The sequence below is a fragment of the Corvus kubaryi genome, unplaced genomic scaffold (assembly GCF_017639235.1).
Source record: "Corvus kubaryi isolate FWS band 111438036 unplaced genomic scaffold, C.kubaryi_AGA036_p1.0 124, whole genome shotgun sequence".
NCBI lineage: Eukaryota > Metazoa > Chordata > Aves > Passeriformes > Corvidae > Corvus > Corvus kubaryi.
In genome coordinates this window covers 2,264,234-2,405,043 of record NW_024580659.1, presented here as the reverse complement: position 1 = coordinate 2,405,043, position 140,810 = coordinate 2,264,234, and the positions used below count along the sequence as shown (strand labels likewise).

Here is a 140,810-nt window from a genome sequence, read left to right as displayed (position 1 = left end):
GAACCTCCCGGGGGCATTCCCGGCCTCTGCAGGAGGGAAGCGAGCCATGGGACAAAAATGAACTTCTGTGATTAGAGCACAGCAAAAAAACTCAAAGGCCTATTTAGAAAACAAAAGTCAAACTCGTCTTTCCTCTGAGTTTTAATTTCCCGAGTAGTGCTGGATACCCTGGGATTTCCCACAGAGCCGGCCCGCTTGCACCACAGCCCATTTGGGGAGTGGGGATGGATGCTGGGCACAGTGACACTAGAGAGCAAAGCCGCTGAGCCCAGGCACTGCTGTGGCTTCAGGGGGGATTTGGGCATCCAGTCCTGCCTTCTTGGGGTGCATGGAGTTGGAGGTGATGGTCTGCCAAGCTGTCCTTTTTCAGAGAGCTACTCTGTTGGACTGTGATCCACCTGCAAAGTGTCCTGCCCAGCAAACCCAGGAGGGATTGGGAGCATCCACTTCTGCCTGAGGTCTGTGTCTGCATGGTTAGGACTTGCTCAGAGGAATTCCATGTGTGTGCATGAAGGAATTAACATAAAACCATCTTCTCTGCCATTTTCCTGCATCCTCACCTCCCCACTTAGTATTTCCAAAGATATCTTTGCATCTGCTCACAGACCATCTCAGGAGTGATTTTTGGAGATGAACAGGCTTTGCTGCTTCTACATCAACTTTAGTTTTCCCTGTGGCATCCTGGATTTGTTTAAACCTGAAGTTCCAGAAGGGCAAAACTGTGGTAGAAGGCTGTTGAAACATGTACAAACTGGCGAGGAAAACATACTCCATCTTACTGAGAAGGCCAAAGTTTTCCTATGTCTTAGAATTATCCCTCACTTTTGTAAGGGCTTGAGTGCAAGCTCAGAACCCTAACCTTGGAAATTCATGTCTCTTAGTTATTTTATTTACAAAGAGCAGAAATTCTGTGTCCTGTTAACTTTTGACCTTGAAAGGTAGAAGTTGAGGTGTAATACAGCTCTGTTGTTACAGTACTGAATTTGGGATTAAACTAGGATTTTTCATAGATACTCGGGTATCAAAGCTTTTGCTCTGAACATGTGCAGTTTGCAGGAAGATTTGCAAAACAAGGCAATACACAATCTAACCGGGTATTTGGTCAGAAAGCAACCTTACCGTTCTCCTTCAAGTATGGATGAGTCATGGCTTCTGTAAATTTATGGAAAATTAGTTCTGATTGTAAACTGAAATATTTATCTAAGAAATGAGAATTTTTTAGAATCTGGAAACTTGGGTCATGATTTGCCACACTGTCAAAAGGCAAATACTGTACCAGCAAATCATTCCTCTCTGTGTCTCACATCACTTTTGGCCAGTGGCTGCTCAAGGATGAGAAAACATGGAGCAGAGCAGCAAGTGAGCCTGCAGAGCTGCTACTGTCTCTGGCAGGCAACAAAGGTTTCTCTTTCAGGAGAAAAGTTTTGATAGCCAACAGCTTCTAAGCTTTTCGTAGTACCCATGCCAAACCCTAATTGGTTGTTTTAATCAAGTGACTCTTGGTTTTTGGCTTCGTGAAGTTGCTTGTTAGAGATAAGAATCTCCCAGTGATCTGACTTGATCTTTGGAGATAAGAATATATATTTTTGTGCATATATATATATATAAACACATGAATACATATGCTGCTTAATGTTGTCTTTTTCTGTCTCAGAAGTCTTGCATTGAGATGCGTGGTGTACAGAGGCATTAAAAAACACCCATGGACATCTCTTGTTGGTTTTGGGGGTTTTTTTTAGCAAGATATCTAATTCACATTACATTGAGCCTCCTCCAAAAGGACGAATGCAAAATGTCAGTGGAAGAAACCACTAATGCTCTTCAGCTCTTGCAGGGACTTGATGAGGTAAAGGACCTTCTTTTTCACGTGTTATTTTTGCTTTAGCTGTGTTTGCTGTTAAACATATGTGGTGTATTCCCAACATATGGATGTTAAAAAACGAGAAATTACCCCCAATGCTGCCTTATGAACATCAATATGACTTTTCACAAGGGCATGTAGTGACAGGACAAGGGGAATGGCTTTCAGAAACCTGGTCTAGTGGAAGGTTCCCTGCCCATAGCAGAGGTTGGAACAAGATGATCTTGAAGGTCCCTTCTGACTCAAATCATTCTGTGATCCTGTGATTACGATCCTTGTGATTTTTTTCAGTGGTTGGTCTCTGGAGGGGAGAAGGTGTGGGTCTGGCCCTCCTCTTTTGCTCAGACTCCTCTCTCTGAAAGCCAGCCTGTTTCTAACCAGTGAAACGAGGGAGGCCAAAACTGGGATAAGACTGTGAGATGGTAACAAGACAAAAACTATAACTGTGTTTAGATTGGCAACCATGGCCCAAAACCTCAAAATATTGCCCACAGCAATACCCTGGCTGCTTTGCTGGGCACACAGCGTGTCAGCTGAATTCAAGAGCAGGCAAAGATGTGTTGTGAGGTGATGTGACAGCTGTAATGGTTGTAGATGGGGGAAACCCTTGAGAAAGCTGGTACAGTGTGTGTGGTCTCCTCAACGTGCCTTTCTCGTGTATATGGGGGTACAAAAACTCAGTTTGAACTCCAGGGTCAGCTTAAAGATCTTGTGATGACCCAGGCTGTGTTGAGCTGCAGGAGGAATTGGTTCAGAATATGTCAGTGCAGGCAAAAGTAATCCCAAAGGATTTTTAATGATGGTGGCTTGGAGTTTTATACCTAGTTTACCTTCTGAAGGAAAAATCTGGGGGTTTCCACAAAAACCCCCAAAAATATTTTCACAGCAAATATTTAATTTTTACTGAAAATTGGGCCATGGACTTCTGAGGCTGGGACAAACACTAATCTCTGCTCTTCCTGAGTTGTCGTGAGTGCCTCCCTGAAGTCACCTCACAGATTGTGCATTTTTGTCCATACTCTGGACATTTCTCTTCATCCTTTCTGGAAATCACCCTCCTGTGATGCACTGCACTTTCTGCTAAAGGGCTTAGGTCCATACAACCCTCCACTTCATTGATAATTGCCATGATTTTCAAGCTAGATGAGTTCTTGATTAAATTAAAAGGGATGCCTGTACTCGACTGGATGTTAGCTATTTTGCTTCCAAGGGTAATTAGTCATGGGTTTAAATAGAAGGAAATGATTGATGTACAAATAGAGTGGAAGCACTTTTCTGCCATTATGGTCTGAAAACATATTTATTTGTTCATTCTGTCTCAACGTGAAGTAGCTCTTCTGCTAGCATGGTAAAATGAGTAGGCATTTTTACATAAATTTGTTCTGGGTCTTATTAGAAGCTATTTTCTAATTTCTGGAAGAGTGGGTAAGAGCAAATTACTTGAATTTTTCATACTCAGAAAAGGAAAACAAAGGTAGTTTCCTGAAGAGTTAAAAGTATTGCTGACGTAGTGGTTTTGGCTTTGGCATCATGTGGCAAATGTATCCTGAGGTACACATATACATATTTGCTTTAATAAAAACCTTTAGTTTGGAAAGGTTGTTGTTCAGGATTTCCATCTGGGAGGTGGAAGACATGATGGTATCATCAGCCAAGGGCACAAGAAGGATCTTTTCTCTGTCTTCCCAAGTCCTTTTCCTCCACTGACTTGTAGATCAGGTGCCCTGTCTTGCTTCTCTTCTTCCAAGTGACTCTGCTTGCTCAGTTCTGTGGTGACATCTTCAGTCTCATCTCTTTTATGCTTCCCCTGGGTCACCCTCATTCCCCTTGCAGCACCCACAAGGTGCAGCCTCTCCTGACTCAGGTTGTTGCCCTCTGTCCTCCAAGGAAGTCATCTTGATTATCTCTCCAGTTCTGTGTCCACCTTTTCACCTAGCTCTCCTTGGCAAGTTTCTGCAGGAAAGAAACACCTCACACAGAGGATACAGGATACAGATTGTTGGAGGATGGGGTGTCTTAGCTAGGGAAAAAAGTAGCTGAAAAACTAGACTAAGGTCTGAACTAAAGGTCCTTCAAGGAAAGATGGGACCCAATCCAAGGCTCCCACATTCTGTGCAGGAGCCTGAGCCACCAGCCACTAAAGAATAGAAAACCCTTTTATTTGCTGCTTTGGCTCATCTGATTTTGACTGAAATCCACAAATTTCTGGCTGACTTACACTGTATTTCTGTATTAGTTTTATGAGGAAGCTGTTGGGTGAAAAATATCATCTATGTGTCGATAGAAGTCATAGCATCGCTTCCTACTGTGCTCTAAATCTGACAGGAGTTCCATCTTGCTACTGTACATAGGAATTCCCCCTGCTGCCCGTGCAAATGCCAGGGTGCCACTTCTTTCATGTCTCTTCCTGGGCCAGGGAAATGCCTTCTTGGAAACCTGCACTGTCAGCTAAGCTGACAAAGGTTTTATTTAACATGAGGCAGAACTAATACCCTTTAAAGAAAGCTGCCATGCCGTTAATTGTCGCTCTGGTTTGTGTCAGATGCTTGCAAGAAGCATGCTTGGTTCTTCCACAAACACAACAGCATCTTTCACTCTTAGTGAATAATGTGCTCCAGATGTTCCACCCTGTGAGAATTTCTTGCGCCCACTGCAATGCCAAGACAAAAATAAAGCAGTTCAACTTATTTAACCCAGATCTCAGACTGTCTGTCTGCATGATCTAACTCCATCAAGCTGATGGAGCACATGGAATGGATGGAAAACATGTGGTTTCTATAGACCCCTGCATTTCATGTTGGTTAACAAACATAGCATTCATTTACCCAAGGCCATAACAGGCCTGAACCTGAGCCTGGTATATTCCTGGCAGGTTCTCTGTATCTTCCCCAAACCATCAGTCCTCAGGCCTGGAACCCTCGGAAAAATTTGCAAGTCCTCCTGTTTTGACTCAGGTTATCAGCTTAAGGACTCTCTTATTTACCTTCTTCATAGGCCAGACAGAAATAGTGCCTAAGCTGCCCTTAAAAATTTAAATAGACTGCAATCCTTCTCTGCCTAAATAGTTTGTGGATGGCATTGGAACCTCTTGTGTTCATGGCTGTAGCTCAAATACTCATTGTAATGTTCCGAGACAAACAAAAACTTGGGGATTACAGCAGGATTTCAAAGAGGTCCACTCAGACTGGGCTCTGAGCTGCCTTACACAGGCTGCCTTGTTAAATGAAATGCCAGGTGGGAACCTTCCCACCACTGAGTGGTGATGGGAGCTACTCAAGTGGATCATTGCAGGGAAGGCCAGGAAAACCAGTTGTGACTCTTGATGCACTACAAAGCCCTGGATCTTCCAGCTGAGCATGTTGGAATGGGTGAGATCTTTGTATTTAGCCCAAGAGTTTTCCATAAGAGGCGTAGTTTTGTGGTTTAGGTGTTGGGACATGACTTACAGACACAGTGACACACTGCCCAGGTAATCCCTCTCCTGTGGTATGGGAGTCACATGTACTTGCTTTTTCCCTCACACAAAATGGGTGTGAGAGTTCCTGACCATTCAGACTCTTGAGGGGGTCTTACTACAAGGATGAAGGTATTGTGTTGCTATGGGAATGAAGGCATTGGTGTGAGGATGTGTGCCTGTGTGAACAGCATAATCCAGCAAGGGAGTGGAGAGTCCTAAAGTCAGGCAAATAACTCAATCCCTGGTGGGTTTCCAAAAGTCCCTTCTCTGAACAGAGCTCTAAGAATTATCTAGAGTTTGAATGGGTAATTTAGGGAAAGCTTGTGGTGCCTGTCTCAGGTGCAGGACTCCAGAGCTGTCTGGGTCAGAGATATTGATGTTGCAATCACTGCTGTGCTCCCTCAGGGCACTAAGGCTGTATCTTGCCCTGCAGAGAGAAGTGGTGTGAGCTGGCAGGGGCTCTGATGTGCAGGTGGTGTGTACAAAGGGGCTGCACTGATGACAGGTCTTCATCAGGAGCACCAAAGACAGGGCTTCAGTGCCAGAGAGTTGCCCTTTCTTTACAGATACACATGGGACTTTTTTTTTTCCTGTGGCCATGCAGTTGGGAGAAATTTTGTTTCTTCCTGAAAGTTCAGTGTCACTTGAAAATATCAAGAGTATGACTGACCTACTTTCTGTTGGCTTCCCAAAAGATCCTGGTATTCCCTGGTCCCTCCTGGAGTTCATTGTGGGATCCAGGATCTGATTTCATGGAGGTGATGAGATTGTTTTTTACATCCAGGCACCTCAGAGGTGATGGGGATGCATTGCTGGCATGCTAGCTCTGTGCTCCCTTCCAAACCTCCCAAACAGAAATGTCAGAGCAGCAGCTCCACTCTGTCCTCTCATAGGGCAGAGGAAAGGCCACCAAAGTACTTTCATCCTCCAACCTAAAAAAGAAACTCTGCAGAAGATGAATCTGGTCACCCATGTCCCCAGGTGTGCCTCTGTCAGTGTCATTCCATACAGGATTACATGTAAGTCTTTTGGCATATCCATCTCTACACCATGGCTTTCCGAGGTTTATTGAGGCTGGAGGACACTGATGTTCTCTAAGCCCTTTCAGAAATGTCTTCCTTCCTTTGAGCTGTGCAAAACATGCAGAACCAAAGCAGCATGCAGGAACAATTATTAAATGTTGTTAATTAGGATGTGTGAAGATGGTCCCTCTGCCCTTTTCCTTTGAAGCATGAAAGCCCAGAGGGAGCCTTTATTAAAGTCAACAAAGAAATCTCAAAGGGAAAAATTCCCTTCTTTAATGTGGTCACACACATCATCTCCCGCCTGGTGTGACCTGACATGTGAATGTGATTGGGGCTGTGTCACATCGGGGCACAGGCACACTGCGCCCCGAGCCACGGCGGGGAGAGAGGAGGGGAAGAGGGAAAGAGTCCACACAGCTGGTCTTGGATCCAGCTGCTTGGATCCTCTTGCTGCTGATGCCAGAAATGCAGCATCTGGAGCACGCTTTTGATGGATCCCATCTCTTTTGTTAACCACTTTTGATTTAGCATGTTCTCTTTCCAAAGCAAGCTCTGATAAAAGCGAGCTGCAGCGTCCAGGGTAGCAGCTGGATATTCCATCCTGGACTGTCCTGCTGGAGGGGTGGATGTTGCGTTACTCCCCAGATAAGTTTTGTTTGTGTGTTTAAAAACAAACCAGAACCTTACAGCAACCTGATTATGGTGGTGCTGGTAGGCTCAGGGAAGCCCATCAGAAATAGCAAAGATCCTGCTGTACTTTGGGAGTTAGGGTAGAAAACCTCCAGGTTCAGCTTGGTTACGTAACAAGCAGTCACAGCATTGCTTCCCACTCAAATTCCCAAATAGCATCCATTTGTAGGCATAAATACTTTGTCCTCTTTAATCCCAAATGTCAAAGACAGGATTTGAGAAGTGCTGCTTCAAAATTTTAACTTTCTTCCTAAAGCCTTATAGGGAAAGGTGGGGTGTGGTGAGCTCTGATCCATAGGATCAAAAACACTGGGGTCTTGCACAGGGACTATATTTGCTGCTGGATGCAGGTGATGAAGACAGGGCACAGTATGTTGCATACTACTTTTATTGTATGAAAATATGATCAAAGCGTGAGGAAATATGCCCTTTCCCCTTTCCTGAGCTTCTCTGTGGGCTGGTGAGAGCAAGGCTTGGTGGCTTCTCAGGGATCCTTTGGTAATCATGGAGATAAAACTGGGCAGGGCCAGTATAAAACTCACAGAGTGGAGAATCTGTAGCTTCATGGACTCTTCAGGAATATCACTGGTTGTTTTATCAGAAATGTTTTGCCAAAAGAAAACTGTGCAAGACGTTCTGTTCTTGTCCTGCTTGGTGACATTTCTTTCATTTGGTCTGCCCATGTTTTATCTAGATAATTTTCAAAAATAACACGATTTCCTCCTCTCCACATTGTGAATTTAGAATTAGGGCAGCACCCTCACTGAGCTCTTCTGTAGCTGATCCAACCACATCTCTCTCCATGTCTCAGAGCTAGGCTGTGAACTTGGATTTCTCCAACCAAAATTCTCCCTCCCTTTCTTTTCTAAAGAAAATAAATTATAATAATTTTTAAGAAGCCAAATGAAAACAAAGCAGTTTCCAAAGAGAAGCATCCAGACACTTCCTTCTGATACCCAGATAGCTTGGCATGTTCACCTAATCTTCTGCCTTGAATGCTGGGCTGGCTGGCCACATTTGAAAGGAAGGGGATCAGCCAGCAGTCAGAGCCTGGATCCATGAGCGACGTTGGTGGTGACGAGGCCTTGGCAGTGGGTTCCTCTCTCACAGCCACCTCTTTGCCCCGCTGGAGGCTCCAATTGTTGGGCCATGGCACATGAAGCTCCCCTGAGCCCAGCAGAGCCCTACAGGAGCCGGCTCCGTGCTGTGAGCAGACAATGCAATTAGCTGGGTTTCACAATGTGCCACTTTGGGTGACCTTTCCAGGGAAAATAATTAGAGGGAGACCATGTCTGCTGTTGATAATTGGCTTCATTAGCTCTGAGGTTAATTTCAGAGATGTGCCCAGGAAGCAACAGAAGAGGCTCAGGGGAGGCTGCCCGGTTAATTACTTGTGAAATAAAATAGTCCATAGGATTTGTCCTTGCATCTGTGTTCAAGGGAGTCCATAGGGCAGCCTGGGCCAATGGGGAGGTTGGACCCTTCTCCTGCCATCGCAGCGATGGTGGGATCAAACAGCCTCTCAGAATGGGAAGTTTCCAACCCCTTGGTATTGGCTTGCCTGACTTTAGGGGATTTGAAACCCAGGGTATGGGTGTGCAAGAACCCACATGGTTGCCCAGGCTGGAGCTGGAGGACAGGACTGGCTGTAGCACAGGCTCCCATTTCTCAGAGCTTGCGATGCTAAAGGGACATCCCCAATGGAGACCTGTTCTTTATCATGTTACTGAGGGTCCAGAGGATGGGAGAAAGGCAGGAGGGGAAGCACCCTGGGCAGCAGAGCCACAAACCCTCTCCATACCGCATCTGGTCTGGCACCACAGACAAAAGTGCCACTTTCTGTTTGTCGCCAGGCCTGTCCTTGCATTGCCCTGGAGGTTTATCCATAGGGCCATGTCCCTCTCTACACAGGCAATTAGAGCCCAAACCTGAAACTGCACAAGCTTTGACTTCCTCTCACCAAAGTTAAACTGACTCCCGGTGGCTTTGGTGGGGTTTGCCCAAACCAGGGCCTGGGGAGAGGCACGGCCTCAGTGTGTTCCCTCAGAGCAGAGACAGGTTTTTCAGGCAGGAGAGTCAAGCATAAAAAAGGCTGGGAGATGAGCACTTGGGAATACATTCCCACAGCAAGCAGTTGTGCAGGAAAGAAGTGACCAGGTCAAAGGAAAAGCATATAAACAACCTGGAGAGAGAATCTTCTTGGCTGCCAGTTTGTTTACATTTTGCAGAAGAGAGAGTTGCAAGCCGCGTGCATCTCTGGCTGAATATGACACAAAGTTCCCATCCTTTCCAGTGATAACGAAGGGAGAGGACTCCCAGAAGTCACGTCTGTATTTCCCGTCCCAGTTTTGGCATAAGGAAGTACTGGAGGTTGTACCCTAGTAAAATGATCAAAGGGTCTTTTGTTTGCTTAGGTTTCCTCTCCTTGGGCACACAATTCCCTGGGAAAGCTTTCTGCAGTGTGGTGTGGACAGCGGAAAGGTGGGAAGTGTCTGGCATGTGTATGAGAGACAGATCCTTCCTCTTGGCCTGAATGAACCCATTCCTGACCATGGCTGGACTCAGGGAGACTTTGTGGATTAAGGTTGAAAAATGCATCATCTGATAACGACTAGGGCTTTTAAGGGAGCCAATAGAACCTGGAGATAGAGGTGCCAGACCATCCCACTGGAAACTGAGCATTTTTATGCTCTTGAGATTTTAGGAAAATCAAACTCAGAACTTCCTGGTTTACGGGCTAGTCTTTGTCCCTTAATATCCTGTGTATTCAGATCAGTTCTTGGCACTCAACTCCTCCCTAGCCTGTCCTCTTCCAGCAGAAAGTGCATCCACCTAGTGACGGAGAAGAAATCATGCCTTGATGGTAGCAACAGACTTATTTAAGAGTTCATTGGATCATCCTCAGTCTTCTAGTTTCTCATTTGTGCTTGGTGTCCAATTTTACCTTTATCAGTGATTGCAGCTAAGCTCATATACATGATGGACCCTTTGGTGTGCACATGTTATGTGAGAGCATTTGTTCACCTTAATACTCACTAGAATGTTCTTCCCATTGTGAAAATCATCACTAAAATTCAGCATGGTTAGGAGCAGTGAGGTCCAGGAAGATCTGAGAAGCCTGTGCTCAATATCCAGTTGGTCTAAATCCATCTAGATCCGCAGAACCTGAAGCAGCCACACTGATTTCCATGAGCTGGGTGTACCCCAATAATCTGCAGCTCATACCTCATAAAAGGTCTCAAAGCCGTAAAAAAAAAAGTTGCTTCCTATTCCATGCTATAAGATCTCTTTTTTTCTCCTCAAAGCTCTTACAGTGAGACATGTTCATTTGTTCACAAACTGGTTCTGGTTTTTACAAGTGTGTTCCTGGTTAACATTTTCTCAGCAGTTGAGAGGATTTGCACCAAAGGTTTGGTCTCTGCAGTTGGGAGGGTGGGTGGCTGATGAGATCACATGCCGTTGTTTCTGCTCCATGAATCAAAGCCTTCAAGCTTTGAGTTGAAGGTCCAAGAAAAAAGGAATTAATAAGTAACAGGCTTCCAGGAAAGATCTTTGGAGAACTACGTGCTTGGTCAAAATGAAGGAAGTCTTGTGAAACCTTTTCACAAGTACCTGAATGTTTACTAATGATCATCTCAGGTTGTGACATGGCAGAAGCTACCCCAGCACTTTAGTGATGCTCTTTGTGTATCTTTTAAGTTTTTCTACTGGCATTAGTGCAAGAATTGGTTCATTTGTAATTAGTACTTTGAACACAGTCTTTTGTTCTAAATCATCCATCCCTTTTCTCCCTTAGAATCACGTCTCTAGCTTTATAACCTCTCCACACAGATACAGCCTTAAATCAACTCTTGGCTTCAGGCTAGTGATATTTCTTTACCAGAAAAATATCTGGCAGCAACTCCCCAGTGGATTTGAGAATTAGGCTGTATTAAAAATAAGGTTATACTTGGTCATTTCTCCTATGCTGTCTTTGAGTGAGCATAAAGCTCGCTGCTCCTTTACCCATGTCATTTATGGATTTCCATAGTGCCAAAGGAGGCACATAGCACATTGCAAAGGCAGATGACACAGAATAAATCATATGGTGAGTGGTGCAGTTTTACAGGCATCTGGCTCTGGGAAGATTTGATCCTGAAACGAGGTTTGATGATGAAGGTTAAATGATCACTCGGAAACAATGGGAATGCCCTCCATTTACCTGGAGAACTGTGAGACTCTTCTAGCATACAGGAAAACTTTATTTGTCCTTTCCTGATGCAACACTTCCCTCACTTGCTCGCTTCCCCCACCTTCCCCTTTCCCATCTGCCATGGTTTAACCCCAGCTGGCAACCAAGCCCCACACAAGCTGTTTGCTTGGTCCCCTCTGGTGGGATGGGAGACAAAATCAGAAGGGTGAAAGGGAGAAAACTGGTGCTTTGAGATAAAGACAGCAGTGGTCGTGAAATCAGTGACATCATCCAAGGGCTTGTTTGGAGGCAGAATTGCTGGTTTCTTGGGTCATGGTCCCTGTTGGGTGCAGGGAGTTTGGAGCGAACAGGCGTGGCCCTCACCACCCCCTGGTGTGTTTTCCCCAGCTGTGTTCAGACCTGTCCGAGTCACCACAAACCCCATCCCACTAAACTAACTGCCCTTCATGTGTGTTAACTTTCATTTCTGAGCAGGAGCAGGAAACGAGCCAATGTGTGAAAAGAGGGAATAATGGCACGACCTGTCCAAGTTTGGAACCAAGGCCTGATTTGCAGTTTTGGGTCAGCTCTGGTTTTTCTCTAATCAACTGAGCAAACAGGTTTTGGGTGAAGAACAACCTCTGTGTGCTGGGTAACACCAGTGAACAGAGAGCTCTGGAGCAGAGCAGAGCTGGCAGCTGCTGAGGGTGAGCTCACCTTCGCTGTGGGATTTTATTGTGTTTGGATGTGGCCTTAGAGAACCACCACAGTGCAAACACTTGCCAGTAGTAAACATCTGGAGGCCAGAGCTGTTGCTGGGTCTGTGTGTGCAGTATCTCTCACAGAGAGGTCCCAATCCAGGCGAGAAGTGTGCAGCAAATTATAACAAAAAGAAGCAAAGCATTTTTTGGCACACACAGCTAATTAGCCCATCATTCTTCTGTTCCCTGGAGATGATGTAACAGAGGTGTCTTCAAAATCCAATGATTTTGTAAGAATGTAAATATTATTTTAGTCTTCTTTAAAATTACTTGTTCAAATGTCAAGAATGGCATTAGTGTGACAGAGGCTATTCTTTCAATTACATTTCCTCTTTCCTTCTTCTGTCTCATAATTTTTAGAGCCACCTGTGTAGACTATTTGTCAGTACCTTTGTTTTCATCAGCAGGTAATCTTGTCACTAGTGCTAGGAGGAGTTCTTTCCTTTTTTTCTTTTAAATCATTTTTAATGTCACTTTCTTTCTGCAAGCTCTGAGCTGGAAGGTTGTGAAACCTTGTCATAACTCCAGAGCTCTGCACTTTCCTTGCCCAATCTGACAGGCATGGTTGAGTAGTTCGCACCTGGCCCTGAGGGTCAGGGCACCTCAACCTATTTTAGGTCTTTCCTGTGTTTACCGTGTGACCATGAATGAGTCACACTCTGAAAAATGTGACTGCAAATTGCAATAATGAGAATTTCTTAATTCTTGGCTTGACTCTGCAGTGAGCTGGGTTACCTTCCCTGCTGTTCTTGGGGAGAACTCTCACATTTCATACCTTGGACCTACACTGGTGCCTGGTATCCTGAGATTAGCACAGGGTATGGACAGTGAAAAACAAAGCAAAGAACAGCTGCTTGCCAGAGACCCTGTGTCACCAGGGCTATCCCACCTCCACTGCGTGCCAGTGAGTTTTGAGTGGTATTAAGAAGGCCTAAATCTTTAAAAAAAATGTAGTGAAACACACACAGGGTTTTATGGAAGCCTCAGGTGCTCCACCGTGCTTGTTTGAGAGCCTCAGACGATGGCATGGGCTTTCCACATCAGTTTTCCTCATCAGCTGCTGCATGTTGTGAGCAAATGGATGTCTGGGGCCTTCCCCACAGATGACTTCATCTTCTGCCATAGTCACCTGGTAAAGTGCCTGCCAGGCCAGGATGCACACAGTGACCACAGGAGTAAAAGGCAGTCATTTGAGGATGTACCTGAAACTTTTAAGTGTATTACAGGAGGTACAGATGAAGCAGAGGATGTCGAAGGCCCCCAGGGTCAGTCATCTCATAAAACACATGTAAAAGTTGTCTTCATTTCATGAAACGCCTGCTTTCACAATGTGGCCTGTGGTTATTTAGCAAGTCAGCAGAAGCAGAATTTCACACTCTTGTCTCCTAAATATAGGAACAATCTATACAAGTGGTTTGTTTCCATTGTCCTGCCACTGCTTATTCCCAGGTACTGCACAGAAGCACTCAGACAAAACAACTGAAGTTCATCTAATCTCTAGTTAAAGCAAAAGCTCTATAAAACGTTCTCAGCTTTTCAGAGGTGTTGGAAGCTGAGTAGTTTTCACATCCCCCCACAAAGCAGCAGTGCTTGCTGAAGCCCCACGTCATCTCAGGGGTCTGCTCCAGCTCCAGCTGTGACAAGGTGAGGGAGAGCCATTTAACATCAGGATGGAAGAAACTGCTGTGTTTCAGCTGTAGACTTGAGTACACTGGAGTCCCTGGATGCTAAGCAAGAGGCCTTCCTCACCTCTCTGATGTGCCTGATCAAGGCAAGGAGGGAGCCCATGGAGAGGGAGAAGAGGTGAAGCTGGGGGAGCAATGCCTGCTCCTGCTTATTGCATTTCTCATTAGCAGTAACGAGGGGTCTGAGAGTCTCAGTCCTGTCTGAGTTTGCACAAAACACTTGGGGTGGGCTTGTTTGTATTTCATAAAATCCAGGAACAAAAACAACAACAACAACAAAATAAAACAGTCCCCAGTCAGCCCAAGAAGTGGGCAGATGAAAATAAACCAGTAAAGCATGGGCTAGACACCAGCAAGCATGGGGCACATGGAGGGGATGTGTGGCACCCAGGATGGTGACAGAGCTATGCAGAGAGCCAGAGGAGGTTTTACAAGGCTTCTGGGGAGAAGTGCCCATCCTGGGGGGCTTCAGAAGTGCTGGAGACTTTTCCCCTGTATCACAAGGACTGTGAGAGGCAGCAGAAGAGGAAGAGGAGGAGATAACTGTGTTTCTTCTGGCAGGGCAGTCTGAAGTTGGGAGATAAAGCACAAGGACTGTTTTGTCTGTGCCTTTGCACTTTTTCCTTATTGTGTTTCCCAGTGTCTCTTGCCTTGGGTCCTTTCTTCATCGCTGTGTTTTGGAGGGGGAGGAGCAGGGGCTGGTCCCAGGCTCTGGTACAAGTAGAGCAAGGCAGGTGCCAGCCTAGAAGTGCCTGTCCTGAAAACCTTTGTCCCTTTTCCTTTGGGCAGATAGTCCCATCACCAAAGGTGAGGTCTCAGGACAGAGCAGGCCCAGGAGACATTCTTTGGTGGGTTGATGTTGGAATCTTTGCCTGTCCTCTCCCATCCTTCCCTTCAGTCTTGCCCTTCCTTCTTCACTGTGGGAGATCTCAACACCATCATTTTCAGCCCCATTCCCCCCCACACCACTTTCACAGTGGGATTCATTCACTTCCCTGCTTGGCTTGACATTCTCCCAATGTCCTTGGCCTCTGCTGCAGCACTCCCCCACTTCATGCCCTGAAGTTTGATTTCTCCCTGGAACCATCAGCAGGGCCTGCCCTGCACTGTCCTCTGGAAGAGCATTTGCAGGGCAGTTATTTTGGTGGAAGTGGCCAGTTAGGTGAAAACCCAGATGTAGGATAATTGTCAAACCCCCCTCCCTCTGTCTGTCACTTCCCCCAGTCAGGGCAGCAGGGAGGTAAATCCCCAGCCTGCCACGGAAGCCAGTGGGTGTTTGTCCCGTTGGGTGCAGGATGTGCAGCCTTGGAAGGGATGTTGCCATTGAGGATGCACAGAAGACAAGGGACACAGCACTGGCCCCTCTGCCCCGCTCTGAGAGGCCTGAGGAAGGACAGGGCTCAGCTGTGCTTGCACATGCATCCAGAAGGATCTTTCCTGCCTGAGTTCAGCTTTTGCAGTAGAGATGGGTCAGTGCATGGGTTGTGCTCCCACAGCCCTTCATAAGGTCACCAATAGCACACCAAACATCTTGACAACACGAAATAACCAGGAATTCCACCACTTCCCCCATCTCCCCACTGCTCTGCTGTGTGATGCTTGTTGCTGATGCCATTTTGGAGACATGTTGGATCTTTGAAAACAGTGTGACCTTGTGCAATCCCAAGCATCCACACAGGATGTTTGCTGCTCAATTTTCTTCTTTAACATTGTGTTTTCTGGGAGAAGGAGTCATGAGATCAGGCTGTGGCGGCAAAGAATGGTTCTTTCCAAAGAATGCTGCGTTCCTTGGGAAAAGAGACAGGACCACTCCCCTTGTACTAACAATCTTTTAAGGCACATTAGGAGTAATGGCTGTCAGATGGATGGAGAGAGCTGGGGATACACAGCCAGTGCAATTAGTTGGTGTATGACTAGAGGGAATTAGTTAATTCAGGCTTTGATTCTGTTCTCTCAGAAGAAAACAAATGAGAAGACATGCCATTAGAGGAGATGAGTTGTCTTAATTATTGGTTTGACATTCCTGTTCTTTCTGTTGGACACCTTTTATCAACAGAGATTTGGGTCTGGCTGAGGGTGCCAGACAGGCACTGCATTAGTCCTGGTGGAAAAGTCATGGCATGTTAGGTCATGGCTCAGAAACTTCCCAGCAAAACTACACCAGTGCAACAAAACCCTGGTATTTGGGGCAGCCCCAGCATGTGGATGCATTGCTTAACGTGGGGCAGGAGAGATGCTACACGACTTTCATGCTCTAACCTGGTGGTATTGTTGTGAGGGGACACTTGTGACGGAACATTTACGGAGGTGGACGTGCCAGTGGGCGTATTGTGACTTAGATCACAGTATCTGCTGAAGGCAGTGCGTATTTGCCTCCCCTGTGTATATATATATTTAAGTAGGCAGCAGTGCTGCAGCGTTGCTCACATCAGCCCACCAGCCCTACCTACCTCATGGATAAAAGAGTGTGACAAGTTCAGCTTTTGGGGGAAACGCTGTTGGGGCCTCTGCCTGTTGTTCACCTGCAGGGTTAGAGGTAGTCATGGGGATCCCATCTCTGAGATGGGTGTCAGACGTGAGGATTTCAGCCATCCCTGTGGATCTGTGGCTCAGCCGGGAAAGGCTGCTCTTCTCTGAATGGTAAACCAAGCCCTAGCTCTGGCAGATCCTATGGATCTCAGTATGCTTCTGGCTAAACTCATGGTGGCACAGATTTTTACCTGAGGAGAAATCCTGCATGTAAAAGTAGTAAGTGGAGAAGCCACATTCAGCTGGAGAAGGGCCAACCTCAGAGCAGTTTTAACCCGCTCGTACTGGGGACAGCCCCAGTGCAGGGATTTTCTTGGTCCCTTTCTGTGGTCTGATAGCTCAAAATTGACGTGAGTAGCCCCACTACCACTTTTATTAGAAAGGGGAGTGTTTGGAGGGGTCGGGAAGCAAGGTGTGAGAGGCTATTACACACCCTGAGCTTGGAGGCCGGTCGTGACTTTTATGATCTCATTTCCTCATCCACACACAAATGCTTGGCCAAAGCCCAATCTCTGCAAATGAGCTTTGGTCACCACTGGTTTTAATTAGCAGGAACAGTCCTGTGCAGTGTTCCCAATAAGTTAATGACAAAGTATCAGTCTCAGTCTCTGGCAGTTTTCTCTTCTTCATCCTGCCAGAGGGCTTTTTCTGAGCCCCAAACCAGCCCCTTGATCTCCGCTTCCAGGAAACCTTCATAAAATTCAGACCAGATTCTTGAGCAAGAACCAAATGTTTCAGCCAGAAAGATTTCTTTTTTCCTCTTTTTTTTTTTTTTTTTCATTTTATTTTTGGGAAGGGTGAATGGAGGATGATTGAATCTGAACTGAATGTGAACAGATGATATTTTCAATGGCACGTTTAGCATTTCTCTGAGAAGGCTCCAATGGGCACAGTGCTGCCGTTGTTTTCTTCAAGATGTCAGTCAGGCCAATGTGTTTAAACAGGTTCGGCTGTTACCTTCTTTCCTCATGTTTCACAAGTACAACCAGTGAGTCATGTGCAATATTATTTATTTGTATTCCAGCACAGCAGTGACGGGCTCTTGTGGGAGGCACTGCAGAATGCCCAGTGAGGGAATGGCTTTGCTTTTAAAGAGGAGCCCAGCAAAACACCCAAAGTGCTGGCTGAAATTGCCAACCCCCATCCATGCAGCAGGGATGGAGGTGGCCTCCCTCCCGTGGCATGTGCCACTGCACAGCGCTGATGTGGCTCCCTGTGGGGCACAATGGCCTTGTTGGCCATGCCAAAGAGGGGCTGAGGTTCTCTGAGCTGAAGGACAACCTAGTGCTGCTCAGTGACCACCCACAGTGGAGCCACAGTCCAGCCACTGCTCTGAGCTCTGCCGAGGTGCCTCGGGGGGGTCACACACACTGGGCCTCCTGTCCTGAGTGTGGTTGGGTGAGTGAAGGAAGCCTGATGTACCTGGAGGTATCTACCTTCATTGAGAAAGTCCTCCAGTGTATGGCACTGAGCAAAGGCAGCCTTGCAGCGTCCACCCATCTGTGCCCTGCTGGATGCAGGGTCTGTGTAGAGCATCCTGTGTCTCCCTGAACCAGCAGCCAGTGTGACTGCCCAAAGATGCTTTTCTGCATTAAAGACTGTCTCTCTCCAGGCCTTAGTTAACTTCCTGGTTAATGCAGAAGCATGAATTATTCATCAAACCGCCAATGAGGCCATTAAGTTTCCCATCCTTTGAAGATACCGGTACCTATTCCTATTCCAAGACCAAAGGAGGAGGCTGCAGATCTAATTGCAGGCAACAAAGTGAGGAAGACTCCTCGTCTGCTGCTTTCCTAGTGAGCCTGAAAAGCCTCTCCTTTATAGAGGTGTCAATAGCAATTTCATTCTCTTTTCGGAGGAACAAGTGCCTTTAACCATTTAAACCCACTTAAACGAACGGCTTTTGTGCTTCGATTACAGACACAATGCAGAGAAAAGCAGCCCCGGTTGGATGCGGGGTCCCCCGCTGGGGAAGGTCCAGCCTGTGGCCAGAGGGGTCGTGGGTGCTGCTCTGCCCTCCTGACCCACCGACCTCTCCCAGCTGGGACAAGCCTCTCGCTGCTGATCTGAGCCTGGATGCGGGGCTGCATGGGCAAGGTTTGCCGTATGAAGGCGGCACTTTGTGACACAGCCACAGAGCAGCGCCTATCACCTCTGAGTGACACCCTGCCTCATCCACCAGCCACTGCCAAAAGCCCCCACATTTCTCCAGGAGGCCTGGGCAGCCAGTGCCTGACTTGGCATCTCAGGAGGCATTTTCTCTGTTTTGCTTTCCTCTGCTGGCTTTGTCCCACTCAAAACTACCCAGGAAAATGGCTTTCTGAAGCCCACGGGGGTCACTTTGCTGCAGAACTCAAGCCCCTGCCCAGGCACAGTGGTCTTCTTTGTTGTTCAAAATACTCCAAGAGCTCCAGGCTAAGTGGATGACAGCAGAGATAATAAATAATCAAAGACATCAATAGTTCTGGGGGGTTTTATAGACACTCCTCTCTCAAGATCTCAAAACATTTCACAAATGTCAGTTTGTGGAGCCTTACACATGCTCTTGCCAGACTGAGTGGAAAAGAGTCGGGACATGCAGGAGAGCAGGAACCAGAGCACAGCCTCTCTGCCCCCAGGTCATGAACCTTTTGGGCCACAGCTCTGAGCAACCTGCACTTGTATAAACATTCAGGGATATGCTGCCTTTGCTCCCTGATTTTTATATGCACAGCACCATTTAGGTTGGGTAGAAACAAAATCAGGGAGGCTGTTTCCTCTCGTTGAATTTTTTTCCAGCAATTTTTTGGTATAAATAGCCCAGATGAGTGGTGGTGATACCCACCAGTAAGCACTGGCCTGTTTATGTGCTGTGAACCATGTCTTGAAGGGAGCACGGTACCACTGTCATATTATTTTGACATTAAAATGCAATAGTATTAAGTGATAAGGAGATTGTCTAGTCCAGGCAATCTTACCCTTCAAGGTAGAGTTAAGCAAACTGAATGGTTAAACAAGGACTTTAATGAGGTTTGAGGCTAGTTTGCTTTCACAGTCCTTCCTTAGGGATTGTATTAAACCTGGTCCCAATTATCTCATGGCTGGAGTGAACTTGAGAAGGCTTTGCTGGGCAGGCTGAAGTGCCACGACTGTAGGAAAGCCTGGAGGAAGACACCCTGTCTTCCTTTCTATGTGCTTTCAAGGTGTTTGCAAGCTCACCCCATTGAAATGTGTTTCTCTTGCCTTTGCAGTGGCCTTGGCTGACTTGGTGCTCAGCTGGGTCTGAAAAAGGAAGCAGATGGCAGCAGCTGAAAACTAGAATAAGAAGAAGTTGCCTTGTCTCAGTCTTTCAGGTAATAAAGTCCTGCTGAACAGCAATATTAACAGAAAAGGGGTGAGGTCTGAGCAAAGAAAGCTTAGGGGGTTTGGTACAAGTGGGAAGACACATGATCTGTCTGCTTAGGAGCACACACAAATGCCCAAAATTCAGGGCACCTTTTGGGGCATGTCTGTCCTTGTATAGTCATTTGCATTTCCTAAATATGTTCAGTTCAAACACACCCAACGTGTAGGGAATCTGTCCAACTGTACCGTGACCCTTGCGACCGCTTGGCACCAGGGTGAGCTCAGAGGAAGGCAAGGACTGTGGCAGAAAAAAGCGACCAGTGAGGTTTTTCTCTTCATTCCATCTAAACTGACTTTTTAGTCTTAGCATGAGGCAGCAGGGAAGAGAAGGGACAAAGCAAGGCACAAAATGCATCTTTCTCTCTGAACTGTGCTCCGTTAGCTCCTCTCTGATAGCTCCCCAGGACAAACTGTCTGTGTTGGCAGTCTCTAGTGAGGAAGATCACATCTCTTGGGTGAAGCCTTTTTCACTCACTGAAGATTTAGTTGTTTTTGGACCGATGGCCAAAAAACCCCATGGAGACTTAGATCCTCTCCTGTTTCCAGAAGGAAGGAAGGGAGGGAGTGATTTTCACTGCAGCAGCCAAGTACATGACAGCGTGACAGTCTGTGGTCCATCCCAGGGCTGCCTGGCTGCCACACTAAAAGTTGTACCAAACTGTACCCATTAACGATCACAAAAAAAGTAAGCGGATTAAAATAATTTATGAAATAACTTCCCCAAAAAACACAGGAATTCAGCATCTGCACTTATCTGCTAGGCTGCAAAGTAGTGATTCTGGTTCAGGAGTTGATGTTGGAAGCAGTTTCTGAACTGTGTTAAGATCTTTCCTGGCTAATACAAGCCCAAAGTGGCTACAGCTAATGCAAAATGCTTATGTTGATTTATAGAAAGGCTTCCCAAGTTCCTGGGTAACAACAGCAAAGGAGAATCCAGTTGATTTTAGTTTGGTTTTTTTTCCTTTTTCTCAGCCTCAATTTCATTTTAACCCACCTTGGCGCGAGGTGGATTCATTTGGCAAACCTGCTGCTGTTGGTGCAGCAAGTCCCCTGTGCCGGTGCTAAAGGCTGCAGCATCCCAAGGTTCAGTGAGCCACAGATGCAGCCCTGCCCCTGGGTTTTTAGCAGCTTGTCTGGAAACACGGGGAAGGCACAGCACAGAGCCACAAAAAGAGAAGAAAGCCAGAGAAAATGGACGTGGAGCGTGAGAGACCCGTTTAGCGAGGCAGAGAGAAGTGAGAAGCAATTTGACTTCTGTGCCCAAGTACTTTTACAGAGAGAAAGCACCAGGTATGGAAGGGCTCCTTTATCTTGGGAGGTAAATCAGGGCGAGCATCCCTGGCTGGTGAAAAGAAGCAAAGAAAGTTCAACAGGGCTTGTGTTTTTGGCAGCGAGGACAGTGAGCCTTGGGGACAAATCACCCACAGCAGAGGCTGCTTTGTCTCAAACACTCTAATAGTCCTTCTTTTGAGATAGGCGTAATCAACAGAAGCCATTAATCTTAATGTTGGGGTAATTAAGCTCAATACAGGGCAACTGAGTGAAAATGAATAGGCTGGGATGTACGGGAAGTCAGATGGGATAATTCTTTGTGGCCTTCCAGTATACAAACAAGCTTTGTAGTCCTAACGTGAGCCCCAGAGGCTCGCTGTGTTTTACTGTGAAAAGATGTGGGTTTATTAACACCAGATACCCTCCCAGGCCACTTTCACAGAAACTGGAGGATGTTGCTGGTGTAGAATGGCACTGGAATTCTTTAAAATACTGGCAGATCTGCTCCCGCTTTTCTTTCTGCACCCAGAGTCTGCAGGATGTGACGGGATCAGGTCCAAAGCTGCGGCCAAGGGCTGCTCTCGCCGAAAGCGTGCGGGTGGCGCTCGGCCCGGTGCTGGTGTCGGCGGGGGGACGGGCAGTGCCACAGTGCTCAGCAGTTGCCACCCGATGGAAGGTCAGCCACAACGCTGCCATTTGCAGCGGGAGCCAACCGGAAAGATGTCCGTGGTGGAGGTGTCCCCTGAGCAGGGAGGGCGGCAGCGCCAGGGGCCGAGGATGGAAGCGGTCTCCGCTGTGTAAATGTCACTGCCCATCGCCTCCTCCTCTGCCCAGCCCTGCGCGGCCCCGTGACGGACACGTCTCAGCTTTATCCAGGAACATGCATTTCTTTCTGTCTGCTTTCCCTTTTGCAACTGTGCTGTTTCTGACTTTATAGTCACATATTTATTTTATTAGTTTTTTTAATCAGCGTTAGTTTCAGCCACGTTGCCGTGTTGAGCGACAGAAGGGAGAAAATGGGATGCGCTGTCCTCCCCAAACCTGGAGCACGTACAGCCGGGTGGCAGTTCAGGCTTGGGTTCTCATCTGGAAGCTGGAGCTGTGTTTCTAACAATACAGCACCCACCCAGCATGAAATTGTAATGGATCACGCCTTGCCCTAGGTCCTTGGCTTATCCTTGGCTGACACTGAATTAAAGGGCATGATGTGTGGGACTCAGTAAATCCCTAACCTGCTGTCCCAGAGACAAGTATTACCAACCACACCACGCTGACACATGAGATTAGTGGAAGAGGTGCCCTCAATGCCACAGGCAGATATGGGTCAGCTCCTATTTGGAAAGCTCTCTACTTGAAGTGAGTAGCGATGCAGCCTGTAGGAATAAAAGGCCAAAAATCCTGTGTTTCCTGCCTCGGAGCCCTGCTGAGATGCACAGGCAGTGAGTCCTCAGCAGCTGAACAGGACCATTTGTGTGGTGGATATTTGCTTTGTGAATGGCATTTTATTAGAAATTAGGTAGCAAAATTAGGAAACAGTCCATCTTAGCAGCTGCACTTAGCAAGTGTGAAACTCCTTGCTACCACCGAAGTCCCTAAATTTGTGTAAAGTATATGAGCCAAGAATTTGTTTATTAAAGGCTTTATTGTAAACTTTTCAAATGCAATACTGGTGTCCCCACTGCTTCTAATAACTGACTGCAGCAACAACACAAATCTCAAATCTATTTCCCTTTCCCTCTTCCCTTTGCCCTAATCAAATCCTTTATTCTTGCTTTTTCTGACATACCAGGTTTTCTGGCTTGGTTCAGCAGTGACTAAGTAGCTGTACAGTAACAAAACAGTGCTGTCTTTGTTCTGGAAAAGTGGAGAAATGAGAAGTATAATCTTGAACTAAGGAAGCTCACAAACGAGAAGGAAACCACGTGTATTCTGGCACGAGCTGGATTGAATTTACCAATGCTGCCTAGAAAGAGAGCAAAGAAAGAAAACAAACTCATTTGTTGTTTTGTTTTACCACCTCCCAAATGACCCGAAGCCCCTCAGAGCTGATGGTGTTTTGGTGGTTAAGCTGATGATACTCATCTGCCTCTCATGCATTTGCCTTATTTTCTCCACTCTCCCACTGTCTGTTCGCTCTCCCACGCTGCACATGCTCATCCTGCCAGCTGGGATCACGAGGAACCCTGATCGTGTTCTTTCTGCTGGGTAGCATCATGTCTTCAGCTGGTATTTTGGACAGCAAATCATCCCCAAAGCTGCACTTCACTTAGGACAGCCTACTGTGCTTCTTCCATCATGTGGGCCCCTCCAGAGATAGCTCAGCTGAGCAATACGTGCATCCTGTAAGGAAACCTTAGCTGTATCTCTTCCTGGGTTATTTCGGTGAGTCCTATTAATTCAGCATGCTTGCAGAAAGCAAAACTGAAACGTAAAGTGCTACCCCTGCTGTGTGAATCCTCAGGACAAGATGGCATAGCCTGTGTGCTTTCCAAGGTGCCTTGGATGCCCTCAGTCTGCCTGTGCTCCTGGGCTGGCTACAATCCCTCTGGGAGGATTCAAAAAGGGAGAACTCACCTGCCACAAAGGTGTTACAGCTGCAAGGTGCAGGTGGGACAGAGTAGGCAGATACACTTGAGATGAGAACAAACCCCTGCTCCTCCCTGGAGCTGGTGTAGCCAAGCGTTGAGCTGGAGAGCAAAGTCCTGTTTTATTTGCTGGTGACCTTGCAAAATCTGCACAGACATTCAAGGCATGCAGCAGGCAGGAAAGGGGAGTGCAGGACAGGTGGAAGCCAGATGTGAGCTGGCTCATTTGAAGGTTTGTGCACAGACCTGGGCAGTATTGCTTTGTCTGCTCTTTTGAGTCTGCCCCTCGAACCACTCCACAGCACGTGCACCAGTGGTACAGTTAATTCCCCAGGGAAATTTGGCTTCTCCAACCATCAGATGGTGTGTGTAGTTTGCTCTGTGTCTGGCTGTGATTCTGTCCTAGTGGGACGTGCTCCTGTTCTAGGTCTGGCCCTGCAAGGCAGAAAGATCTGCCCTCCCAGAGCCTGTTCTCCAGGAGAAACCTCTGAGTTGGCTCTGGGACACTGAGCCTAGTGGGGAAGGAAGGCAGGGACAGCCTGATGAGGAACCCAACAGCCTGAGAAACCATCTGGAGGCTCCTCGGAGGAGCAGAACATGGGTACAGAGCCAGGTCACAGAGCTGATGGGAGGAAAGGCACCTGGAGAAGACTGTATTGAGCTCACAGCAGTGTAGAGGCTCAGTAAAACCAAGCCTAAAAGGAAGGACTTGTCTTCTGGTCATGAGTGGGAGGAGAGTTTGTTTTAATCCTTTTTTTTGGGGGGGTAGTTTTAACCCTTTTACTGTAGTTCTTTATTCCAGGACTTCATTGGTCAGGAGTAGGAGGCAGTCATGGGAGCTTCTGATGCTGGGTAGGGCTCGGGTAGACCCACCTCAAAGGTCTTGAGGTTCTGAAAACCCACGGTCAGATTTATCCCTTCATCAAATATCACCTCCAGTTTCTGTGGCCTTCTTTGGCCAGTCAGGACAGGTTACATCAGCACCAAGCCAGAACAACTTCTTGGCCTAACCAGTGACCCCAGTGGGAGGGCAGCTCTGGTGGACTGGAAGTGTGCAGTGTCCCAGCAGTGCTTTGCAGAGCAGGTCCTCAGGTTTCCAGCCTGCTGGGATACGTCGCTGTCGCAAATCATGTTTCCCAGATTTTTCTTCATTGGTGGGAGCCTCGTGAAACATGGGCTACCTTCTGCTCTTTCCCATGTCTTCGGGGCCCTTTGGGTACTGTGGGCCTGTTTTCTCTATCAGGGTGGTTTCCCTGTGTGTTCCCCATGGGAAGAGCCATCAGTGTGGTCATGACACTGGAATTCATTACGAGATGACTGTGACAACTTCAGGAAATAAACAGTGGGAGCAGATGGGCTTCCAGAGACCAGAAATCCCATTTCTCTATGAACATCCTCAGTAACTGGATGCGTGCAAAAACAAAGGAAGGAAGGAAAAAATGCCAAAGGCTTGGGACAGCCTGTGGGCAGAATCGCCTTAACACACGAGCGAGCATTTTCTGGTGGTTCCAGCGTGGTGGGCACCTGCAGAGCTGCACATGAACCACCTGATATGCTCTGTTTCATTGTGCTGTCACTCACTGAGCTGTTGCAGGAAGATTTCCACCCCGCCACCCCAAAGCATGGTTATCCTTCAGGACCTGGCGTTCCAACAGCTCGGTGGTGTGACCCAGTCACCTGATTTAACAGGGACGTTTGTTTCTCCTTTAAGGGCACTGTTGTGAAAATATTTTCTTTGCTTCTTTGGTCCTGAGGCAGTGACTGAACCCCATTCTCCTTCCCCCTGCCCCATCCCACCCTGCCCATCTGTAAATCCTATTGTTTTGAGTTGAAATGCCTTGGCTGCACCAAAAATTACATCCTCAAGGCTGGTATTTGGCAGTACATGGAAGACAGGAGAACTGGAGAAGCGATGGCCATCTAAGGCATTAGGTGCTGCTCACAGCAAACCCTCTTGGCCCCAAACCCTTTCTAGCCAGGTTTGATTTTTTTCTTAGAAGGAATTTTAGATTTTGATGCATAAATAATTGCTGTGATAAGTTTTGTGTTTTCCACAGCACTTCTGAGTTGTGCTGGAAAGCAAAAAGTCTAAAATCTATTTCATTATTTTTTATGAAAGGCTTCGATATTCTCAGGATAGGGAGTCAATCTTCCAGCCACTTCTGAAACTGGTGGTAACTTGCTGATTTTCTGGAGGTGATATTTGATGTCTCCCAAAGGGCTAAGACACACAGTGATACCCCAGCCTTTGTGTTGAGAGTGTGCTGTCCTGGGTTTGCTCCCTGAGAAGCAGCAGATTGCCCTAAAAGTCCCTTGAATTTTGCTCCAGCCACCACTCAGCAACAAACACACACAGTGCTTTAAACCTCCAGTGCAAATGTAAGTTGTTTCAAACAACTTCTTGTCTGTAGAATAAACTAAAATGAAGAGCTCCAAAATATGCAAAGATGCAAAATAATCCTGGCAGGGGGGAATTAATCAGGCATTAAAACCCAGGGCAGAGTCCAGGCAGAGATTAGAGAGTTGTTCTTTAATCAAAGTAGCTGAGCTCATGTGTGCCTGCTAGTAACACTGCTTTTCAACCTGGAATTGGAGTTAGAAAAGCAAGGATTTCCTGTAATTCCATTAATACTATTATTACTTGTGCAATGATCTGGAAGCATTCTCTTCAGCTGTGGTGTGGGATCAGGTGCTGTCAACCCAACCTCCTGTTCCTGCTAGGGCAGCAGTGGAATGGGAAGATCCTGCCTGGCTTGGTCCATCACATTGCAGGAACTGTGGCAAAGCGTTGCTTGTGAAGGGGAGCAGCTCACCTGGGCTTTGGTGCCAACCCCCGCCCTGTGCTGGTCACAGTGAGGACGATGCTCTTTCTTGACATCATTGGATGCTCTTTTCTCTGGCAGCAGCCAAGTGCCAGGGCCTGAAAACCACAGCCCACCAGAGATCTGGTTGTGTGCAATGCCCGGACCCTGCTGTGCTCACAGCCAGGCAGTGATTTGGTGGTTTGGTGTGTAAGCTGAGAGCTCAGTCCCAGAAAGATTTCCCTCATCCCCTGGGCTGGGGACAAGGCTTTATGTGGCCTCCAAGGCTCCATCACCAAACAGGACTGTTGCTGCTGAGTGGCTTTAGCCCTCAGGCACAGCAAAGCTCTGGGCAGACCAAAAAAGGACCAAAAGCCACTTGAAGGTGTCAGCACTGAATACATAGCAGTGCCAGCAGCTGCCTTCTGCCTAATGGAGCTGTGCAGATGTGAGAGCACGGGATTAGCAGGGCCCTGAGCTCCTCACTGTCAGGATTTAAGGATGGATTTGAGCTGAGCAGCTCAAGCACAGGGCAGCTGCCCTTGTGGTCAGCGCTCAGTTTCTCCTGGCCCTCCTGCCCTGAATGCCAGTGACTTTCACTTCTTGCCAGGCTGCCTCTCTGCACGAGTGCCTCTTTTCCCAGCTCTGGCAAGGTCTCCACTCACCAAGCAGAGCTGGTGCTTACTGGAGCTTGCTGGACCCTCCTGGGTGCTTACTCAAGCAGAACTCTTTATGGCACTGGGAAGGCTGCCAGGTCTGTGAGAAATGGCACCAGGTTTACACCTCCACATCCGCATGGTCACTGAGAAATTGCAGCCCAGACTATTTGGTCCTTCCTAGTGCCTGGACAGGGTGGGTTGTTACCAACCAAGCAGAGAGGTGGGTAGATAAGGAGTTCAGTTTTGGCAGTTTTCAAAGTTTTCATGGCTCAGGCTTTGTTCAGGTAGCAGGTCAGGCAGACACAGGTTGGCTTTTCTTATCTCTGGTCCTGGAAAGCTTCTTGTCCAAACCAGGCTGCAATCTGTGCCTTTTGCCTTCAACCCTCTGCATTTCAATGCTGATCCATTTGAACAATGATGTTTGAATGAGCTTTGCCCATCAGTTGCTCCGTGATACTTCAAGGAACAGAGAAATAGAGCAAGTCCCTTTGTTTCCTCCAAGGGTTTTCAGGTGCCAGTGGCAGCTGGCTTGAGAGAGTAGATACAAGTCTACTTGCTTCCTAATTTTTTAACTAAACACCAAATAATTCACTGTTCATTGATCATGACCTGTCTTCTCCTTAGCAGATGGGTATGTATTTGGGACATTTTTCATTTTTCAGGAGGATGAGAGAGAGGCTTTTCTCCATCCTAGCATTATGCAGCCATGAGAGGTGCTTGCCAGAGGCCCTGCCTGCAGATGGGCAGTGAGTGGCTCATTGGCTGGCCTGGCACTCTGCTCTTAAGTTTGGCTTTTCTTGATGTTAATGATCCTCACCACTTTCCAGCTAGGATAGTGCTGTATGTTGTGGGCCATATAGAGTGCTGAAAAGAAACAAAACATTTGGGAATTGTCCCATGCAAACAAAACTCAATTGATCTTCATCTTGAAATTCAACAATAAATAAAAGGAGGTAAAGGTATTTGCAAGGACACTGCCTTGTAGCTTTTCCATGCTAAAAGGCTATGAAATAAGGAGTGGAGATGTGTGTGCAGACACATGAGGATGCTGCTGGGCAGAGTGATCTCCAGGTCCTGTGCTGACACCCTGCCCCTCTTCATGGTGATGGGCTGCAGTACCCACTCCTTGTTGATTGCTGCTTATTGCCATCAGGACTGCAGGGCAGAAAACGTGCTGAAAGCAGGCCAGCCACAAAAACAGCTCTTCTGAGTTGATTTCTGCTGTGTTAGGAGGAAAACAGTCTATAAAGGAAAATTCAAGAGAGAGCTGGGACAATCAAAGGCAGCATAGGCGAGAGACAGCTAAATAAAAGCAGTGGCAGCGATGTGCCCCCAGCGAGGAATCACTGCCTTCTCCATTAAGAGTTAACACTGGATCAGCACAATCCCTATTTTTAACTGTCTCTAGCAGTTTCCTAGCAGCCTGCTTTGACTGGGTTATGCTCAAGGCCTGCCTTAATGTTAGTGCCATCGGGGAAAAGAGGAATTCCTGCGCTGGCCCGGGAGCTGCAGGACATTCCCAGAGTGTCCTGCTTCGCTCATTGCCTTTTCCAAAGCTTCTGTCTGGTTGAAATAAGAGCCCTTCCAAAACTTCCAAGCAATTAAATTAAAACTCCTTGGAAGGCAGGCCTGGATTGCCTTTCAAGAAGGGAGGCTGACTGCAAGCAAAGTTAGCAGTGCTGGTGTTGAACGGTACAGCAATGCTTGGAGCAGTTTGCCCTCCCATGGCCAATTGGAACTTGCAGCTTCTGCTCTCCAGTGCTGCCACAGAGATTTCCTTTGGCTCAGATGGACTCAGACTCTGTATTAGCATTGTGCTCCTTGCCTGTGTCTTTAGTCCAACCCCAGGATAATCTGCCTGAAAGGGAGAGCAAGGGGTTTGCTGGAGCAAAGCACTCTCATGGAGAGTGCCCAGCACAGCCTTCTCCAGCAGCCCCTGCTTCCTTGCAGGCAGTTTTGGCTTCTTGGGGATACCGTGGGCCTGTTCTGCATGTCATGGTTTGGTCACTTTTTTGTGGTTTGTTGAGGCTCTTGGGTAAACTACAAAATACCCAGAGCTGCTGCGCCTCAGTGGGAGCACCTGACAAGTGACTGCAGGCTGAAGCACTGCTGGGTACGAGCTCTCTGGACACATCTTCTGCATTCAAAGACAAGGGGAAATGGCCTCAGGTTGTGCCAGGGGAGGTTCAGGCTGGACATCAGGTAGAATTCTTCCACTGAAAGGGTGATTAATCATTGGAGTAGGCCACCCGGGGTAGTGGTGGAGTCACCATCCACGGAGGTGATCAAAAAAGGAGCAGACGTGGCCCTTTGCAATATGGTTTAGGGGGTTTGGCAGTGTTGGGTTAAGGGTTGAAGATATCAGAGGTCTTTTCCAACCTTTGTGATTCTGTGGTTCATGGATCCCATTGTGAGATCATTCCTCCACTCTGGGGCCGGATCCCTCACACACCTCTTACGTTTGAGCAACCCCACTTCAGGCTGTGCCTGCACCTGGGTGCAGAGAGCAGGTAGGCCTGGCATGGATGGCATCAACAGAGCCACAGAAGAAAATGGGATGAAAATAGCTTTTTGTCAAGGTTTTGCATGGGAAAACAAGAGATTAAATGCATGCTCCCAGTTTCTGCACTTTTTAATTGCATTTCCTGAGATTCAGACTTTGAGGCATTTAGGCAGAAGACAGACAGCAGTAGATAGGCTGATTTCTGCCTCCTGCCCACCATCTTCAGTGACATCCCAGTAAACAACCAGGCATGAAGCACTGGTGCTTCTTTCCTTCATCCATCTCTCAAAAACCTCTTTTTCTAATTTGCCCTTTGAATTTCTTGGGTTTCTCTTCCCCAGCATCTTCGGTAGATTCCCAAACCCCAGCTATCCCCGCAGCCCGAGACGATCTGCAGTGGATTTCTAGGCAATATGTGCATGACAGCAGTTCTCTCCCTGGTGTCCTACGTTGTTCCCAGCCCCACTCTCCAGGAGACAAAACACTGGAATCTGGTCCCTGTTAATGGGCCATTAGCACTAGCAACATCCAGAGTTGAATGCCTTGGTCTTTGATCTGCCAGCAGTTACTGTGCAGTGTCCAGTGCAAGTGTGGAAAGCCGCATGATTTTAATGACAGGGTGTCCACTGAAGTCTCTGGTTTGCAGGAGGTTGTGATAATTTCCTCTTTCTCCCAGATAAAAGAAATGCAGAGTAAGAGAAGTTCCTTGGCCACTGCTGGGTGGACACTTTGAATACCTCATTTAATTTACTAGATAATGATCACATTTATGGAACAGCTTGTTTCAATTTTCTCATTATCACTAACTGAGATGATAGCTTATTTAATCCGCTTCTGCACCACTTCACAGACAATGAGAAATGTGGGAAGGGAAGTCATTCAGGAGAGCATGTGGAGCCCTGGCGTAAGCAGGTTGATACAGATGAACCATCAGTGAGGAAGCCTCAGGTTTCTGATGAAGGTCACTTAGAGGAACTGAGTCATTTTGCAGGACCTGTGCTGTTGTCCATTCAGGACTCAGGTCATGCTGGAGTTCAGTGGCTGTACCAGATGCCAAAGCTTTTTCTCTGAGACAGTAAGAGGTCTGTGCTGTTAAAAGACTGATATATTGTCTGCCAAGAGGACTGAAGCAAATGATGAATGAGATCAGAGATGAATTTGCTCTAATACTAATACGTTATATGTAAGAGCACAGAGTGTTTCCGCTGATTCTGAAAGAAATTTAATCCTCTGCCACTGAGAAGGAAATGGGTTTGTAAGTCTGAGGAAGGAATGCATCATAATCCCAGAAGAAGTAGGCAGTGATTTCTTGGCACAGGAGATCTGGCAGGATTTTGAAGTGGAACAGGAGCAGGTTTAGCCAGTGGATTTCAGCAATGGCAAACGGGGTGAAGGACACCTGTGGCGTCTTGGCTGTCCCTGGGCTGTTGTGTCTGTTTTCGTATCCTTACCCGTATAATGGGAGCAAGATTAATTATCCAATGTTTTCACATGGAAGAGAGCAAGTTCTCATGCTGCTAAACCACCTCCTTCCCTGATCACAGGGCATGTAAAGCCCTGCCATGTGAGAGGATGGGACCCCAGCTTCACTGTCAGCCGTGGAGGAGAACCACCTGATGGCCCAAAGGGAACTGCCAGAGAGCTCTGACATCTTCTCTTGACTTGTCCAGTGTAACAAATAAACAAACCCACCAGCTGTCCAAAGCAGAGCAAGGAGAATGCAACTGAAGGATTATATCCACAGTCACACCTTCAAGAAATACCAGCATTTCTGAAGGCTAGTGTAAAGTAAAATTATCCCTCTTATTTCAGTTGGCTTCTAAAGAAGGAGATACACAGGAGGGGCCTGAAGTATTCAGATACTGACCTGTGTTCAGTGGTCTCTCCCTAGAACCTTCTGGAGAAGTCAAATGAAAAGCCAGGTGTGCATTGCAGGGGGATTTGTTTTTCCAAATAGAATTTATAAGACAAGCAGAAAAGCAAGGAACTCTTTGGAGTCCAATTGTAAATCAGACCATCAGTCTTTCCTGCATCAATTTTATGAAATATCTGCTTGACCTGTAGCTGTTTAGGAATCATTCTTTAAATATTCTTTTGAGCACCAGCGTCAGAGCTCTGTCTAAAAAGTCCTTTATAATGGGCTGTTCTGCCTTCAGCTCCTACTCGTTTTATGCTAATTGCTGACAAGTCATAATTTTCCAGTAAACCACTCAGAATAAGCTCCATGCAGATATTAATGATACAATAACTCTTTGAGCAGCCACCGAGACTGAAACATGAAAAGCAAAAGGCATTTTCCTTTTGGGATTTGACCCCCTGATTTACAGCTTGTCTTCTAGGCAACAGGCACAAACTCTGTGTGTGGATGGTTGGTTTTCAATCCCCGGATCACAGTGATGAGTTGAGCAGTTACCTACAGGATTGACTGTGCTAGGATGGGAGTACCTGGGCTGCAATTCCTGCCCAGACTTAGGGGAATGAGGTGCCCAGATCCCACCAACTTTGGTAGCAGGCAGTGCCATATTTACTGAGGATTTCTGGAATCCAAGCTGTCACCTCTGCTACTGCTGGCTGAACTTCTAGTCCAGCCTTACCAAGGAATGACTGTGAGTTTTGTGACATGGAGGGGTGGCCAGGGTGCACTGATGGTCAATGGAATGGTCAGGCATGCCTTGGGGTACCACTGCTGCCTTAGGAAAGCACCCAACTGCAGGCAGGTCCAGGAAGGGAAGCGCCAGGAGGAACCCCTGGCCAGACCACCTAAGCTATGGAATAAATCCTCCCATGCATTTAGCCCTGCAGACACACATCTGCTGTCCAGTGGTGAGCAGGGGAAATTCTACAGAGTGAGCTCGTTCCAGGAAGCTTTGGTCTTATTAGTTTTTGGAGGAAGCCCAGGAAAAATTCCATTGGAAAGCTGAAAGCTATTATGGCAGGATAGCTGCTAAGTGACTTGGCATTTGCCCTTGGAGACCAGCTCTCCCAACTTTATGAAAAAATTATATAATCTGATTCTCCGGTTTTGTGTCACTGCAGGCCCAGTGTAGTGTTTTCTACAAAAGGATCGTGATGTTCAACAATTGCCATTGTATGTCCATTCTTTTTTTATTGGTAGAACAAAAGGGGAAATTAGAAAGAAAATGCTGAAAATGTAAAGTCTCCCATTGACTTGCTTCTCTTTGGAGTCCAGTAAGCTGTGGAACACTGAAGATTTTTCAGTCCTTTCAGTTACATTATTAAGTAACTCCTAGTATCACTTATGGGTGTTTAAAGAGAGGAAAATGGGATTTCTCCTGTCTGCCAATTAATTCATCCTGATTAGCACACAATCTTTAGGGCATCACCACCACCTGTGGGCCTCTCCTTCTTCCTCTGCTTGCCACTACAGCTGTCTGGTGTACCTGTTGAGCTGTTAACTCAGGGCATTGTCCTCACCTGGAGAGGCCATTTGTTGACAGCTTGTCTGGAACAAGCTGAGGGTATCCTTGGGAGGAGATGTTGAAGCATGAGGGAGCAGCCAAGCTGGAACTTCAAGAGAAAGAGGCAAGTAATGAATTCTTAAAAGTAGCTCAGCCCGTGGTGGGGCTGAACTGGTTAGGAGCTGATAAATACCTTCCTCTTCCTTCCTTTGGTTTTGAAGAGACAGGCTGTGCTGCTTTGGACAAGCTCTAAGCATCTCTAACCTGCAGGGAAGGCTCAGTTGTCCATTCAGGCCCAGGGCTGGCACTGGTTGTAGCTGGCAGAGGATGAGGGGATCCAAACAAGTGGTTTCTGTTGCTCAAAATGACCGTGCAGTGTTGCCCCTCTACCTGCAGTGCCCTGCTGCACATCCTGCCTGGTGAAGGCATTAGGAGGGACCTGCCAAAGCCTCCACACAGCTCTGACGTTCCATACCCCTGAGCTTCAGCTGAGTCACCCCCCAGGCAGGTCCTGAGAGAAAATCTCTGTGACTCAGGAGGTCCCAGGAACAAGGTGGCTGGAAAGAGCCACCAAACAAGGGAGGTTTTTTCCTTGCCACCATGCTGCTGATCCTGATCTGCTGATCCTGATCTGCTGAGGGGCAAACGGGACATTCAGACATGCTCTTAAGCTTAAGAAGGGAAAGGAATGAATAGAAAACAGGAGGAAAGAATGAGAATAGGCATGGAAGGAGGAAAGCCATTTTTGCCTGGGAGGCTGTACAGCTGCCTATACCAAAGTCTCTTCCCATCCTCCCTGTCACACAAAAGAGGCTTCAGTGCTCACCAGAAAACTGATGAAAGGTGCACAGTGCAGAAAGCAGAGGTTGGAAAGCTTTGTGAAACACTGGTGAGCAGCGCCCAACAGAAGCATTTTCTGCTTCAGAAGATAGTGCACAGTGTTGGGAGAGCAGTGCTGAGCCTCAGCCTGTGCCATGGGGGGCATTCTGGGGAGCAGAGGGGCTGGGTTTGTGGCAGTAAGCAAGGATCTGGGCAGGGTACACACAATGGGTATTTTAGAGGGCCATGGCCATTGCCAGGAAGGCAGCTAATGTTGCATCTGGTCAAAGGATGAGCCAAAATGAAACTGTGGCAGCCTGAAGTGGCCATGTCCCCTACAATGTGAGTGGGTGAAGGGAAGGCCAGCCTGTGCTTCTCAAACAGTGTTACACTGTGGTGTCATTAGCAGGCTAGGCAGCAAGGCTAAGGATTAGTCCTTTGAAGTTCCCAGCCCTCTCCCCACTCTGCTGTCTTGTGCTTGGGGCTGTTTGAGGCCAAACAGTGTCTCTGTGCATGCAAGGAGCTGTCATGCTGTCATGAGCTAGTTAGAACTGACAGATAATGCTTGATTTTACATTATAACCCATTTTCCCCCCCCCCACGCCGATTGTACATGTCTCTTCATGCCCAGGCTGTGTCATTTCCGTTTGTTTCCACTTCTTACATCTCTCTTTGGCGGGGCTCTGTTCCTCCCCGCCTGCTGAGCACACTGAGGTTTCGGCTGTGCCCGGAGCTGTGCAGACTTGCAGTGCTGTGATCCCGAGCTCGCTCCTCGCCAGGCACAGGGGAAGGGATGGCACAGGCTGGGTTGGGTGGCACCGGGCCGAGCAGGATGCGAAGCCAACAGCTTGCCACTGCTCCCATAGTAGGTGTGGCATGATTAACAGCAAAGGTCTAAGAACAAATGAGTAATCTCCCTTTCAGTCCCAGCAATTTTGTCTTTCATTATTAAAAAAAAAATAAATTTAAATCCCTTTCTGCTCCATTGCTGCATCCTGAAGGCCACTAAATGTCCCTTTACTGGAACCAGATAATCTTTAAGGTTACTTCGAACCCAAAGCATTCTAGGATTCTATATAGCCTTGTCACCAGTGTGGCTCCAGCTGAATCCAAACCCCTCCCTGTGCTCACAAGCGTTGTGCATAAGACAGCAGGGATGCCCTGAGGTGCCATCAGACACGGAGACTGATGTCCTTGTGATGAAAGGGGGAGATTGATGCTCAGTTCAAATCCCCTGAGCCCCAGTCAAGAGCTTTTAAATATCTGACCACTCTTTGTTCCCTGCTCTGGAAAAGCAGCAAAGCACTTGTCCAGTTTTAAACACACCAGTAGTTTTGCTGTTGATTGGCAAAGCCTGTGACCACCAGATGCATTCATTTTAAGGTGTCCCAATTTAAAGAACATAAAAATAAAACTTATTCCATTTAAATAATGTGGTAAGTCACTTAAATCTTCCAGGAGTAAAGGCCAAGCTGTACAGCTTATGTTAAAAGAAAGGACTGTAAAAGTGCAAGGGTTTTTTTTCCTTCAGGAAAAAAACCCCACCATTTTCAGATTGCCATGACAAGTTTTTATGTATTTATCTTTTCCTTCCCCATTGATTTGTTGGAGATAACTAATAAGCTGGTAAGGGTGATTATAATAGTTCCAAAAATAAGACTCAGAGAGATTCCCTGCAGCCTGCATCCGACAGGTCTTGTCACTTGGATGCATTTGTGAAAAGCTGGTTTGTCTCTCAGATGACAGATGCTTTGATGAGCTAATCATCTCATTTCCGTGAACTGCACATCTGTAAAAACAAAAGGGGATGAGACTCGAACAAGTGACTAAGCCCTGTTCTTGTTTGCTTTGTTTCGTTGCTATTATTTGAGCAGAGCTGCCGTGCCCCACGCCAGCTGACAGGTGACGTGACACGTGCTATTTTGAGCAGATGACTCCTCTCTGGGGTTCTGCTCACCACAAAGCCCACAAGAGGCTTTTTTGCCCGCACCACTGGTGGTCTCTGACACCCCAGGAGCACCCAGCCTTGGCTCAGCCAGCCTCTCACCTCATGAATGTGTTGCTCCAGCTTAGGAGGCAGATGGAAAGGGCAAAGCTGAGGAGGTGACAGCGATGCAGAAGATCCTGGGGTGCTCTTCTCCATTTCCTGCACCAATGGCCTGTGTTCACCCCCCTGCTGGATCTCCACAAAGGCCACAAGCAGCAAGAGGATCCTCCTTGTGCTCGACACGGGCAGAGCAAATGCTGGCCAGGGGACAGGGGTCAAGACCCTGCCACAACTTTTCTTCCAGGGCCATCAGTTTTGTGGGGTCACCTGCTCCATCCAGCAGGCAGTAGCTCTCTCGTGCATGTTAGCTTGGGCAGAAGCTGGATGCTAAACAGGTGGTTTCCTGCCTTTGTTACTGCCAAGCCATGGTTTCCCGTTATTTTTTCAGTGTTTGTGCTCAGCAGCCAGCAAGGCACAAAGATGAGCCACTTCTCTGAGGTTTTCTGTACATTTTCTGTACTTTTTCTTTACATTGTGGCACCTTTAAGCTGAAGCACCAAGGGTTCCCAGTTCCCACAGACTGCAGAGGAGCTAGGGACAGTTCAGTGGCTCAGTCCTGATGCTGAAAGTCCTCCCATCCATCCTGTGCACCAAACCCTACAGCCCATGTGTTCATTCTGGAGAAGGGTCCAACAACGAAATTTAGTGTGTGGTAACTAATCTGCCTTTGCTGTCCACCTCTAGTTAATTTAGATGAAATTTGCTGTATGTACCTTACCAGGTTTTCCTGGTTTTTCTCTTTAACTTTGTGGTCCTAGGTTTCATTCCCTTGTTTCAGTGTTTTCTGGATTAATTTTATAGCAAAATTAATTGTAACTATGTCAATCCACCCATATGATTATCTGAATCAGGAAGTTTGTTTTTTCTTCAGTTTTTTTTGTGCAATAGAGCTGTGATGAAGGAGGAGCAGATAAAGATCCTTGAGGGAGGGATATGCCCAGCTACTGAGGCTGCAAATCCTCAGAAGTTTGTTTCCTTTTTCCAGTTCAAACATGAATTTAGGAGAAGGACACATTGTATATCCCCCACCTCCGCCTGTCCAGAGCCATTTATTTCAAAGCAAGAAGGTTTTTGCTCTGAAGTGGAAGTTTAAAAGGAAATTATCAGGTACTTTCTAAACCAGTTTTGCATCTTTGTTACTGCTTTATCTGGAGTAATTTGAAATGCTGGGGGTGGAATGCCTTTTGATGGAATGCCAGCAGAAAAGTAAAGCCCATCTTTAACCCTTGGGCTCCTCTTGTCATAGCTTTGTACCTTAGGATCATGTTCTGTGGACTGTAAAACTTCCTTGCACTTCCCTGGCAGATGTGAGAGGAATTCAGGATGTGTGTCTTTGCCTGACAGTGGACACAGAGCTCTGAGGGTGTTTTTGCAGGGCCGGGGTGGTGTGAAGGGAGCTGGCAGAGCTGATGGGGTTCAGTGTGTGGGGCTGTGGCCATTCTCTCCCTGCTCTGTCTTTGCTGGTGCTTTGGGCTGTGTTTTCTTTTGGTGGGGGTTGCAGAGGAGCAAGAGGAGAGAGAGCTGCCCTTACTGAGGTGTTTCCAGGCTGAAAATTCAGCACTTATGCATTAGCCAAGTTTCCTGGGATGGGATGCTGGTGCAGGGCTATCCCTATCCACAAAAATGAGAGGCACTGTGAACAACCAGCCTCGTTGAGTCTCTTCCCTCCATGTTCATGCATCAGCCTGGAACATGGTTCAGTGATGCCTTTTTCTAAGCAAGTAGCTCCTGTTCTTTTCTTTCTTTTTTTCCTTTTTTCTTCTTTTGTCTTAGTTAAATGTATCGACATCAGTGCATGGAAACTACACCATGGGCTAATGCTTCTGCCAAGCAAGAGTTAAAGCATGGCCATTCCCCTTTTCCATTTCCTTACCAACAGCTTCAGACTTCAGCATCTATCAAAATAGATGCTGGAGCCAAAAGCTAACAAAGGTGGAAATGATCTCTGCAGGGCAGGCTGCTGTTTCCTGTGATCTGGTCTTAGGCCAAGCAGATACGGCTCCAGCTGCAGCCCCTGCTTGTGCTGGAGATGTTTGCAAAGAGCTGCCACTGTACCCAAGGCTGGAGCAGCCCAGGGAACTGTCTGTGCAACACAAAAACAAAACAAAGCCAGGAAAGAGCAGATGTCCTACCTAGAAGTGTGGGCTTGGACTGAATATGCGTAAAAGGATGTTATGGTTGGGGGTTGTAAGGGTCACCTGTCCCTTGGGAACCAGCTTTAGCTTACAGAGGAGTATGGTGGGGAGACAAAAGTCTGGAGGAGCAAGAGTTTGGTGGAGCTACATCTGAGTTGCAGAAATGCAGGGAAAGGCGGCTACTTCTGATCCTTGAGGCATATGATGGGGGAATGCTGGCCCCTGGAATCCCATTTAAGGACAGTGGAAGCTACACCAAAAGCGTTGGGAAACAGGCTGTGAATGAAAAGGGTGTGTGATTCCATCGGGCACTTTGAGGCTTGTGAAGGGAGCTTACCTAAGTCAATTAGCAGTACTCATGTGCCCTGGTATGCAGGAACTAGCAGCACTGAGGCTTTTAAAGCCAAATCTGATACAGTTTTGAGCACTCCTGGAAATAGGAAGGTGTGCAGGTCTCCTTTGAAAGTGCTTCATGCTGGAATATTAACCCAGTTTTTACAGAGCTGCCAACACACGTAGCTCCACCAGTAGAGAAGGAGGAGAGGTTATACCAGTTATAAGAATGGTGTACAGACATCCAGCAAATTTTAAATCAGGCTCATCTTGACTTATTTAAAGTTGATTAAGCAAAGGCTGGTGTTGAACCACAGTAAACCTCTCTCAAAGAAAGGAAGCAATACAAATTAATCCAGTAGGCAATTAGCTGGATCTAGAATACCCAGGTTGAGTCTTTGCCTGTCCAGGTTTCTATTAGGTTTCCTTTTGCATTTCAGACTTTCTCTCTATTATTTCCTCTGTACCTATGAAGTCATTTTAGATACCTGTTCTTTAGTGGTTTGGTTTTTTTCTGTGGACATTTAATGTAAGAATCATTAGCCCCCTACCCACTAAAGCTTGTGCTCAAATCCTTCTCCATGCTCACTCCTCACAGCTCTATACCATGGTGTGCTCTCTGCTCAAGACAGCTTGGGAAGCACTGGAGGTTAGAAATTCAAGCTCTGTACATACAGGTTTTTGCACTGAGAGAAGAGAAGCAGAGTCCAGAGCACCTGAAGGACAGGTATAAGTTACCGGTGTCATTGCATCTGAGAAGGGTTTGGTATTGACAGAAGTTTACTTATGGCTCTTGCCCTAATGCAGTTAAGATCTCCTTGAGTTTGAAAAGTGCTTTGAGATCTTAGGATGGATTGGTCTTTTTAGAAAGACAAAGCATTACTATATTCACCTTCTTTTTCAAACCTTTTATTGTAATTGCTCTCTGCGAGCACCAAATTCACAGAAAAAAAATGTATAAAGCATTAAAAAGTCATTGCTGTCTGTCTCCTTTCCCCCACAGATTGCTGAAGTTTCTCAATTTTGTACTCAGTTTCCATCACTGGGGAGACACATACATCAAGCCAATAGGATCCATAAATATTCTTAATCTCACTTTGCTGGCAATTTTTTCTTGCTTTAACACAAATGGGATCCCAATTCGTATGAGGAGCCACACTTCTGCCTGGCTGCCTTGGCAGCAATGCCCCCCCCCCCCCCCAAATGAGCCACACTTATTTCATGTTTACATGCTCCTTAGACTTTGAAACCCTTCAAGGGCACCCCAAAACACACCCTCAGTTTCTACCAGTTTGCAGGCACTGCAGGAAATACTGGAGGCTGTTCAGAACAACAGCCTCAAGGCAGAGATTGGGGTGTATTGGAGACTCATCTGGCAGCACCAAAAAATGGAAACACTGTGATTTAGGAGGGTTTCTCAAGCACAGTGGGCGTGGGCTGGTGGGCTGGCAGCGTTGTGACGGCTGAAGCAAGTGGGATCAGCCAGAATTGAGCTGCAGCTCCCGGTTCAGAGCGGGGCTGTTGCCTCACTGCGCTATCCAAAGGTGTGCTCTGTGCGTGGCGGAACATGTCACCCTCATTAAGCTTCCCAACGTCACGCAGATCTGGAGCTGCTGATTTGCTTCTGGGACCACTGCCATGCCTCGGGGTGCCTGACGGGAGGATTATTTTTGTTCTTTGCAGAAGACACAGTTTTCCAAATGGATCATAAAAAGAAAAATGTGCTCGTAGGTGTGGAAAGAGCAAATGCTTTTGCATTTGACTGCACTGTGCTTTTTCTGGTTTCTCTGCTCCTTGGAAGCAAACGGGGGCTGTCACCAGGATTTTAAATTCTGTGTCCTTGTGGACTGGCTCTGTCCACATAACTGCAGTGAGGACTGTGATTTTGAGGGGAAGGCAGTCGAAGCAGTGTATGGTGACCCACAAAACAGAACTTCTTAGACACCCTCTGCTCCCTCAGCCAAGTTTTGCCTTTTACATTTTCCTGGGTCGTTTTGGTTCGGAAGCATTCATGCTCTCACACACCCCAGGGGGTGTCTAGAACTCCATTGGGGCAGCAGCTGCTCCAGATTTGAAGCTCATTTCATCTGTTCTCAGGGAGATGCTGGTGACCCATTCTGCAACATTCTGGGGCAGCCTGATGTGCCATGTCCTGCCCACAGCTCTCCCATTACCTGCTCTTTCTCTACTCTGTGTTACCAGAGACCCTCCTGGACCCATCCGTGCCTGTCCTGGAGGTTGCCTCTGGTGCATGTTTTTTTTCCACGCCTCTGGCTTTTAGCTTGGGTTTCTCCAGGTCCTTCCCATGAAGTCCTTGGCAGCTCCTTATACACTGATTTTGGAGGATTGTGGCCCTGGTTTTCTGCACTGTAATGTTTGGATCCTTTGGAGATTTGTTTGTTAGTTGCTCCCTATGGCTGGCCTGCTCTCCTATACCAGCACGCTTCTCCTCAGCCACCAAATGTGTTGGTGTGTCATGAAATCCTTCCCCTGACTCATCCTTCTGATCCTTTTAAACTGCCCACTCCAAAAGCACATTGTAGGCTGGGATGAGGAGCTCACCCGGGCATGAACTGTGCTGGTGCCTTTATCCAAGCCTCCCCAAAGCTTCTGGAAAGGAGATAGTGGAGACTGGGACATTAGTTTGTGTCTTGTCTGGATGCTGAATCAAAGAGGCCTTTACCTTCACATGCTGGAAGGCAGGTTTGGCTGCGAGAGTGTCTGGGCAAATGAGTCTGATGGTCAGACACTATTCTCTGCTGCTGGTGTTCTGGATAGGATGATATCTCCTCTTTTGTTCAGTGCTTTCAAAAAGCTCCTTTTTGTGAGGTCAACAAAAACAATTTTACGTGTGCATTTTTAAGACAGTAGAGAAGAAGGAACCGGTGGGGCTGCAAGTGGGGATGTCCCTCCCATCACAAGCTGGGTCCTCACCAGGTACCGTGGAGGCTGAACTTGCACACAGTGAATGGCCAGAAGGAAATCAATGATATCCACAGCCTCTGCCACTGGATATGCAGAGTTATCAAAACTTTCCTGCTGTTAAAACCCCATGGAAATGGAAACAGCAGCTTCAGACAATTTTTTCACTCCATCATTTCATTTACCAACCATCTGAGCCCTGGTTGCAGGGTCTGTCTCTGGAGTAACCTTCCTGGGTGGGTGGATATTGTCTCTTTTCCTTGTAAATTCTTCATGGCACTGTTGATCTCCTGACTTAAATTTTTGGTGCAGTTAAGGAAAGCAGTGTCATCAAACTGTCTGTGCAGGAAAGTGATGATCAGTGACAGCCTGAATGTGTCACATCAGCAACTTCCTACGAGGCACTCGCTACCTCCACAGAAGTTATTTGCAGATAGTTTTAGTTACTCTTTGACTTGCCCGAAGGGGAAAGAGTTGCTCAAAAATTGAAGAGGTCGGTGGGGCCTGCAGAGATTGCCTCTTATTTCTGGATGGTCTTGGGAGGTTGTGCTTTCCCAGCCTGTAAAAAGGAGGATATTCCTACCTGAAGGAAGTGGGAGGTGTGTTGAGATGTGCAGCAGGGGTGTGGCAGAGAGAAAGGTCAACAGGCCTGGTGCTCTGCAGTGAACCCAAACCATATGGGGCAGGGATTGAACAGAGCTGCCACTCCTGGAGAGGGCAGGACACAGCTGAGGTTCTCCTTGCTCCAAAGTGAAGTCAAAGGGGAATTCCAGCAGGCAGCCATCACTGGGAAACAACACAGTGCCTGCAGAGGGGCCTGAGTGCTGCTGCTGTGCACAGAGCATCACTGACACCCTGCAAGTTCAGTTTCCAAAGTGGGCGCTGACACTTGTCTCTTCCTCTTGGGGCTGGTCTGGGAGCAGGACTCTCCCAAGCCTGGTGTCAAGAGGGTGGCAGTGGTTGCACATGGGCTTGTGTCAGGTGGGAGACATAAGTGGCAAAGGAGCATTGCAGAGAAACATTATTACTGGTAGCTGTGTTTGTGTGTCTGTTTATTTTATTTAGCCTCCAGACAATGTATGTGACTTTTTTTTTTTTTCATTTTAAATACTATTTGAGCCCAGCTTCAAAGTGACCTCCTGAGGTAATAGTTCAGATAATTCCTGGCAGAGAACAACTTTTGAGTAAAAGCTGGAGCCCCATAATGAGGCCGTGAAACACAAAGCCATCACTCCATTTTCCCCAGGTACCTGTGTGCCTGGAATACATCCTCCTTATCCTCCTTTGTTTGAACTCTAGAATGGGCGACAGAGTTATTAATTAAAACTGTGGCATGCACAAGGTTTGGAAAGGGAACAAGAAATGCAAAAGCAGTGATTTCCTCCTCCTCCTCCTCTCCCTCCCCTGCAACTTATTCTATTCTTAGATTTCCATGTGATATCTTGTCCTGCAAATAAAAAACCCCAACCCACCTCCCCCATCCAGACTTATTTTGAGGAGATGCTTGGGAACACCTTTTGCTTTGAACTGAATCCTTGCTTTATTTCCTGGGTATGAAGGCAGCAGCAGGGACCTGCCCACCTGTTCCTTGGATCAGGGCTATTGGCACTTTGCAAACACAAAAAGACATGTAGGCCATAAATCCCTGCTCTGGGGATATGATAAAGTTCACAGAAACACCCTTTTCTTTGGGTTCACAGCCCTTTTTGAGTCAGTGGTGGCCACTTATGTTGCCTCCATCTAGGTCAGGCTCCTGAAGTGGAAAGATGTGAAGCAAATTATCGGCCAAATCAAGGATCCAGTGCTGTCATCTCCTCTAGCCAACAGCTCAGGGCCCATTATCCAGCCTGGCAACCTCCAGTGCTCTGCATCCCACAGAAAACCTTCTTTGTATCATCTCTGTAACCTTCTTGTTGATGCTCCCCATTGCTAAAGAAAACTGCTCTCCTTTACTGGCCTGGGTGCTGCAAGGAAAAGTTCATTGTCTGGGGGGATGTCATTTTAAAAAATTAATGCATTAAAAATGTTTCCTTCCTCTACAATAATGATAATCTTAATTTTTGAGCTTCCTGCAGTGGAACATTTTCTTAATTGAATTCCTAGTACATTGAACATCTCTAAAAAGCATGAATGGCAATTTCATCTTGCTGGCTGCATTCTCCTAAGGGACACTCTTTGGGGACCGTTTATGACACAAAGACCTTTTTTCCCTCTCAGGCCAAGGTTTTAACTGCAGCCTTTGCTCACCAGCCAGCATCAGGCCTTGTTCTCAGTGTGGTGGGTCCTTTGTTGGAGGTGAGCTCCTGTGTCTGTCCCAGGGTACAGGTGCAGCTCTGCAAGAGCTACATCACCACGGGGCTGCCTCCCCAGCAGGTTCAGCAACCTTCTCCTGCTTATACGAGCACAAACTCTGCCAAGGCTTGCTTGCACCAGACAATTTTTGCACCATTCCCTTGCCCCGCGTGTCCTGACGCTGGCAGGACTCCTGATGGGGGGCCCGCTCCACCACGCTCTCCATCCCAAAGTGCCTCCAGAGACATCTCTGGTTCTTTGTAGGTGCTTAGGAGCTTTGCAGGGGTAGTAAAAGTGTCTTTGGTGGTGGTATGGTTGCCTTATCTCATTGGAAACAAGAGGAATGGGAAGAGAGGGGAAAGCAAAGGGAGGATGGGAATGTGCAGAGCTCCCCAAGAGATCGTGCGCCGTGCTGGGTCATCTCCTATGGCAGAGGTCTTTCCCAGGATTACCTTGTAATTGTACTTTGTGCCTCTCATTTTGTGACTTGCCAGGCAAGACTATGGATGAAGCATTTTCATTTGAAAAGTTATTCCTTAGATCTGGCAAAAAGATGACAAATTTGGGGGGGAGGGAGAACCAGAAAGAGTACTGGGAAATAATCTCTTCACAGGAGGTCTGAATTCCTTCCTCTGCTCTGAAGGTCAGTGTCTATCCCAAGCCCAGCTGCACCACAGCTCCAGCAGAACATCTCTCCTTTGGCATCCAGCTTCATTATGGTTCCTGTTATCTCTTGCCTCCCAGGACAACTGTACTGCCCTGGGCTGCTCACGAGGGAATGGAGCCCCACAAGCAAACCTCTTGAGGCAGGGGAGAGTCCTGGTGAAAAGATGTTAGTGTGCAATGAGAAGATACCTATCTCAAAATCACTCTGCAGTCTTCCCCTGTGATCCATTTTAAGTGTGGCAGCAGGCAGGTCAGTCCTGCTGGTTAACAGAGAACAGTTTTTTACTCCTAAAAAAATGATTGAGTGCAGCTGTTTAGAAAGAAACCACTGATTATCTACATTTCACACCAGCTCTATGAGCCTAAGTGTGTGCAAGGACACCTTGAACTCCCAGGGCTCAATATATCTGCCATTAGAAGAAGTTGTACCAGGGACTGACTTGACCATTTCACTCCTCAGTGGTGATTTTGCAGAAAACGCACTGTACTGAAGATCTTTTCCATTTGGATTAGCACAGGAATGCTCTTCCAAAACACTGAGCACACATGGTATTTTTAACTTAAAATGGCTGCTCAAAATACAAGGAAGAGTGTAGCTAATTAAGCCCCTGATCACTTAAAATTAGAGCATGTGGCTCAGGGAACACAGCCCAAATCAGTGAGAGCACAGCACTCTGCTAAAGGCATCTCTAAAACCAGGTGCTATGGAGTGGAAGAAAGGTCTGGAGACTTTTCAGCTCCGATCTACAGAACAAAACTGTGCCCTTTTGTGGTAATTTTAATATTTTTCTAGTGATTTTGATTTGCTATGGAGAAGAAATAAGAGATAACAAACACCAAATCGTCTACAGCTTCAGTGTTATATTTTCCAGCTGCCCCCCTTTTCTCTGGTCACCTGTACGGAGTGCAAGACACATTCTACTCAGTGCCAGAGCAGACCAAAAGCTCTCAGCATGTTTTATGTATGTTCAGTTAGGAACTTAAATTTAAAAATGTACAGAGAGGTGGTGACTGCAGCTCTGCCATGTCCTTCTGACAGTGGCCTGTAAGAAAAGCTAAGTAACCTGTTATGGGTGTCAGAGGAATAAATCTCTTATCTCAAAGAGATAAGAGATCCATAAAGGATTGATGATTCAAGCCCTGCTCTCAGACAGGTTATTTTTTCTACAAAATGTAAATGTTTTATCAGCATCAGAACATCCCATGGACTTACTGAGCCTATAAGAAGCCCCAGGTTATCAGCCACAGCTTCTCACATTAAAGGGAAAGCTGAAAAAGAGTCTTCTCAGTGTCACAGGCTGGGGTCCTACAATTAAAAGAAGGGAAAAAAAAAGAAAGGAAAACACATTTAAAAAAACGTCTACAGCTGAGAATTTTCAGAGAGTGACCAAACCCCTTGCAACCAGAGAAAGAGACTGACATGACTCTTAACTCCAGTTCTCTGGCTCAGACCCTAAACAGTTGAGGTCAAATTATTAATAGAGAAGGTGAGTGACAGATTCCAGATTCTCAAGTCAGGCTGCCTCCTGACATTTTCTGTCTGCAAAAATAAGTAGCCTTTCTCTACCTCTAACAAAAATCTCTTCCCTGGCTCTCCTTGACAGTTTCCTCTCCTGTCTCCACCTCCAGAGATGTCTGAACAGTATAATTTCCTTTTATTTTTAGCCATCTTTCATAATTGAAAGCATCTCTGTGTCAAATAGAAAACATTCCCATGAATTCCTCAGAAGGCACTTAGAGCAAGCAATTGATGAGAATGAAATATTTAATGGGGCTTTATACCCGTGAATTTGGTGACACCAGTGTATCTCAGCAGCAAAATTTTCATGATATCAGGACGGATGGGCACGAGGCTTTCATCTCCTCGGCTTCAATGGTGCTTCTCTTTTGGGGTCAGCCCTGGATCCGGCCTGAGGGGTGTGTGAGCCAGTAGCGGGCAAGCTTTGGGGAGCAGTGGCTGCTCCTGACCCCAGAGCTTCCAGTTCCTCCTACTGAGGACCCAAAACTGCTGCCTGGGGCAAAGCTGATGTTTCTTACTTGGCAGAGCACACAGGGTGACTGCAACGCTCTCCAGAGATCCAGCCACATCCACAGGCAGTTATTCATCTCATCTCAGAGCCATTTGGAATCAGATCCAGAGCCCAACCAGCCCCCTTTCTTCTCTTGCAAAGTAGCCAGAGCAGATGCCTCTGGAAAAAGATGACACAGGAGCTCCTTCAGGTCTCCTGCATACATGCTGCCCACACAAGTTTGCACCCAGGATCTTTCTGAGGCATCGTTTTTGCCTTTGTATTTAATAGTCTTTGAAGGAATTTCATCCCTGGATTAGCTCACCTCTTCTCAGACCTGTTCTGTGCTGCCATTTTGATGCTCAGGGACACAGACACTGCTCCTGCTCATCCTTAGCAGCTCAGCTGGATTTTGCCTTGACCTGAAGAGATGCAGCAAGAGCAATTCAAAGAAAGTGGAAGAGCAGAAACAGCCCCTCCACGGCCCACAGTGAGGCAGGAGTTGATTCAGTTTAATGTAGCTACTAAAACTGACCCTGAGGATCCAAGGTTTTAATTGCACCCACTCCACGAATCAAGCTCTCTCTAATCAAACTCTCTTGTTGTGACTCACCCCTAGCCCAAAGCCAACTGCTGTGGAAATAGAGAGACAAACTTCAGTTCTTTCTGCCCTTTCTCCCTCCCTAACCAGCCAATAACATCTCCTTCCTATGTGCCCCTTTCTAGGCTGCCTCCCCTCACCCCCCCTGTGTCACCGCTCTGTCCCCTGCCACCTCCCAGGTGGCTCATGCATTTCCCAGCATCCTGGGGGGAAAGGGTACAAAGAACCCTGTTTTGTCCTTAAAATTAAGGAGGTCCCTACGTGGGTATCAGCCTTGGTGGGGGGTGTCTCCTGTGCTGCTTGTGTCAGCCCCTCGTGGTTGTCGGCTGCTAAAGCTGTCAAGGAGCGTTTTCAGCACACTGCATCCGTTTGGGAACCATAACACCACTGGAATTTATGAATCATAATGAATCACGTTGCCAGGGACAGGGAGGATTATCCGTGTGTGATCTAATAACTCCCTGGCGTTTAATCACCTGTGGTAGGTTCTGAGCACGTTGCATGACAAGTAACAGAACTGACCTTTTAAGGTGAAACCACAAGAAGGTGTTTCTCTCACAGGTCTTTCCTCACCTGGCTTGTTTAGAGCATCCCTGTGAGCAGCAGGATGTCCTGGCCCAGCGGGAGCAGGAGGGATTGTTTTCCCTTAAGTGTTGTCACACCTCAGAGGAATTTCCCACTGGGATTTCTACAGAGGTTTCAACATCAAGGGAAGGAACTGAGTCTGAATTTTGCATGAGGCTGTTTTTGCAAGGTGTCCATAGACACCCAGAAGCCAACGTGGTCTCCCAAGAATCCTGGAAAGGTTCTGCCATCTCAGAGGAGACATCACTGGGCCTGACCCGTGACTGTACCTACTGTGTGTGTGCAGGTGAGTTGTGTGGGGTCAGAGCTGCCGAACTCCTGCCATTTGTGCATCCTTCATTCACTCCTACCCCCAAGCCAAGGGAAACACTTTTCTACTCTGAAGAGCTGCCTCTGCCAAGAAAATATGAATACTGAAGATAACGAAGATGCCCCTTGCCTGGCCGTGGCAGTCCCTTCCTGATGCCCCCCCAGCAGCACAGCAGCTGAGGTGGGTGCCACCAGCACAACATTCTCAACAGCCTCTTGTGCTAAGCTTAGCTTACTCAACACAGTTACATCTGCTGTGTGAGCACAATTGCATTTAATCGCTGAGATAAATTTTAAAGTAATTGCCTGGGTAACATTCACCCTTCCAGGGCTGTTTGTGGATGAGCAGGGCTTTTCTGGGTAACCCCACGCTCTGCCCAGGCACTGGCAGCAACTTTCCTAGACAGCCAAAGCACAGCTCCTGCTCTCGAACGCTTTCCCCATGGCCCTTGGAGTGGTTTCAAGTGAAGAGCAAAACGGCGACATTTTAAACGTTGCCTCCCACACAGTGTCTCTCTTCAGCCTCCGTCGCCACTTGCTGTGGGTTCAGAAGTCTCTGGTGGATCAGTCCACCCCCGGAAAACTGTGGGTTTGCCAAAATAGAAGCATTTTTGCAGAAGGCAGTCATTTGGATGAATGTTTTGCCAGCACACATCTCAGGGACTTGCAATTTGTTTCGGCATTTTGTGTTTTTATTTTATTTTGGATTTAGTTGTCTTGTAGGCAATACTACCAAAACAAAATATTTTAATGTTTGTAAATAATTTTGGTGGGAAGGGTGGGGGGAAAACCGTGATTTTCAAATACATTTTGAAATGCCAAGATTCCCTACCCAGCAGTAGTCTCATTTTGCTCTCAGCTCATGGTATCAGCTCTGGTTACATAGAAGTTAATGCCACTGGGAAAGGACCTTAATGTCTTTCCCACTAATATGCTTTACTTTCAGGATGGTGAATTATTTAAAATGCTTTCTATGGCTTTAGTCTGCCCCAAGTCACAATCTCATATTTCGTTAATGTCAGTCTCATAATCGATTATTCCTTTTCTGGTAGCAGATGGCATCTCCTGTCAAGGACCAAGGTGCAGTTGATACCTTCCTGGTGGTGATGGAGAACAGGGCAGATGGAGTCTGCTGTGATGCACCAGCTCAGCCAAAGCTGGGGATGTCCATGACCTTCACGGCCCAGGGCGAGTAGGAGGAGAGCAAAGCCAACAGCTGAGCAGAGAATTACAGCGGCCAAGTGAAGCCGACACTGGGGTTGGTGGACCCTAGAGAGAAAGCATGGGACAAAACAGGAAAAGCCCTTTCAAGACAATGGGAGGCATTTGAATTTGAAATGCCTTGGTAAATGCTGCTTTCTGGCACCTGGGAAAACTGCTCAGTAGTCATAGCAGGAAAAATGAGTGAGGAATAATGTGTCCAGTGGAAATTCCTGCAGATCTTGGCTCAGCAGAGCATAATTGGAGACTGGAGCCTGCTTGGGACACTGGAGCTGCCACCTCCACCCTTGCAAGAAGTGGGATCTTGGATGACCACAAGTGGTGAGCTTGGGTGTCATTAAAATGCAACTCCTGCAGCAGCTCAGAGCCCAGAGCTCCCTGCTGAGCAGTTTCATCATGCTGCTAACTTAGAGGGAAGGTGCCACCTACTAAGTCACCCAAGCCACTTCCTGCAGCACCTGTTTTTAGCTCACATCTCCTATCCCAATAGTGGCCAGACCCACGTGGAAAGTGCTGGATCTGCAGCACCTGTTGCCGTTGGGCTGGATTCAGGAGGAGTAACACACAGAGGGAGTAATGCCTGTGCCCTGGCCATGGGCAGAACCAGAGCATGGCCCTGTTCCACAGTGGAATGCACTTCTCCAGCACTTGGCCAAGCCTAATGGATGACCACTGCTCCTGGATGTGGACTGGAAGACAGGCAGAGACATCTCGTGGGCTGGCTGGAGCCTTCAGCGGGGAGGAGGACTATGACCCTCCCAGCTGCCTGCTCGCTCCTCAGCTTTCTCTTTCTCAAGGGCTTCAGGAAGCTGCAGAGATTCTGAGATTTTTCTTTTCCCCTTTCTTGAAAGTGTGGCTAAAAATAAAGGGAGTGTTGAAACCAAGCCCAGCCCAGAAAGCAGAGTGTGTAGGTGTGATGCAAACCAACACCTGGGGCTGTGAAGCATCCTGGGGGAGCTGGCACCCATCTGGCAGAAATGTTCTCTCTTTCTACTCACTCCTTCTTTGGCACCTTGTCAAAGAGCACACGAGATGCTGAACCTTAAGTAATCTTGTTTGAAAATGACCTAAGCATGTTGTTGTGGTTATGAGGAGAAGAGAACAACAGTTTTCATTTGCAAAACTATCTGGGACCCCTGAGATACTGCTGTTCTCTCTGGTTTTATTTCCTGGCTGAAGGTTTCTAGAGGTGGATGGTAGAAAACGGTGATGGCAGATACTACTTTGAGGTGGTGGACCAGGATCCTTCTGAGGTTTGGCCCCTGGCAGGTACAAATAGAGCAGCAGACAACATGCAGTGCATGGCAGTGAGTTCTTGGACAGAGTCCAATGGAAAGGAGCTCCTTCAAGTGTCATAAAACCATGGAGCTTCAGCTTAGAACCTGTAAGGAAGGCTGCTGTGTCTCCTTAATTACAGGTTTTCCATGGCTGCACAAGGTGGACATGCCAGCCCCACCAGTGCCCCCTCACTCACACCCTCCCAGCAAGCATGTGGTCAGGTCTTGGGGGTGTGATGGGGAGAGGTCTCCCCTGAAAATGGGGCATTTGTAGGGCCTTTGTACAGCGAATCAAGTAATGAAACAGTGTGTGACGCTACCATAGACCCCCAGAAGAGCCATGTCTGCACCCTGCCAGAGCGGAGGGGATTGGGGCAGGGCGGGCATTAATGTGTTAATCCTTACACAGCCTAAGGACTACAGCTACTGTTGGGGTCCCTCCCCTGCCATGGAGCCCTGGGAGAGGGGCCCTGAGGGCACAGACACGGGGCTTCCCTGCCCCTGCTCAGCCTCGTTCCCATGGGTTGGTTTGTGTTCCCTGCGCGGGCAGAAGGACCCTTGGTCCCGTGACTGGAACAGTTCCTGGGCAGAGCTCCGGCCATGCGGCTGGAGAAATAAACATCTCTGAAACATCTAGCAAGAATCTGTCTGTCCATATATATTTCCTTTCCACGGGACTCCTGGTTTGATATATGCGTGTTGCAGGATCCCCACTGCAACAAATGGTGGAGAATTGTGAGCAGAACGATCCCCGATCCCTAAGCGACTGATTTGTGTGAGTAAACCCTGGAAACTTTGGATTCCTCTTCTTGGTTTTGCTTTGCTATTCCGTATCTAAACTATGGAGGAACAGTGGGAAGACTCTTGGCTCTCCGAGCCGCATATGGACATTTATCTTAAACTTAAAACGATTCTTGAACAACGATTTGTAAATTTTAGCTTGATTCAAGCTCAAAAAGAACTGAAACACTTCCTGGCATGGTTGTTTAAGAACTTTTTCTATGTTTCTTGGGATTTAATTCTTACCAAGGGCTTTTGGAAAACCGTTTGGACACAGTTAATATTTGAGTCAAAATATATGCCGATGGAAGAATATTTTCGTGAATATTATTTAGTTACCGAGACTGTTGAGCAATGTCAGCTGTGTCCTGGCGAAGGGAAGCCTGGCGCAGGGACCGTGCGGCCCAGGCCACGTGCGCCGAGCGCTCTCCGAGCAGCAGCGAGGCAGTTCCCGCGTGCGGGCGGAGCCACGCGAGCCGCAGTGTCAGTGGCGGAGCGAGGCGCGGCGGGACCCGGCGGTGCCCGCACGGCGCAGCACAGCGCGTGGTGGAGCGAGCCCCGTGAACGCCCGACCGAGAGGGGCGGCGCGCGGGCGGCAGCTGGCGGCGGTGGCGGTGGAACGGAGCCGTGCCCAGCCGAAACGCGCGCTGGAGCAGGGCGCGGGGGGGTCGTCGCTCGGGGGCCCGGCCGAGACGTGGGTGCAGCACCCGGCATCGGCAGCGAAGCTGCGACCAGAGGAGGCGACGCACGGAGAACTGAGCGGCGCGGCCCGGCCCGGCCCGCGCAGCCCCGAACGCGACCCCGGGAAGAGCGCGCAGGCACCAGCAGCCCCGACAATTCCAACATGGGAGCGACCGAAGGAGAGAGCAAAGACACAGCGAGACAGAAAACAGCAGCCACTCGGAAAAAGGAAAAGATCATAGTAACCAAGATCTTAGGGATAGTAAAATGGTATAATGTTAAGCAAAATTATGGTTTTATAACAAGGTGTGACAACCAGCAAGACATATTCGTGCATAGAACTGCTATTAAAAAGAATAACCCTGAAAAATACATCCCAAGCTTGGGAGATGGAGAGGTGGTGCAATTCAAAATTATACGAGGTAGAAAAGGGTTACAAGCATCGCAGGTCACTGGGCCTGATGGTGTTCCTGTAAAAGGCAGTATATATGCAAAAAATCGTAGTCATGTTAGACAATATCTCCATTGTAAGTCCCCCCTACAGTCTCCCTTTCCTAATCCCACCTTTCCCTTTTACCCTATGTCCTATTACCCCCAGTGTATTCCCAATCCGTTTTTTCATCCATGGTTTCCCTCACAAAACCATGCTTTTGCCAACTGTTTCCCCAAAAATCCCTTTCCAATGCCGAGTGGAGGATGAAAAGGGGGAGGGAAGAAGTTAAACCCTCTCCTGCCTCAGTTTCCCCACAAAGCATGCTCAGAGAGTCCTGTCTCCCTTCTGTCAGCCCTAAGATGTTCCACAGAATCTGTTTGGACATTTAAAGACTCAGGAGGGTAGCTTGTTTTGTTTTGAAACTGTTCTTGTTATGTTTATCCAGTTGTTTTCATTCTCCTTTTATTAAAATAAAACGGGTGAGGTGTTGGGGTCCCTCCCCTGCCATGGAGCCCTGGGAGAGGGGCCCTGAGGGCACAGACACGGGGTTTCCCTGTCCCTGCTCAGCCTCGTTCCCATTGGTTGGTTTGTGTTCCCTGCGCGGGCAGAAGGACCCTTGGTCCCGTGACTGGGACAGTTCCTCAGCAGAGCCCCGGCCATGCGGCTGGAGAAATAAACATCTCTGAAACATCTAGCAAGAATCTGTCTGTCCATATATATTTCCTTTCCACGGGACTCCTGGTTTGATATATGCGTGTTGCAGGATCCCCACTGCAACAAGCTACCATGGATGAAGGGCTGTGGTGGACAAACACAGACTTGATATCATCTTTAATGGAGTGGAGATTGGCATTTGGTACAAGGAGAATTTGCCCCTCTTGTGTTCAGTAAATTGCTTGGCTCTACCGTGATCTTGGAGCAGCTCTGATCCTCCCTTTGAATGGCTGGGAGAGGCCGTGTGCAGCCACACGGATGGGAGAGTTACCCCGGGACACAAAAAGGCCCGGGCTTTGGTGGGTAAAGGTAGCACAGGTGGGACAGTGCACGTACAAATGAGCATTATGAGCTGCACTGGTCTGCAACAGCCCACACAGGGGAACCTCTCAGGTACAGCATCCCAGCTACTGCAGCAACCTGAGAGGCAGGAATTCCCCTCTCCTCCCTGCCTTCTCCATCTCCAATGCTGTTGGCAGGACTGAAAGGTGGCAGGAAAGTACCCTCCAAGCAAGCCGAGCCAGAGAGCCATGAAGGAGGGCTGTGAAATCCAGGTGGGACCCAAATGGGCTGGGCTTCCAGGGACAGTCCAGCTGGTGATGTCTGTGGACACCAGCCAAAGAAAAAGCCCTGAGTGCTGCCAAGACCCCACATTGACCTGCCCTCCCCTCATCCAGTGCCCTGGCTGATGGAAGTGTAGGGCTGGAAGCGGTTTATTCCCCAGCAGCCCTTTCCTGCTTATCGGGAGCCAGTGGTGGGAGCAGGAGCTGCTCTCAGAGAGAGACCCAGCAAATCCTCGGATGAACGCCCGGACCGAGAGCAGTTTCCCAGGGGGATCGGGGTGGATTGGATAATTAATCACAGCTTGTCTGGGGGAGGATGAGGAAGTCTGAATAAAGGTGTTAACAGCTCTTAAAGGCTTTCCTGGTTTGCAGAGGGTGCTGCCTCAAACAGATTATCTGGAAATATTATTAGCTGGAGTGGGAAAGGGTTTTTTCCTCCTCTAGGCTCTTTGCAGCAACCCTAAATCTGCTTGAGCTGTGGAGACAGGTTTTATTGTGCAGGGGGAGGTGGGGGAGAGGTGTTGGCTGTCAGTGGGTCAGCAATTAATTGGTTTATTCCTTTCTCACGGTCATTTTCTAACCAACATCGGCTAAAGCCCCAGTGCCCACTTTGTCCCAGCTCAGCAAACAAGAACCACAGGGATTTGCACTGGGGGGACCCCAGGCCACGAGATTGGCTTTGCAGGGGCTGCTGGGAGGTCCCTTGTCCTGCCAAGCCTCTTTACCTGTTATCTCATCTTAGGAGGAGGATGTGATTAGTGTTTGCTGCCATGGGGTGTCAGCTGAGCGATGAGAACCGTGTGCCAAGAGGAGGAAAGAGCTGCCACGGGTGGATGGTGAGTGAAAGCTGAGGCCTGCCCCTTTTGCTCCAAAGGAAACTTCCCTTCAAATGTCTCTGTGGCCCATTAGTTCAGACAAATGCTCTTGTTCAGCCCTGTGCTACCTTCTCTCCTGGCAGAAGTGACCCTTGGTGAGAGTGGGCTCTCTTCAATCTGCTGCTGCCATCTGGGAAATCATTTCTGATTAATCCAGCTTTACTGAAACGACATTCCTGTTTACCTGTGGCTTTGTTACAATTCTAGAGCCTATCCAGGTCAGAAACAGAGGGTGCCATCAAAGCAGAAGCCTCATGCCCTGCCATCTCCAGCTCAGCCCAGTCTCTGCTAGCAGCTCTGCTGTGGTGGGTGGCAGGGCTGTGCAGGCACAGCTGTGCCAGGCAGTGGGGCTTGCTGTGAGCCCAGTAATTGCTCTGATGGAGCACCTTGAGGTGAGAAATCACCTTTCAGGCCAGAGCAGGGGTAGAGAAAGAGCACAGTCTGAAGCATTTTGATAGTTATAGCTTGGCATCATTTTGGCTGAGAGAAAAGCATAAATTTTGAGTCCTAGAAAGGTGTTGGAGTGGGGACTGTGAAACTGCTGGTGCAGGGTAGTCCCCTCTCTGAGCCTGCCTGGCCTCCACAAGGCCTGCTGGGCAAGTGGGAGAACCCCTCCATGCATAAATTAATTTGAAATTAGATTGTCCACAAGGAACATTCCCTGTTGCAGTGCTCCTACTTCTCTTCCAGCTCTTCCTATATATTTAATAGGAATTAGGCACTCTGAGCAGAGTCCCGTGGGCTGCTTTCTTCGTGGTTGCACTGATTTCCAACAACTAAGTCAGCCCCAAAGAAAGCCCAATGACAGCAGCAGATTTCCAGGTCTCTCTTTTACCTGTACAGGAGACTGTCCCTCTCCCACACGAAGCACAGTGAGCCCAAACCGGATCCCCATCCTCCACTGGGATCAACCTGCAGGGATGATGAGAGAAACAGAGTGAGTGCCCAGCCCTCTCCAGAGCTCAAGTGCAACACCACAGGCTTCACCAAAGGCCTTCAAGCCAGCCCACCTCCCTGCAAATTCTTTGTCCCTTTCTCTTGACTCAGGGCTGGAAATAATGACAGGTACGGAGAATCCATTAAAAAGAACTAAATAACCCTCAGTGCAGCACTGCTGGCTCCATGAGCACTTCTCCAGCTGCTGGGAGACTGCAGCAGCACTCCCTGGAGTGAGCAGACACAGGTGGTGCTGGCATGTGTTTGGAAACAGCCCAGCAGTGAGAGGAGGCTGAAATTTCTGTTTGTTTGGGCCCTTCCCCTCTGCCATGGGACGTCTCACCAAGCTCTGTGGTTTCCAGATAGCCCAATGTCTGTTCCCAGATGGGCAGAGGCTCTGGACTCAGTGATTTGAAGGAAGTGTTGGCAGAGCAGGGAGATAATCTGTTTTCTGAGTTAAAATTGCTTTTTCCTTCCAAATGGTCCTTCAGGATTCACAGAGCTGTTAAGAGCAGAGGGGGATCTGGCTGGGCAGCCTGCAAGGCAGTGGTGGGATGGAGGGGAAGGGAGCAGGCACTGCCTGGGTGGGCACTGGAGACCAGCACATTAACCAGGGGAAGGGAATGTTGGCCAAGGGCTCCAGGGAACCCTGAAAGCTGCACATGTGGTTGCGTAGCTCCCATGGGCTCATACTGAACCCAAGAGCTGTGTCCACACCCAACAAGGCAAGATTTTTCTCCAAGGGCTCCTGGAGAGCACAGAGCAAGCAGGAACCAGGAGAGGGACAGGCTCTTTGATGTTGGACTCGTTACTAGGTTAAGTTAACCCAAAAACAAAGGGTCAGTGTTTCTGGTCTGCAGTGTAAGCCCTGAACTAAGCCAAGCTCTTGCATGTTCAGGCGTTCCTTTCCTTCTTGTAGGATGTTCCTGGTATCACATTTCTCATGGAAATCAGCCATGGTGAGGAGGGTGGCACACTGAACCTGATAGTGCGTGATAAGGCAGATTGATGCTCCAGGAGGACTAACTGGACAACTGGGTTTGTCACAGGCATCTCCAGCCATATTCCCCCTGTGCTCTTCACTTCCCTTCAGCCCTTACCTCTGCAAAGCAAGGTGGACTGTAGCCACTGGCACTGAATGCATGGAGCTGGTGGTCTTGTGCTGCCCACTGCAGTGATAGATGCACATAATGGACACAATGGAGAAGAGACCAGCCACTTGCTCTTGCCTTGAAAAGCCTCCTGTTGCCAGGGAAGGAGCAAGGCTCACACCCCAGCTTATGTGTCATCAGTAACTTCTCCTGCTGTTAAAATTACGTTGTCTCTCTTAATCATAAAAGGCTTCATTTCCCACACTGGAAAATGAATTCAGCACCATTGGCAAAGCTGGGGGCTGGGAAGTTTTAATTACTGTTTGTACAGTGCTCTGGGGTGAATGGTGCTGGAGGCCTGGGAAGGGTTGTATTATATAGTAGCAGTTACTTGTATTTTATTTTATATGTGAGCTCTGAGGTGTTGTCAGCAGCTCCTTCCTGATGGCCCTGCAACGGGGCTTCCTAACACAAGCAGTACAAATCCCCCCGCTCCTGTCACTCCTCCAGTTACTGCTGCTGAGCATCACTGCAGAGTGAAGGGGGGGTCTAAAAGGTCCAGTGCCCACCTACAGCCAAAATAAACTCAGCCAGAGCTTGCCTGTAAATACCCACCTGCTACACAGGAAAGAAGAGCCCTAAAGCTCTCCTCTCACAAGGCCTTTCCCATTAAAACGTCTCTTCCTCAGGCAATTCAGCCACATCCTGCATTAACCTTCCTGCCCCCTCCTTGTTCAGAAGAACATCTCCTTAATTATAATCCATCAAATCCCTCTCTCCTCTACCTGGAAAGAAATGGGATTTGGGGGCAAGGAACAAATATGAAATCATAAGTCTATTTTCATGGGAAAGGAAATCAATCCAGCACCCTGCTGGGAGCCCTGCTTTGCCTAAACCCTGGCAAAATGCAGTAAGAAGTTAAGGCTCTTAGCAGGCGAGCACTCCAAGAGCTCTATTAAGCACAGCTCAGGTCTTTGTGGGCAAGTGTTCCCTCTGCACCCGGCGCTCCACGTTTGGCACAACGGGGCGATTGTGGCCACTGCGGCATCGCACCCTGCCAGGACCCTCTGCTCGGGGGACAGGCTGCTCAGCAGCCCCTCACAGGCCAGTGCTTTGGGAAAAGATTTTGCAGAGGGATAGGAGTGTTTTGATATTGGCAAAGTCCTGGGAAAAGGACACATTAGTTATCAATCAGTGTGTGTGCGCACATGTGCTCAGCTGCAGGTGTGTGATGGTGTCTGGGCTTGTGATGCCATCGTCATGAAAATCAGTGAGGGAATATGATCACTCTGACCTAACATTCTCTAGGGTTTTTGTCCCCCACACTTGTGTTTTGGTGGCACACTTGGTTTGCTGGCAGATACTTCTGAAATATTCCACTGACTACTGCAAAGGACAAAAGTGGAGCTACTTAAAACTTGCCAAAGCTTCCCAAATGTGAAATCCTCTCCAAAAGACATGCCTTCCCTCTCTAGCCATCTGTCACCTGGTGGTTCCTCCTGAGTGGTGGCTCCTGGGATGGTGGGCAGCCCCTTGCTGCCTGTGCCAGGCACAGTGGGCAGGGCACATAGCCCAGGTGAGGCCCCCAGGGTGAGGGCAAAGCCCAAGAGTGACAGCACTGCAGTCACCACCCAGTGGGTGACATGCCAGCACTGCTTCCGAAGTTCTCCTCCCAATCTGGGACAGACAGAAGGCAGCAAGAAGTTAGCTGGGCCTCTTTGCCCCTGATGCTGCTGCTCAGGAGGGTTTCAATTACTGCCAGGTACTTCATGGCTTCTGCCAGGGGGCTGCTGTGGCTTGCCCAGGGCAGGTGGTTGTAGCTCTCATGGGTCACCAGGCCCTGTCACTGAAATCAGGCAAGGAACACATTCACCAGTCCTTCCAGCAGCACCAGAGTGTGCCAGGGTGTGATGGAGCCAGCCCAGCCCCACAGCAGGGAAGGACAGAAAGGCACAAGGGTGACAATCCAACTCACATCCTGCCAGAGCTTCCCCACTGCTGAGCAGGTGTCAGAGGAATGTACTTTGCAAAGTGTTTGTTCAGTTTGGAGTAACTTCTGTTCTCTCCCAGGATATTCTTCTCTTCAGCCTGCCTGGCATAAAGTGGGGAGGGATTCAGTGTGAAGCCACAAAAGCAGTCTTGAGGAAGAAACATATTGCCTTCTGTCTCCCAGCCCAGAGATTCAGAGGGAAGGGGCTGTCCATGGATGTTCCTTCAGGTTCCTTGCATCCTGGGCAAGGCAGCATCCCTGGGTGCTCAGCACTCCCTTTGAGTGAGGTTCTGTTTGAGTTGGCTGCCACTGATCCCAGCCTGTCTTCAGCTCACAGATGCTTTTAACTTTTTGGGGAGGGGTCGGCATGGCCAGAAGCTGCTGAGGACACTGCCATGATTCAATCACATCATGCTCAGGGCTGTGTGTAAACACAGCAGGGAAACCAGGCCACATCTCAGCCCAGCTTGGCTGCCTGCCTCGAGGTCCCCATCACCCAGAATCTGGAGCTCACCTCTTTTTCCATTACCTCTAAGCAGCCGTGGTGAATGTTTCAGTGATATTTCCTAAAAATAAAAGTGTCAACAGAAAGAGCCATTTAATAACATGAGTCTGTGCATCTTTGGGCCCTGAGCAACCAACAAGCTGGGAGGATAAATGCCGAAATAGCCCACGAGTGTGAAGGTAAGAGTCCCTAACTGCCCATGGACCTGCTCTCCCCAGCATCACCTGTGGCAGGAGAGCTGTTTGAGGACTGTTTTCCCTTCCTCCCTAGGCAAATAGCCAGTTCTCTCCAAAAACAGTCCATCTGTCTGTTACCCTGCTTGACAGAAAAGTCTGTATCTGGAAACAAGAAATAAAACTTTTGTGACCCTGCCAAGATTCCTGTACTGTGGTGGTGTAGGGACCAGTTACTGTTCCATCACTCACAGGGGGTGTTAATTTTCTGTTCTGGCTTTCATTGGGAAAGGATATAGGCACCCTGTGTTAGACAAGGCTTTGCTAAGCAGGAATGCATAAACCCAGTTCATAATATCCTTAAATATCACGAGTGGTGTTGGATTCAAAACTCAGGAGGTGTCTTGACAGCAGCACAGGAGAGAAACCAGAGAGCAAATACTTTGTGCAGCCTTTTGGGGAATGAGTGAATGAGCCAGAATGTAAAGGTAACAAAATTAGCTCCTTCTGGCAGTTCAGGAAATGTTAAACCCCTGCAATCCAGGTTTTTGGGGAATAACCCTACTTGGCATTCTTGCCTGCCTTTCTCAGGCCCTCATCTGTGCCCATCAAAATCTTTGGCTGGATCCTTTACAAGAGCTGGGGACAGGAGCTTCTCCCCAGCAGCTGAACACAGATGGTGAATTCTCAAGTAATGAAAGCATTAACCCATGTATGAGCTGCATTAACCCATCTTTTGTGCCCCATCTAAGTTAGCAGGTCTAAAGGGTGTGCTGCATGCTCACGGAGCCCAGCTCAGTACAGGAACAGGGCATCTGAGGACATCAGGAGGACAGTGAAAGCCTTGTCATACAGCCTAAAGTCTCACAGCAAGTGTCTATTAATAAGCCGTGCCCACGCTTCCTCCAGGTATTTACAGTGCCCTTTCTCCCTGTTAGCTTTGAAAACCACAGCTCTGTTCCACAGAGCAAAGTCCTTTTCTTTTAGTGATGCATTTGGTGCCACAAGTGCGTTTGACTGGGGCTGTGTGCTGGTAAAAGCCTGCCTCATTTTGGGAAGTGAGCAGGATTTCCCTTTAAAAATGATCTCTGTCTCCAGATGAACAGTTCCAGCCTGTCCTCCGGGAGCCTCTGCTGTGGAGCCAGTGGCTGGCTGGTTTTAATGCTGGCTGAGGAGGGGAGCCACTGAGCCCACGAAGTAGAGTGGTGACAGCATCAGTCCAGCCAGCAAGGTCACCTCCCCCTGGGCAGGTTATGCCAGGGAAAGAGGGACAGGTGGGGATTCCCAGGTGCTTGGAAGGGGATCTTTGGAGGCTTGCTAGTGTATGGGGACCCCCAAAAACTGTGAAGGGTGGATGGTTTCTTACCCTCGCCCAGGGCAGAGCTCCTTGTGCCACACTGACTCTTGGGCAAATAATAATAAAACTGGCATAGCTGCAAAATGGGGCCCAGCTGACAACTGGGATAAGCCTGGCCTGCGAGTCAGGTTGGGCTAGAAAGGTAAGGAAAAAAGCATTTGCAGCCTAGGGAAACAATAGGAAATGAAATGGGAATTGGGACCTCTGAGTACCTCCACCTTTCCCCAAGGACAGCTCTGGGGGTGTAGAGAGCAGTTCCCAAAATCCAGCGTCTATTATAAGTCAGCTGTACCCTCTGAGAAATGTCTTTTTGCTGTTAGATGTGCAGTTGCTGCTGGAGTGATTCCTTCCTTTCAGCTGGAGCTGGAGACAAAGGACAGAATCATTGGTAATGAGCTATTTATGGAGAAATTGATCTTGATTTGCATCACTAATACAAGGCAAGATGGTGCCATGACTTTCTTTCCATGGTTAAGGACAGCACTCAGAGGAGGCTGAGATCCTTGAGGTCCTGTGAGTGTCAGGAGCACGTTTCAGCATTGCTGGGTTGCAAGAGGAGAACCCAATTTGCCTCACTGGAAAAACAGCCCCGCAGAAACCACAAGAACTCGTCGTTCTGGTCAGGCCCCTGGATTTTGTCAGGATTTTTTGAATACTCCTTCACATTTAAAATTCCCATTGAGCTGTCTTGCAGTTTGCAAGGCAGATTGGGATGGTGCAGGTAAGCTGGCAAGCGGGATTGCCCCAGAGCATCAAACTGTATTCAATTAGCCCCCCGTGCCTGCAGGAACATGGTGCTGGCAGCTCATCACCCCTCCTGGTAAATTAGATATCGCACGGGGGCTTAGTCACACTGGAGAAGTACAAGGCTCTCAACTTGCTGAGACAAATTTCTCCCAGCTTTAATTAGCCGTGAGATGCTGAAGTGCCTGAAGCTCTCTCTCTGCCCATGTTTACACTCTGTGAATCAATACAGTTTGGACTGAGGTCTCCAAATATTTGCAGTTAGCAAATATTGCTCTGTTTTGCCTTTCCAGCTCTCTGCAATTAGCTGGAAAACACTGGTTTGTATCCCCAGTCTTTTCAAAAACAAAAGGGTGCATGTTCAGGTCCCAGGACTTCAGTAGGAGAGCCAGTGCTGCTCATCCAACATCTCTGCTGTGTGCTGGCTCAGTGTCACCCTTGAAAAGAAATGAGAGGAGGAGAGGCTTCCAGCACCCCGAGGCTTAAGCAGGGAGCACTTGGCAGGAGCTGCTAACACAAGTGAAGGATCCCTTAACATTTGAGAGTTGATCCTGTCTTTGCTACGTGTTTTTTTTTTCCATTTGAGGACCCTCTCTCCTTTCCACATCCTCTCCCCTCCCCTCACATTTCTCTTAGTGACCTGATGACATCCAGGTAACTGAGGTGCCTTTCTGATGGTGGCATGAAGGCTCCCATCCAGCCAGCTCACATTTGCAGGTGCTGGACTTTTCCCTTCTTATCTGACAGCAAATGCACTGAAAACCTTAAAAATAATCTGCATTTTAACCATGGTCATGCTAAACAGCTTTTAGGATGTAGTAATGCAAAAGATGCAGTGATGCAAAGACCACTATTGGCAGTTGTTAAATAATTGTGTTTAATTTTCAGTAACAAAGCACACGAAATCCATGTCACATAAACTCTGCTAAGGGTAAGTGCTGCTTTCCTATAAAAATGCACAACATTAATTTAAAGATTGGAGGTCTGCTGACCCTCAGGTTGTTGTACAACCATTGTTATGTGTAAAAACGGATGTGAGAGGCAGCCCAGGTGGGTTTACATGTTTGTGCTGGCAGCAGAGAGCTGCAGCTGCTCGGTGGGGATGGATGGGTTTGAACACGCCTGGCACAAAGGCACGCGCTTCAAAACCTCCAGCTCATAAGGACTCATCCCTGCTCCAGGGGCTCTGTCTGAACCTGACTGCAGTGAGCTGTGCCAGATAAGGCTGGGACACTCACCCTCATCTTGGCTGCTAGTGACTGTGGCACTGACTGCCAGCAGTGGCAGTGGCCACAGAGCCCTGGCCGGTGGCAGCCCTGCCCTGGCACTGGGGAAGCAGCCCCAGCACAGCAAGGGGGCAGCTTGGCTCCGTAGCAGGGGAGAGGAAGAACCTGTTTGGCTCTGATAAATTATGCTGCTCTCCTCAAGCTAAAATGGAGCTTGAGCTGGTACTTTATTTCTCCCACCCAAGGCTCAGAAAATGGAAGCTGTGGTTGCTGGGATGTTTTCCTTTGCCAAGCCTCTGCATGGCTCAGTTTTAGCAAAAAGTAAGCCCAGCCCCTGAGACATCTGTGTCGAGGATGTGGTCCTTGGTAATGGTTCAGCATGTATATGTAAGCCAACACAAGCGACAGGGGTGCAATCCCATTGCACAGCCTCATGGGTTTCTGCCTGGGTTATAGCAGTGTGAAGGAAAAGAGGGGCAGGAACAAGAAGAGGAGACAAGGAGGTGACCCTGCTGTCAGGAGAGCAGAGGCCCAACCCTGCTGCTGTGGTTCATCAGGGTGATGTGCTCGTTTGGACCCTCCATCCAGAACTAGGTCCAGCATCTGCTGGGAGGTGCTGCCCCGCCCATCGTGCCCGGCCAGGTGCTGCTGTGACAGTGGAGCTTTGTCATTCACGTGGTGTTGCACCTTGGAAAGGCGTTTGCTGTGTGTGCTGTTGGTTGTGATACTGGGGATTTTAGAGGGTTTTCTCTTCTGCAATTACCAGAGGGGCTGAAAGGCACAAGTTCTGTAGTATGTGGTGTTTTATCTTCCATCTGTCTCTGGGCTGGAAGAAGCCAAAAAGGGAGTAGAGGATTGCATTTACCCCTTCTCCCAGCGTGGGTTAGGAGAAGCAAAATGATAAATCAGGAGACATTTCAGCACTTACCTCTTGTTTTTACAGAAATCACTATACATTACAAGTGCCTTTGCATATTTTATAGCACTTTAAAAAGCCAGTGTAGCTAATCTGGAAGTTGGCTTGTTCAGAGAAACGCAAAACATGTGCAGCCATAAAAATCCTTCATTTGATGTCAAGCTATTGCATTTTCAAGTGTCTGAAAGGCAATCACAATTATGCATCCAAAGAGTTTGCCTTGACTCACCCCAGCTCCTCCTGGCTGGTGAGAACAAGATCAGCAGAGCTTCTTCAAAAGTTGTGTGGAGTTGTTGCCACATGGGACAGATGTTTTGGTAACAAAGGCAGCTCCATCCAAGGGCTCACCTTTCGAAGAGGGGCAGTGTGTTTTTGAGCAGCTGGGAAAGGAAAGGTAGTCTGGCTGAGAAGGGCAGAAATAAGCCAAGTGACACCAAAAGGTTGGAGGACTAATGATCCTGGAGGAGCTGACATCCCTCTCACATGGAAACATGGCTCATGGAGTTTTGGGGTTGCAAAATGCTGTTCCAGCTCTGGGAGATGGTGAAGGGTTGGATATTCGTAAGTTTTGTCTCCTCTGGTTCTTGCTACTACAAAATCTGTGGGAAGTTGTTATTTTTGGAAAGACTGCTTCTCTCGATCAAGAGGTTTAGCAGTTACTGGTGGTATCTCTAAGATCTGAATATGCATGCACAGATACTCAAGGTGATCACATAAACCCTCATCCCATGGAAAACCAGACAGAAAACTGCCTTTCCAAGTGCTTGACTCAACTGTCACTCTCAGGACTGTTCCCAGGTCCCCTTTTTATCGTCACTTGGACATTTGCTGTGCTTGATTGCTGGAGGGCAGTGTGGGGAGGACAAATGTTGGGGTTAATAGTAAGGGATGCTGCTTGTCTCCAAATGTCTTGCTCTGCCCTGATCCAGGTGATGACCAGGTCATCTTGGTCCCTCTTCTGCTGCAAAGAGAGCTTGGCCAGGCCTTATCATGTTACCAACTTCAGAAATTGTTCCATCTGTGGAAGGAAAGCAGTCTTCAAATGGGGAAGGGGGTTGGGCGTGCTGGGTGTGTGGGTCCAGGCAGGGGGACAGCTGAGGGCTGGCCCACGTGGCAGTGGCAGCCTGTTCAGCTGGAGCAGAGGACAGCAGTGAGCTGGCAGTAGCAGTTGGTGTATTTCCTGCCTGTAACCTACTTAAGGGGAAAGCTGAAATCTGTTGCAGGAACAAGCAGCCAGGAGCATTGGATGCTGCTGGAAGGAGGAGTATGATTCAGCCACCTGAAGGCATCTCCCTGTAGGAGAATTACCTTCCCTATAAAGCAGCAGGCATTGCTCTTAAGTGTTATCAAGCCTAAATCGGTTCCCTAGGTGACATCCCGGTAAGTGGATTTCCCAATTAAGCACATCCCGATTAAGTGGGATGTACTGTAATTACAGAGTGCTCAGCACTAGGAGCAAATCAGATCCGTTTGCAGCAGAAGGGCCAGATTGAAGCTCTTCCCCAGTCTGCAGTGGGCTGTACCCAGGCATTTCTGTAAGCATGGATGTGGGCAGGCAGGAGATGGGATTCTGCAGCCACCCCCGCCATGCCAGTCAGCGTGCTCCCTGCAGGAGGAAGAGGCTGGGAGGAAGCCCTGGTGCCACACATTTTAAACACTCTGATAATGGGAGCATCCTCCTCTTGAGGTGGCACTCGTGTCTCCTGCTAGTCCACAATCTGCTGGATGAAGCCTTTGCTCCTGCCAGAGAAAATACCCATTAGCAGAGATGGCTGCCCCCGCCAGGCAGACAGTACAGAGCCAAATCCCCTCTGCACAGCCCAGGGCAGCTGGCTTTTCTGTCGTGGCTCCCTGCCCATCCTTCTGACTTCCTCTTCAAAGGTGTCCCACTCCCAGCATGAGGCCTCATGGTCCTGGAGTCACACTGGGGCTACTTAAGCCCACTCCTCTAAAGCTTTGTGGTTCCCAGCTGCTACCGGGACATCATGGGGGAGAGGAAGAAGATGCTCCTTTGTTTTTTGTCTGTTAGTGAAAGGAAGAAGAACAGAGCATTTACTGCCTTGGACGGGTCAGAGCAGTTTTAGCTGGATGGGGATATGAAATCTAACTGGAGACCTTCTGGTAATTAACTGGTCAAGGCAACAATTAAACACTGGAGATAGGAGGTCAAGTGTAGATGGGGTGCAATGGGAGGTAAAATCTGTGTCAGGAGGGGTGTGAGGAGCATGACCACTTTGGAACTGGAGCAGAACTCTAGATCTTGAATATGGACCCTCAGACCAGGCCGGTCTCTGGTGTAGAGCCTGTTTTAGCACTCTCAGGGTTTACCCAGCTGCCTCAGGTTCCTTAGTTCCCCCTTGGCCAGGAGGTGATCGGGTGATGCAGCACACTTTCCCTCAGGGCTCCCAGTCCCCTGGGTCATGCGCATCCGTGGCACTCCCAGGGGTCCTGTGCCTACAAGGCAAGATGGTCCAAAAGCTCACACACCTACCACACCCTGTTTTTCACTGGGGCTACAGGGCAGGGGCAGGAGCCTGTCAGCTTCGCAAGGGTGAGACCTGACATTTTTGGGTGACACCTTACATTTTAGGGTGACCTGTTACATGGCTTTTAGCTGCAGACAGAACATTACAGCAGGACAGCAGGGGAAGCTGATGAGCTGCTCCTGCCTTTGAGGAGGTTATCCATGTGGACATGAATTGGCTCTGTCCCATGTGGATGGATTCACACTCCCACTCGCTGGGCTGACCCCACACCACCGCAGCTCCCCGAGCCCTTCAGTGATGCCTCCTTGCCTGCCCCTGTGCTTGTCCCTCTCTCCCCCAGCAGTTTCCCTGCTCCCACCAGGCTGCAGCGTCCCCACGATGCCCATATCCAATCCACCGATGTGCAGCACTCTGTGAGTGCAGTGTCTGCGCTGCTGTGCCACCCCCAGGCCCTTGCATTGCTGCTCCTTCCATACTGCTGGTTTTGCAGTGCCACCCACTGGCAGAGGCTCTCCAGAAATCCTCATCTGCAGCTTTCCTCTGCCACAGGTGATGCTCCTAAGATGAAATATTAGAAGTATAGCTCTGGTGGGTGTAATTCACAGAGTATTGTCCTATGAGTGCTGGTCCTGGAGATCTGGAAACCTTCTGGCATCCTTTCCTGTGTATCTCAGTGTATGCTGAGCCCAAGCTGCAAGGTCACTCTGTGGGCGGAGTCCCGGGTCTCAGCTCGGGCTGTTTATGTTTTAGGCAACTCATCCTGTCTCACCCCAAAGGGCCATCCAGCCCCGAGTCCTGCCTGCAGAGTGGTGGGGCAGGCAGGAGCAAGGGGGTTCCCCTCTCTGCTTGCTGGGTCTGCCAGATTGGTTTATGGAGGTTCTGCATTCTTGTTGCCCTGTGCAGGATAAAACACAAACCCCTGGCTGATAGCAAAACCCATGCTGTGCAGGAGGGAGCATGACTTTCAGCTGGGAGTGTGCACCCAGAGATACAGGCTTGGGAACTTGTGGGAGAGGATGCTTTGGGGCCACTTCATTTAACAATTGCTAGGTCTCCCTGAATTTTCCTTGTCCCTGTCTGACCCCATTTACAGTCTTGTCTACATTGCCAGTCAAGAAACAGGAGGAGAGGCAGCAAAGGGACAGAGCAGTGCAGTTCTCAGGGTTTGAGCATGGTGACTGCCACATGCAGGGGCTGCTGCCAGCCTGGTACCCCATGGGGCAGCCAGAACCAGCCCCTGCCCAGCTGTGATTGCCATGTCCATGCAGCAGCAGTGCACATGGATTGTCAGGAGCTTTCTCCCCAGCCTCCCAGCAGGCAGGGAGTGCTCGTTTTAAATAAAGCCTGACAAACGGCATCTTGGGGGCGTCAAGTCCTGGAGCAGTGTCTTCCGAAAAGTATGAAAAGGCGCTGGAGGGGAGCCTGGCACAGCCTCCCAGATGACAGTAATTAAAGGCTTTTGCACTCAGGCACTGGGAGCTGCTCCTCTTGCAAATTGGCCTTGATTGAAGAGGAAGAGAATGATTAGGCTGAAGGGGAGTGATGGGGGTGGCAGGCGAAGAAAACACGGAGGTAAGTCTCAGTTTGTCTTCTGATTTTTTTTTTCCCTCTTCCTCTCTCCCAAACAGTGTCTGTGTGGGTGGAGGGAGCAGTGCTCCAGCTCCACACAGCCTGGCCTGGCTCTGCCTGAGTGCTCCGGAGAGGTTAAGCTGGAAAGGAGCAGCTCTGCTCTGCTCCTGCCCATGCAGTCCCAGAACATCACCCAGTGCTTCCTGCAGCTGGCGCTGTTCTGGAAAGCTCTCCCAGCTGGACGGCACCAGCGTCACCCATCCTTTTGCAGGGCTGGCAAAGCAGTTAACCCCTGACCTGTGTTATGTTACAGCCATTGCTCCCAGTGAGGGCTGTACCACCATACTCCCGACAAAGTCCAGGGGTTACAGATCTTGCCCCTATTTTAACTATAAAGAGGATATTGATAGATTCAGGTTTTGCCATGATATGTATTTTAGACCCTTGGCTTTTATTAAGTTATCTGAATATATTTAGGTTCAGTGCATAGCCCTGCATCAGCATGAGAGGTTCCTGAAGGGTAGACGATGGCATTACAGAAATATGCTCCCTTCCCTTCCTGAAGCTGTGTCCCTTCCCAGACCCACAATCACCGAAGATGTCCCAGCTCTGACTGGGGTCCTCCAGGGAGCAGTTTGTGTTGAAGTACTTGGGGAAATTACTGTGCTGTGAGCATGGATGCTCCAAAGCCAACCAGATGCTTCCCCATGCAGGGCCAAGGAACTGGTCCAGAATTCAACCAAGAGCCTTTGGCCTCCAAGTCCAAGCCATTAACAGTCGGGTAAAGCAACTTAGCTCAGGCTATGTCAGGACAGAATATCTCTTTTGTCCATCTGTGAAGGGAAGGTAAACAAAGAGTTGATTGAATGTAACTGTAAAAACTCTGACAGTGAGTTTTTGAGCAGTCAGCCTTGCTCAAAGAAGCTGCTGGCCCAGTCTGCAAATGGATCCTCCTGTTTGGGTCCAGTCCTGCAACTGCCAAGCCCAGCGGCCAGACTCCTTGTGGGAAGATGGGGAAGCAGGCCCATGGCTCTGCATTTGGTGCTTGGTTAATATTTGGATAAGTGGTGAGCTGAGTCTAGTGCAGCAATTGCGTTTGTTATAGGGCAATAACTCTGCAGGGTTACCATGAAATTTGACACAGCTTATGTGAAATTCGGGCTGATGCAGTGGCAGAGCAGCAAACCTTTGGCAGGAAAACACCCTGTTGTGCTGGGGCAAACCTTGAATCACAAAGGTGATGTGATTGTAAAAGGATAGATAAAGGTGCTTTACCTGCTGGCTCAGGTGAGGTGTGATGCCCAACTGCCTCTGCGTGCTCTGCCACAGCCCATTCCCAGTCCCTGCAGCAGCACTCAGCCACCCTCAATCCTCCCTGGCCTTTCAGAGGGGAAGCTGCTTGCTGAAGGGAGCAGGGCAAGTGAAAGAGGCACAAACAAACAACCCACTCCAGCTCCTTCAGCAGCAGAGGCGGTTCCTGCGTGAGCAGGGCTCGCAGCACCAGTTCACTCAGCACAGCAGTGTCTGTGCAGCCAGACCCCCATGCACAGCAGGCTTTGTGCTCCTGAGGTCCACTCAAAAATATACTCAAAGCCCACAGATGATCCCTGAGCTTTGCATCCGGCCTCAAATACTCTGCTAAACACTTGCAAAACCGCTCGCATAGCCACACTTGGGAGCGTCACAGGTGTGAGCACCTGTGAACTGCCAGGGGAGCAGCTACCTGATGTTGGGGGATGACAACACCCCAGTTCCATGCAGCCAAGTGGGATCACACTGGCATTGAGGGGGGATCAGTGGCACCACGTTCAAGTGGGGCTGGATGCTCCTCTGGGCAGGGTGTGCTGCTCGTGGTGGTCGCACCAGGTTGCTGCAGGATCATATCCCAGACTGGTTTTCCTTCAGAAGGTGGAGAAGAAGAGAGCACACTTTCTCTTCCAAAGCAGAAGTAAAGCTGGATTCTCTTTCCCCCCCAAAACACCCAGGTTTGGTCCCTACCCTGCTTTGCTAATGCAGGGAGCAACAGCATCTTGCAGCTCCTTCCTATCATCCCCATTTAAACCATCCTGGATCCCAGTTTCCAACAGGCTCACCAGTGGGTTCATTTGATTTTGTCCCAAAAAAAAAAAAAAAAAAAACCTCCAGAAAAGAATTTTTTCATTTCCACATGCTCCCCCACAGCTGCCTGTAAGGCCTGTGCTGTGCTTGGCTGCAAGAGGTTCCCTGGGGCTCACAGGGTTGGGCTGCAGAGGGCGGAAAGCAGGGTCTTTAACTCCCCCCCCCCAATGCAAAAGGCACCTTTGTGGCCCTGCTGCTCCTCTCTGCAGGTTATGCACTGGTGTGACTCGACAGCAGATGACAGAGGTTAGGACAAGGCCTGGGATGGCTGGGATGCTGTTGCCATGGAAATCACCCGGTGTCTGGAATAGCAAGAACAAGAGCAACTCAAAAAGTAATGATCTGTCACATCGATTAAGGGGAGGTTGGAGGGATTTTGTTTGGGGAAAACCTCGTGCTCCAAGTAATATCAATCCATATGCCACATCTCCCTGTTTGCCTTTCCCTGAAGGGCTCTGTCAACAGGAAATAATCTGATTTGTTTTGACCGGGGGTTTCTCCAGGGAGCAGCGACACGGTGCCTGCCCATCAGCTGCGCTGCACAGCTCTGCCATCCTGCGATGAAAGGCACCAAGTCAATGCAATATTCATTCACTTCCTCTTCCCTCCTTCATTCATTTCTTCTTCCATTCATCTGCTTCATTCACATTTCCCCGGCACTTTAATGAGCAGTGCTTAGCCCCTGCAGCCTGAAGAGCCTTCCCCCGGTGCTCTGTGCTGCAGATGGCTGGCTGCAGGCTTAGTGATGCTGCAGGGCGCAGCTCGGGGTGGCTGGAGCGGGGGGTGTGTCATGCCCAGCTGGCACTTGGATCTCTAAACCCCCCACAATACCCCCTGGGTTGTGCTGCTCCATCTTTCACGTCTTGGTGATTTCTCTTTGTTGTGATTTCCATCTCACCCAGCTCCTGTCCTCTCCATGGCAGCCATTGTGACACCAATATCCATGCCCGTGGCAGCCCTCCTGGGGACAGGGGGTGGCTTGGGGGCAGGTGGCATGGCTGAGGAAGCAGAAGGGAGCTGAGCAGGGAACGGGCATTGCTGGAGCACTGGTGCCAAGCACTTGGTGCTGGGCCAGAGCCACAAGCACAAACATCCTCGGGGCTGAGTCACTGCCCACCTGCTCCTGCCACGTTGCTGCCTTTGTGGCACTTGAGGAACATGGGGTGACTTTGTTTTTTCTCTGCCCCATGTCCTGCTCTCAGAGACCAATTCTTCAGGGGCAGGTAGGTGATAGCCCCTGCATGAGCTCCAGGCTTGGGCCAGGGCAGCAGAGCTGTGGGCCAGCAGACACAGGGCAGGCAGCCAGACCCCCGGTGTGAGCCACTTGGGCAACAAGAGGTCACAGCCACGTGCAGAAGCAGGAGCAGGGGTCACCTGTACCAGGCACAGGCAAGCTCCTGGTTTTAGGAGTTTTCCTCAGATAAGCATAGCTCAACCTTCCCATTGGGTTGAGATCTAAGTGCCAGTCTTGGGCACTCATCGGGTGTAGATGGGGGGAACAAGCACATCTGTACCTCAATGCCCTTTTATAACTACCCCAGAAAAAGTTTGTATTTTTCCCCCACTGATATGCAAACATTTCTCTTGAAGAAAAGAAAATGCCTGGATACCGGCTGGGTAGAAATCCAAGAAAGATTAAAAGAAGAAAACCAATTTTCCTATTCATGATCTCAGCAGTGAAGAGCAACCCCTTCCTCCCCCAGCCCCAATCCCCTCTTGCTGGGGGTGAGGGTGAGCTGTGCTCCATCGCTCTCCAAACAGCCAAGTGCATTTCTGAAATGCAGGAAGCAAACAGAAAACATCCATTCTCTGTATAATAGAGAAAGCTTTCTCTTTTGTTCCCTGCTTTTTATCAAGTATCTGCTGCCATTATTGTTACTCACTGGGTTATTACCTCCGAGTGGCTACTTCCACCAGCACAAGCTGGTTTATTGTCTGCTCAGAGCAATTATGGATTGGGATAATTCCTGCCATGCTGTTTCATTGTGGAAGGATCCGCTGTGTTCCGTGGCCAAGGTAACTTGAGGTGATTTGTGCTGCTGAGTTACCCGTCAAGTTAATTAGGAGTGGGTGGCTGGTGCCTCACTGTGTGCTGGGACAGAAGGAGTGGCAGAGGCTGAGCCCAGGCATCTTCTCAGTATTCAAAGGAAAGTTTGTTCAGTGGAGCAGACACCAGGTTAGGTGTTTTCCTCGGACTAATTCATCTTTATTTACTGGTTGACAAAATGTTGGCCAATGCATCCTCCCTCCAAGGGTGTGGGAGCCCATTGCTCGGTGTGTGGGGAGCACAGGAGCGTCCCTGCAGGAGGACTTGCAGTCTGGTGGAAGACACTCACTGTCTGGCTCAGTGCTCATCTAGGAGGTCATTCATTTCCTCGTCCTGTACTGCAAAGACAAGAGGAGGAAAGTTCCTTGGTCTGGGCAGGATTTCCCCTTAGGAACTGCCTCACCTGGCTGGTTGGAGAGGAGAAATAAAATGAAAATGCTTCTCTGAAGTCTGCAATCAAGACCCTGTCCTGATCTCTGTGGAGATCAGAGCCCCAGTGCTGTCATGCTGCCTCTTTGAACTGGGGGGAGTTTCACCCCAGGCAGGAACACCTGGATTCATGGCAGAGGGCTCAGCCTGCAGGTTGCAAAAGTACCTGGTTATTTTCATTCCTTTGATACTTGATCTGCTATCGAAACAACTTATTTCTTTCTCTTTTACTTCCTAGGAATCCCAGCAAACTTGCCACGGGCACGAACATTCATTGGTGAGGCACTGCCAAACCCCCCGAGCTGTCCATACACAAAGGGGTCGGGTCATCCCTCGTGCAGCCCCCCAGCTGCAGCAGGGCTTGGCACAGGGTTTCTGCTGAAGATGTGAGGGTTTGGTCCTGCAGGAGCAGCTGCTGGGTTTTGCAATGCAGATACTCAGGTTGGTAACAATGTGTTTATACATTCACTGTGCAATAAATAAACACAAAAGTGTGACACTTTTAAGCCCTTGCTAAGGCAGTGACAAACGTGTTTTTCCCACAGTTAGTAACCTGTGGATTAGGAAGCCATGGTTTTTATTTATTTTTAATAGCACACCATGAGGACAGATTAGCACAAAACTATAATGCCATCACATGGTCTCCAAATCCTCTGTGCCAAGACCCCATCCAGGTTCAGCACAAGCAGCACTGAGCTTTTCTAAGGAGGTTTGATGGTAAGAAGTGCTTTTCTTGCTGGCTTAGAAACACTAACGAGCAGGGTTGAATTTCTAGAGTTGTATGTGTGCAGAGAACATTTCAAAATGGCATTGTTCAGTTATTTACCCCACTTTTAAGCTTGGACTTCAGAAATCTCTTGGTGTCTGGACTGCACCTGACACAGAGCAGTCCTGCTGGACCCTCTTACCAGAGCTCTCCAGAGCTTACCAGAGGGTTTGATGCTCAGCTCATACCCTGGGCCAGGCCAACATTTGCTCGTTTCCCAGTATTTTCTTGAGCAGAGCATGGCTTCACACTTGCTTTGCTATTCAATCCTGGCTCATCTGAATTCTCAGATATCCCTCCTGAAAGAAATTGATGGTTCAAACTGATCAGAATGGGCACAAAGATTTCACTCCTTTCCTACCACAGGCTGGACCTTAGGAAATGTCATTTGGGAGTCAGGACACAGTAGAAAGCCACCTTCCTGCTGTTCCTCTGCTCTGCCTCTGGCTCAGTAGAGTCTCTAAGGGTCTGAAAGTCTGTCCTGAAGTTTCAAAACAATCCTCCTTGTGTTCTCCCTTATCGGTCTGAGTTCCCAGAGCCACGGGACATGGTATGTGGCCCTCAGCATCTGGGGACTTGGAGGACAGCTCTGCCTTGCCTCATGAGGGGGCAGAGAGCAGGCAGGACTGAGGCTCTGCTGCTGTCCCTGCTGCCTCCTTTTCCCATCAGCCATGGGAGACAAGCTCCCCTTTTCTGCTTAAAAAATTGCCTGGATCAAGGTTTCACAGCTTCTCTGACCATTCCAGAGTGCACTAAGGTAGGATTGATTTTCTCCATGGGTAATGTGGTGCCTCAGTGGATCATGAGATTCCAGGATGACTTGGGAGACACATGGAAGCCAACATCCACCTGCCAGCTGTGGCTGGGCTCCCTCTGTTTCCAGGTAGTTATGTCTCAGGTTCAGACAGGCACCCAGCAGTGGCATCTTGGCAGGGAACTTGAGATCTCCACCAGATGGAAGACAGTGGAGGTCTCCAGAGACTTTTCCTACATAAGGTTGTTGTCTTACATCTCTTTGCCCTCATATTTTTGGCTCCTGGCATGCCCACTAAGCTTCTTTGCCTTGCCCCCAGCTGCTGAAGCAGCCCCAGGGCTGGGCACACTGCCTGCAGGTACCTCCTGAGTGCCCATCTGTATTCATGGAAATAATCCTATCAGGATCTGATGGCATTTGTAAATATTTGCATTTTGTGAGGAAATACCCTGTTTAAACATAGGTTGATATTAATTCCATCTTCTTCGCGTTCCCCCACATCCTTGAGCTCTGTTCACCAGCCCTGGCCCCTGAGACAGCTCTGCTGAAAGCAAATATGTCAGTCTGCACTGCACAGGGAATATTTTAAGGCTCTGAAAACAAAGTTTCTTATAGCAAAGCTGCCAAAAGTGTAACCACTGCCATACTAAAATATCCTCTGCCTCCTACATTTGTAACGTGGGAGTCTTTTATATCCTCTTTACTGTTGCTGAACCATACATTTGTATTGGCAGCAGATGTATATAGACTGGGACCTATTTCAGTGTCATGCAAAAGAGCTCTTAGGTTAAAAGATGCATTACAACTTACTGGAAAGCTTGAAATTAACTGCGTGATGATGCCACACGAAGATAAGGAACCAGCAATTTTATTGAATTATGATTTTATCCATATGGGCTGAAGGTTTGAACTGTGTTAACATCTCCAAAGGCCTCCATTTGCCAAATTAACTATTGAGGTTTTGGGCAACTAGTTGGAGACAGGAAAAAAAAGACCTGATTTAACTGTTTCCAGACAGAAAAGCACTGCCCCCTTCTACACTGTACAGGAGTAACCCAAAAAGAAGGCAGCCAAACACAGCCCCTGCTCCAGCCCTGGCTGGGAAGTGTGACGGATGCAGGGAGGGTACAAACTTCCTTGGTTCTCAGGCACAGTGGCAGGAAAGACTCAGTTGGTCCCTATGAAGCTCTGCTGTGGTTATTATTAATAGCAAACCCATAAATGTCAGTACTTCACTGGTCAAATTCCTCTGCAAGGCTAACAGACCTCTACAGATTTAAGCAGCAGTGCCAAAGGTGTACTCAGACAGACCAGGATTTCCTTGGGTATCTGGCAGTGGCAGGCAAAGGGTTAATGATGGGAAAACACACACAGGTTATGGGGAAGGATAAAGGACTTTTTTCTTAATATATGTTATTTGCTTCACATCTTAGTTCTTGGCACAGCGTCCCCCGCCTCTAATCACACCCTATAACTGCAGTTTAAATCAAAACCCACAAGGCTGGACCAGTTGGATCCAGTTTCTATTAAGCCATTTGAGCTGTGACTGAGCAGACGTGCTGTCACCAAGCCAGTCCCCTGCCTGTGCCTCCACATAATGAGGCTCCCGTGGCAGCCGCTGCTCCCCGCTCAGTGCAGGGGAATCCAGGAAATCCCGGATCGGGATACATCCCCCGGCACCGGCCCTCTCCTCCCCACGTAGCCAGGTGGTGAAGGATGGCCCAGCACAGGAAGAGGCTCTTGCCAGGCTATGGAGCACACCTGAAAAACTTAGGCCATTTCATAGGTCCACAAGAAAAAAAAAAAAGAAAAAACCATAAAGTTCCCAAGTTAAAGTGAAATCCCGTTTTTGTCCTTCCCTGTAATTTGTTGGATCATTGACCCTCTGAAGACCCTGGGTGGTGGTTTTGCTGGGAAGGGCACTGCCCAGCCACAAGCGGGTGTGCAGCTGCAAAGGATGAGATCCCACCTTCTCCATGGGGCATCCCTTCTCCAACAGGCTATGGGTTGGAGCCACAGCTGATAAAATTGCCTGGGAGCCCTTTTGCTCTCTGCTGGTGTCAGTGAGGGAGCTGGTCTCCTGATTTTACAGGTCTACAAAAACACCATTTGCTCCCTAACCTGGCACACCCACTGATGCACATGAGGAGATGCAGGAAACAGTCCCAGACACAATTCCAGCCACCTCTGCCCTGCCCATGGCTGCTCCTGGGACCCCTGGAACACAGGGCAGAAGGATGGAGGGAAGCAATGCCTTGGCATCACTGGGCTCTGGTTTAACTCCTTTTTTGCAGCCATTTTGAATGCTGAATGAAGGAGGAAAAATAGCATGAGCCATAAAAATCCAAGCCAGTCTCTGATGTCAGATGTGTTTGAAAGTGGAATTGCTTCTGTGACAGGGAAGGAGTGTATTTACTAGCACTTCCTGCTTTCTAAACCAGTCTTTTAAAAAGCACTGGTTTGGGTGGGAAGTTTGTTTGGATTGTTTGGAAATTATTGAGGAGGGAATTGAAATTATTAATGGGATTTTTTTTTCTTTCCCTTCATATGTCACTGAACTGCACAAGAGAGCCGCAGACTCCAAACTGTGAATGCCTGTTCCTGGACTCTGAGCTCCTGAGGTTGATTTTACCACTTCAATAATAAGGGGAAATTATGTGGATTGGTGGCAGAAGCAAGTTATATGGTGAGTGGAGAGGAACACATCTCCAGAACCACGTTACTGCCTCAGACAAGGCTGCAGCAGGCAACGGCGCCCGGCTCTCCCGGCACAGACGACTACAATGAATGACCTAAGAGGCCCTGGTAAAAATTAATTGAGTTAATTAATTGAGCATCTGTGGCATGGCTATTTTCTCTGCATGCCCTGGCTCTTAGTCCTCACTTCTGAGGGGAGAAAGTGTCATTGAACCAATTTATTGGCAGTGCTGGTTCTCTGAGGCAGAGGTTGTCACCCTCGGTGTCCCGTTGGCTCTGAGATACTCATTGCAGGTGTCTGAGCCTCAGCTGGGACTGGGCACTGTTTGAGCTTGTGGCAAGGTTTTCTATCTGCAGAGAACAGGGAGAAGGAAATATTTTGGGGAGTTTCTATGCTAGTGTTCACAGAGGAATGGCATTGCATTCCCTCCAACTGCTGCAAGCCCAGGATGGGACATGGTGCTGAGGGCACCTGCGTGGGGGAGGGCAGGCTGGGTGCCCAGCATGCCTCAAGATTCCTCAAAAGTGATGTAAACCTAGTCCTTCCATTTCCTTTTGTTATGTGCAGCAGGTCAGGTCCTGCTCTGGAAGTCACTGAGTTGTGGATCAGCCACGTAGCTGATGGAAACGCTGCTGCTGGCCCGTGGAAGGGTTTTATTTTTCAGCCAACACATACAGGAAAGAATAAAGTTTTATTTTCTTAGCTATCACTTTTTGCAGCCCGTGTCAAGCTAACAATGGCTGGGTATTCCTCTGAGGTTGTAAAATAAGCTCATTCATGCTTTCCTTTCTCTCTATTTGCTGTAAGAAAAATCTACTGAGCTTCTGTTTGCTTTTGAGGTGGAGCCCGTGGTATGGCACCAGCAGCCAAGCACTGCTCTGCTCAAACATGAGGGCAATGCCATTTGTGTTCCCTCAGCCACACGGGTACAGAGATAGGGAAATGTCAGTGGGAGCCTCTTGTTGGCTCCTTCTCACCAAGGGGAGCCTCCCTCCCTCCCTGCTGCCTTTGCTGGAGCTCTGTCATTTCCACTATGGACCGTGCAGGGAGCAGCGGCCACTTCCCACTGAGTCAGAGCTGAATCACCGCCCCACACTGAGCACAAGGGGCCCCAGGGCTGCTGGAGATGCTGCTTTGGTGGTGGTGGAAGCCGAGTCTGTATCAATGTGGGGATGGATGGGGGATGTTGTCCTTTGGCACATAGTGGTGGCCTGTTGATATGCGGCATTGAGGTGCAGCAGAGGCCAGGGGAGGAGATGATAAAGTGACATGTGTGTCTTTGGAAAGAGAGGCAGCCAAAGATTCACCTGACTCCCTGAGAAGGGGCATGGTGGAGGAGTTTGGATGCTATGCCAAAACCTCCTGCCGGTGACAGGAGACTAGCGATGGCAATATTGCCAGCATGGCTGTGGGACAAGGACAGCAGCACTTCAAACAGCTTTACCTGCCAGGAGCAAAATGCTTTAGGAAGTATAGCCAGGCATTTGGCAAACCTTGCAGGATTTTCAGGGAAAAGTGTGGTTGAGTATGTGGCCATCCTGGAGAGCCCCGGGGACAGCAGTTGTGTATCTACAGCTGCAGGAAGAGGTGGGCACACACTGACATGAGACCAGGTCCAGTTACAGTCCAAATGTCAGAGCTCACTAGCAACCACTGAAATCCTGGTGGCCAGACATAGCTGAAAAGCAGATCTCACCAAAAATTAGGTGAACTCACAGGCAGTTGGACTTTCCAGGTTTGAGGATATGCTTTATCTTGACTCATCCAGGCTTAAGCCATGGGCACATCCCAGTTGCTTTGCTGACAGGCAGGTCCGGTTTGGCCTGGAGGGGCAGTCCAGAAGCAGGAATCACACCTGGGGAAGAGGAAGACACATGGGAGTGGTTGAGGAAGGAACGAGACATCCCTCCTGTCCTTTCAACAGGTTTGGGGCCTATTCTTTGGTGTGTTTTACTGGTCCAAAAGCAGAGCAGCCTCCCGTCCTGAATTCCTCCCCAGTTCTCCCATCACAGCATGACCAGTATGAATGCCGGCAGCTGGAAGACTGGAATAGCAGCTACCATTGCGTAGGCCCCACTGATTTGTCCTGTGGTTTTTCCATGTCCTTTAATCTCCAGTAAATAATCCCTCACTTCCTTGTGGTCTTTCTAATTCCATGCTCCGTGCTGGTGCTTCCTGTAAACAGCGGAGCTGGTGGCCCGTGTGTGGCCACCGCCGTGTAATTGAGGCTCTCCCCTGCTGTGCAAAGGGCATGTGACAGGGCTGTTTGTCAGGCTGGATGGGGCTATGGCCACGGGCTAAATAATGGAAATACCAGATTCTCCCCTCCATCGAGCCAGAAGAAGTCAGGGCTGGCTCTGATGAGGCCATTGGATCATACTGGTGTAAAACCAGCACGTGTGAGAGCATCAGGTCCAGACACCAATGAATTGCACCATCTGGCCTCCAGAAATCATGATTAGGCCAGTGCTTGAAAGCAAAACTGGGCTAAATTACAGGCAATGAGGTCCCTCCAGCACATGTTTGCACTGGTGCTTGGTCTTTGATGGAGGAGCCATGTCCCATGCACAAGCTGTGACCAGACCTTGCTCAGCCCTTAATTGCCACATCTATGGTCTAAAATTTTGAGTGGAGTACTAAAATAAAAGAAAAAGATTAAGGGTCTATGCTGAATGAAGCCTCTTCCTGATGCTGGCTGCCCCACAGGCTGGATCCTTTGCCACCAGAGGTAAAGCAAGAGGCCACCAGATCCTCCTCGGACAGCAAGGGAGGTTGAGAAGGCATTTTTCTGGTCAAAATATCTTCAGCTGCTCTATGAGGGCAGGAGCTGTGACATTTGTGTATCAGATACCCATCCTCAAGCCTAAAAGCATTTATTTTCCCCAGTGAATTTGTGTCAAACTAACGGTGGATTACAGAGGGCTGTGACAGTGGGCTGCACTTTTTGGGTGGCACAGCTTTTCCTCCTGTATGAAATCTCCCCTCTCTGGGTTTCTGCTGACCAGCAGATCCCTCCACAGATATCTGAGCATCCAACAAACTATTTCTGCAGGGACTTCTCTGCTCCCAACAGATCTTGGGTTCTCACCTGTGCTTGTCCTGGCCATCCTTCTGCAGGGGCATCTGCACATACCTGGCTGGAAGATGACAGTGTGAGTGTGTTGGAGGTCTTGGTGCAATCAGATGGGTGCAATTCTGCCAGCCCTGCCAACATTTGCAACTTGCAACATCAGTGCTGAGCTTTACACATCCATAGGAGGGATCCTCCCTTTACACATGCTCCTTTCCAGCACAGCTGCTTCCAGAAATCTCCAGGTTTCAATCCATTGGCTATTTCAACTTAGTCCCAATTTATTTCTTTTATTTACATAAGCTCCCAGCAGCCAAGCCGTGTCAGCCAAGGGAATCCTGCTCAGTCTTTCAGCATTAACATCTCAATTATCAGAGCAATGCCTTCCTCCACAAGAGGATTGAACATGTGTGTTGGAACTCCTTGAAGTATTTTCAGAGCTGAAGCATAAGCAGGGATTCGTTTTGGAGTGGCATTGGAGGTGCTCAAAAAAGTGCTGTGAGGTAAAGGCCAGCCTCAATTCATGTCATTTGATGTCACTTAATGTCTGCCACCTTGTTTAGAATGGGACAGTCAACAGGAAATATGTAGCAGAGCTGAGATTTTCCTTTCCTTTAATGCTAATGACCCAGCTGTATCTCACCACAGTGCTTGTATCCCAGGGAACTGCATGGATCCTGCTGCTGGCTTGTGTGCCGAGTGCCCATCCTGCTCCTCAGACGCTGGTGTTGGCTCAGGAAGTTAGGAGGGCTGATGAGAGGCAGCAGGTGGTGAAGTTTGAGTTTCTGGCTGCTCACCCAGCTCCAGAATGACTGAATGTTGTCAGGAGCAATCCCAGAGCATCCCACGGAGATCAGATGGGGAATATCTTTTCCTTGCCCCTTGGAGGACTGGGAATTGGTGGCTTTTTTCATTACCCCCTTTCCCTTGTGAGGAAGATGCCACATTGCCACCAGACTGGGCTCTTTTGGCTGGAACAGCCTTATGCAAAACTAGACTAAAGCAAAACCCCTACGAGCTGTTTGATGGCTCACTGAGCCCTCCCAGAAGTGCCACAGGTGGGGATGAAACTCCCCCATTCTGTCTGCATTTCTGCCTGTGCTCCTGGATCTCCCTGGCCTCAGGCTGACCATGAGCCTCCCCCACTCCATTTGTTCTGACAATGGGGATGTGAGAAGCCTCGAGAGGAACAGAAAGGCTTTGCCCAGGCAGCAGTAGAAGCCCTTCAAACCTGCAGCCAATAATCGTTGCCTGGAGCTGGTCCCTTTGGCTCCAGGCACTGCTGAATTTGCTGGTGGAGAAAACCACTGCTTTGGATCAAAGCACTGTTAAAGGAGACTTCACAAAAGTAGAATAGCTCGTGGTCAAGAAGAGCTGCCAGACTCCTGCTTTCTCAGTAACTAATAAAAGTGCTTTTTAACACAATTAATGTGATGTCTTGCTAAAGACCGAGGGAAATTGGAATTGAGACATTTGTATTTTGACAGACCTTGTGGAAAACTTCTGTTCAGACTGGTAGGAATGAAACCAATAAATTTCTGAAGAAACTTTCTGAATTCAGCCTTCAAGATAATAGATAGGCTGTTCTGACTGTGGATAAATAAACTCTGTTTTTATAAGCGCCTAAAGACCTTCGGGATGACGAAGTGGAACATACTTCAAGTCTCCAAAGATGGGAAGTGGCTTCTGAGTCAAATGCCCTCCTGTGCCAGGGCTCGTATTTTAGACTGAGATCACTCTTTTGTGACTTGTTGACAGGTTTTTTGTTGTACTTTGAAAAAAAAAAAAGGAAAACGTCCCAGGCTGGAAATAGCAGTGAAACATTCCCCAACTGGCCAACCTGTTCTTCAAGAAAACTTCCCAGGGAACATAAAGCTCCAGCTGCAGCCCCAAAAACACTGACTAAGAAATGGCCCCTTAAGTAATGAGTACAGTGAAAAAAATCTATTCTGGGTTACCACAGCCCCTGCCTGAGCATTGCTCATCTCTTATCTTGTGGTGCAGGTGATCACCTGCAGAAAGAAGATTTGGTTCCCACCAGGAAATGCTTAGAGGGTGGACTCTGAACGTGGGAAACTTAACTCACTCCCTTTTTCCTTCCCCCTCCCATGAAGAACAGCCCTCCTTGCAATTCCTGCCCTCCCTGGCAGCCATCCCAAAGACAGGTGGTGAAAAGGCTGGGTCAGAGCTCATGACATTCTGGAAAATCAGGACAGGTCTCTGCATTTGTGCAAGACCAGGGCTTAACTCTGCAAGTGAAACCAAGAGAGATGCAAGAGAGGGCCATGGGTGATGAGCAACACTGGAGCCTTGGCACTAAGCTTTGTTTGCTTTGTCCTCCTGTGTATCCACCTGCTGATGGGGGCTGTTGGATGTGCTGGCCAGCAGGATATGCTTTATTTGAACCAAACACTAAGTCAGTGGTGGAGGAAAAAAGAGATGTCACATATACAGGGTGGAGCCCAAGCCAGGCTGATGGGCTCCAAATGGATTCCTGCAGTGGCAGGAGGCTGAAGGATGGTCCTGACACAAGGGTGGGACACGGGGTCTCAGGATCAAACACCAGTGCAATGGCCAAGGGGCTGAGGCTCAGAGGAGAGGCACCAGCACATTCCAAGAGCTGGCTCAAGGAACTCTGTTTCTTTGGTTTCTCAGAGAGAAAATGAAGGGAGAGCAGGTCAGGGCTTGTGATCTACAAAGGTGATGGAAATAGGGGGGGAGTAACGGGATTTAGGAGGCAAAGTCTTATCAGGTGGCAGGAAATGGGTACCAAATGAATCCAGCCTGTGATAAAGGCTCTTTTATTTAAAAATCATTGCCCAGGGAAGTAACATAGCAAAGCTTATGCTGATTCTCTTCTGAGAATGTTTTGATCATGACTGGTCCCTCCCCACCAAAGCAGATGCCCTGTTTCATGTGGAAATGAATTCAGGTCTGAGTTGCCCCAGGGATGAGCAGCAACCCACCCTGCCTTGGGGCCTGGATTAGGGAAAGGCAGGTTGTCCTTGCCAAGGAGCCGAGCGGGATCAGCGAAGGGTTTCAAGAAGATGCTGAGGCTTTGACTCATGTGCAGAAGAGTTCCCGGGAGCAGCCAGACGCGGCAGCATCCCTGCGGGTCGGCACTGGGCCGGTGCCCAGGTGCCCTTTAGCCCCCTTGGGCTCTGGCTGCTGGGGGCGGGGAGGACAGAGGGGGGGGCTTTTCTCTAGCAGGGGAAAAATCAATCTGCTTTCAGTTCAGCAGCTCACACTCGGGCTGGCTGCAAGAAACGTGTGCTCTGCCGCCAGAGACACCGCAGTTGCTACAGCAACTGCAGAGGACGGAGACACCCTCCCTCTGCCACCCTCCACTCCCAAAATAAGGCAGAGCAGGGAAAGCGGTGGTGGGGAGGCAAAGGAACTGGTAGGGACGACCCTCGGCAGCCACGGCTGCTCCGCGCTCTGCTCCCACCCACGAGCGGTGCTCGGACACCGCTCTATTCCCATCAGCGCTCACAAGCGCTTCGTTTCCAGGTCATCAAGATTCCATTCAGCAGATCTGCAACCCGGGACGGCCTGGCAGAGCACGAACCCAGCCCAGCCAGCCCAGCCCACGCACCCGCATGCGGCGGGACGGGGATGCGATGCCGGGGATGCGATGCCGGGGATGTGATGCTGGGCATGCTGCGGGGAGCGCCTCAGCGAAGGGGGGGCAACGGGAGGATAAAACCGAGCGGCGCTGCCATCTCATTACTATTTAAATCGGGCTCCGCGTGGTTCCCAGCACTGTGCCATCCTGCCTCCATAAAAGCTCATGGTTTCCCCTGGTGCTGCTCTCTTAAATATTTAATGACAGGAGGAAGAGCTGCTTTAAGAAACACTTCAGTGCTTCCATCCGAACAGAAGGTTATTTCAGGTGGCCAGAGCAGGCAAGAAAAACCTTTAGCTGTTAATTTTTCAGGATTCTGCAGCTATTGAAGGGGTGGCAGCATGATGACGCAGACTAGGGGGAAAAAGAGAGATCTTCTACGTGTCTGGAGAGAGTAAGGACTCCTGAGGTCTGTCCTGCATCCTCTTCCTGACTACATGTCAGTGTGGCTTGATGTCTTATACTGAAACACTTGAATGAGGCTACAGCTTTGGAGCTTTAGTGGAAAATCCTTGAAGTTCACCTGCCTCCAGATCTTGGCCGTGCACCCTGCCCTCCCCATCCCCTCTGGATGTATCAGGTTTGCTGAGTGCCAAGGATATTTGAAGGCGTCCACCTGCCAGAGACTTCCTAAGGATTTATTTGGGTTCATGAAATGTTTGAAAAGTCTGGGTAAAATTACTGTGGAAGGAAATGTGTTTTAATGCGAGCCAAATCATAACTCAGGCCATTCTGATATGAGAGAGGAGGGCTGTGCTCCTGCTTCCCTGACAGTCCTGTGTCCCAATGCATCACTCCTGCGTGGACCAGCTCAGTTATTTTGGTACTCGGCTGTCAGGGGGTGGGATGGCAGCAGGGCTAATGGAAGTGTTGCCACAGCCCATATTATTTTCCTAATAAAGCTGATTTTGTCATAGGGAAGCAGCTGGTGTCAGGCTGAAATCGGTGCCCCTGAGCACCATTTCCAGAACAAGTTGGGCACAAGCACTATTTAAAGCAGACAGACGTGCCAGGCACAGCCCCTGTGGTGGCCTGCACCGCACTGCTCCTTGGTGGGAACTGTGAACTGTGCACCAAACCTCTTTGTTAATGCCTGTCCCTTCCCCTGCAGCCGTGCTGCAATCAGGTTTTCATTTGAATTATGCAAAAAGGACGGTGTCAGTGATTTCTCAGCACTGATTTTGTGGAAGGGCAGCTCAGTAATTTATGTCTTCAATATCCAAGGACAGCATTTGTGGAACCTTCTGTTGCTGCTACCCAGGATAAGAAACAGCCTCCCAAGAGAGACAGGGTGGCTGCAGTGGGCCCCAAAAAGGTGCAGGGAGCATATCAACAGGTGTTTGCATTAGTGGTTTTGATGGGACAGGATTTCTTAATTAGCAAGACCTTCTGAAAAGATCCTGTTACAGAACCACGGCTAAAATCAATCAGCAGACGCAGCCAAGTGGATTTCTGCACATCTAAAGGCAGGAAAAGAAATAGCACAAGATCTGCTCGGTGCTGCAGAGGGGAGGATTTCAATGCTGCTGAGCAAAGCGTGTGTGCCGCATCTCTGCATCCCGGGAAAGGTGGGATAACCCAGTGGCTGGAGCAGGTAATGCATCCAAAAGAAAGCGGGGAGGGGGGGTAAAGGGCAGCCCGAGTTTTGTGGAGGGTCATGAATTCTCTCCCAACGAAGCACTTTGAAGGTGAGATGTGCTACAAGAGTGCTGAGGATTACGGGTTTGTGTCTCTTGCCTCCAGGTCCCTGGGCTAGAGGGGCGGGAGCTGAAGGCAGGGCTGGGAGCCCCATGCTCTGCCTCCTGCCCTGCCTCTGCAGCACGGGAAGCCCTTTCCTAAAGGTTTGGAAAGAGATTTTGTGCAAGTTCTTTCCAAAACCCCCAAACCAGGCTTCCAGCCAGGGTTTTAACCCTGCTCAGAGGGCAGAACACACAGAACCTGGCAGGATCAGGCCCTGCTTGTCTCTTTATCCCTCCCCGGCTCTGCTTGAGCAATAACCTACTTTTTTTTTGCTTTGCAGAAAGAACATCTTGGATTATGTTGCTGAAAATGAGAGGTTTCAGTCATGGTATCAGATGAGCTGCAGGTAAGCAGCGGGTTTAATGTCAGCTTTTTTGGCAGCTTCTTTATTCTCTCCCCTCTTTGTACAAACAAACCGTCTTTGTGAGGAAGTTCATTTTCCTTTTTAGCCACAGCATTTGTCAACATGGCTTCCCAATAATCCTCTCTGTGCAGATAAAGGCGAGCTGGCAGCCACACCGCAGCCTTCACCTCCAGCCTGCTGCCTACTCTGGCTCATTAAGGGACTTTCCCCTCTCTTGCAGGGCAGAAGCTGTGCCCACATGAAGGATCCTAACTCCCAGGGTGACACTCAGTTACCCTTAACTCCATCCTAATCAGCCCTGTCCAATTAAGGTGCAAGGGAACAAAATCCCAGGCCCCAGAGCATGTGGGATGTAGGGCCTTTCTCCCCTCATTAGGCAATCTGGGGCATCATCCACCAGAATCTAGTCCAGGGTATAGGAGGCAAAGAGAAACTTCACTTGGACTGCCTCTGTCCTTTCCATGTTCATTCTTTTTGACCTCGCAAGGCTCTCGGACCAAAGTATCACTTTACATTAAAAACCACCACAAAGCCCTTCAGATCAAAGCCCTGACACAGGCCAGGCTGCACACCCTGCGGGTTGCCAGCACAGGATCCTGCCCAGGATTCACACTGCCCCAGCTTAACCAGTGAAGGCAGGAGAAGGAGCTGACTGTGCCAGGGAAACAGCACCTACTTTCACAGCCCCACGCCCGACTGTTTCCCTTTGGTGCCGGCTGGTTTGGAAGATTTTAACTTGCAGCCTCCTTAACTGCTTCATTTCTGCTAATTTGCACTATCCCACTCCCAGCAACATCACCAAACTCTCCAGCAGTGTGAAGGCGGGTGAGCTGAGATGCCCTTGCTGCCGAGCTAAACAGCATTGGGGCTCGTTTTACTGCTTAGAAATCTGTAAGGCATCAAGCAGGTCGATGAATAATCCAGTTTAAAAATCATAATAGAGGGGCTGGGTAACTTTATACAACACTGGCCTAAATTCATACATCAAGTGACAAACTGTAATGAAAAATTAAAGGGCCCTGCTTGGCACAAGTTGGGTGCTGCATGATTTGAATCCCAGGAAGCAGTCACCTCACGTGGAGCAGCTCTGCCCGTGTCCCTCGTGCCTGCGCAGAAATGGTGCAGGGGTTCAGACAACCTGCACAGGCATCAATTTTTTTTCCCCCAGCTTGTGGCTTTTCAAGCTCAGCAGTGCTAAAACGTGACGTGGGCTCACAAAGGACACGTGCAGCCCGTGGGGTGAACCGCAGCCTGAACAGCTCCCCCAGCAGCTGTCCTTCTAGTAATACATTCCTCCTGGACAGTGTTTCACGGGATTGCTAGGATTTGAGGAGAGAGGAGGCTGGCTGGAAGTGAGACAGGCTCCAGGTTTATCCTTGAAAGCCCCTGTGCTGCAGAGCCTGGGGCTGCCTTTGGCAGCCTGCCTGAAGGAAGATGTCGGTGGAGGCTGAAGGCTGCCTCGTGCTGTATGAACCCACCAATCCCCTTCTCAGCCAGCTAAGTTGGAGATAAATCTCCCTATTAGCAATGCATAAAGCAGGCCAAAATTCGAACAGCTTCTTAGGCAGGAGGTGAAGCAAAAGCTCAAAATAACTTGAAATAAGTCCTTTCTGTGCTCCGGGCTAGAAAGTGGTTGTTTTGGAGCTTTCCCACAGTGTGCCTGGCCTGCCTGCTGGGAGAGAGGGGTGCTGAGCAAGGCAGCAAAATCAGGTAAAAAATAACCCCATCCCAACGTCAGCAACAGAGCTGAGAGGAACCAGAAGTCCTGAGCCGTTTCGAAGTTGTGTTAAATAATAAAGCAGAGAAATGAATAAATTAGCTGAGCATCTATTTAGGTCAGCCCTCTCCGCTTCTCCCAGCCGCCTCCGTGTGCCTCCTCCCCGCAGCGATCAGCTGCTCGGTGCACGCTGTGCCTGCGGATCCGCTCCCTCCTTGGGAACAGCCGGGCTCTCGGGAAGTGCGGGTTGAGCAGGTGTCACGTCGCCTGCACACGTTCACCCCAGCCTTCGGAAGCGGCAGGCGAGCTTCCTTTTCCGTTACTGGGGCAAAAAGTGTTCTGGAAAATCCCATTAAAGCACTAAGCGTGGGCTGCGCACACATGGCTGCTCCCTTCCTGGCGCTGTCCCCCGCACGCAGCCCCGCACCGAGCTGCAGGGTCCTGCTCCACGGGATGCAGCCGCCCAGGAGCTGCGTCTCCCTGCTCTGCCTGCTCCGCTGCTGCCAACCTGGTCATCCCCCAGCTCTTTCCCATTCCCAGCTTCCAGCCACGGCAGCACCTCCACCTTTGCAGACCATCATTCCCCACCCTGCAGGTGCCCCAGGCTCGGTTATGTGATTGCAGTTGTCATCTGTTGATTTGGGGACATCCAGCCAGATGGACCAGGCTGATTGACACAGATGGGGAATCAGCTTTTAAACCCCTAAGCTCCCCTCAAATCATTCAAACGCTTCCAGAAAAATGGAACGACTGTGCAGTCCTATATATGTCTTTATTTACATGTTTCCCAAGCCTAAAAAGCCCTCTTTGATGTCCAGAACATCTCGTGGGTTTCAGCTATAAGCAAGCTGGATAAACACTGACCAAGATGGAATTTATCTGCATCAAGGGCTGCTCCATCTCAGCCCAACTCCTGCTGGTCCTCCCAAACTCCACAGGTAGCTGGAGGAGGTCTCCAGTGATGAACCCAGCCAGAAGCAGCATCCAGGGTGTAGGCAATGGAAAATGAGATGTTACTAAGTTTGGCCAGGCTTAGCTGGCTCCTTGCAGGTCCCAGCCTGTGAGTCACTGGTACGTGGGCCATCAGCACGGCCTCCCCTCTGGAGGAAGGAGTGGAGGTGGAAAAATAACAAGAGGAAACCAGTTGTTAGTAGTGCCAGCTCCAGGGAGAGTGGGAGGAGGTGGCAGTCCTGGAGAGAAAGGTCAGGGCTGCACTGCAGGCTGCTGCCTGATTTTTCCTCCTGCCATCATGGTAGGAAGCTGCTTACAGGAACACATTCGTGCAATATGTATGGAGGGTCTGGGCTGATCTGAGGGGGGAATGAAAGCCTCCAACAGCAGCCAGAGGTGATGCAGGATTTGTTTCTGGTCCCTGCTCACTCATCTCCTCTGATTTCTACTAAGCTGAACTTGAGTACCCCTGTTAAAAGCAAATTTTGGCCCCTTGCAAACATTTTAAAAGAAGATGCTCTTTTCAGATGTACTGGGAACAAACACATCCATCTCCCCACTGTGGCTAAATACCAGTGCAGAGTGTTTGTTCCCCAGTCCCTGCCCCACCACGGCACTGATGCCCACCTGCAGCTGAGCCAGAGACTCTCGCTCTTACTCTTTGTACTGGTCCTTGGTGACAGTGGCAGGGGGACATTCAGGCATAGCCCATGAGCCAGTGACCCCGTTCCTCATCCAAAGCCAGTGAAAATATTGATGGGAAAAATAAAAGATTGCACATCTCCAGCCTCTTCTGGTGCCTCAGCTCTCTTAACTGGTGCTAACTGGAGTGCATCAGTGGAGGACACAAGCCTCAGCTACTGTTCCCACGTCCCTGCCATCCGTCCAGGAGCACTGTGCCATGACAGCTCCCCTTCCCACAGGGATATCTGCAGCTGTGGATCAGCACTTCTGCTCTCCTTTGCCTTGCAAGAATTCCTTTTCTCTTGAACCCTCTCATCTGACAATTGCCACCAGTTGCCAGTGGTTTTTCTCACCTCCTATCCCAAAAGCACAGAGCCAGCTGCCTCTCCACTGGCTGACTGGCATTTTCCATCAATGAAACGATTTCTTTATGCCTTCAAGGAAATTACAACAGCTTTCGGGGGGGGGAAGGCACAGCCAGGTAGGATGCCAGGTCAAGGGGGAAACTGCTGTGTGAAACTTGCTGTTACTCCCTGGTGATACCCCCGCTCCCCGAGCGGGACTAATTCTCCCACTCTGAGCCAGAGCGGGATCTGTTATGCTCAGGCTCCCTCTAGTGCCTCCATGCCCCGTTGTTCTGGCTTCTCTGGAGGCGTATTGGCCATTTGTCCGCGGGGACTGTCCACCACCCTCACTCCCCTGCAGCGTCGCTCGGCTCTACAGCACAGCCAAGCCCTGTTTGCCCACAGGCTGGGAACAGCCCTAAAATCGCCCCAAAGCCACCGGCACCTGCCAGGGCAGCGACCTCTTGGGGACCTGCCAGACAGCCCAGTCCTGGCTGCGCTTGCTGGGGTGAAGGAGGGTGACGATGAAGGTGGCCATATCCCACAGAGTGCTCCCTCTGACAAGGCACAGCCCTGCACGCTGCAGCTGCACTTCGGTGGTGTCTGCAGGGCGAGGTGGGAATGGGTGGTGATGGGTGAAGTGCCTGAGCTGCCCTGGGAGCGGCCCAGGGTGGAAATTTTCCGTGTGAGCCAGCAGGGACAGCCATAAGTATCACTGCACTCTCCCCACTGCTTGATACCTCCCCACGAGGGAGCAGTTTGTAGGGGTGCCCCACAGTCTGTGCCAGGCAAAGGCAGCTGGACTCCTAATCAACACCTGGAAGTGTTTATCACTGCTTTTGTGCTCAGGACACTGGGGAGCTGCGCTGTCACGCTGCGTCCGGCATCCTACACGAACATGGCCTTTCCTCATCTTCTTCCTGTGGAAATGGGGAGGAAATTTCCACATGTTTTGGGAAATGACTGGACCCAACCTCTGTTCAAGCCCTTGTAAAAACTCAGCCTGGCTCAGCTCTGGCACCAGCACCACGCTGGACAATGGACAGTCGCTGGCATTACTGAATGGGGGCAGCCACAGTAATTCTTTACTCCAAGTCAGAGTCTGCTCACAGGGAGGGAGGAGGCAAGGTAGGGGAGGCTGCTGAAATGTGGTGTCGGCATGAAAAGCGTGACAAACCTGACAGAGATCAATCAGCATAAGTGTGTGAGATGCAAGGACAGCAACTGAGATACAGTTGTCAAAGGCACTGTGAGATTTTTATGATTTTTTTTCATAATTGCTTTGCAGCTGGAGTAATTACCATCCTATTTAACAAGAGCAGCTCCTTTAATAGAGGACACTTGGGCTAACATGCACTAATTAAGTCTGTAATCACTGGAAGTGTGACTAAAGGTTTTGAACTGGCCAATCATTCTCAGTAACACCATAATTAGAGGCAAAGCAGCTCATCAGGGCACGGGAGAAATTCAAGGGGGCTTGATCCTGCCTTGGATCATCCTTTTTACCTGGTTCTCTGCATTGGTTTGTAGGGATTTATAAAGTACCCTGAACATGTTCCACTCAGCCCCATGAACTGAATGCTCTTCCACAGTTTCATTTTAATAATTTGGCGTATGGATCTTGTAATCACCTGGGCATTAAGCACAGCTTCTCTAAACCCCACCTGTCTGACTGCTCATCTGAGTGGCCCCAGCAGCAGCTGGGAAAAAGCAAATTATTGCTGTATTGAAATTATTGCTCCAACAGCAATAATTACAGCAAGAGCCTGAAAAAACTTGGAAAAGGTAGATAGAACCATAAAGTAAACCCTTCTGTTTCTTGCTGTGGAGGAAGGCTCAGAAATTAGTTTAAAAAAACAAGAATTTTCATAATCTAATGGCCAAGCTAAGGGGGCCTGGCAGCCTTTCTGCCTTTTGCAATGCAATGAAGGCAAACACACCTCTGGGATTCAGTTCTGTCTTCCACTGAGTGTGGCTCTTTGCATTATCAGGAAAGTCAGGATTTCTCTCTACTGTTGGCTGCAATTATCTGGCCACAGTGATGTACAAATATTTTAAAACTGCAGATCACTACAGTGGAAGGAATTTTTAAACCCCAGCAGTTTAAAAAGTCAGAGGTTTGCATATCAAGGAGGATTTTGAGCAGACCTTCACAGTCCAGCTGCAGTAAAGGAATATTGCTGGTTTTCATCTATTTTTTCACTATTTGTTAACAGCAGCTGCCCAGAATGGTAGTGGGGGTGGGAAATTAGGCCAAATACACTTTGCATCTTAGGTCTTGCTCAAAATAAGAGAAATACTGACATTAAGTTGCATTAGCTTTCTTTTTCCTGCCTATTTTCCTTTCATCAGCGTTGCCCAACTACCAAGGATAATAGATTTTTCCTAATTTTTGTGATAGGAAGAGCTTGTTTATAGGTATCTGAACTTGAGGCAGAGTAGCAATTGCTCTGCAAGCAGTCAGCCACTGGAAAAAATATGCAGTTCACTCTCTGAACTGGTCATGGGGCTTTTGGTCTCTGGGCTGGTTTTTTCAGTCCAGGTTACTTTAAGCAATTCACTTGTGCCTCTCATTGTAAAATAAAGGCAGTGCCATAAAAAGATGGCAGCATGTTCCCACAATGCAAAAGAGCCTGGGCCTTTTCTGCTCATTTTTCAGAGGTTCCCATTTGAAATCACAGCAGCCTTGACCAGAAATGCCAATGTTGGTCAACAACCCAAAGGGCTTGGGCAAGCTTGGCCTTTGGTTCCCCTTACTCCTGTGACACTTCACCACGGGAGATGCTTCAATCCATGACCATAAATCCAGTCTTTCCTTGAACACCTCCAGGGACAGTGGCTCCACCACCTCGCTGGGCAGCCCATTGCAGTGTCTACCCTTTCCATGAGAAAATTTTCCATCATTTCAGTGTCTTTCACATTATAAAACACCGAAGTCTCGGTCTGCATCTTTTGCAGGAGTGAGCCTTTAACCTCGCAGCCTGGCCAGCTGGGGTGGAGGAGGTCAGACACAGCACAAAGCCCCGCACCGTGCCACGTCTTTGCTGGGCATGGGGGGGTTTCGGGGCTCACCGAGGTAGCACAGCCAAAGCTGCCAATTGTCTGAAAGTAAACAGAGCCGTTCGCGGCCTCTGGCGCTCCACACAAATAAAGATGAACGGCATTGAATGAACCCGCCGCGAGGAGCATTGCGTGTATTGCCCGAGCGTGGTGGAACGCGCAGATAAACTGTGCCCAGATGCCCACGGGGCCGGGGGCCTCAGGCTCCGGGCAGCGCCCCGCGCAGGGCGGCCTCGGCTCCCGGCTCCCCGGGCCGGCAGAGGCCATGGTCGGGGGGCATGTTAGTGGGGGGACCGTGTTGGTGGGAATCGTGTTGGTGGGGGAACCGCATCGCCGAGGGACCGGGGTCAGCCACGTCGCTGGGAGTTGCGGGTCCTGCCGCGGCGGGGCCCTCCCGGGGGGGAGCGGCGGCAGCCTCAGGTCCCTCCGGGGCGGGAGCGGCGGCCGCGGCAGCCGGGACGATGTAGGCAAAGAGCGGTGGTGCGGGAGAACTACGGGGAGGCTGCCGGGCGGAACTACAGGACTAGGGGTTCCGGCCGGGCCCGACCCCGATTCCCGGCAGCCCCCGCGCTGCTCCCTCTCTTCCGGTCCGGCGGCGGCGGCGAGCGCGGCTCCGGTGAGGGCGGCCCCGCATCCGGCACCATCCGAGTCCATCGGGGCCCATCCGCGGGCCGGGCCGGGCCGGGCGGAGCGGGGCGGTAGTCGGGGCTCGGGGCCGGGCGGGCTCTGTGCGGGAGCCGGGCGCCCCTCGCCAGCCCGGCCCGGCTGAGCCGTGTGTGTTTCTCCCGCAGGTGCGACCATGGCCAAGTCCAAGAACCACACCACGCACAACCAGTGTGAGCGGGGCGGGGGCCGGCGGGGATCCAGGAGGGTTTAACCGGGCTGGGACCGGCGCGGTGATGGCAGCACGGTCTGCCCGCGGGTTTGCAGCGAGATAAGGTGGTGCTGCGCAGAGATCGAGTGGTGGGGTTTAAAGGAGTGTGACAAGAGTCGGGATTTGTTCGGGCTCAACATAGAATTAATATGCTGGCAGAAAAATAGAAAGTTTTACGTTAGAAAACTGGGGGTCGGCCTCTTCTCCCATGTAACCAGCAGCCGGACGACAGGACACAGCCTCAGGCTGTGCCAGGAGAGTTTTAGGTTGGACATCAGGAAGAATTTCTTCACAAAAAGGGTGCTGGAATGGGCTGCTCAGGGAAGCGGTGGAGTCACTGTCCCTGGAGGTGTTTAAGGAAAGACTGGACGTGACACTTGGTGCCATGGTCTGGTTGACACTGGCGTTGGGTCATAGGTTGGACTTGATGATCTCGGAGGCCTTTTCCAGTTTGATTGATTCCATGGTGATCATCACCGACTGAGCAGGCCTAGGGATGTTCTGCAAGAGCAGGTAGTGACAGGACACAGGGGAATGGTTTTACACTGACAGAGAGTAGGCTTAGGTTGGATATTAGGAAGAAATGCTTTCCTGTGAGGGTGGTGAGGCCTTGGCACAGGGTGCCCAGAGAAGCTGTGGCTGCCCCATCCCTGGAAGTGTCCAAGGCCAAGTTGGACAGGTCTTGAAGCAACCTGGTCTGGTGAGAAATGTCCCTGCCCTTGGCAGGGAGGTGGAACAGGATGGTCTGTAAGGTTATGTCCAACCTAAACCATCCTGTCATTCTGTGATGTTACTGAAAGGCTTCATCCCTGGGATCCTGTGCAATCCAGAGATGGCCACAGTGATTAAATAGTTCGTGTTTGGGGTCTTCTCACCTGTGCTGTGAATTAGCAGAGGTCACGAGTAGGTTCTGCTTGGTCCTTCAGAGTGGTGGTGCCCTCTGACACTGACCACAAGTGCTTGAATTTATTCATGACAGGCCTTGCATGGTCCTGGTGGTGTTGTCAGTGTGTCATTAGTTAATGAGCTGCCTGAAATCTTTGGGTTGGAAGCTTGTGCAGTGGCAAGAGCACAGCATGCAGAGGGATGAGCGTAGAGGTGTGTTTTTAATTCAAATGTAGTTTGGATAGGAAGGGTCCGAAAATTGTCTATTCCACATCGTTTTGATAGTCAAGTACACTTAAAAAGAAATGAATGCAGCTGCTTAATAGTTACAGAAACTGTAATTTAATTAATTGTCTCGTTTTCCACATAGCCCGTAAGTGGCACAGAAATGGCATCAAGAAGCCCAAAACCCATAGATACGAATCTCTCAAAGGGGTGAGTATTTCTATTTGCTATTCCCAGGCTGTTGAGTTGCTGAGACTTAACCATGAAAAAAATATCCAGAATTTGTATTATTTTGACTGACACATTTTTTGCAGACAGAGCTCTGTTCCAGGTGGTCAGAACCATTGTGGGGTTCAGTTGTTTTACTTACCTGACACACAGCTGGGACCTTTCTAACCCACATGAAATCTGCCCTTGTATGTCTGTAAAACTACATTTTAGTTAGTGGCCAGTTTTGTCCCTGTCCTGCTCTGGTGGCTGTCACTGGGTGCTGTTTCCAGTAAAACAAACACTTGCCAGTGAATCCTTCCCTTCCCTCTCCTTCAATATTTACTGTCTGTACTAATCCAGATAATTTCACTTAAAAAATAAGAGGAATTGGCATTTCTGGGCAAAACACATGAAAGTGAGAGTATATTGCTTTTTCTGAGGTTATCCAAATGATATAACAGGATCTTTTCCCCCACTTGAAGTGAAAACAGGACATTTTGTGTTTGGGGAGGGAGGTTGTGATTTTATTTGCTTTGTAGATGTCACGATCTACAAAGCTTTTTGGAAGTGATGTAAAAATTTGTCTTCTGCAAAGCTCAGTGAGGGTTCCTCCTGCAGCTTTGCTCATCCTGTTCTTTCAGCATGTTTAGTGCTGGGGTTTGGGATTTCTCGTTTTATGGCAGTTAAGGAAAATAGCTATTAAAGCCTGGTTGCAGGTGCCTAAAATAATTTTGTTGAAAAATCAGAAAAAAAAGTCTGAACTAGTCACAGCCAGCATTTGAGAATAATTGGAACAATATGGAGCTATAAATGTTTTTATCTACGTCTCTTCTGCAACGTGGCTTGTTTTTCCCTTGTTTTTATAGGTTGATCCCAAGTTTTTGAGGAACATGAGATTTGCAAAGAAACACAACAAAAAGGGGCTGAAGAAGATGCAGGCTAACAATGCCAGGCAGGCAGCTCAGCAGGCTGCTCAGCAGGCTGCTCAGCCAAAAAAGGGCTGATGTGATTTAATAAGAAGAACCAGTTTTCTTACTGGCATGTGTGTTACAGCATTTTTTTAAAATAAAATTGTATGTAACAAAGTCTTCACCTCCTGAATTTGAGGAGAGCCCTCCAGAAGCCTGGTTTGAGTTGTATTTTATCCTCCAGCGGTGCATCAAGCCTGTGAGTAGTGATGCAGGGGAGCCTGACTGGCTGGTAGTTCCCTGGATCCTCCTTGTGCTTTTGAAAACTGGGCTGACATTTTCTTTCTTACATACCGTGACTTCAGTGATAATTCCTGGTGGTGTTACAGCAAGGTGAGATTTCCAGGGGCCTGTTACGTGTCTGCTGCTTTGCTGTGTGGGTAAGGTGCTTACACCTGTTGGAATCCTGAGCAATGGGAGGGTAAGGAGTGCTGGCTGTGGTGTTGGAGACCACAGGAGTTTCTGTTAGAGTTGGTGTGTGTTGTATCCTGGAATACTTGTAGATATTGAAGCATTAGTGGAGCTACCCGTGGGAATGTGTAAGGTTTTAGGAATATACAAAATACACGTTTTTTTCATAGTGACTGATTTTAGGGAATGTTTTTCACTCCAGTAACAAAAGTCTGTCTGATGAAACGTGCTGGCTTGGTGAGATGAGGAGAGTAACGTGCAAAATCCCAGGAGGAGCTGAGCCCTGGTTTTGCTCCTGCTGTTGTGTACATCAGGAGAGGGCTTCACTCTCCAGGGCCTCCTCAAAGCTGGCTCAGGCCGTGCTTTCCACTACTGGCATGAGCCCCCTGTTGGAATGCGACCAACTGTTCTGAAATCGCAGTTCCAGCGCTTGTCCACCCGGTGGCGTAAATCCATGGAGCCACGCAAGGGCTGGGAGTTTGCCCGTACCTTCAGACTGCAGTACAGCAGCAAAACACTTGTCGGATGAAAACCGTAATTTTAACTGGAATATCCAATTCGTGTAGTTTATTCTTTGAATAGTAATGATGTGTGTTAGTTTGAATTCTTTCTGGCTTAAATTCAAAAATCTTTTCCCAGTTCCCACTTTTTAATTGTTTTTGACTGGTTAAGAAAACCCACTCACCCCTAAACTAAGCAATATAAAGAGATTTACTAATTTGAAACTTGCAAGTCAAGCGTGTTGCAAAGTCAGGGGTGTCTGTAGCCCTCAGCTGTCTGATTCCTGCTGTGTGCATCTCTTGGGCTTTTGTGGAGGTTGGTGTTTGTCAGCCTGTTACAAACAAGTGTTTGAGGAACTTAAAGAATCACCAGCAAAGGTATCAGTAAAAACCAGATTTAATATTAAGCAACAGCATGACAAAGTTCATTGGCAAGGTTAACTACTACTTACTAGGTGGTTAAGGCATGCAGAGAGTTGTTGCTGGTACTGAAGGAGATGGAGTGGCTGGTCCAGCAAGGGTCAGTGTGGTCAGTCTGGTGTAGATGTGTGTTACAAGAGCCAAAGAAAAAAAACCTGAGCAGAGCACTTGGTGTTTGTCAGTCTACACCTTTACCTGTTTGTCTGCACACAGACATGGTTTAAGTTGTGCATTTTAAATCTTGCACTAAGATTTTCCTGCGTAGGAAGGGAGGTTTCATCTCAACCCCCCTTGGTGTCTTCCCCTGAGTGCTTCAGTTGTGGGAGTAGCTCACCCACAAGATGCAGGGAAGAGAGAGGCAAAGGTCAGGCTGAGAAAAGGATGTTGGAATGTTAACAAGAAGCAGAAGGCAATACTGGGGCTTCCTGTGGCTCCAGGGAGCTCCCCCAGGCCTGCCTTCAGAAGCAGCCTTTTCATCTCACTGCCCTTCATGCTGCCCTTCAGAGGGACAGCTTCCCAAATAAGGGCTTGCTGACTTTCTGACCAAAATAGCGGCTGCGTGACAAAATGCAGCACGGAGGAACGTAACCTTAATCCAGGCATCATTGTGTAGCAAGAGACAGGAATTTTGTGAGCTTCCATAGCAGGTCGGTGTCAGGTTTGTTGTTGTCTGCTCCCTGCACACGTGGTGGTTCTGCAGGGCACTGCCTGGACATCAGTGACCACCTCTTGCATTTGCTAACCCTGCGACACCTCAGTTCACAGCTTCCCTCCTTGTACAGTTGTCCCAGCCCAGAAGGGAAAGCTGTGAAGGGGAGTTTGTGCTGACACTGCCTCTTGGTGAGTCTCCATCCTCCTTCTCCTGCCTTGTGAAATCATTTAAGTTCTGTTGGTGAAGTGAGGTTGGAGATCCTTTTCGGGGACATTACGTATACACAGCCCAGGAGGGGAACTGGCAGCTGTGGCCCACTTGAAACTATTCCTATTAGCAGAGCTCTTTGTTATCTTTGATATTCAAAAACTTCAAAACTCTCATGATTAAGTGTTTGGTATCCCGCAGGAAGACAAAGAGCTCGAAATAATCTCAGTGCTTAACAACTGCTGTACATCAGTTTATACATCTCATGCTTGCTGCTGCTGTACGTCATACTTGCTGCAGATTATTTCTCCTCTTTGCAATTAAGAGGACCCAGTATCAAGTTCCAGTTTGGCTCCTTTCTCTGCTTTGATTTAAAAAAGAAAAAGAGCAAAGGGCGTGTAACCAAATACCAAATCATCTCGTTTGGCAAAGGTGAGCCATTGCTCTGAAAGCCAAGAGCACAGAACTGGGGAGGGGCAATGAAAACCCTGCAAAATGCTCTGATGGGGCAGAGTATTCACTGGGGACATTGATGTTCGCAGTGACAATAAAAAGTAGGGCTGCACACCTGTTGCTCTGTCCCTCTTTACTGCCTTTTAATAGTGTAGTCAAGAAAAAGGAACAGAGCATGAGTTCTGCTTTGCCCAGGTTTCAAGGCTGTTGCAGGTGTTTCTGCACCAGAGGGGCTTTGGCTTGGTGAAGTTTACCTGTTGTACCTTAGCTCACATTACACTGCCACTGCCCTGCTGGCAGATTTATGCAGAGGTTTTATTAGGGCAGTGTGTACGAAATTCCATCAGAGCTTCCTGCATTCACTTGCTTCACATGGCAGAGTTTTACTGAGGGCTGAAGAGAGGCCTCAAATACACTGATAAAGTTGCAGACCAGGGCAGGAGTTAAATCTACAGCAAAGGCAAGCAGATAAATGGCCTGATGGCAGGGTCTGATGGCATGGGCTGCTGTCACCTGCCTTCACAGCTCCACTGCTGTCTCTGCTGGGGAGGTAAAAGCACACAGATCTAGGGAGTGTTTTAGGGACCAGAAAATTACTTTTTACCTGATTTTTTAAAAAGTTATTTCAATTGCTTTTTTTTCCCCCAGCCAATGAGGATTTGTGTCACGTTCCTTAAAGGCTTTCGGGCACCAGAAGTTCACTACACGTGCAGTGAAAACTGCGATTTGGTTTGCAGTTGCACAGATAAATGGACTCCTCAGGGTGGTTTTCATTCACTGTTAGCACATTCCCTGTGTGGAGGATCAGTGGTGACTGTTTTTTCAGCCCACTCACCCACTCGCTGGCCTGTCATGTCGTGTTACATTCCTTGTGCAGTTGTTCCCGTGTTTTAACCAACAGTGAAATCCACCCACAGCTCCTCACCCTGCAGCATTTGCTGTCTGACTGGGAGGACAGGCAGTGTGTTAAGGCAGTTCAGCCTGGCAGAAGTTTTCCTGGCTTCCCAGCCTCCTGTTCTAAGGACAGAAAAAGCCTAAATAGTCCCAGTGTATCTGCTCTTCTACTGACAAGTTTTGGCTGCTGCAAGACTTTTGTCCTCTCTCTACAGCCACCACCTTCCCTTGCTTTACTCTTGAAAAAGGGTGGGCAGCCAGTGAGGCTGTGGCTTTCTGCTGCCAGTGCCATTGAGCCAAGGGGGAAGACCCAAGGCACAGGGCCAGGTGGCTCGCTCCAACCATCCTTTTCCCTGGGTCACAGCACGGTCCAAGCCACCAAACTGACTGAAGGGAAGGAGTTAACCTCATTTTTTCTCTTGTTCACCCTCCAGGGAGTCAAAGCCTATCAGTAAGCAGTGGAGATATCTTGGAGAAGTCCTTTTTGGATGCTGGGATTTGGCCAGGACAGAGGAGGATAAGGGGGCTGTCAGTGATGCCTGATGTGATGTGAGTGCAGGGGTGGGTTGCCCGTGGGCTAGGTGGCTGTGGGTGTGGGGAGAGCTGGCATCACCTCAGCTCCTGGCCAAAACCCAGGTACTGGCAACTCTCTGGAGGTTCCCAGGCCTGGGGTAAAACGTGAGGATGTGCTGTGTCCTCACAGGTTTCAGTGGGAAACAACTGCTGCTGCTACACTGGAGAGGTGGGAAATGTTTCTTTTTCATCTCCAGGCTACAGATCCGTTGGAAACAGAATCTGTTAACACCTGGGAACATTTCCTGTCCCAGGGTTCTTAGACCTAGCATGTTTCCATTGGCTTCTGGTGCACCTGTAGTCCTGCTGAATTGTAGTAGCTATGGCATCAAGGGCTTGGAACCCTTGGGAAGACCCCTTTGAGTGGGTCAAACAGATGCTTGCATTAGAGCTGTTTCCAAAATATGCTGGGTTTCTAGCTGACAGGTTCATTTTTTTAGTTTTTCTGTTGTTATAAGCCTTGGTTGAGCAAAATATTTAGTGCTGCTTGTCCAGAGGAAGGACACAGCCATGTCCTTCCAACTGATCACCCCTCTCATGCCTGTTTTCACCTCAGGCCTGTTTGTCCTGAACTGCAATATTTCATTATTGCTATAAATGAGATTGCAATATTTCGTTGTTTCTATAAATGAGATTGTGTCACAGCTGCTTTAGGGTGTTATTTCCACAGAAGCAGGGAGAAAAAAAGCTGGTTTGGGGAGGAAAGGCAGAAGGACAACCCAGCAGACCTGGGGCACTGGCCCAGCAGTGTGGCCACCGAGGGCTGAGGGCAGCATCGCCAGGGCTTGAACCAACACAGTCCCGTGCCTTGCCGTGCCAATGTTTATTTTGCTTGGGTAAACGATTGACTTTAGCAACACGACTGCAATGTGTGAGTTGTGCTGAGGCTGTAATTCGATGGGAGGAGGCAGCTATGTGCAGGGAGAGCTGCTAATGCCGCTGGAATGCTGCGCTTCCTTGGGATGAGAGGAGACAGTGCTCGGGGCCCCTGGGGACAGCTCAGTCCCAGCTTTGGCCCTGCTGTCACCCTGTGCCTGGGAGCTGAGACCCAGAGTGGGGTTATGCATTTCTCAGTGGCCCAAATGGATGTGATTGCTCAGGGAAAATTGGGTGTCTCGTTGTTGTGAGGCTCCCACCCAGGGCTGCAGGAGGACTATGAGGGGCCAGCACCTGCCTCCCACCAGGCTGGGTGAGACAGGAAGGAGCATCCAGTCCAGCTTAGGAATGGCTTTTATTCATGTTTCCAAAGCAAATTGAGGTCTTCTTTCTGCACGTGCCACAGGGTGCCAGTCAGGCTGGTGAGGAGGAAGAGGGGCTGTACCCTCAGGATAGCCAGGCTGAGACTAGGAAGGAGAGGAACTGTAAGGATTTCAGTGATGGCTGGAAGTGGGTTTTAATTCGTATTTCATTGCTAAAACGCTGTCAATGCTCCAGTTAAACCAGCTGGCACCAGTGCGAGCTCCTGTGCCTGCTCACCGTGGCAGGGTGAGGAGATGGAACATGGCAGCTCCCCACCGAGCACCCATGGCCCTGTTTGGATGGACTTTGCCACTGGGCTGGCAGCAAAATACCTCCTTGGAGGCTTAAAGCTCCAGCTGTGATCTCACCTTGCCAGAAGTGGCCCCCAGGAGTGGTTCCATTAATCATGAGCACACAACGGGGTGAAGCTGTCACTGAACCTCCAAGGAATGACCAGCTGAGGCACTGGGTATTAACAGGTTTTATTGCCCCGGGCCACCCTTCTCAGCACTCAGTCTTCATGCCGGTAGCCAGGGGACTTAGTCGAGGAGATGAGATGCAGAGCTGGAGGGTTTAGGAGAGTCAAGCTGTCCATCTGGCCTCAGATTTATTCAACCCCCTTCATAAACTCCAGGAACTCTGCCAAGGGGAAGACATTGGAGACAAGAGGTGTGAGGTGAGACCCAAGTGCCCTCACAGCTGCCAAGTGCACTCTTGGCAGCTTTTCCCAGCCCTGTCTCCTTTTCCACCCCCACAATATGCAAGAGGCCAAGGGGGGGATCACTACTTCTCCTCTGACTGTGGCGAGGACTCCTTGTGACTCCTGCTGGAAATGTCACTGGAGCCCAGCATCACCCTCAGCTGCCACCAAAACACTGGAGGTGAGTGCCAGGGGGGAGGACACAGCCACTGACTCAGCTCAGAAATGGTCAGGGGGTCATTTTGTCAGCATCACATACAAAGATACGGCCCCTCAGAAATGGTGCTTGTGTTTAGGGGGCAGGAGGGGACTGGTGAAAAGTGGCAGTGCTTCAGTGCAGGTTGGCTTTCACTGTAAGGGGACAGTTAAGGCAGCCCCAGGTCCCTGCTAGTATTTCACAATCATAAGAACCCCCCATCCCTGTGCACACATGCTCCTGTCAGGTGTATTGTGCAGCATTGCCCGCGTGAGCTCGTGCTCATTTGAGAAGGCAACCAAGACCATGGGAGCTGCCCAGGGGAATGACCAAGGGCTTGTGACCAAATCACATTGCAAGAAAGAGTCCTACCATCATAGTCAATCCTGCCATCATTGTTTTTATCCCCATCTTTCATCAGTTCTTCTATGTCATCCTCGGTGATGGTCTCTCCTGTTGCCTGCAGCATAATCTTCAGCTCCTCGAGGTCGATGTAGCCATCGGCATTTCTGTGCCAGGACAGAAGAGCTCAGGACCAGACAGAGCTGCTGGGGAGGGGGAGCTGGGGTGGCTGCACCTCTCCCACCACCCCACCACACTGTGGTCATGGTTCTTACTTATCAAACATCCTGAAGAGGTCTGAGAGTTCCTCTTCGGTTTTTCCTTTGCTGTCATCTTTCATACACCGGACCATCATAACCAGGAATTCATCAAAGTCCACAGTGCCACTGCCTGTGGGCAGAATGGACACCATCAGCTGGAGCTATGGGGGTGGATGGGCAGTGTCAATGAGGGATCACACTTCCCTTCAGCAACCAAGGTCAAACCTCAGCAGAGCAGCCCTGCAGCAAGAGGCCACTCTCAGGATGCTGGAGTAAGTGACTGAAGCCCTTCTCTGACCTCGTAAATGAATTTTTACCTTTCACAGTCATTTTGCCTTGGCAAAAGTCCTTCTGGAAGCACCAAAGAATGGAAATTCCTGCTATGGAGATAACCTGTCCATCTCAGTTAGGTATTAATATTGAAAACTTCAGAGGGCAGGTATTCATGCAGTGTGGTTTTGCACCCACAGTACAGTAGTGTTGTTTTCAATGACTCAAGATATTGTCCTTTTTTGCCAGATTTTAAACTGCTATTTTATTTTCCAGTTACTTAGTATGGTATTTCTGCCCAAATGCCCACAGTGGATTTTGCTATGTGTGATCATCAGTACACTGATTTAATTGATATTGACAGTTAGTTATGTGGGGGTGTGTACACTAGAGCAGTGAGAGACTTTCCTGATGGCAGAATCCTCTAAGTAGCATTTCTGAAATGGCAGTTCTTACCTTCAGCCTATATTTTGTTTTTTTTAAAGGATCTGTACAATTTCAGAGTATCCCCCAAAATCAATTCAAGCAGTCTGATCATTGTAGGAATAAAAATTTTCGTAGTTTCTCTTTGCCTGGAAATTCCCTAAAGGAACCATGCTGAGGTTTGGTGGATGTCCTTTGAATTCACAGCACTGCAGGTTTTTCCCCACAGCTGTGACTGCCCCCAGCACGGATCCTGCCAGCACTGCACAGATGGCCCCCACACCTCCAGATGTGGGGGTGGTGCTTGGGAGAGTGGAAGAAACCCAAACCTCTCACCGTCCTCATCCACCTCGTCTATCATCTCCTGCAGCTCCTCAGGGGTGGGGTTCTGCCCCAGCATCCTCATCACCTTCCCCAGCTCCTTGGTGCTGATGCATCCATCCTCTGCACCCAGCACGAAGATGTCAAAGGCAGCCTTGAACTCTGGAGAGAGAGGGGAGAGGAGATGTGAGGGGGTCCTGCCCTGCACCTTGACCCTGCAGGCAGGGGGCTCATCCCAGGCACAGCCTCCCCTGACTGTGCACCCCAGCAGTGCCCAAGCATGGCATGGTGGGACACCCATGCACACCACAGAAACTGCCTTGCTAGAAATGCTGGTGGATCGAAGTCCCTGGGTCATGCCCTGCCTTGGCCCATCTGGCCAAAGCATTTTCCAGAGTGTTACTGCTGAGGCAGGCTGGGCTGCTGGCTGGGGAGCTCGACTTTAGGCTGTGGTGTCAGGTTGAAGATGCACCTACCACTTTTTTGCTCTTCTGTCAGCTGCTCAACCTGTAAGGAAAACACAGACACCAAGTCATTTTAATTTTGTCAGCATCACTAATTGCTAAAAAGACACATTATTTGTTCAACAGCCTTTGCCAGGGTCAGCCAAACCTCACAAGAGTCAACCTCATGGACCAGGGAATGTACAACCAGGGGGGGTTTGACACCACAAGTTTTTGTAGAGATTCTTCCCCTTAAAAAAGTTATTCACGTCTCTTTTGAAGCAAACATCACTTCTCTAGAGTAGTAGATGCTAATACATGGCAGAAATAGCCTTTGTACAAGCAGGGGAAGCCCACTGGAAAAGAATTGCCTCTGTCTACCATGTGGAGATAATTTCTTGTTGCTGGCAGGTTTCACTGCAGGATGGCTGCACTGCTGAGGGCTGCTCACATGTGGGCCAATGCCAGATCAGAGACGGGATGTGCTTGAGACGTCCCTGGGGACAGAGAGGTGGACAAGGCTATCCCTGGTAGTTGTTTTTCAGCCCTAGATTCAGGAAAATCCTGCCCTATCCAGAGCATTAACTGCTCTCCTTCCATCTGAGGCAGTGTTACTACAAAGGTGTCTGGCTCTGAAGGGAGCTGCTATTCCCTTTAGCCTGTTTGGGAATCTCTCTGAAGAAAAAGCCTGTGGAGCCAATAGGCATTAGCTGACGTGGGCTGGCAGACTGTTCCCAAGCTCTGCCCTAATTCAATCCCCACAGACCATCAGTGGGAGTTTATTAGTTAGCATGAATTAATGAAAATAATCAATGAGGAGAGCAAAGGGGAATCAGTCAGCTCTGTGCCATACCTGTTTAAGTGCATTTCTCTCTTTGGCTTTGTTCCTGGCACTGCTTATCTGAAATTGCTGACCTCACCACCCTGTCCAACTGCCCCTTTGGTAGCATCCATGACAACACTGACTTTTCTTTCCTATGCTGGTTCAACAGCCTCTCTAGATCCAGCCAGGCAGGACCCCATGTCTGACCCTATTAAAGTCTCCTTGCTGCCATCGCTGTGCAGGTGGCCCCCAACACCCATCCCTGCCATGTTTTGTTTGGGGCAGAACCCCACAACCCAAGGTTGTGGCACCGTCTTTGAACAAAAACTGATTCTTTTGTCCTGAAGAGCAATGGTTTTGCAAAAGCCCGCTGGAAACCCTTCTTGCTTGCAGCAAGAAGCAAGGACAATACTTTTCCTTAGCAGGACAGAGCCTGTGGGAAGCAGGCAGAGCACTTTATCCCACCCCCCATGCTCCGGGAGGTGAGGACTTTTCAGAAAGCACTAAGGACAGCGGCAGGATTTTCCTCCACTGCTGGAGGAAATCCAAGACCATTCTGTCCCTTGTGCTGCTGGAGGCAGGCAGGCAGCTGCCAGCCCTCTGTGGACATTGTTTGGGCAGAGCAAGGGCAGCCACCACCACGATGGCCACAGCCACGTCCTGCTCTGTAACATGACACTCTTGGCGCAGTTGCTATTTATAAGCCTGGGTGAGCGAAGTGCTGGAGATAAAGATGAGCTCCCCGATTGTTCCCAGGCTTTGGTATTTATCCTTGCAGCCCTTTATCTGGACACTTGTCCCTGGCACTGTTCTAAGCACCGCTTAACAGAGCCTAAAAATATTCCCAAAATAGCTTCGTGTTTGCACACCCTTATCTAGGCATGAGTGGGTAAGATGAAAATCCATTGGGTTCTCTGGCTGCACGTAGGGGATTTGGCATAAATGTAATATTAATATATGCTATCAGCATGCAGAAAATATAAAACTATTCACTTTTGAAGCCGCCTTGAGTACTGAAGTGATAGATGTGCTGTATGTAAATTAAATGCATTGTTGCTATAGAGTGACATTTTTGTCACAGAGATGTCTCTTGAGCTGTTCATAATTCCTTCTGGACTTCCTTCTGCTGTTTGCAACCTTATTCCTCTTTTCTCTCCACATAACTCCAGGAACAGATTTCCCTGCCTGCACTGTGGGAAGGCAAGCTCTAAGCTCACAGCACTGCAGCAGCCTTGGTAATGCCAAATCTTCCGTATTTTGCTTTTATCAGCTCTCCTCTTCATCCCGTGCTTCCCTTTGAAGTCAGACAGGGGAAACTGAAGTTCTTCAGTTTTTTTCCCCAGGTAAATGTTTTCTTACAGTGGGAAATAGATCCACAAAAGGGCTGTTTGTCTCAGCTGTGCCTGGCTTGGGCTTGTTTTGCCTCTGTAAAGGTGCTGGCAGTTAATGCCCAGGACTCAAACCCTACATTTACCTAATTAATGGGCATGTGGTCCCTATACAATGAGGAAAGGGCCTGTGCCTTGAGTCACAGAGAACATATTTAATTTAAAACCTTAATTAGAAAGGCCTGGATGTTCTTTGGTTTTCCATTTTTCTCCCTTTTGGAGGTGTTGGTTGGGGGACTCAGCCTTTCCTGAGCCTTTTCACACAATCGGGATCACTGCAGGGGTTCCATTTTCTGACATTCAGGGCTGACCAAAGGACAGGATGTGTGAGCACTGGGGGTATTTTTCTTCAATTACCTACCAAGCACTATATTCCTTCCCTGTGAAAACCTTGGAATTATAATAAGACTTGTATGATGCATTTTTTGTGATGTTGCTTAAAATCAAATTTGATCAGCTGTATATTTAAGAGGCAAAAAAAGCACCAAAAAGTTCTTACTGTAAATCCAGTTATGGATGCAATAGCAATCCACACAATCCAGAATCTATTTTCATCCTTATTCCACTGGCACATCTCTGTCTGTCTACATTATAGAATAATGGAGTGTTCCTATTACAGACCAAATAGTTTGGGTTTACACAGTGAGCACAGTGTGCAGCTGTGGAAGTTAAAATAGCCTAAGGATGCTCCACGTTCCCCAGGGCATAGCTCACATTCTGGATTCTGCACAGCACAGAGCAGGAGCAGCAAAGCAGAGGAGGAGGTTTGGAAATAACTGAGAAAAGGGTTTTTTAAAATCCCCTGGAAAAATATTCAGCTAAGGAGGGGGGAAACATAGCAATGTTGTAAAGCAGAGTTGTAAAGCACCAGAAAGAAGAGGGTGAGGTTTAACCCATACAAATAATGTGTATTTCCTGGGAAATCCTGCTCTGCTTTGTCTGTGTTAAAACCAGCAATCATCTCTTACGCCATGCAGGTTTTATTGAGATTTATAGCTTCACCTAGGAGCCATATCCCTGCTTTACAGTGGGGAACCAGGGGGTCATTGTAAATAATTTAACAGCAGGTTGAGAGTTCCACATTTGTAAGAGGAATGTGAAACTTCCAGAGCCATGAGAGGGAAGGGTCTGTGTCATGGATGAGGATGTTGACTAAAAGTTGCTGCCCTATTATTATTTCTCGTTTCCATTTCTCCATCGAATTATTGCTATCACAGCTTTGGGAAATCTACAACAAAAGTCCCAGAGCCATTTCAGACCCCCCTCCCCGACCCACAGCCCCAAAGGGAGACAGACACTCACCGCTGCCTTGTAAATGTCGTCCATGGCTGGAGCGGGTGGGCGAGGGGCCGGGGGCTGTCACGGTCGCTCTGCCGGCGCTGCCCCGCGGGCACGGCTGATATAGGGGGGTGCCAGCCCCGGGGGCTGGGACCAGCCCACGGCAGCCCCGCATGCCCGGCCCCCAAGGAATGCCTCGCCTGCGTGCCTTGGGATGGGGACACCGCCGAGCCCGGCGCTGGCACGTCCGGGGCCAGCCGCAGCCCCGCTCCGCGGCAGCTGGAGGTTTCCTCGTGACTTTGTTGTGGGATCAAGCCACCAGTTCTCAGCAGGACCTGCCGAAATTGCTGATACATTGCGATACTTGGCTGTCCTGGCTGGAGCCGTGCCATCCTGTCACCTCCACCTCCAGAGTGTTTCCCCTGGGAGCTGCGTTAGAAAGATTATACTGTACCAAATAGAATTGGGCATTACTGGAAAGGCACATGTCCCAAAATATCCCTGTCCAGCAGCAAATGTCCCCCGGGACAGTGGGAACAGGGGGTGTCAGGGCCCCCCGTCCCCTCTGCCGGGTGTCCCCAAATCCATGGGGGACTAGCAGCTGGGACCGATGCCCTCGGGGCAGCCGATGCCAGGTGCGGGCAGGCGCGGAGGATGGGGGGAATGTGCGGTCCCAGTGCCACGGAGAGAAGTGTGGAGACAGATGGAGCTTTGCCCCAGTCTTTTGTTTTCAGCTGGGGCTGCAAAATGTGGGGATCAGCTATCAAAATGGGGTATCAGCTCTGTTTGATTCCAGGGATAATTCTCGGTCCTTTAGGAAATCATGACTCACTTTATCCAACCATAAGCTGTCTTGTCCCCACTGCAAATGGCTAAAATCCACACTCCTGGATTTACTGTGGATTTACCATGGATTTACCCTGCCATGGTGGAGAGCAAAACACACCAAAGGCCTCCAAGTGATGAGCAGTTTTGTCAGTGCAGTGAAAAGTGTTTTAATCTACAGCAACTAAAGCCAAACCTCTCTTTTTAATGACTCAGGACTCCCTCTTGTGTCCAGAGGGGCTGCAGATGGTTCTGACACCTCAGGGTGGCAAAGTCGCACCTCCAGCTGCTTCATTTCAGAATTAGTTTGCAAAACGGAAAATACAATTAATGCAGCTGTTAGTTTTCATCTTTTCTAAAAATCCCCCTTTAAGAGGAATCACACTGCATGGCAAGACCTGCAGTCCCTATGGGGCCCAAGCCAAAGCAGCATTAACCAGGGACCTGGGTGGTGTCAGCACAGAGTGGGGATGCAGGTGAGCACGGAGCCATCCCCACATCACATCCTCCCAGGTTCTGGGTCCTGAAAGATTAACTCACTGCACAGCCTGATAGGAACTGTGGTCCTGTGGGCACCTGCTGGCTTTGATTTGCCCAGGCTTCAGCCCATCCCTGCCTCTGCTCAGCATGTTGGTGGCAGATGGAATAAAGAGGAAAACTTGCATTTAAGAAATTGATTTTTGAAGCAGTTAGTCTTCCTAATTGGAATGTATTTAATATTTTGGTTGCTTTGAACATATGAAAGGTGAAAAAAGCTGCAGAGGGAAGCAGCTATTTTGTTAAAGGGCACCTGTCCTTAGGTGAGGGCACAGGCTGGGATGGAAGTCCCGCTGTCCCCCAGAACCAAACCATCACCCAAAACCTCCTGGGCAACCCCACAGAGACCTTCCCAAGGAAGTGCTGCCCTGAGGCAAGCCCCAGCCCCTGGCTGCTTCTCCCCCTTTGGGATTCACTGTGGAGACAGTGGGGTGGCAGGTGCCAGCTCTGGGCACTACCAGGCACCAGGGCAGGGGCTGAGGAATCACGCCTGGCCCTGGCCCTCCATCCTGGGAAGTGGTGGCTCTGAGTCACCCCCCTGAAAACAGCCCCTAGGATGCGTCAGAATTTATTTAGGGTCAATGTAGCGCAGGAGTGGGGGCTCTAACCTTGCCTTTAAAAGGTCTGCTGGAGAGAGCTGGGATGAAATTCAGGTTGGGATGTGGAGGAAGGGTCTCTGTGTGCTATGGGGAAATCTGGGCTACTGCCACCCTACGCACTGGCATGGGAAAGCTGCACTCCTGCGAACATCTGCTGCAAGCAGAGACTTACAAAACAGAGCTGAGCCCAGAGGAAAGGCTGAAATCCCATCTGGCAGCGGGAGGTGATGTTCCTGCCGGGGAAGGAGGCGCAGGCGAGTGGCATCATGCCAACCCCTGCCTCCCCGTCGGCTGCCTGGAGACAAAGCTTCCAGCATCCCCTGGCTCTTGTAAGTTGTTTGCTTACAAAAGAATTGGCAATTGGGGTTTTGTAGGGAAACCCAGAACCTCTGCCGTGCAAAGCGCAGGGGGTGGCTACTGCAGGTATGGGGTGTTCTGAAGGAAAACCATCCTCTCCTGCTGCTTCCTTTGCCTCCTCACATGAGCCCCATGGCAGGGAGCAGCGTGGCTATCTATAGCCTGAGGAGGGCTGCCAGCCCAAGTGCCCTTAATCTGGGCATGGCTGGCTCAGTGGCACACCGGCTGTCACTGTGGTTAGTGCAGCCTGTTAGCTCTGGCTCCAGCTGCATCCTGTCATGCTGTCCCACTTGTCAGTCAGTCCGTGGTACCAAGACAACTGGGAAGCTTTACAGTGCTTTTTTCCTCCAAAACCTCGTTTCAGGCTTTTGTTTCCAAGCAGCTGTAAAAGCCAACCCACTGCAAAACTAGCAGAGGCATTCTTCAGGTCAAATATAAAGAAATAAAAAGCAGAAGCCCAACTAAGTTGCAATTTTATTTGACATCAGGGATGTTTGCAGGGCTCCTTGGGCTGTGTCAAGGCTCCAAACTGCAGCAAAATGTTCCAGCATCCCCCTTCCCTGCCTCAGGCACCTGGCCCTGAGAGAGTCCAGACCCAGCAACAGCAAAATTCTTTAATTTACTGCTTCCTAAACCCTACTCAGAACATTTTAGCTGAAGGAGGCCCCATGTGCCCCCTTACCCAGCCACATTGCTCCTGTTGTTGCCTCTTTGCTGCCAGCCAAGACAGGGCTGTCACACCGTGAGCCACCACTGTGCCTACAGGCAGGAACTGCTTTAGGAGGAGGAGACGGGCACTGATCACACCCGACAGCCGCGCCAGTGCTGCAAATTATTTAATTAAGGAGACGGGACATTCAGAGGAAGCTTAATTAAAGTTGCTCTCCAAACCCACTTATTATCTCATGAAGAGGCTGAGCTCAGCAGCAGCTCCTGATGCTGGGACAGCGTTAGAAAATCCCTCTTGGGCTGCCTGTACTGTGTTTTGTTCTTGTACACATCATCCTTCAGCTACATCCTGACCAAGGGAAAACATTTTTCAGTGAAAAAATCCCCCAGAATGGGTTTGTCCAGCTCCATTTGCAGAGGTGTGTTTGCTCATCTGTCTGGTGGCATCTGTCAGACACCAGCATTGCCCCTGCAGCTCCACACATCCAGCCAGGGCATTTGCACTTCTGTTGTTATTAATGACACTATATTCAGCCAATTGCATCCTCTCTTAGGTAGCATAAGGAAGGGCAGACAGATGTCGCCTTCATTTTGCTGGAAGGTGCTTTTTAACAAAATCTCCTGTGACTTGATGGCCCAAAACAAAATCCCTCTGTGTGTAATGTAGTGCAGAGTATATTTCAAAGCCTTGATGGATGCTTGATGCATCCTTCTTCCAAAATATAATCTTTCTAGACAACCTCCCAATTTTAATACACTCAGATACTCCTAAAGAAACTCATTATATCGTCTCTCCTGCAATTTTCCGTTCCTGGGCTGCACACAGAGCCTGTCAGAAAGGTTGCCATAGTATGACTCCCCCTCAGGGTCAGCTCAGGGGAAAAGGCTGAGGAGGGTTTTCTTGGCATCCTTTAGATTCTCCCCTTCTGTTACAAATTCCTGGCAATATCCCTTCAGTGTGTACAGGCTTGAAACACTTCCCCATGCTCAGTGGGACAGTGAAAGTAAAGTCCATGCTGTCAGTAAATCACTCCAAACAACACCCTGAATTCACTCTGGGCTCATTCCTGAGGTCTGGACCATCAGCCCAGCTCCTCAGCTCTGTTTTTGGGATGGGACCAGGCAGCTCAGTCACAGAACCACTGCAGTGGCACCTCAGCCCGGTGTGACAGTGTCCAAGCCCTTGGTGGCCACTGAGCTGCACATGGGCGGCCACCAGCTGGGGCAGCTTCAGAGCCACAGTGCTGGGAGGGAACTCAGCCCTCAGCAGCTCTGCACTGCAGCGATTGCATCCCGCTGGATTGCACTGGATTGGATTGAATTGAATTGGATTGCATTGCATTCACTGTATTGAACTGGATTGCATTGGATTGTACTGGATTCCATTGGATTCTATTCCATTGGATTCCACTGGATTGCGTTGGATTGGATTCTATTCCATTGGATTCCACTGGATTGCGTTGGATTGCATTCTATTCCATTGGATCCCACTGGATTCCGTCGCACTGCACTGCGCGACGCCCCGCCGGCAGAGCGAACGCGCGTGCGCGTCCCGATGGAATAAGCCCCGCCCCGTGTGCCGCAGCCCCGCCCCGCCCACCGCCAGCCCCGCCCCTGCACTGAGCCCCTCCCCGCCCAGGCCCCGCCCCCGGGTGCCCATAAAGCGGCGCGGGCGGGGCCCACCGCGCCCTGAGGGGGTCGAGCCAACATGGCGGCGGCGGCAGTGCGGGCCGGGCGCTCGGCGGGTGCGGGCGGCGGCGGCGGGCGCGGGGGAGCCGTGACGGCCTGAGCGGCCGCAGCCCGGCGCTTCTCCCGGCGACATGGAGGCGGCGGCGGGAGGCGAGGACGGCGAGGAGCCCCCGCGGGAGGCCCGAGTCCTGGGCTCCGAGCTGGTGGAGACGTACACGGTGCGGAGCGGGGAGGCCGTGCGGGACGTGCGGGCAGCGGGGATGGGGGCAGCGAGCGGAGATGTGGGGCAGAGGCCCCGCCGCCTCAGCGGTGCCGGGGGAGCGGGTGAGGCCGGGCTCGGTGCCGGGCTGCGTCCCGCAGCAGTACCCGGCCGGAGCTGTGCCCACGCTGAGGACGGAGCGAGACATTTGGCACAAGTTTCCGAGGGGCTTCGGGGAAAGGAGCCGCGTGGGAGCGGTGCTCAGCCGGGAAAAGCGGCACCGAGCTTCGCGTAGCCGTGGTCCTTTGGGAGAGGCGGAGGCTCCGTGAGCAAATGTCATGTTCTTGCCCGTATATATATCTATGTATATGTGCGTATGTTTATGAAAAATTGCTGTCGAGTAAACATAGCTTTCAAAGCTGGACTAAACAAAGCAGGAAATCTTTCCTTCGCGTGGAAGTATAATAATAATAATAAATCTGATCTTATTTCGGAGGAAATTAGGTGATTTAGAATAGACAGTTTTTCTCTTACCCTACCAAAAAAAAAAAAATTGCCAGCAGTGTTTTCATTTGGGGAAGGAATGAAGCTTTTGATGTATAACTTGTTTTTTATCTGTTCTCATTCTTAGAGTTAATTGGTCTGTTTTTCAGGAAGAAGCTCATCCTAAAACAAACCTCAGCATAATTGCAGACAGAAAATGTCTCGAGCACACCACCCTTTAGTTATATAACTAAAAATGTTTTCTCCTTCTGCCTTATTTTAGTGTGATTTGAAAGACCTTTTTTCGGTAGAATGCACATGGATGACATCAGGCTTCTTCCTGCTGTGGGAGAAAAGGGAAAGCGGAGCAATGATGTAGAAAGGCAGTATTTGGAAAGTTGTGTGATGGATAAAAGTAATACTTCGTGCTTATGGTTCTGTAAAGGTATCCAGGGAAAACAGAGCAACAGGAGAGTGATTTCTGAGTTGTTAATAGGACAGAGCTTTACACAGCTGTGGCGCATGAAGAGCCTAACTCCTTCCTAGGTGATGGCCTTTGAAACATGATTGTGTGGGAATGACTTTCAGGTGGTGAGTTGTCATATTTACTAGCAAAAACCTACGGAGCATTCAGTGAAGGTGTTGGTCAGAAGCTTGAAACAAATTTTTGAGAGGTGCCTGAGCTCATTCTCTTAGTTGTGTGATGTGTATTCACAGAAACAGTACCACTGCTGTTGAGGTGTTACTGGGGCGTGTGTTAGGATGTGGTTCATCCCTCAGTCAGCATAGAGGCACGGTGAGACCTGTGGCTTGGGGACTGGAAACTTCCATTTCAGGTGTGAACCAAGACTCAGCAGTGTTAATGCTAGTGTTGAGAATTTCCATCAGTATCATGCAATACCAGTGAATGGGAAAATCAAGTGCATTCAGTTGACAAAATGTGTTATCTGCCCCCTTATCCCAGTGGAAGTTACGGTGCAGGAGGTGAAACAGGTGCTCCTTTGTTGCTTCAGACTGCAAACAAGTGCTGTGGTAGGGCCATGCTTTGGTAATACCATTAATGTTCTAGAATGAGCTGTAGTTCAGGTGTGTAACTCTGCAGGTAGTGTTCATCTGATCAGCTGATAGTTGAGGATAGCATTTTAAGCTGCTGCAGCTAAGCCCAAGAAAGCTTACTTTTTCAAGGCCAGATTTCTTTCTTTAATGGTTATGGACATACCATGCTATTTTAATGTCATTTTTCTTGGGAACTTTAAAATTACAGTGTATGAAAGACAAGATTTACCAGTATTTGGTCCTACTTTGATCCTCTTGCTGCATTTTTGAAGGCATGTTGGCACTAAGCTTGCCTGTGTGTAAACCTCCTGAAGCTGTTAGCAGGACTCCAAGACTGCAGTCAGCTTTTATGAGACAGGCCCAAGCCATTAGAAGTGTGGGAATAGATCTTTACATGAAAGCAGACGTTTTACAAAATTCATCACAGAATGAAAAGTTTTTGAAAAAAATAGCATGTGTTTAGTGTTCAGAATTAGTTGACTGGTGCTTAAGGACATGACAAAGACCTGCACTAGGGCAGAGATTGTTAAATGGTGTCAAAGTCAAGTTTGGTAAAGGTAGGAAAGGAAATACAGCTGTAGCAACCTGGATCTTCATCCTTTACCATGTGGTCAGGTGGCAGTGATCCTATTTACATCCTTGTTGTTTTTCTTGTGGCATATGAGCTTCTCGTACTCTGTATTTCAGAGCTCAGTCTCAATAGAAGGGGACTGTAATGACATCCATTTGGCAGCTGTGATATTAGATCCTGTAGAATATGTCAGGGAGACCCACAGTTCTGTGTAATGTTGAAGGTACTTTCAAAAACGTGATTCTTGTTGGAGTTTTTAGCATTAAAGGCAAGGAGAAAATCCTGCACTGGTTGATGTGTTTTCTGTTGGGTTAGTAAGGCATGAGTACTTCTATGGGGTGTTTTTCCTGGGTGTGCTGGTCCAGCTGATGCTGACTGAAGAGTGGTTTTGAGTAGAAGGCCTCAAGGCCGTCAGTGCTTCGTTTGTTTCCTGCTATGCATTTGTTTAGCCTAAAATTGCCTTCCTGCTTTTCCTGTCTTTTGCAGCTGTTTTTAACATAAATACTAACCTTGATATTTAAGGAAAATAGTGTTGCTTCCTTGAATGTGTGTAAACTGTCTGACTACTTGATGAGGCAGGGAGGAGGAGACGTGGCTGCATCACTGCTCTGGAATTTGGGACCTGCTGGCTGCAGTCACACCTGTGTCCCAGGCTTCCTGTGGAGAGCTCTGTCATTTAAGTGTTGGGTTGTTTGGTTTTTTTACAGTACTGAAGCATGTGCAGTTGAATGAGGCACACTGTAGAAATGCAGGTTTTCCATGTAAAGCAAGGTAGGCAGGTTTGTGTACTGTGTACAGGAAGCGAACAAAAAGCAGTCTGGAATCACTGTTGTTCATTTAATAGCTGGCTTAAAAATGTTTAGTAGGTCTTTCACCCCTCAGTATTTAGGAAGATGAAGGGATGCTGCTTGGTGATGTGGGCTCTTAACTGCAAATAACTTGTAGTTGCTTGCTAGAAAATAAAGAAAATATACACAGCACTGTAAATACGCCAAACACTTTACAAAGTAGAACATAACCAAAATAACTGATTTGTAGAAAGATGGACAAAACTTTTTATACAGAAGAGTTTGGTAGAGAGAGGTGGAGGAGGAAATCCTGTGAATGTAAAGGCTTTTGTGTTTTAGCTCAGTAGAAGTGCAGTTTGTGGTGTAAGGATGGGTGGGGATTTCATATGGTGTATTTATTTATGTCTGGAAGAAAGAGCAGTGTGAGAATGTCATCGTTTATCCATGTATTCACTTAGTGCTTGGTGTGACAGGCAGCCCTTGGAGAACCTTAACTTAAGCTGTCAGCCTTGTCATATTAGTGCACTCAAAATTTGTTGATGATGAACTTAAGCTCCTAAAACTGAGATGCCTAAGGGGATTTTTTTGCTTTAAAACGATTTGTTTCTATATTAAGACAAGTCTTAATAAGCACATCAGCATATTGCATTTATATATTTATTCTTCAGTATAATGGCAGCTTGTGGGTTGATATGAAATCAGTTGCTGTCTCTGCATACTGATGCTGTTTGTGGAGTGAATATGTACTGCCTGCTCTGGCTGCCTTCTAGATGGGGAATGCTATGGCTTTTTAAAGATTTAACTTGAGGAATTATATCAGTGCCTGTGAACACTCACTTTAACAGGTACTTTCCCAACCAGACTGTCCATTTCACTGAGTGCTGAGTTTCTAGAAGTGGTTAGTGCTTGCCATTTCAGCAAAAGGATACAAATTTACTCTGTTTTATACAGAGAGAAGGGTGTTCCTTCCTCACCTGATTTGCTGTCAGGTGGGGGCTGTGAAGTTACTGGGTTTCCAGTGTCTAATCTGAGGTTTCATGCCTTGTGTACTCAAATGTGCGTTGCCTTTAGATGTTCTTGCTCTGCCACAGTTGAGCATAATCAGCTTTTCAAAAGAACTTTATTATGTCTTATAGATGTAGTACTTCTGTACTTCTGTAAACCTCTAAGTTTAGTTTCTTTGAGTGTCTCCTTGCTTTCCTCAAGGTTAGGAGGTGCTTTTGAATGCTGGTGTTATTCCTGTTCTGGTTTGTCACCAGGACAGTGATTAATCCTGATCTGCTGTTTCCCAACACAACATGACAGGAAAGCAGGCACAGGCCTTAATTGAGTCCATAATTCTGTGTGGGCATTCTTCTGTGTTTTCAGTGCTCATCCCATCACTGACGTGTCACTCACTGCATGCACTAGTCAGGCATCTTGGTTTGGTTCTCTTTAGGACTTGGGTTTTGTTCAGTGAGGCAGTGTCAGATGCTTACAAAAATAAAACTGGCATGAGCTATAGTTCATCTTCTAAAATGCAGGTGGCATTCTGTTTAATGTTTGACATTGTGCTGCTCTGTACTTGCAGTAAGTGAAAACTGTTCTTTTATGTAACAGATCGAAACTGTTGATGCTTTTTGTTTTCTCAAGTGGGTTTAGCAACTAGATATGCATCATCCTCATAGCAGCTATGAGTCAGCTCTGGGTGATCTGTGGTAGTAAGCAAATTCTCAACTGTATTAAATGATTTCAAGATTTGATTAAGTTGGTGTTTTCCCCAAGGAGTATAGTTGGATTGGATAGTATAGTTTATTTAATTTGTTGTATTCAAGTAGCTGTGGAACTGGTTTTGCAGAGCCTTGTTTGTTTTCTACTTGTGTTTTATCTTGTCCCTTTAAAATTTCTTTGGAATGGCTTGTTTCTGGTATATCTAAAAGAAGACTGGGTTTCCTGCAAAACCAGTACTGTTCAATCCAGAAAGTCACCTAGAATGAAAATTTTTGTCTGGTACGTGCATGGCTAAAAATACGTAGTTTTGTATTAGGAAATGTTGGGTTGCTTTAGATAATTGTAGTGATTCTTTGGGCGCAGTTACTTTTCAGGAAGATATCTTGTGTGCTTTACCCTAAAAGGAGTAACATAGTATCCAGCCAACCAAGAATTTGTTTAGGTTTCTCAAGAGTTAAGCTCCAGAATTCTGCTTAACTGAAGTGACAGCAGGACGCTTGCCAAGTTCCTCTGCCCATTGTGGAACTTGGTAGATGGAAGAAGGGATGCTGCTGTCTCAAGCTTGTGGGTAGCTATGAATACCAGCTTCAGTTAGCAGAAACTTTCAGAAAAATAAGTAGCTTAGAGGCCTTGGTTATTAACCTTTGGGTTGCAAAAATGAAAGCCATCACTTTGCACTGAGGCATCTGCATCTTCTTGTGTGTGGAGCAGCCTCATGAGTGAGCTCAGGCATCCCACATCAGCAGAGTCACCTCAGAGCTGGGGCTGGCGTTTTGTTAGCTCTGATTCTTGCCAAATGTAGAACCACCTTACAGTGCCCATCGACCAGCAGGTCTCACAGTCAGCTTCTCCATAAGGCAAACGTTGTACAGTGTCCTTACTTGAATTTCTTCCTTTCAGGTATACATTATTCAGGTTAGTGTTGGCAATCATCAGTGGACAGTCAAACATCGTTACAGTGATTTCCATGATCTGCATGAAAAGGTAAGAATGTTAAAACTGTGGCCTTGGTCTCGTACAAAACATTGTACAGTTCTTGTAGTTCTGTTCTACAGAATGTTTTACATAATTTCTTTCTTCAATAAAGAGAGATTTTAATAAAGTGCGAGTGCCAGATACCATCTGAACTGCAGACTAAGTTCTTTTTGTGAGAACATTATTGCTTGCCCCTGTTACATTCCCCTCTTGAACTGGGGGAGGTTGATCTGGACAACTTTAGCCTTGGGTGGAAGCTGTGTCAGAGAGGAGAGGTCAGGCTAGGGTCATTGAGCTTTTTGCTAAGGGTCTTTATGATCAGCTGATTTGGTGACCAAAGTCTCATCAGGGGTGGATGATAAAAATGTCCTTAAAGTAGCATGGGATAGTTACCAACCAGTGCTGATAAAAAAGAAATGAAAATGAGGAAAAGTCTACTTTATTTGAGAGTGTTCTGCTTTCTCAGAAATGCACCGGTTATTTTGTTGTTTTATCACATTTGCTGCATTCTGCCCTCGTACTGTGAGTGATTCTTTGAGCAGACACTGTTATTAAACTTCATATCACTCCATGACAAAATGTTCTTTCTGAAAATACCTAATACTTTGAAGGCAGTAGCTAAATTTACTGAAGTAATTTTTTTTTTTTTTTGATCGTCCCAGGATCAGGCAACATGCACTTAATGCGTTCCATTGCATCTTTTGTGCAAGTTCAGATGGTGTGTCAGGTATTAACTCTGGTCTTTGTCTTTCAGCTTGTTTCAGAAAAGAAAATAGATAAAAATCTGTTACCACCAAAGAAGATCATTGGAAAAAATTCCAAAAGCCTGGTGGAAAAAAGACAAAAGGAACTGGAGATCTACCTGCAAACTCTGCTGCTCAAGTTCCCTGTTACTGCACCAAAAGTTTTGTCGCACTTTCTACACTTTCATTTATATGTAAGTTATGTTTTTTGTGTCTGAATAGAGGCCTGAGTGTCTTTCCTTAGTTCTTTGACATAGAGAGAATTCTGTGGAATCTTCATGAATTCTCTGAAATGGTTCTTCTTCAACATTTTGCGCAGTATAACAAAGCATATTTTTAAGGTTTTTGACACCACTTTTTATTGCAGTAGACACTGTGCTGGGAAGTAGTGTGGGCAGGGACTCTAAGAGAAAATAAATGCTGGCAGGAGAGTTGGTAGCTGTGAATAAATGTGAAGCTGAATTGGTTAGGCTGAAGTCAATAGTGCTGGCTCTCAAATGACCATTGCATAATGGATCCACACCCTGCTACTTAGTGGCTAATGGTTGGAGCTGTGGTTCACACTGAAACAGTTTCCAGTAGCCCAAATGAAGAAAAACAATGCTTCTCTGTGGAAGCACAATGATGGAGTGGCCTTTGGAGAAATAGCTCCAGCAGACAGAATGTTACGGTAAAGGATACTTGAAGTAAGAAGCAATTACTTGATTTCATGTTCCGATTGCAATTTGTTCATCTCTTGTGTATAATTAGGCTTTTTTTGCAATATGGCATCATGTTGTAAGGGGGAGAATGAATTTCATAAAGAGGAAAATGCATTGGAGAACTGAATGGAAAGAAGCAGCAGTAACTGCTTTGGGGTTTTGATGTTTTGAGAAGGCCCTTCATGGTTTCATAGAAAGGCTTCAGAAATTAGTCACAAGTGATCCATTAGGTGTTAATTAAGTTTGAGCAACAAAGGAAAACCTGGTTTAGTTATGTTACATGAACATAATTATCTTGGTGAGACTTCAGAGTTTGACTTAGATAAAAATGGTAGGAGGTTTATTCCACAGTGTTGCTATTGCCCTGCAGATTTGAGAGAGAAGCACAGGTTTGCCACTATCAAGCCTTCTAAAATGGATTAGAGGTTTTAAATTTGTTAAAAGTATGTGACAATGTAGGGAGAATTCTGTTCAGATGGAGCAAAACTCCTGATCACCAGTAAGTTGCATAATTTTTCTGTGCCTGCTCTGTCTTGTAAATGACGTCTGTTTCATTAAAGTTTCAGTGTTGTAACTTCCACACGGTTTTTATGCAGGCAGAAGTTCTTCCTAGCCCCTGACTTATTTTTCAGAAAGACTTTTTTTCCCCCGCTTGTTGTAATGTAATCTTTTTTTGCTTTTCCAAAGAGCTAGCAGTATTTGGATATGACTGCTTCCCTGTTTCTATACTGCTCTTGGATATTAAGAGCAAAGATGTTGCTTAATCTGCGTTTCTTTGCTTTAGGGGGGGGTCTGACTTACTTGTAAACTCAATTGTTTTTTTGCTTGGAACTTTAGAATACTTCTAAATATTTACAAAAAAGTGTTAATTATTCAGGAGAAAAGCTAAATATTTACCACAGCAATTCTACTGGAAAAAATTACCTTTCTGCAGAACTTTGATCTTTTAAAATACCTTCGTTACAAGACAGCCCGTGTACATACTGGAGCCACTATAATCCCTGATATTGCCTCATTAATTTATATAGGAAGGCTACAATTTTTTTGTCTATTGTTTTTTGTAATATTTCCATTAAGAATTATTTACTTTTATTTCCCAGGTTAATGGAACTAAATGGAGTAGAAATACCAGCCGTAGATACATTAAACTCACTTTGAAGCCTTTAGGTGTTCTCGGGTACAGCCTAGCAAAGAGAAACAGTTGCATGTGACAGCAATGTAGAACTGTATTCTAACTTCCACATTGAGAAGGATTTCTGCAGTGATGTGGGGATGCTTATTTTGTTGCACAGTCTTTGTCATCTTAGAAGATTTGGTTTGTTAACTCACAGATAGAAGGTTTTGCAGGAAAAGCATTGAGTACTTGCAAACTGCTGTTCAGAGACACCTGCAAACAATGGACTTCTGTGGGTGTGATGCATTTAAGTAGTTACAGCTAAGACAGAAGTCTCTTGTAGATCTGACAGGGGGATAGAGTTCCTTTTTTTTTGCCTGCTAGTCACTGAGCAGTCTAAGTCATAATCTTGTTCCAATTATAAATGTAGGAAAAAAATTTGGCTCTGTGTCCCAGATGACAAAAAGAGATACAGAGTAGAGTTTTCAATCAAGTCTGTGCTTGCCAGATGAGTGTAATTGGCTTATTCAAATGAGAATCTGAATTGTTTAATTTTGTTTGGAATACAGCTTTGAGCTTGTTGTTCTCAGAGCTATGGTGTGGAGGCTTTGTTCGTCCTCAGTGAGTGGGGCTTCAGTTACACTAAGAATGTGCTGCTTTAAAATCCTTGCCTCATCAAATAAGCTGAGCTGTCTGCTGCAGATGTCCTGTGGATGTATTCCCTTGTTATGAATCATGAGGTATTTGTCAGCAAAGTAAATTCATGAAATATTCATGTGGTGATGATCCATAATATCTGTTTATACTTTGCAGCTACCTTAAAATGAGATGTTTGTCTAGGGGAAGCTTCACCCTTACAAATAGTTTTATATTGTTCTTTTTGTGGTCCTTTGAAAGGGAGCTGTTGGAAATGCTCAGAACTATTTCTGGACTTGCACAGAACATTTGCTTTTTGTGGAGAGAGGTGTGCCCAGGTGGGACATACTTGTATTGATCTTTGTGCACCTGCAGATTTAGAAAGTACATATCCCTGCAAATCCCTGAGAGTTTTCAGCCTTTCATCCCAGAGCTGTCAGTGCCAGGAATGGAGGTTGAGTGCCTGAGTGAGTCCAGGAGGGGGAAGAGGGGTGATGAGAAAAGGGGGGGTTTGCATTACTTTGCAGCAAGCATAGTAGTGTTGAAGTCCAGAAGACTACTTACTGTTTATACCTCTTTTTTTCTGTAGACCTGTTAATCTAAAGCTTTCTCTGTTTTAGTGATATTCTAAGGAAATATTGAGTGCTTGAGGCATTACAACAGTCTTAATGGTAAAATTTGAAGAACACTACACTTGTAATATTTTCTTTAAAATAGAGCTGTCTTTCAAGTTGGGCTGATGATGGCTAGTAATACTTGGTCTAGTTGCTGCTGCCCTTTTCTAATGTGTGCAGGATGGGATTATTTGAATGTAGTTCACTGTCTTTCATCTTGGAAATGAAAATCATATGAAATAAAATAATTTCAAGTAATCTTTATGAATCATTATCAAGTTACAAAAAAATCTGTAAAACAGTCATCCCTGATTTCAGTAAAAAAAAAAAAAAATCAAAGTCCTCTACCGCAGCAAAAAAAGGATACTTCACTAAAGGTATAAATTAAAAAATTGGAGCCCTTAAATATGTAAATAACACTTGATTTAAATGGTTTATTTTTTGCAGGAGATCAATGGGATCACTGCTGCATTGGCTGAAGAGCTCTTTCACAAAGGTAAGGAACTTGCAGTATTTATCCAGGAATGTTTTCCTCTCTGTTCATGCATTCACATACCTTTGATATTTGACCTCCAGACAATGAGAGGTCTGATCTTCCACATCAGACTCCAATACTTTTTCTCCCCCTTCTTTCTTTTTGTCTTTTCCTTGCTGCTTGTGCTTTAATTCAAGCTGCATTTTTTGAGGAGCTGTAACAGTCTTGCAGCCACTTTTGGAAACAAGAGATTGGGTGAATTTATGTTCTGAGAAGGGTCTACTAGTTTGTGTCCTTAAGGGATAGGATGTGGCAGTGGTGATCAGGAGCTTTTGCTAAGCTCTCTGTCTCAGTGTGTTTTAGTGTAACCCATAAGGAAACTTGGTCAGTATCAGCGAGTCCTGACAGTCTGTGTATTAAATGCAAGAGATCACTTTACATATCTAAATATTATTCTTCCAGAACTCAGGAAACAGGAGACCTTCTGGCCAGTTAATTTGAGGGTGTGCTTTTCTGAGGCCAGCAGATGAAAACGAAATGCTCTTACTGTAACTACAATAGCTCCAGCTTCTCCATTAACAGCAGGAGGCATGTGAAAGGATTAATCCCTGCTATTTTTGTTTTGAAGGGCATGCAAGATGCTGCTGTATAATCCCAGTTGGCTGAGGCATGGTAGGCATGATAGGTGAAGCATGTTTCAGCATGGCCTTTCAGATTGTTCTGGCAGAAAGTTACTTTTAGGTGAAGCCACTTCAGAGTCCGTTCAGCAGATTTTGGAATATCTTAAGGAAGCTTGTGAAGAAATCTTTGCTGGCTTTGTAGTGCCTGCAGTCTCACTGATACAAGAATTGTGGATGTATCACTGACTGCTCTGTAATAGTGTAACCTTCCAGTAATGTATGTGCAGCTGGACTCTTGGACTTGCTCCCAATGAAGCTGAAGGGAATTTTACTCCTCAGAGAGCATTTCTGAGAACTCTGCTTATCACGAAAGCTGATGCTTTCTCGTCCATGAAGTCAAATTGGTGTCCCTAAAAGGAAGAAAGGAACGATACTCATTCTGTGTGTGTGTGTTCCAGCTGCTCTAGCCCACACCGAGCTTGTGCTGCCTATAGAGAGGCTTTTGTATGCTGCTTCCTACTGTTCCAAGAATTAAATTGGATTGTAAAATTATAATTAGATAAGACATTTTCTGTTCCGGGTGTTTGCTTTGGTATTAGTGTGAAGAAAATCCCCATACTCTCCAATAAACACATTTACTACAATTCTGCATTTTGGCAGCATAGCAAAAGATCTGAGGTCTGTATTTTAGATGGCAGGTGCTGTGGGTTCTGAATAGAAAAAATCCTAACTGCTAGAAGTGTAGAGATATTTCAGAAAAAGTTTCATAACTCTTACATTATGTAAATTAACTTTGATTCCAGTCCTGTTAAGACTGAGGGAAATTTGCCATTAGTTGCATTAGGAACTTCAGGCCTGTATGATGAGTACCTACTTGAATACCTCAATTATTCTGGTGTTAAAAAAAAAAAAATTATTTTGCTACCTCAATTTTCAGCTTCGATATAAATAACAAACATATATCATTATATTTTCCATGTACCATTTATTCTTGTGTAACCCTTGCAGCATTGTGTTTGATCCCAAGCTGCTCTGTTTTTCAGGAGAGCAGCTCTTAATGGCTGGAGAAGTCTTCACCATCAGGCCCCTGCAGTTGTACGCTGTCACTCAGCAGCTGCTGCAGGGCAAACCTACCTGTGCTAATGGAGATGCCAAAACAGATCTAGGGCATATTCTGGATTTCACTTGCAGACTCAAATATCTAAAGGTGAGGTCGATGTTGAATGGGTGTTTATGCTGCCAACCTTCAATCCATGTTGTTCTCTAGTCAAGATGTTTGCTGTGTGATGTGACATTTTCAGCAGTGCCCTCTGTGTAGCTGCAGCCACGGAATCTTGCTGGGTACCAGTAGGGATGAGTAAAGAAATACTGACCTCTTCAACCTTGCTTTCTTTGCAGGTACTATGGGTAGGCCAGTGTGTATGTATACATGTGCATGTGTGCATATATATAAATCTTGCCCCCTTTCCCTCTGTCTGACTGCATCTGAAAGTTAAAAATAAAACCCTGAAAAGTGCCTCAGTTTCCTAGATGGCCCTGAATTTCTAGCTAAAATGCCATTTCAGGTTAAATGTAAAATGGCCTCAGAACAGATAATTTTTGTCAGGAGCCAATTTGACTTTTGTTTTTCTACCAAAAAAGTGAATTAAACTTTCCCTGAGTAATTTTTTTAACACTGCTTGCTATGACTCAAAAACTTATTTTAGCCCCTTTGTTGCATGAGGAGCTGCCTTTTAAATGTGTCTGTGTTCAAAGCCGAAATCAAATGGGGGATCAGGGGAAGCAAAACCACAGCTGTGCTGGTGTTCCTGTGGCTCTTCAGTTGCCTTTGTCATCCTCTGTCTGTATAGAATCTTCTGAAGGGAGGATTTTCTGGCTGGAGAAGAGCTTATTGTTTAGAAAAATTGCCATCTGCAGAATTTCTAGGCCTTTGGAATGCTTGTGAGTGGGCACATTCAGAGCTTGTAGGATACACAAAACCAAAGAAAAACCTTAGAGTTTTCTCCCAAAATTAAATTCACAGCAAACATAAGTGAAACCACCTGGTTTTTATGCTGCTGACATGCTCTGAGGCCAGAATCCTATGACCATATGGAAATACCAGATGCATTTTAATTGATATGTATCAATGTAATGTTTATTTTCTTCAAGCCCATCTTGTCAATGACTTGAACTTCATCCGTTGTAGAGGAATTAAAGACAGTGCTGACTTGGAGGGTTCACACATTTCAAGGAAGTTGTTTTCAGTGATTGTAACTCTGCCTTTTCAGCTGAGAATGAAGCCTTGGTCAGCCTTGCTTATTGTGTTGCTTTTTGCGTGCCACATGTGCTACAGAATGCAAGCACAAGGTGGCACTTCAAGTTCAACGCACTTAGCTGGAGCAACTAGTATTTGTTTACCCGAAGAGTTAATCTGCAAGGGTCATGAATCATTCCATATTTGAAAAATCGCTTGGAGCTTTGCCTGTCTTTCCACACTACTGCCCTAGGGCTGTTGCCTGTGTAAGACTGGAATGGGGACAAGTTGGGTTGTGTGCACTAACTCAGTTCTTTAATGTCTTAAATGCCAGGTCACTGGAACAGGGGGACCTTTTGGAACCAGTAACATTCAGGAGCATCTCTTGCCTTTTGATCTGTCTATTTTCAAATCGCTTCATCAAATAGAGGTAGGACTGAGATACTGCTCATAAATTCATAGGTGCTCTGCAAATGCCAGGCCTGCTGCATATATCTCAGAAATGGTGATTCTCTGCTTTGGTTTGCTGCTAGAATTGGGGAATGCAGAGTTTAGAGGGATTGTTTTATTTGTGAAACAATTTTTTTTCACAAGTTTTGGGAATAAGGACACAAGGTTTAAATTTTTAAGTTTCCAAAGAAAGCAATTTCCAATATTTACACAAAACCTATACCTGAGTGCTTTTCCACTGCCTTGAAGAACTAACAAGTGGTTATAGTTGGATCCCTTATTACAAAGTGCTTTTTATTTGGAGAAAAAAACGTACATCAAGTGTTTGTGAAAACGTCCTGACATTAAATTTGTTTGTGAAAGTGCACTTTTGGGTGTAGTGCTGCTTACGTGATAATTTGCAGATTTTTTTTCACTGTTCTGCTTTCAGTGTGAATACCAGAGTTTCTAGCAGTTTTCAATGAGTATTTTTTGAAATACTTTCTTGGCCACTTCAGGTCTTTCCAGAGAGAGGATGTTCAATTTTGTCACACAGTCTGTACTCTGTCCACTTTTGGTGGATGCTGCACCTTTTCCAGTACATGAATGCTATCTTCTCATTGATGTGAGACAGTTACTGGTTAAGAGCTGAAGTGACTGTCTGCAGAGAAGCACGTGGACAGATGCTGTAGCACATTTTCAGTAATGTTGCTTTAAACTGAGCTACAGAAAAAGAGACTTTGTAATCTTAAACTTAGTCTGTGTAATTAGCTGATTAGTGGGTTAAATTCTTAGATTAGTATCCTCACTTTCTAAGCATTTCTTTTTCTTATGATAAAAAGGACATCTGATACCCAAATGAATGTGTTTGCAGGTTGAGTCATAGTTTGAGATACCTCTCCTTTTGGTAACAGTAAAAATGCTGTGGCCTGTTAAATCAACTGGGTAGTTTCACCTTGAATACATGGGACAGGTGGAAAGTCAATGGAGAAGCTTTGTTCAAATATATGTTTGAATTTCACTTCTCTGTAGTTATGCCTCTAATTTCTTGCTTTAGCTTTGCCAAGTGTCAGTATTTCTGACCTGATAATTTCTCAAGATTTTATGGGAGTGCTATAACTACTTTGCAAATTGATGCAGAATCTGCTGTTGAAGCTTTTAGGTGCCTCTTTCATGTCTCATTTGTCTGTCCTAACATTTCTGACTTTGTAATGTGATTTTTTAAAAAATAGATCAGTCATTGTGGGGGAAAGCTTATCAAAGGGCTGACTTCATCAAAACATGCTCTGGCCACACTGAGTGTTCGATTTTCAGCAACATCAATGAAGGTAAGAGCAAGTTCCTGCTTCTGGTGAGTGTTCAAAGCATGTGCAAAACCAACATGCACAATAGGGAAATATCCACTTGGAGTCCATGTAGCTTTCTGTACTGCCTCTTGCAGGTTCTGTTTTTAAAGCCATGGAACTGTAGGGCTTTTCTAACCATACAGAATCTTAAGGTTAAGTGAAGAAAGTGTTCAGATGTGTCCCTTCCCAGGGACACTTTTGATGCTTGCTTGCATGAGATTGTTGGGATGGTTTCCAAAACTGTTACCTTTCCCTGAAGATGGAAACCCAGTATTTAGATCTAGAAACAAATCACTCAACTTATTCTGGGTCTTGGTACTACTGTCTTTATCCAGTGCTTCTCTTAAACAGGAGATCCTGGTGCCTGAGGCCTCTGAGTTTGATCAGTGGGAGCCAGAGGATGCACTGGACAACTCAAGTTGTCCAGTGACAGCAATTATCCCAACCTGGAGAACTTTAACAACTTTGGATATGAGTCACAATAGCATCTCTGAAATTGATGATTCAGTGGTAAGAAATATTTTTGATTTGTGGAAAAAGGCATGATTTATCTGTGGCACATAATACACAGCAGGGATTTTGCATCTGCTCTGTCGCTTTTTCTGAAGAATTTTCAGTTGTACTTTGTTGGTTAGCTACCCAAGCTAATGCTGAGGAGATTTGTTCTGTAAGAACTTTATTTCCTTTGCTAAAGGAGAATAGTTTTGTCATTTTGTGTTCTGTAGGCAACATTTCCATGAATACTCACTTTTTGAAACACACTTTTACTCTCGGCCTTAGGCCACTTAGCAGTTTTTTTTTTTTTAAATAAAATCCACCTCATAGACTCAACTTTGGAGTTGTTATCAAGGCTGAAGCTTCTTGCATATTTAAAAACCTATGACTTGCTGGCAGCTTTCTTGACATCAAAACATTGTGAAGAGCATGAAAACAAAATTTGGGGTATTTTGCCAGTACTTTCAAATTTTGTGTGGTAAATCGGTTATTACAAAAAAAATGAACATTCAACACAAGAACTTGATAAAATATGAGTATAGCTTTTTACTTGAGCTACTCTTGTGAAGCAGGAAATAGCTACATGTGTAGCTCAACCAGACATCATAGAATTGGAGCATAATTATATTGTTCATGATTTTTTGTGATGTAGATTTAAGATGCTTCAGGTCTGTGTCCAGGTCTTAATTATAAGGCAAATCAATGCTAAGATTACAACCAAAATAAAACAGATGCAAAACACTGATGTCAGAATTTAGCATCCAGGTTTGAGACCTCCACAAGTAAAAGGCTTTCTGAGTTAAAGTGCATTTTCTACAGGTTTGTGTGACCTTGTAGTTCTTGGCTGGTGTAATCAGAACATGGAAACAAATCACTCAGCTTTTTCTGAGTCTTGGTACTACTGTCTTTATCCAGGTTTGTGTGTAACATAAATCTCCTGGCTTATCTGTTTGATAAGACCAAAGCACCACTAGTGAGTTTGATCTATAGTTAGTGGGAATAAACTAGGATAAATTATTTGTCTTCAGTAAGAAACCAGGTTTCAGATTAAAACTTAACAGCACTCCTCAGAGTAACCTGGATTTCTTAATAGTGGGAGTCAGCTCTTTTTTGCTCCAAATCACACAGAATGTTTTCTTAATGCCAAAAGCTGGGAAGAGAGACTGCACTGGAGAACACCTTTCCATTGCTTTTGTTGGTCAGCAGATATTGAAGGAAGTGTGGCCTGACTTAAAACTAAAGTGCATTTAACATGTGTATTTTTTTTCCTCTTCTAGAAATTAATTCCAAAGATTGAGTTCCTGGATTTGAGTCACAATGGGGTGTCTCTGGTAGAAAATTTACAGGTATGTGATGCATTTTAAGGTGATTTTTTTTTTACCCAACTGCCTGAGACCTTAAAGCACAGATTTTCATGCTTCAGAATTTTGTTGCTCATTTTCTTCATGGAGAATGGTTTAAGCCCAAATAGCTGCTTCTTTGTAACATCAAGTACTCTTTTAATGGTGCGTTTCTTAACTGCTCCTGGATATTTTAATTTCTTTGCCAACGTTGACATAAACCATTTAGTCCTTAACTAAATTCATTCACTGCCAGCTGTATGTGTGGGTTGGTAAAAATGCAGTGGAGGAAATTCCGTTTCTACAAGCTTTAACCTTTGTAATGAACAGTTTCATGTCATGTCTTTCATGCTACGTAGCATCCAGCATGAAAACACTGTTGCACAATAAAATGAGCCAGCCATAAGATAGCATCTTTGGTATTCAGTTTTAATTAGTGTATGACATGAATTTTCTGTCCTGTTGTAGCATCTGTACAACCTTGTTCACCTGGACTTATCCTACAACAAACTTACATCACTAGAAGGTGTTCACACAAAACTGGGAAACATCAAAACTCTGAATTTAGCAGGAAATCAGCTGGAAAGGCTGTGTGGTCTTAACAAACTGTACTCATTAGTCAACTTGGATCTGAGCAACAACAAAATAGAACAGGTAAGTGTTGACTTTTGGTGTCAAATTGTGTGTTAGATCAGAAGCCATTTCTTTTAGTGGATCAAACTGCAAATAAATAAAAGTGGCTGTAGTGATTTTTCTTGGTTATTGTATGTTTGTAATCCATGCAAGAAGCACTTGGTCTGTGTGCTCATTTTCATTTTGCCAGTTGGTATTCATGCTTTTATCCAAATACTTTCAGATTGAAGAAGTAAAAAATATTGGCAGCCTGCCATGCTTAGAAAAGGTGGTGTTGTCCAGCAATCCATTGAGCATCATCCCTGATTACCGGACCAAAGTACTTGCTCAGTTTGGAGACAGAGCCTCAGAGGTGAGCCCCAGTGCTGCTCTTCTAATCCTCTTTTTAGCCTGGTGAGGAAAGTGGTGCAAATGTTCTAAAAACCTGATGGGTTTTTAGTGTGCATTGGAAAAGGTGTTTAGAGAATGAAGCTTTATTAACGTTACTCAACTGTGCTCCTGGATCTAAATGATATTTTACCCTGCCCTCATTGGGTAACAGTGTGTTAATATTGAAACACTGTTGTGCTAGAAGGTTGTTAAATTTACCGAACATTCCTGAGTTTGCATTAAATTGATGTTAGCTGAAGGTCTAATGTGGTAATTGTTTTTGTGTAATGGTTACAAAGATGCACATGGTTTGCATTGAGCTACAGTAATTTTTGATTATTCCATTGATAAAAATTGCAGAATGCCTTGTTTTCAATACTTTTAGATGTTTTAATTTTTTTTTTTTTTAGGTTTGTTTGGATAACATTGTTACCACAGAAAAGGAACTAGACACAGTGGAAGTGCTAAAAGCTATTCAAAAAGCAAAGGAGGTGAAATACAAACTGAGCAACTCTGATAAAAAGGTGAGTCTGGTGCTGTGAGAGAAGTAGGATGTGCTGCATACATAAGCTTACAAAATTACTTCTACAAGTTAGATGTAAGCAGAATGCAATAAATTTTCCATAGCATTAAAACTTTTATGGTTTTTTTTTTTTGTTTTAATGTGGTGTGAACTTTTAATGTTGCCTCTTTTTGCTATGTAGTTTTCAATGCAGTTTTAGTAGTTATCTGACCTTCCTTTTTTGGGCTGGCTTGGGAGAGAGGAAGTGGGAGGAAAAGATAAAATGGCTTAATGGTGTATACAGTGGATTTGCAGTCGACCTTAACAGCCATATTTTGTATCTTATACAAGTATTGCAGAGCTGGGATTTTACTGCTTGCGTTGCAGAGTACTGAAATGACTTCCCCAAACTTTCTTCCTGTGGGTATTCAGCAGTGGGAGAGAATCAGAAATCTGAATTCTCCTTGCCTTCTCTCATACCTGGCTGTGTGCTGTGTAGTTGGTTAGTCTCTGTTTGGAAGTAAACTTAGGGACAGAGCAGGTTCTGTCCCTACAGTGTAGAAATCCTGTTTTCATTCTTTTGACTTGTGAAACTGCCAATTCTGTCAATACAGTGATTAGTCAGTGATCAGAATGACTTCTTTAATCTTCTAGTTCTTCTTAGTGGAGTTCCACTTAATGTGAAAATTGAAACTTAGAGGAGGTGATGACCACCCCCCCCCCCAAAAAAAAAAAAAAAAAAAAAAAAGCTGGCACTAACTTTCCTTTTATTCAAATTGAGAGAGCTTGTATAGTTTTAGTTCAGGATCTCATGTGTCCTGTGTATTTAGGTTTTTTCTTTAATTGCTGCGTACTTTCTTTATTAGATCAGTGAGGACTCCAGGCTCACTGCTGCCAGCTCCAAATCAAACTGTTCTTCTCTTACTGTTCGTCCTTCCTCTCCCTCTCTGCCTCGTCCTGTCAGCTCCAGCCAAGGTAATCATGTATGTATCGTGCTGCTGGGCTGAGCCTCTTGGTTCTGCTTTTCTAAGCTGCATTGATATACATGAATATTATGTGCATGGATATAGGGCTTTAAAGACAAGCACAAAGATCTGGTAGAATTGGCTTTGAAAGAGAAAGTTGTATGGAATGTGACTCAGCAAAACTGACCTGTAGTTCCCAGTAGTGTTAAATACCTGGAGTGAGAGTTTGGGTACAGGATGTTTTACTGCATCGTCCTGCAGAGGACTAGATACCATTTCCAGGTTTAGAGTCATGCCTTAATGGAAAACTGAGACATAGAGAGACATGTTTCAAAATTGCTTCTCTACCCATCCTCGGTCTGCAGAATGTGAGCTCGAGCAGTGTATGTTCCATTAGAGCTTTTTGTGAGAGCTGCATTTCTGTCACACCAGGGGGAAGATGGAGAAAGGAGATGAGTAAAAGACACTCGTGGGATTAATGTTCTGGCTGAGGCTGTGATTTCAGCACATCTGTTGTGCTCCTCAGTACCTGCTGACTGCACCTCAAGTTTTTTTACTGTATGTTTCAAATGGGTGTGCCTGTTGCATTAGGAACTTGGAAGAATGCCTTAACTTTCCTCTGTAGCCCATAGGACTGACTTACGTGAATATTCACTTGTGGCTGAGAAAAAGAGATAAAAATATTTTCTGGTTTTGCCTTTTGTCTGATTGAAAAGTGCAGTAGAATATGCATGATGAGAGAAGACTTTGTACCCATTTAAAAGAGCAGGGATTATGTTATCAGTTACTTGGGGTGGCACAGCTTCCTCTTACCATTGATCAGTGGATTGGTGAATAAGGCAGAGAAACATCCCTGAGGAGCCTGATCTTTGAAAAAAGTCCATTGCTGTGACTTCTGCAGAATAAGCAGAGGTTTCATAGTTCACTCTAGAAAAATGAAACTCTTCAGACAGCATTTGATTAAGGGACAGACACCTTGATACAGATTTAGTTGCTATTTATGTACTTTGCCTTTGAAGCCCTTCTAGATAATTTTTAATCTGCAGAAAAAATGCCAGTTTTTCCAAAATCAAGTCAATGCTTGCTTTAAAGTATTAAGCACTTGACAAACTGTCTCAGTCCTGTAACTATGTAACAACCTGCAGTTTTATACAGGACTTGCTGTAAAAATGCATGTCAGCAACCCCTGGGACTGTTTAAATTATTTATCAATAGGTTTTTTTCTACTACAGAAAACGTTTAGGAGCAAACAAGTCTTGGGAGAAAAAAAAATATAGATCTTTCTGAAGGACTTAGGAGTTCCATAGAGTGGTACAAGATTCAAGGTTTATTTAGCGTAGTCCTTTTCCATAAGATTGCTTCAGTAGAATTTTTTGGGAAGGCTTTTGTAAATAATGGGAAAATGAGGACTGTGCAGGCTATTTCTCAGCTTCAACAATAGAAATTGATTATATGCTACATATCTAACTATTAAGTGTCGTTTTCAAAATACCAGAGAAATCTACTTTAAAAAAATGGAAATATGCTAGGCAATTAGTTTCACTGTTAGACCTTAAGTCATGAATAATGGAATTAATTTCCTGATATGCTATTTCTATGGATTGTTTTCTCTGCATTTTCTAGACACCATCTGTTTCCGTAACATATTATTCATCCTAAATGTCATTGGGAAATGGCTTATGGAAAAAGATTAAATATTTATATAGGAAACAGAAAATCAGAAATAATGCTGTCATGTTTCTGTTTTCCTGTCAGTTTGAGTTTCCTTCTTGCTAACGCAGTATTTTGTTCAAGTAATAAATACCTCTTGTGCTTCCTCTGACCATGAGATGTCTTGGTGCAATCTGCTGAACTTTGCCATCAGTCCCAAAAGATATATGCAGGAATTTTTATGCTCAATCTAGAAACACATCCACACTGTAATTTTGTTGATTATTTGCATATTTAAGCACTTGAGCTGACTGGCTCATTGGCAGTACTGAAAATTGAGTTGCTCTGTTGTGTCAGTTTGATGGTGTGAATATCAAACTGGCAAAAAGTCAGACGTCCCTGAGAATGTTGGCTTGTATTCACTCATGATAAGTTTTTACTGATGATTCAGCTTTGAACCCTTGAAAAAGGTTCCAAGTAAGGTGAGACAATATCTTCAGTGGCATTTGAGAGACCAGAGCTTCTCAGTCTCGTTGAAGGTTGTACACAGATATTAGAGAGATTGTTCACTTGAAGCTTGCAGAAATTTGGGAGTGTGCTAGAAAGTTCATGAAGAATGCTCTGCTAGTCTAGCAGCTGACCAGTTCTGTTAAAACTGAATTGTGTGAAGATTTCTTACACCAGATGTTGAGATTTAAATTGATTGTTAGTTTGAGAAAGAAGCTGTAGCACTCTCCAATGCAACTTTCAGTTACTACTTTAATTAAACTAAAATTCTGCTTGCTTTTTTGTCCTGGCTATTGTGTGAAGATATTCTTTACCTTTAATGATTTATGATTAGATCTTGATTATACGGTTTTAATTCCACTTGATTGGCAGATGCTATTAGACATTTATTTTTGTTTTACTTCAGTGATTTAAAGAGCTGTTTATATTTGTTCTAGAAATAATTTGTGAAGAACCAGTCCTAGCCGGCAGTTTTTTGCAATCCAGTGGTTCGACTCCTACAGACCATACAGTTCCCCAGAGATGCTTTGAAATACCAGACTCCAGATGTAAAATTCAGGTAATTGCCACACTTCTGTTTATATTACAGTATTTTAAAAAGCTTTGCAAACTTATTTCTGATGTTAAACCTAGGTTATCTTAGTAATCCATAGCAAAGGGGTTTTTTTTTGATTCTTAAAGCTGTTTTAATGGAAAAGGAGACAGCCCCAAATTTGATTCAAGGGGTTTTGGTCTTGCTTATAAATTAAATGCAGAATCCAGGTTTACCAGGGTTGCAGAGAACTGTTGCCACTATGCCTTTGAGATTTTACTCAGTACTAGTACAACATCATTTAATAGCCATTTAGATGCTGAATGTAAGACTTTTGTCTTACCATATTACAGTGTCAGTGTTTGAAAGGCGATTCTCTTGCTGGTAGAGTGGAAGAACCTTCTCCCTGTCAATAGGCAATGGCCTTAATTTGTCTTCTTCAATCTCCTCCTGTCTGATAACTTCTGGTTTGTGATTTTATTTGTGGTATTGGAAGCACTCTTCCTGTGCATGGCTTCAAGGAATAAGACAGCAAGACTTGGGGATGTCTCTTTGTTTGCTACCAGTGTAGTTGGTCTTTGTCAAGTTCCTTTACCTCTTTGCTCCATGTTATACTAACTCAGTAAAAGTTTGTAGAATGCTGAAATGTCTATGGGTCACAGGTTGGATTTGTTCTCAGGTCAGCAGCAGAGTTCATTCTTCTTCTGCCTTAATTGAATGCCCAACCTAAAGCAAGCAGTGTTTGTGGGTCCTCAAAGGATGGCTGTTTAGCTGCCCATGAGTACAGCAGGACTTGGCCAGCTTTATAAACCATGAGCCAGCATTAACTTTGCTTCTCATGTGTGCTGAACTCTTAAGTAGTTTACAGTTTCCTGATGTTACTTTCTTCTCAGGCACCTGCCTCTTTATTGGATTCATGCAAAGAGTACGATGGTGGTCATCATGTGTGGTAAGCTACCTAAATAAATTCTGGTTTAAATCCTTGTTAGCTTTTGGGAAATAACAGTGGGTACTGTTTTCTTAAACCCAGCCTTTAAGGCAAAACAGTCTCTTTCATTGTACTCTGCCTCTGGTTTTTTGAACCAAAATATGATGTGTAGTGTTTTTAACCTTTGAACCCTGGAATGCAGTTGGTGGTTTCAAAACCAGCAGTAGCTGTATTATCTAGTCCTTTAGTTCATAAGGGTGTGCTTACTGGGGATGGGAAAGAGGAGTTAACCATTTTAGTTTTTACTTTGTATAGAATTCCACACTACGAGCATTTAAAATCAATGGCTGTGCAGTACAAAGATGTTTTACAAAATTACACTGATCTAATTGTATTAATCAAAGTTCTGAGAAGCAGCACCATGAATTGTAGGTAGCCATGACTGGTTTAAACTTAGGTTTGTACTTACTGTGGCTTCTTCTCTCTTTTGAAGTTTGGAGAGTTCAGAGGAGGAACACTGTGCAGTGCCTGACCCCTGTAACACCGTCATCTTGCCTTTTAATTGTATGTCCTACACTGCCACCAACCAAGACTTTATCCAGCACCTTTCTGCCTTGATAGTGCAGGCTGTGCAGAAATCTGCCCCCTCCCTCACAGAGAATAAAGGAAGCCCTGCAGGTAATGCCACAGACAAAGAAGATGGATATTTTGAAATGGGACTTCATGAAGGAGATCAGACTTTTGAGTTCAGCACTACTTCGGATACTCAGTCATCCGACAACACAGCAGTGGAGAGTGTTGACATAGTCAAAATTCTCTGGAGCTTTTCTATTCACATTCATAAAGGACTCAGACAGTTTGCTTCCTGTTTGGTTTTGACCGATGAGATGCTAGCTGTGTTTGAGATTCCTCATCAGGAATTGAAGGGAAATTGCCAGCACATCCCTTCTGCCTTGAAATTAACGCTGTGTTTTCCATACACTGATCTAATAGAATTTGGCTTTCTGCTGCCAGAAATCTGTTTAACTCTGAAGCTGAAAAGCAGTGACAACTGCTTGTTTGTTGTTTCAGACTCCCAGAATCTTCAAGACTTTTATTCCTGTTTACAAACGTATTGCTCTCGACACTACACATCAGTGTTACCAAGCTCCACATGGTACTGTAGAAAAGCAAATCTCCAAGAATTTCTCTGTCACCTTATGGAATTGAATTGCATTTCAGCAGAAGATGTTGAAATAAAAGGTTGTTTCCCAACATACCTTGTTTATGGGAATAAAACCAATGCTCAGAAAGTCTTGCATCAACCAGAGACAGCTGGCAATAACAAGGAATGGTCAAAGAACGTTTTGTGTTCTGCACTTTATTCTTCAGTATATAAATCTTCTGACCAGAGTCCCTGTGTGGTCCATCCGTGTTGGATATTTCTAACACCCCAGCATTTGTACATAGTAAAGGTGGATTTTAGTTTACTGCCAGGTAAATGGGTAGGCACAGAAGAGTTGGGAAGTGTATTTAAGCTGAATAGAATTCCGTTAGCATCACTCGTGTTGCATCCAACTCATGGTGCCATGCAGCAGAAGGGTTCATTTTTGGATGGACACGTGCTGGAGCTGCTTGTTGGATACAGATTTGTTACAGCAGTGTTTGTTCTACCTCATGAGAAATTCCACTTCCTAAGAATCTACAGCCTTTTAAGGACACTCCTGCAGGATGTTAAGACTATTATTATTTTCAAAGCTTCAAGCAAATTGGATGCTGTAAGAAATCATGTTGTGGAGGCAAACAGACACGGTCAGGCAGCCAGGTAATGATTCCTGTGAAAGGTCTCTTGCACAGTGCTTGATGTGGCCTAACCCCTGTGTTTGCTGCTGTCATTATGGTTGGGTTTAGACTGCAGAATTGATGAGGTACTTCTGCATTGTGCTAGTCTGGAGTAAGTGTGAATGGTTATCCTGGACTGTAGCAGTCTACCTTTTTTCTTCTGTTTTGCTGCTGCAATGTAAAATGTAATTTCTAATGAAAGGAAACTTCCTGCTTCATGTGCCTGCAGGCTGACAGCTATGCTCAAGATACAAATAATTAAAACTCTTTAAAATGGAAGTTACCTGGTGTTAGTTTGTGAATGAAATATAAATATTCTTGTAGGGGAGAAGCTGTGTAGATCTTTACATTTTGATAATTTGTGTTCTGGGTCTTTTCTAGTTTTTGCAAGCCTCATCTGACACTGTCATCTTTATACCCATCTGAGTTTCTTATGCAGAAGATAACAGAAGACAACCAGGTTCCTGTTCACCTTCATGTTTCTGTGTCTCTGCAGTATGTGGCTGGGCTGAAGGGAAGAGCCCTGGTTGAATTCTTCCATAGCAACATTGCAGAGGTATAGTGCCTAGCCAAAGTGTACAAAAACATGCTTTTGTGACCTTTCTGCACTACACAGTAGCTATTAAAACTTTGCTGATCAAACTTAGTCACGAGAGTTAGGCTCTAGGAAACCTGGAAGCGTTTTGATCAAAAATCTGTGTTATTCCTTTTTGGGTTCCTTGCTACAGCGGTTGGGATCCTGCAAGGCCCACTTTGCCTTCAGGATCTGTGGTGCTCAACAGGAGAGTACATTATGTATGTCTTGAAGATGTGATTGCTCCAAGAATATTCCTCTTTTTTCTTTAAAGTGGTAAAAGAAAAGAGAATTATTTTGTGATGGTTCTTAGCTAAATCAATAAAAAGTGTTCCTATTTATAATTTTTTGTAATACTGCGCACGACTACAACACACGTGCAGGGCTTCAGGTACTCCAGAAACATGAGCAGATAAACCTGATTTCTGAAAAACATTGAAGTCTTTCTGGGGAACATCAAATTGAAAAGTACAAATATCACCCAAAATTTAGGATGTGTGATGTGTCTTTTTGAGTGATAAATCACTGTGATCTGCTTCCAAATGTCAATTGAAAAGCTTGAGAAATAGATACATTTTTTTTATTCCCTTACCTCCCTTCCAAATGTTTTAAGTGAGCACAGTTACAAGCTGTGCTTCTTTTTTTATATCAGGAGAAGCTGATAAAAAAAGCAGGTGACTCATTTAAGGGTTCACAGTAAGCCCATCAAGTTAGAAGCTGGGAAGATGCCTGGTTGGAACAGCAGCTGTAGTGGCAAGCTGTGCTCTGTCCTCTCTTGGGGGTCTTTGAATCCAACCCTCAGGAGCATCTGAAGGCTCAGCAGACTTGAGGCTTGGGAGGCCACTGAGCAGCTGTGGATTAAAGTTTTGTCTGTGGTGTCTGTTCTAAAAAGTCTTTCCTGTAAACAAGATTTTTTTTCAGTTTTTTTTTCTAGTTTTGGTCAGAAAACAAGGAATAATTTGTTTTTAACAGAAAAATAATTTTCTTGTATAAACACAAGGTATTTTCAGTGGCTGCCATTGTGGCCTCCTTTAGCAGCTTTGAGGTGAATTACTTCTCTTTGACCAGAGCGTCTTCAGATGCTTAAGATTTTGAAGTTGTTTCTCTGGTGGTCTTAAAGTTGCCTCTAAGGTGGTGAAACTATCTGAAATATCAAAGTTTGTGCTTATGAAATAAAATTTACATCTTAGGTGGAAAATGAAGAGTTGAGACACCTCATGTGGTCTTCAGTTCTGTTTTACAAGACTCCCAGCGTGGAAGTGATGGCCTGTGTGCTTCTCTCAACAAAAGCTATTTACTTTCTGTTGGATGATTCTTTCATTCATGCAGATGAGCACCAGTCAGGTAAAATAGTTATTTTGATCCTTTAATCAGGTTACCAACTTAATCCCTCTCTGTGTGTGTCCTCAGTTGAAGTACCAATTTTGGTCAATATTCTTCTTTAGATCTCCTAGTTGAAGGGGTCAGTATCTGAATAAGGCTTTTTGTTCAAAAAAACAGGGTCTTGAGTCATGTCTGCTTCTCAGACAGACCCTTCTAGCTGCTGTTGTGTCCATGCTTTTCTCTGATGTCATTTCATTGTCGCTTTCATAAAATGGAAAGTGAAGGGTAATGAACCTCATGGTGAGCATTCAATTAAAGTGTGATATTAATCACACTTTTAATTGGAAGTGTGATTTAAATCTGGTATGTGTCAAATATTTCAAAAAAATAAAATAAAATTTTATACAAGCTTTTATACAAGCTAATAAAATTTGCTTTTATTTTGCTTGAGAAATTATTAGCCACTGTATCCAGTTTTTTTTCTTAATTTCTTTCTTCAAGTGCGAGTTAAATATTAGACGGTAATATAAAAATTATGCTTATGGAAAGACAATTTTTTCTTTTGACTTTTTAATCATATATACTTCTTTAACAGATTTTTGGAACAAAGAAAACTCAGACTGTGAAAATAATTCTTTTCATCTCTCTTGCTGCTTTGTGCTAAAACTTAATGACCTGCAGTCAGTAAATGTTGGCCTGTTTGACCAATATTTCCGAATTACTGGTGAGTACATCTTGTGCTTTAAGTTTTTCCAGTTCTATTTTGTTTGAGTCTTTTTTAGACCAATGCCTGTCTTTAGTAGTGAGATGGAAGAGGGGTTTTTCTGTTGCTTCTTTTTCTTGAATCCCTAGAGCAATATTTGAATCATAAGTATGCGTTGTATTTTAAATGAAGAGGCATTATGTATTTTTTGAGGGATTTGTAAGTATTCTGTTGTTCTTTTCAAGAATTTGAAAGATTTCTGAATAGTGATGCATGTTTTCAGGAGAAATAATCCTTGAAAAAAATCTTTTCTGATGATGGTTGCATGTTGGTTCGAGAAATGGTAATGCCAGGTGCGGATCAGTGAGTGAATTCTGTTCTGTGTTCTCTCCAGGACGTTCTGCAGATCACATTGTCACCTGCCTGACAAGAGACAGTTACAACACTCACACCTTCATACAGCAGCTTATGGCAGTCCTGTCACTGCTTGCACGCACTCCTTCACCTGAACCAGTAGATAAAGACTTCTACTCTGAATTTGGGAGTAAAAACACAGGTGAGTGGTCTTTTCTACATGTCATGAGTGATTTTAGGCATCATACTTCAGGTTTCACCTAAACTGTACTGATTAAAAACTCTTTTGAGAGGCATTTTTGCATCAGTCATTTTGTATTTGATTTTTTTTTATCTAAACTCCCTGACTTTAATTATCGTAATGTGCCTTATGTGAACAGAATTGTTAAATGTAGTAACAGTGTTGCACGAGTGAAGTTAGTGATGGCCTCTTGCATTCACCCTGGACTTACATGGTTAGAAATTTGCAGAAAATATGTTGGTAATGCAAGAAGGACTCCAGCAGAGACCTGCAATCCAAATAAAATTATTCCAGTATTGTTTATAAGCAAAAGCATGTGTGAATAAATACAAAACTTGAATTCTTCCAGCTGCAGCCAGCTGTCAAAGGTTGTTGCTTATCCTAGTACATTAAGAAAGTATTGTATAGCACTAAATAGAGATATAATGATGTATGTTTCTTGCAGGAAAAATGGAGAATTATGAACTGATTCACTCTAGCAGAGTAAAATTTATTTATCCAAATGAAGAGGAAATTGGGGACCTTGCTTTTCTAGTGGCAGAGAAGATGGATGGTTTGACCAATCTTCCATCCCTCAACATCCTTCTGTATGTGTTGGCATTTCAAGTAAATCATGTTGAAGGATCTGCTCAGAACACTAGTTCACTTCAACCTAAAACACTGATATTGACCAGCTCTGATTTGTTCCTCTTTGACGAAGATTATATCAGTTACCCACTACCTGAATTTGCTAAGGAGCCACCAAAGAGAGATAAGTATCAGCTTGCAGATGGAAGACGAATCCGGGATTTAGATAGAGTCCTCATGGGATATCAGACATATCCACAGGCCCTTACATTTGTGTTTGATGATGTTCAGAATCAGGACCTGATGCAGAATTTAACACTGGATCACTTTGGAGAAACTGATAGTGTCCCAAAGGGAAATTGTAAACAAGAGGGCAGCAGGAGCAGAGAGATCCAGTGGTACATTTTTATCCCAAGTGCAGAAAGCAGGGAGAAATTAATTTCATTGCTTGCAAGACAGTGGGAGATCCTGTGTGGTAGGGAATTGCCTTTAGAACTCACTGGGTAGTTACTGCACAGCCAAGTGATTTCAGTGTGTATTATAAGGTAAAGCACAGTGTTTAAGTAGATAGCACCTGTCAAGTTCTCTTTGTTTTCATGAGGAGCTGACCTGGACTCCCTGGCTCCCTGGTGCAGTGAACATGTAACAGTACATAGAAATATTCTGAAGTGTTATTCTGGGGACTGAACTTCTTGTACAGTCTATTTTTTATGCAATAGTATATAGTGAAAAAAAACCATGAGACATCCTGGGAAACTGTATGGAAAATTTAAGGAGTCAACACTAGATATTCTGTCGTCTGGGGCTGTTAAGGTTTCCACTATTTTTCTGTATATATCAGTCTAGCTGTTCTATACAAATTCTAATGTGTAAATAAGGGTAAATGCTTGTGTATGTTCAAGTGCAATGTTCTTTGTACAAGAAGTATTTTGGGTATGCTGCTAATGCTTATTATTTAATGATCTTACAGTTTTACATATGTTTTTCTTTGAGGCCAAATGTAATTATTTGCTGCCAGTGATTAACTTAACAGTAAAATTTGAGCCACAAGCAAGTAACAAATTTTCATATGAAACTATTTTCACAGACATTTGTTTTCCTTATCCAAGGATAAAAGAATTGCTTGGTAAAGATCCCCTCAGTATTGTGAAAGTGGAAATACCCAATGTGGGTATATCAGCATTTTGTCAGCAAATAATGGATTTGTATCTCTGAACACAAAGTCTTTCTTTTGTCTATCTTGTCAATACAAATAAAGTGTAATTTGACAGTTTTCTTTTGGCCTTGTCTTTATTCAAGTTTATATCTTGTGTTTCCAGGATACCATATGGCAGTTCAGCAGCACATATTCTGTTCCTAGAGTGCATTGTAAAGTATGAAGTGTGCAGCAAGACGAAAGAAGAAAATAGTTTGTTCTACTATAACAAGATTGTTAGTCCAGAAATGCAGCTGAGTCATGGAAACTGAGGATCTGCAGCCTCTAAACACAATTTGAGGATTTATTTCAAGTACTTTTGCTTCTCCATTAGCTATTAGGGATTTTCTTTCTGAGCTG

At 47.0% G+C, this 140,810-nt stretch overlaps 3 protein-coding genes and 1 long non-coding RNA gene across 6 annotated transcripts; 3 read left to right on the top strand and 1 right to left on the bottom strand.

Annotated features, from left to right (window-relative positions):
• Positions 1–47,089: 47,089 nt before the first annotated feature.
• Positions 47,090–83,955, top strand: LOC121660313. Its single transcript, XR_006014597.1, has 6 exons — positions 47,090–47,497; positions 48,576–50,010; positions 53,932–54,025; positions 71,890–72,092; positions 75,739–75,976; positions 76,437–83,955. It is a non-coding gene; the product is annotated as an uncharacterized LOC121660313 (long non-coding RNA).
• A 7,981-nt stretch (positions 83,956–91,936) lies between these two features.
• RPL29 (ribosomal protein L29) lies at positions 91,937–94,740 on the top strand. The gene is made up of 4 exons (XM_042019597.1): positions 91,937–92,040; positions 92,216–92,260; positions 93,554–93,618; positions 94,485–94,740. The coding sequence occupies exons 2-4, from the start codon at positions 92,224–92,226 to the stop codon at positions 94,620–94,622; spliced, it is 240 nt and encodes a 79-aa protein (XP_041875531.1). The 5' UTR covers positions 91,937–92,040; positions 92,216–92,223; the 3' UTR covers positions 94,623–94,740.
• A 5,658-nt stretch (positions 94,741–100,398) lies between these two features.
• On the bottom strand, positions 100,399–106,495 carry TNNC1 (troponin C1, slow skeletal and cardiac type). Its single transcript, XM_042019582.1, has 6 exons — positions 106,404–106,495; positions 102,924–102,954; positions 102,463–102,609; positions 101,449–101,563; positions 101,204–101,340; positions 100,399–100,574 (listed from the first exon to the last, which is right to left on the bottom strand). Exons 1-6 carry the CDS (start codon positions 106,425–106,427, stop codon positions 100,543–100,545), a joined length of 486 nt encoding a protein of 161 aa, XP_041875516.1. The 5' UTR covers positions 106,428–106,495; the 3' UTR covers positions 100,399–100,542.
• Positions 106,496–111,023: 4,528 nt separating this feature from the next.
• NISCH (nischarin) lies at positions 111,024–140,528 on the top strand. Of its 3 annotated transcripts, XM_042019546.1 has the most exons (21): positions 111,025–111,273; positions 116,763–116,846; positions 117,592–117,774; positions 121,093–121,141; positions 122,784–122,947; positions 124,311–124,406; positions 125,638–125,733; positions 126,103–126,261; positions 127,524–127,592; positions 128,055–128,240; positions 128,443–128,571; positions 128,999–129,112; positions 129,957–130,065; positions 132,650–132,771; positions 133,638–133,693; positions 134,166–135,476; positions 135,875–136,049; positions 137,258–137,411; positions 137,986–138,114; positions 138,488–138,649; positions 139,134–140,528. In XM_042019546.1, the coding sequence occupies exons 1-21, from the start codon at positions 111,187–111,189 to the stop codon at positions 139,760–139,762; spliced, it is 4,263 nt and encodes a 1,420-aa protein (XP_041875480.1). In that variant the 5' UTR covers positions 111,025–111,186; the 3' UTR covers positions 139,763–140,528. The 3 variants fall into 3 exon arrangements, with proteins under 3 accessions (XP_041875488.1, XP_041875497.1, XP_041875480.1); XM_042019554.1 differs by lacking the exons at positions 133,638–133,693; positions 134,166–135,476; positions 135,875–136,049; ... (2 more) ...; positions 138,488–138,649; positions 139,134–140,528 and having other exon boundaries at positions 111,024–111,273; positions 129,957–130,073; positions 132,650–132,741; XM_042019563.1 differs by lacking the exons at positions 129,957–130,065; positions 133,638–133,693; positions 134,166–135,476; ... (3 more) ...; positions 138,488–138,649; positions 139,134–140,528 and having other exon boundaries at positions 111,024–111,273; positions 132,650–132,741.
• Positions 140,529–140,810: the final 282 nt, after the last annotated feature.

What these genes read in the sequence shown, in the direction of transcription:
- RPL29 (XM_042019597.1), top strand. Translation starts at nt 92,224, where the DNA reads ATGGCCAAGTCCAAGAACCACACCACGCACAACCAGT. An exon ending in CCACACCACGCACAACCAGT is followed by an intron (nt 92,261 to 93,553) that starts GTGAGCGGGGCG and finishes TTTTCCACATAG; the next exon opens with CCCGTAAGTGGCACAGAAAT. An exon ending in GATACGAATCTCTCAAAGGG is followed by an intron (nt 93,619 to 94,484) that starts GTGAGTATTTCT and finishes TTGTTTTTATAG; the next exon opens with GTTGATCCCAAGTTTTTGAG.
- TNNC1 (XM_042019582.1), bottom strand. Translation starts at nt 106,427, where the DNA reads ATGGACGACATTTACAAGGCAGCG. An exon ending in GACAGAAGAGCAAAAAAGTG is followed by an intron (nt 102,610 to 102,923) that starts GTAGGTGCATCT and finishes CTCTCTCTCCAG; the next exon opens with AGTTCAAGGCTGCCTTTGAC. An exon ending in CTCTTCAGGATGTTTGATAA is followed by an intron (nt 101,341 to 101,448) that starts GTAAGAACCATG and finishes GTCCTGGCACAG; the next exon opens with AAATGCCGATGGCTACATCG.
- NISCH (XM_042019546.1), top strand. Translation starts at nt 111,187, where the DNA reads ATGGAGGCGGCGGCGGGAGGCGAGGACGGCGAGGAGCCCCCGCGGGAG. An exon ending in AGCTGGTGGAGACGTACACG is followed by an intron (nt 111,274 to 116,762) that starts GTGCGGAGCGGG and finishes TCTTCCTTTCAG; the next exon opens with GTATACATTATTCAGGTTAG. An exon ending in GCAGACTCAAATATCTAAAG is followed by an intron (nt 122,948 to 124,310) that starts GTGAGGTCGATG and finishes CTTAAATGCCAG; the next exon opens with GTCACTGGAACAGGGGGACC.